The sequence below is a fragment of the Passer montanus genome, unplaced genomic scaffold (assembly GCF_014805655.1).
Source record: "Passer montanus isolate IOZ18808 unplaced genomic scaffold, ASM1480565v1 scaffold21, whole genome shotgun sequence".
Lineage (NCBI taxonomy): Eukaryota > Metazoa > Chordata > Aves > Passeriformes > Passeridae > Passer > Passer montanus.
This window is the reverse complement of record NW_024366703.1, coordinates 4,737,510-4,881,688: the sequence shown is the minus strand read 5'-3', so window position 1 is coordinate 4,881,688 and position 144,179 is coordinate 4,737,510. Positions and strand designations below refer to the sequence as shown.

Below are 144,179 nucleotides of genomic sequence, written 5' to 3'. Positions count from 1 at the left end.
GTTTGGGACTCTGTTCTCTAACCATTTTGCTTAATGTAATCCTGTTCCAATATAGACACTAATGTGAAAAACAAAAATATATTCTGTTTTATTGTAAGGCCTGGAAAATTCTACCTGCAAAAGTAGCTGAGATAATGGAGGAGCTCAAGGCTGTTGAGGTATAGTATAAAGTTCTTAATGCAAAATTACATCTTAGGGGTTGGAGAAGGTGCAAGATGTGCTTAAATGGGTGTCTTTGCAGGATGAAAACCATAATTATTACTTTTAATTATGAGTTTAATTTGATTAAAGACTTCTACTCCTAATCCAAGAGTTTAAATAATTTTAGTCTCAGTATTACTTTAACATGTGTCCTGTGTGACAAATCAAAATTTCAAAAGCAAGCTAAAACATTAGATATGCTACATTGTATTAGAAGATTTCTGCAGAAAACTTTGCAGCTGTAAGGTGTTCTGAAAAATCTTAAATGCCTATTTTGTTGTAGACATTCTTTTATTGGTCTGTACAATTTTGAAACATAGTGAGGTTTTAAAATGCAGTTTTGCCTTTCATTTAGAACAATTGAAATTATGTATGAAATATCTTTTGATTAAAGATTAAAAAGTGCACTTTATTTGTATACTTTAAAAAGTTTGTCAGCAGATGAATTCATAGTATTGTCTTCAACTTCTGTGCCAAAAGTTAATATTCATGGCAAATAGATAGTGTTAAGTATATGGAGAACTTGTAAAACCTTCCCCAAGACTTAATGTGAGATTAATCTGGTTTTTAACTAGGTGTTTTTAAAAAGTGACAGCTTATGTCTGATGGAAGGAGACAGATTCAAAACTCTTCCAACAATTCCATCAGCCCATGTTTTGGCTATGCATGTCCAACAACTTGAAACTGGAGGATTCACAATGACAAATGGAGCTCACAAGTGGACTAAACTTAGGTAATTATTTTAATTATGTGCATATATCACCTATGTTTTTTATTATTGTCTAATGAGATAATGAGAGCTAATGCAGCATTTCACAATTAACAGTTCAAATTGTTTCATTTGTTTAGACATGTGACTAGAGGTACATATACAATAGAATAAAATGCTGGATGGCTTTGAATTTCCTTTAAGGTTTGTTTTTTGGTTTATGCTTTTGTTTTTATCATCAGCAAAACAAACTAATCTTTTTTACCATATTCTTTTACAAGAAATATTGCAAAAGTTGTGAGCCAAGTTCATGCCTTTCAAGAGAATCCTTACACATATGCACCAGATTTCAAGCTGCAGTCTTACCTCAGACAAAGAATAACTCGTTTTAAAGATGCAGACATTTCTGCCTTGGCAGCTGACAACTGTGCCAACTTCCATCAGATACCAGCAGAAAAACATTCTCGAAAAATTCAGGACACACTGCGCAGGATGAAAGCAACATTTCAGTAATTATTTATGTTTCATCTGTTCTGTTCTGGGTCTAGACTGTAAAACTGGATTAAGTTGACTTCACCTACTGGACCTACTTCCAAGAAAATACTTAAGTGAAGCAACATAAGATACTTTCTCAAGTTGAAATTATTATATTTCATAACATGGAATTATAAAATGCTGACTAATGAAATTTGAATCACTGGCAACTGAATGGCAGATTGAAAGAATAAAAAGAGAGATAAAATTAAAGAGAGTATAGATGAAAAGGCTTATTAATTTTGTTACTCTTCTTTAGCATAAATAATTAATTAGCCTGAAAACCAATATCTGAAAAATACTGTGGAAAAACATTACAATTCTACCTTCTGTTGCCAAGTTGGCCTAGGAGAGTTCAAAGCATAATTCATTAAATGTTGAATCTATTTTTATATAAACCCAGTACACTAATATCCTGTCACATTGTGCATATAATTCAGAAACACAGATCCTCTGCTATTCATTAATTGTTGTTGTGTCTTGCTTTTATGTTGTGTATTATGAAAACTGCAACTGACATAAGTAACTGGCTGTCTATTTCTCCTACCAAGGAAGGAGAGAAATGCTATTGTTCAACTTTTTTTTTGTTTGATTTTAAAATCATCAGACTAACCTGTTTCCAAATGAAAGTAAGATCTGAATGTAAGTATTACCAATGTTTTGCTCTGCTTCTGCACTCCTGGCATTGTGAAGACAGTAAATGTGAAATTGCTCTTTTCCATCTGTATTTGGCACAAGAGTCATTTTGCCAGTTTCTGTCTGTCTGCACATTTGAGTATGGCTTTTGCTCCTGAGATTGTTTTTGTAGATCACAGTGCTCCAGTAGCATCCAATAGAAGATAACCATGTGAAATTTGGATCTGCAACTTGTAAAACTGTGGTGCTAACCTATTCATAGAGCTTATGACCTTCTAAATGGCCATGAAATGTGTTGCTATCGCTAGAAAATTTGTTGAGCTACCCAGGTTTATGGAGGGCCAGAATGTTAAGGCTAAAAATTAGTTAAAAATACAAGTATTTCTACCAGAGGGAGCAATGGTAGTGTTGAATGAGAAGTGGGGAAGGGTAAGAAACACTTAAATACTGTTCTGAAACTGATTTGCTTAGAACTGTGTTAAAAAAACTAAAAAGAAAATGTTTTGAGAGACAGGCAGATGTGAAGTATCTCATCGAATGTTAGTGATGGAGAAGGATAATGATGCAAGAAATGGGAGTGGGTACATGTCTGGTATTTTGCAGTTGTACTGTTGTGTTTGACAGAAATGCATGTGCACATGCTAAACTGTAGCTTTCTCAATGTATAAGAGAAGGGCTTCTCCTTTTCTTTGTCAGTAACAGCAATATTACATCTCAACCCTCTCTCATCTTCCTCAGTAAAAACATGGTGTGTCCATACTTTCCTTTAAATACTCAGTTACTTTTTCTTACTAATACAGTACTACTAACTTTTGGCTCTTATTGGTTTAAACATTGAAGAACTCAGTCCTCAACAGGGTTTTCTTGCTTTTGTCCTACTTTTAATATGATTTATTTTATTTACCATATATAGGTTTAACATGTCATTAATTATGTATTCTAACTTACCCTTAGGGAAGTAAATTGTGTTGCTATTTCTCTAAAAATTGTCAAATGTGAAAACATTTCATATTTACCTCCTATCTTTATGATTTAAGAATGTTAATAATAACTTTATCTTCAGACATACATTTCATATATTTTATCTGTATACATTTGTTTTAAATAATTGATTTTGTTAGTAGTTATTTGGGGTTTGTTCAATTAAAAATTATCATTTGCTTAAACCTACACCTTGCCTTTGAACAACAGTAAAATTTTAAGTAGCATAAGTTTTACTAAAATACTCCACAAGACTTGCTAATCACATGACCTTAATAAATTCATTTTATACAGTTACCAGTCAGACTTTTGAAATTGCTTTTGTGAATTTTCTTATAATTTATATTTTGCACTCATGAGAATTAGCTCATGTATTTCTTAGCTTTGTGTTACTACATCTAGAAAATATTGTTTATTCTATGACAATAAGTGGTACTATACAAGATTTTAAAAGTCAGCTCATGTCTTCTGTAAGTGCTTCAGTGTATCAAACTTTAAATTGCTATTAATGCATACATTGAGTTACGGTATTACTTTGAGGTGTTTCTATCAATCAAACATTTCAGATTTTGCATTTAGGCACCACTTCACAACAGCAACAAATAATAGCTAATGAAAAAAAAAACATTCCTTTACAAGGAAACTACTTTGGTTTTGTCCATGAACACTGAGGTATGTGCATCTTATATGACACAGATTTCAGAAGAAAGTTGCATGTAGCATATAATTGTGCTGCTTATTTATGACTAACAAGGAGTAAGGGTTGAGCTAAAGTTTTTTTTTCTTTTTGTAGGGAATGTTCTTTAAGGAAAAAAAACCAGGACAAAATATATCAAAGAAACATGTTCATTTTTATCTGGTTGGCAGAATATTATTGGCATCAGTAATGGAACTGCATGAATGAGGGACATTGCAGTCTGGCCCTGTGCTTCTGTTCCAATACCAAACTAGAATTTTTAGGGAAAAATACTTGAGTTTGTTCTTTAAGCCATAATTGCCACCAGCTATCTTAGCTCTTCCTCATTTTTTCCACGTTCCCCTCATCTTGATTTTATGTTTATTTTTCAAACAGTGACCCATGGAGTTCTGAAATGAAGTCTGCTCCTTGGGAGATATTACAGCTGCTTTGTGTATTGTTGCCCTAGGCAAATGTTTGCCCCCAGGATCCCTGGGGTTTTCACTCCTCTTATGAGAGAGCTGGGACGTGTGTCCTTCTTACACCAGCTCTGTTAGAAATCAGGTTTCCAGCTCCAACTCCTCCAGAAGCCTGGTAGGAAACAGGGATAGAATACAATTGGATCCTATGAACCATTCTGTAGAATCCCAAACCAAGGACCTGGCATATAATTAATGAATCAACACTGATTCATGATTCTGACAAATTCCTTTCCTTAGAAAATTTTCAACCACTTCCAGACTTGGCTTTGTGTATTGGCTTGGTTTCCTAAGCGTTGCTGAGACTCAGTATTTCTGTGAGTACTCAACGTGATTTGCAAAGGATTAAAACTTGAGGAAAGTTTGTAAATAAAAAATAAACTATAGTTAGAAATGGGTGTAAGCCATCAGTTTTTTCAATGTTAAACATACAGTTGATTGTTTCAATCCTTGATATTATGATGGTGGAAAGAGTGCAGATAAATTACTTTTCTTCCTTGTTTAAATTCAATCCAAAGCATAACCTTGTTTAAATTCCAGGTGTTCTGTTTAGAGCTATCTTATCTTTTTTTTTTTCAAAAAGTCTTTTTTTTCTCAAAATATCCTTTATAAATAATTAGTTTTAAATGAATGCTGAGCTTTGACAGACCCTCAAATCATTGGAAATGCAGGTTTGAACAATATTTGAAAACTAAAGTGCTATAAATCAAACTTAGTTGAGAGGTCATCTTTGGGATTTGACTGACTAAGAGATACTCTTCACCTATAAATGTTTTTGCCTTCAATAAGTTATTATAAATGTAAGACACTGCCCTCACTACAGTTTGGACTATAAAGGTGTTTTGGGAGTCTTTTCCCCCCAAGAGATCTTGTAATTATGATGGATGGAATATTCCACTGCAAATTTTTATATGGTTTCATAATCTGATAACCCTCTAAAATACATGTGAGAATGAACAATTTCACATTTTAAATTCTTATTCAAAAATTCCTGCGGCAAGCAAGTTTGAAGAAACTTTTTATGTGGCTGTTTTTAGTCCATCAATGAATGACAACAATTCTGCAAATAGATGCTTATTTGCTGTCATATGTGATAAAATTCATAAACAGTAACAGTAGTCAATTATTCACCTAAGTAGCAAAATTCCAGGATAACCAGCTTCACAGTCATAGACTAAGATTATTGGATTTTCTGGGGAAAAGGGAATAAGTTTCCCCAGGGAAGAAGTTTGGATTTTCTGGGAAAGAAGTGTCTTGATATCCTTTCAAGATATCTTCTAGTTCTCATTTGCTTGATGCAAAGAAGTGAAAGGGCAAAGGACTTGAAAATAAAAGGTGGAAGAGAATAAATGACTTCTGAGATGAGAGTACAGATCCACAGACATGAGCAAAGTAACTTTTCTCCATTAAGATAAACTACAGGTCAAAGGTTGGATAATTCTTTGTTGGGAATAAAAAATCTGCCAAAATTCGTTTATTTAAATAAAAGATAATGGACTGAAACCTAGAGAGAGATGTGGAGAACTCTGTAACAGAGTGCCCAACAACTGTGTTTTGATGTTTAATCAACTAAGCTGATGAAATACTGAATATCCTAGGCTGCATCTGAAAATTGCAAGGATGAAGTCTTTGGAAATATCACAAATAGTCTCTCATTTATTGTTTCTCCAGACCAGGGGATGTGTTGAAGAACACTGTGCTCACATTCCTACCCATACCAGCTTCTTATCCCTCTGATGACATCCAGGCTATGATTTGCTCTGAGCCCAGTGTGAGCACAATTCAGATACAGCTTTGTTTATATAAGCCAGTGCTGGAACCATAGGGAATAATCTTACTGTTTAAGATTTTACAGTGTTTAATAGATAAACTGTTGAAAATCTGCATGTGGAAAACAATCAAGATGAAAGTAACCATGGGACAACAGAGTTCATGATTCAAAGGAAAGAAAGAGATGAAAGAAGCAGAATAATAACACTGGACTTCAAAAAAGCAAACTTCAACAAATTCAAGGAGTTGAATTGACATCCTGGGGAAGGAGTTAAAACACAAAGAAAAGTTCAAGAGAGATGAGAGTTTCTAAGAGTTTCTAAGGCTGTATTTAAGTTTAACAGTCTATCCACATGCAGTGGAAAGAAAACTCAGAGAGCACTGTGGCTGCTGAGGGGCTCATCAATTACCTGAAAAAATCAAAAAAGAATACTGGGGGAAAAAAAGTAGAAACAAGACAGCTACATTATCAAGAACAAATATAAAAGAACAGCACAGCAGGTTAGGAACAAAACTGGACAGACAAAAAAAATTTGGCAGCAAGGGAAAAGCAAAACAATAAAAATTTATTTTTAAATATTTTTCTATTATACAATAAGAGCTCTCTGCTTCCCAGAAGAGGTAAGTATCAGATGGTACAAAAGCCTGGAGTGCTTGCTGTTCTACTGCCTCCCCTCTAAACAATGCCTGTCATAATCAAAGTTAACCAGGAATGCAGGTCAGAGGCTATCAAGCTAATTAGATGTATCATTACATTAAGTTCTGATTAAATCTGGTCTATAATAATAAGGAGGAAAATTGAAATAATCTTAGAATTACTTTATTTTTGATTGAGGAAGAATAAGTGAGTTCCCAGAGAACCAGAAAATAATACTACTTTTTAAAAATGGGCAGACCACAGGAATGAGTGGAAAGGCAAGGTAAAGAGAATGACAGAGAATCAGCCAGGAAAACTTTGACACTAAAAGAGTTACTGGAAAAGCTGTCTGAAATCTGCAAGCATAGAGACTAATTGAAAAGGCTGACATGTTTTTGTCCATGAAGTAATTTTAAATGACATAATGGTCAAGGTAACTGTCCCAAGACATAAAAACAGCATGTTGTACATTGAAGTCAATAAATGCTTTGACAACAGCTCGTCCTGGCCTGATTATATATTTGGTTGCTCAGATTCAGATGATGGGCCTGTAAGGTGAATACACAACTGGTTAATAAATCATTTCAAAGGGTAATTAACTTGCTTGTTGAATTGTGAAAGTGAATTGAGTGGGGTTAGGACTATGCAGATGTTATGAGTGAAAAGCAGGTGCAGAGCCCTCAGGGACAAGACACAAAATAAGTGAGAGCTTTGGCTTTATCAAAAGTGTAGCGTTCCCACAGTGGGAATCCCAGAGCAGCAATGAAATGAGGACCCAAGGCACTGGAGCCCTGCTCAGGAGTGAAGCTCCAGGGAAAGTGCAGTGGGGGTGAGTAAAGAAATCTGTGCTAATTAACATGCCATACATATGCAATGCCCTGTTTTGCTCATTAGCTGCCCCATGTAATGCAGGTGCTGCTGTTTGAATTCCAAGATCTGCTGATGGCCTTCACCTTGGCACCCGTGCAGATGGGGGGAAGCAAACTATTCTGCCTTACAGTAATGAGGTAAAACATGCTCAGTGAGAAGGGAACTATCACAGACACGGTAACAACAAGATAAGACCTGCTTGGGACTGTGCATAGTCAGATGAGGGAAGAAAACTATCCAGGATTACCATAAGGCAGTCTTTTCCCATCCTACACTGTATGGGATGTGTTGGAATGTCTGTGAATTTTACTGCTGAAATATAAGGTGGGATGGAAAGCACACTTATCCAACATACAAGCTTAGAACTCACAAGAACCATGATAACAGTTTAAATTTCAGCTTCAAGTCTTAGGGTTTTGAAGGATAAATATTAAATGAAAAATCACTACTGAGCTTCAGTAAAAATCTCTGGGGACTATAACAGATCACAAGCTGAATATGAATCCATGTGTGCAGTTTGCAAAAAGAAAAGAAGAAGGTGGGGGTAGAAGACCTGAGGTGTACTACACGAGAACTGCACGTGACAGAAGGTGATTATTTTGCTCTGTTTGGCAATAGAGAAGCATCAGCAGGAATTCTTTACCATTTGGGCACTGCAGCTAGGATACATACAGCCAAAATGAGAGAGTGGAGGACAACAATATGTGTTTAGAATCATAGACTGAGAAAGACTGAAAGAATTGGATTTACATAGACATGATTGGATTGAGCAAACCTATGAATGTGAAATGTTGCTGTAAAAAAAATTAGTAGCAGTAGGGGGTTTTGAGGGATTTTTACATAGACATGATTGGATTGAGCAAACCTATGAATGTGAAATGTTGCTGTAATAAAAAAATTAATAGCTGTAGGGGGTTTTGAGGGATGTTTTGTGTTCTGTGAAGCTTAAGCACTTGATTTTGAAACAAGGATGATTTTGTTTCAGTTTTTACATTTGAAGGCTTCCTGTGAAATACTGGAATAGGTTACTTGTCTGTAACACACCTCTGAGGTCTGCTTTCTTGTGAATTTTTAAGAACAAGTGAGATAAAACTCTGTCATAAGTGCATAGGCCTTGTTCCTTGAAGGGAGAGGGACTCAGTAGGGATCTTCAGTAAAGCAAACTGGGAACTAATTCAAATACTTACCTGCAATCAGGGAATTATATTAATTTGATTATTAATTTAATTGTATTCCAGTCAGCTCAATTTTCAGGGTTTTATTTGCATTCTTCCACTGATACATACCAGAAGTAGGTGATGCTGTGGGATGAGTTGCTAGAACTGATGTCAGAGATGTTGTAGAGGGATGCTGAATTTCCTTTCCATACCTATGCTAAAGCAGTGAAAAAGTGATTTGATGCTAAGAGCAGCAGCAGGGGCGGTAGGGGCAGAGCCTGCCATGCTCTATCCAGCACTGTCCGTGTGCTGGGGGAGTCCCCTCAGCTGCCAGGAGCTCAGTGCCCATCCCGGGAGTGTTCCTGTGTACATGGGGCACTCAGGGACATGCTTCAGTGGTGGACTTGGATTAAGGGCTGGACTCGATGGTCTTAGAGGTTTTCTCCAAACTGAAAGATTCCCTGATTCAGCCTCAGCTGACCCTTTACTGCTTCCCTTCCCTTCTGTGGCAGCTTTCTGGCTGTGAAGTCTGGCTGTAACCAGGAGATGGCACACGAGGTCCTCTGCAGCGTTTTGGGTGGTGCTGCTGCGCCGGGAGCAAAGGGAGACTGAAAAACGATCCGCTGTTCAGATGTCTGCCCAAACCTTGCCTATTACAAACATGCAAACACGAAATGGCAGGGTTTTTTAATATGGCATTTGCAAAATGAACATGTATTTATATTCAGCGTTCAGCTCTCCCTTTAATCTTTTAGAGAACATGCATGCACATCGTCATAGTCTTAAATCCTGTTTACCTTCCATCGATGTGTAATACACTCATTTCTGTAAAACCTGGCAAAAGAATTACCCTGCACTGTCTGGAAGAAACATAGACATCGAATTGCAGGTTACAGGGGCAGAGTTAAGCATCTTGACCTAACTACATTCCTGTCCTCACCCACTAAGCCCAGCTTTTCCCTCCTCAGTAAACAAGGGGAATGTCAGGACATGTCTGTGCTCCCTGTTTGGGATAAGTGAAGGCAGATGTACAGTGTCATTTATGCTCTGTTGCTACAGTTACATATCCTGCCAAAATTCTTCTCTTCAGGCAATAGTAACATTTGCAGGATACTTGACGTAAGTGACTGGAATAAGGGAAACAGGAAGAAATGGTGTATAGTGGGGAATACAGATGAAGGGAAGAAATAACTAAAAATGTGAAATGGAGAAGAGCCTTGAAGTCAGTAAAAAAAAATTAAAAAGGAAAGGTTATTTCCATTTAATTTGCACAGATTGGTTTTGGAGCAATACAAGGACTTGATTTATTTTAGGTGTAAGTTAGGGGGGAAGGAAGAGACAGTAAAACATTTACACTGCTGAGACCAATGCATTTCAAAGCAGCATTGTGTGGCATAGAGCAGGATGGGCACAGAGCTGATTGATGTCCCAGGGCTGCCAGCTGTGATAGCTCATTCTCCTGCTGGCTGACTCATCATGCTCAAATGCTAACTCTGGAATCAAGAGGGAAAATTATTCATCCTTTAATAGCCGAAATTGAAAAGTTACTTTCAAGAGTAATAAATGCTTTGGTCAGTATAATTTCTTTCATTTCTTTCTGAATTTCTTTAGATTTGTAGGAAGTATGAATGTAATGGAAAATTTCTGATTTAATGCACTCTTACATGTTGCTAAATGTAACTTTAGAAGTAAACATCATGGAAAAAAGTCTCTCAGCAAAGACTGAAAAAGAAAAAGGCCTTGATGTAAAATGTGAAGTTAGTCTCTCTGTTAGGTTTTGAAAAGATTGCAAAGTGTCTAAGTGTGTCTAATTGTTTTTAAAGTCTAATTTCTAGTCTAAACAGTATTAAACCAACAACAGATTTCTGAGCAGTTTCATTTGAGCAGTGTCCATAGAGATCTCCCTCTGGCAATAAGATAGCAATGAGTGCTGAAGTAGCATTTACATTCCTGAAACTTGGATGGTTTTCCAACTAGAATAGTTTGTTTAATAATAAATAAATAAACAAAAGACTCTGCTTCTGTACCTTGCTTCTGTAACAAGAGCAGTACATGTTCTAAATGTGGTCCTGCTTCATACTGAATTTGACTTGTTTTTAATAAGCTTAAATTTTACTAAGGAGCCATTAAAACAAGTGTTTTCTTTATTAATATTTGCAGCATGTCTCTGCAGAATATATATATTTTTAAAACATTTCACTGGTTCTTTTTTAGCTGCTTGGTGGCAGCCTTGTGTTAAGGAGCCGTGGGAGCTTTTGGCATTTTGAGTGCTATGTTGATTTAGATCAATTCCAAACATGATGAGACGTTAAATTTTCATCTGTGCATTGTCACTCCTTTATACCAGGCCCTCCTGGTATTTATGCACATATGGTCTTTAAATGCCGTGTGGAAAAGTATCTCTTATTTTGTCAAAGAGGAAAGATAATAATTGTTAATTAAGAGATTAGTTGGAGGCCATTTATAATGCTTTTAAGTCCTAAATAGTGATTACTCAGAAGCTGAATGTGTGGATAAGCACACCAGGGCAAAGTCTGTGTAAATTGCATTTCAGATGCTAGCAGCCCTCGTTTTCCTGGGCAGACCTTCACGGGAAATCTGCATGTCCACAGGTGAACACATGAACACATAGCCCCTGTGTGCCATCACTCTTTGGGTTGCATTTCCACCTAGCTACTCCTAAGAACCACAAATTCCCTCTGCTCCAGTCTCACAGGACCCTCCAATGGGACAGGGTCCCCTGCTGGTACAAAATGACAGTCCTTTCCTTTGGTCTCGTGTACCCAGGGCAGCAAGGCCAGGGGTGGCAGTTCTCCCTGTCCCTGGGGGAACCCGAGGTAGTGCCACCCTCAGCTGCTCCTTTCAGTTCCTCTCAGCTCCAATAGTGAGGGGACATCTCAGCGAGGGGACAATCCTGCCCCCCTGCAGGGCTCTGAGCTGGCTTACTGGGGCACAGCTGAGCTTTGGGCTGCAAGATGAGGAGCCACAATTAATTCTCAAAGGCTGAGATGTAATCCCAAAATATTTCTATTTATTATCTATTATCCAATATTTCTAAATATTATCCACTGTCTAGTAGGCAGCCAAGCAGGAAGTTCTGCAGAACCTTCTCAACCTGAGACCAGTGTTGTGCGTGAAGATTTCTGCAAAGCTGAAGGGGAAGGTGCTGCCTCCCCAGAGAAGGCAGCTGTGTATGCTGCAAACATCTGCATAGAGTATTGCCATTATCTATGGTAATGGATCTCCCGACTCCTGCTAGTGGCAATCGTGTTGGTATGTCTGAGCTCTTTGTCTCTGCCCCCCTGTAGCAGCAGAGTAAAAGCTGCTGTCTGTCCCTGCCCTACTCTGACAAATTTCATTAGCATGAGCAGGTTTGCATCTCTTTGGTAATACCACTTGGTTTCAAACATGCTATTTCTGAATCACAGTTTAGCAGGAGATTTTCAAACAAGCATTTAATGAATAATAGATAGAAACAGAAAGAATGCAGCTTAAGAATTTTAGATAAAATTAAACTAGCAGCTGTTAAATATTGTAGCAGTCATTACATTCAGAAGTAATCTGCTACCTGTCCAGGAGACTTACACATTTTATGTGTAATGGAAATGAGATTTGGTTTAATCTTGTCACACCATGATCAATTTGTGTCTCTGGGAGCCCAGCATTTGACACCACCTTTCTGCAGTGCCATTTGCTTCAATACAATGCAATTAATAAACCAGCAGTGTATAAAGATGTAATTTGCAGTTCAGATGGTAAAAAGTCTTCAAATCAGTAAAGGCAGATGTATCAGTGGATGATAAAACTCAATATTTTCTATTTTTAGAGCTCCATCATAAGTCATGTATTCTTCTTGTCCTATACAGACAGCTTGCCAAGTGTCTTTATTTCTTAACATAATTCTGGAAAAAGCAATGGCATAGAAATAGACTCTTTCATATTTTTAAAAACTATTTGTATAGAGATATATATGTTATATAGAAGAACATAAGTAGCATATATTATTTATACTTATACATAATATTCTGTAAGAACTAAGACTGGAAATAATTCTGGGCACATGGGACATATTTATCTCATTGGGATGGGATTGTGCCCCAGCTATGCAGAATGCTGTTACAGTGATCAGAAATATTTAAATTGAGAAGGAAGCTTGCAGAAAAGTTACACTTTCTTTTTCTGATGTTCATGAGAATTAGTCCTTGAGAATGGCGTTTTGCCTGACTGCGGGGGAGGCTTGGTAGGGTTCTGCAAGCAGCCAGTGGCACTGATATTCCCAGTTCTGACTGCAGAGCTTGCTGCCAGGCCACGTGTTAAATGCAGCTGAGTCAAGAGGCTTGTCAGTAATTCAGTGAACAGAGCACATTCCTGTGTCTCCATCTCCTGCCTGCTTGGTCTGCTCTGTGAGATATATTGCCCACAGAACTGTCTAATGCTCAGAAGTTCTGGGATTTTAAAAGTTATCCTCAGGTCTGTGGTGAGGGAAGTCTTCACATTTACCTAAAGAAAAGAATAATTAAGAGCCTGAAATATCCAAGGTGGAGTCGGGGGATTGGTGGGGGTGTGTGTTATTAAACAGGAAATTTAAAAGCAATTTTGTACTGTCTGGTCAAATAAACTTTCTAAACTTTCCATTGTTAATCAGAAAATGCTTGGGAATGATAAATGGATGAGGATTCAAATAATTAGATCTCAAACGATTCCATCTGTTTGGTGAAAAAAAACCCCCACAAATATATATATGTGTGTGTGTCTTTTTGTGAGTGTGTGTCTGACAGGCTTTGTCCATGCTAGAAATGTTTGTGGCCTTCTTCAGGTAGATATATGTGAGGAATTAATGCTTGAATGTTTATTTACATATTTTTACACAATTTTTCCTCCAGGAAGCTTGCTTAGTGGGCTCAGGCTGCAATGTCAGTCCCTACCTACACAGGCCAGAAATGAAGGACTCCAGGAGAGCTCTGGTCATTTATGGTTGTGGTTCCAGATCGGTTATGAGACACCTTTAAATAGAGGTGACAATTTTGTTTCTGGTTTTGTTTGGTTAGAGACAAACTCATGAACAGTGTCATCACTGGTTGAGCAAAGCAGGACTCACACTATGGCATGAAAATGAACAGTCAATGACAGACAGAGCCTAAAAGGGGTTCACAAGTCAAACTTGCATATAGTTCAGTGAAACAATTTTCTGATGAACAAAAAACTGTAGGATTTCTTGATTAATGGATATAGTAAGTGTATTTGGACTGGACAAGAGGTTGAAATGTTTGGTTTAGGAAAAGATTGACAAAGAGGATTTTAATGAAACTTCTACTGGATTAATAGAAAAAAATATAGCTGTGTAATATTAGAACTGAGTACACTGGAAGATTTAGACATAAACTAAGTAGGAGGGGTTTCAGTCTTCAAACCTCTGCCTCACCAACAGTCTAAGAAAGAATTGGAACTGTGGTTACAGTAACAGTTATCACATTGAGAGTGAGAAATGCTGAGAAATGCAGCCAGTGGCAGAATAGCAGGTTGGCCAAGTCACAGGGTAGACAGACAGCAGAGCACTGGATTTGTGTGGTGGGTGAGTGTAAAGCAGCAGGCAAGAACAGGGACAGATGAGTAAGATGTGCAGTCATGATCTCTGGAGGCAGACTGATACCAGGCAGGGCTGTGATGGAATTATCAATGCAGTGGAAGTCCCACTCTGTTCTTGCCCAGGAGAGGAGGGTGAAAAGGGGAGGGAATTCCCTGCTGTGAAGAACTGCCCATAAAGCAGCGAGAGCCTTTTATCAATGTACTACAGAGGCTTTACTGCAGCAGCCAAGTGTTCCTGCTGCACACAAAACCCAAATATGAACGGGAACGTTTCTGAAAGACGTACATAAGGTAGTAAAAAGAAAAAGGTCAGATAGCAGAGAAATCTGGATGACCTGCATAGCTGCAAGAGATCTGGGAGGGAAGATATGACATGAGTTCTGTAATTTCAGCAGAACTCTCAGCAGAATGTGAATTCTAAGGCAATAATTGTCATTTTTCTGATTCCTTAGTCCAGAAACCATACTTTTATATAAACGACCAGAAGCCTGTCGATTCATAGAATCCAATGACCTTGACATTTACCTTTCTCTGTTTCACAACCTTCTCCTCCAAACTCCTCAGCCTGTGCCTGGTGCTTTATAACCTGAGGCTGCAATCCCGGAGAACCCAGTGACTGAGTTTCTCCGCTTGCCTGGCTGAGGCTGTCTCGGGAACGCAGTGCTCAGCCCAGAGAGGAGAAGAACAGGGCCTGATGCTTGAAAAGGAATGGAACAGCAACTCCAGGGGGAGATCGGAAGTAGCAGCGTCCCTTCTCCCTCCAGCGGCCGGGGGTGCTGCGCTCCCCCGGGGGTACATTCCCCAGCGCCGTTTGAGGCTGCTCAGCTCCATAAATGCCATTTGCATGGGGATAGGATGTAACAAGAGCTGTAAATCACTGACAGCGGAGTGAACTCCTCAGGGGCAGACACGGCGGAGCCGAGCCTCCGAGAGCTGGGGCAATGTGTGAACGATATCTTTTGTTGGGGGGAGAGGACTGATGGCAATTAGATGATACTTATCTGGCCCTTTGATGTGTATTTACACAAACAACGTTTTCCTCCGGGAGCTGCTCTATAAAGGAGGCCCGTGCTCCCCGACACGCTCCTTCCCGGCATCTCCGAAGCAAGGCACGATGACTAAGGCCCCTTTCTCCGTGGAATGGTTGTCCCAGAGCAGCCAAGCTCTCAAGAGCCCCACCAAGGGCTCCCCACACCGAGCATCGTCCGCGGGCCACCGGAGCGAGCGGAGCCAGGAGCGGCCGGCAGGCCCGCGGGACGGGACGGGCGGCAGGAGCCGGGAGCGCCCGGCGGCCACTCCCGCCGCAGGTACCGAGGGACACCGGGGGCTCCCGGGCGGGGGCGGCGGCTCTGGGACACCCCGGGCCCGGGACGGCACCACTGCTCGGGGGCGGCGGTTCCCCACGCGGTGCCCGGGCCCGGCTGACCCTTTCCTTCTCCTCATCCCTGTGCTCAGGAGCAGGCGGGAGGCCATCGGGAGCGGAGCAGCCGGTGCCGGAGGAGGGTCCCGAGTGCCCGGGCCCCGAGGAGCCGTGCGGGCGCGGCGGGCGGCGGCTGCGCACGGCGTTCAGCGCGGAGCAGATCAGCACCCTGGAGAGCTCCTTCCAGCGGCAGCAGTACCTGGGCGCCGCCGAGCGCCGGCAGCTGGCGGGCAGGATGCGCCTCTCCGAGGTGCAGGTGAGCGCGGGCGAGGGCTCGGTGAACGGCGGCGGCACGGCTCCAAATAACGAGATAATCAAGCCTGGGTGGCGTTGTAACCTCGTCTTTTCTCCTTCTCCTGTACCCTTCCCCCAGATCAAGACCTGGTTTCAGAACCGGCGGATGAAGCTCAAGCGGCAGCTGCAGGAGTTGAGGACGGAGCCCTTCTGCAGCCCCGCTCTCCCGTACGGACCTCAGGGCGCTGTGGTGCCCCTGCCGCTCACATACGTGACCCGGCCACCCCCTCTGCCCCGGCAAGGAGCTGCCTCTGAGGGCTTCCCTGTGGCGGCCCTGCCGGCACCCGCCCTGGACCTCAGCAGCGCCTGCAGAGCACAGCCAGTTGGCTTTTGGGCAGCACCCTGCTTTGTGGGCTACCGGGACCCCAGGGCTTTCCTGCTGGGTGTCTGACCCTCTGATACCAACTAGGACTAAAGAGGATTTGCACTACTGACAGATATCTGGGCTGCTCTCGTCCGTAACTGCTTGGTGGAGCTATGATGCAGCACCGATCTAAACATTTCCAAAGACATGCTGGACAGTCTGAATCATGGACTTCAGGCCCTTGCATTTATAGGCAACTGTAAAATATAAACGGGGTGGGACAAACAATAATATAAATGGAATCTTTTAATAAACCTATTTTTTTTCCCAGCTTTCATGTGAATTCCTTTCTCAAGGATTGTAGAGGTATTCATCCTGCCCGGAAAGAAAGCTCCTCTTCACTTAAAGAAACATAGACTCCTTCTTACCTAGATTTGTTCTGCCCCACCTGCAATTTACTCTGCCACTGAATGCGAAAAAGCGTGAATTTCTCTGTCTTCTAAAGCACCTTCTGCTGCTTTCTGCCATGGAACTGTGGTTTTAGCAAAACATGTGGATACACCTGCTACTTAATACTGGGCTTGGTATAGTTGCAGAACAGATGCTTTTAAGATTTAAAAAATTACTTTCTAAATAAGTATGATATTATATCTTCACGTTTCAATGAGCTGCCTCATTAGTAAGATTAGTAAGAACCTCTTACCTAAACAGATCATAGAAAGGATCTTGAAATTTCTTATCTAGAAAACAGTATCTAGTCATCTCACATGCAGTTATCTGGGTACAAAGGTGATGATCAAAAGAATTTTAACATTCCAAAGCTGGTTTTCCATAAGTGGCAGTAAAATTCCTTACCACTGTGCTATGCACTTTTAAAGTTTGGATAATGAGCTAGTAAACTGATTATCAAAATGGCCTGATTTCAGGCCAGAAAAAGGGCTCTGAGAAATGATCTTTGACTGTGAGTTGACATAAATCTTTCAAAGTCAATTATCAACTAACATGAAAAGAGCAATAAAAATTTCCATTACTGTAGAGATGATCTGGGGGGTTACTAGGATATTTCCGGCACACTGGTAATTTTAACTCCTGTAATGAATGGTCTGAGGGTTCTCTATCAGCCTCCTTCAATATCTTTTGTATACAGAGGCAAATCTCTCGCTTGTTCCCTTGCCTGGTGAAAAGCAACATTATGTGCTGCTGTGGGGAGTGGGCTTTGCAGTCACCTCTGCAATCGTCCCCCCTGCAAATTTTTTTTTTTTTTTTTTTTTTTTTTTTTTGTAATCTATGCTGTATTTTTCTAGTCTTTTGAGATAATAGTATTTGTTTGCAATTGCACAAATTGTGTATCTCTAATGCAAGAGTTTCAGCTAAATTAAAAAGGGCTCAGGTGCTATCAGTCTTGCTGAGATCTCAGGAACATTACAGTTATGGATTAAGGAAGTTTGTTGACACATAAGTAAAACTCCCATTCGATGGAGGCTTATTGCTCAAAGTCAGGGATCATTAAACGATAATATTGATTTGAAGAAATCTCTCTGACTCTTTCAAACATCACTGCGGAACTGGGGTGTCTCCAAAAAGAGCTGCAATCGTGAATATTTCCCTCTGCTCTAAAGCAGTCATGTGTAAAATAACAAAACAATCAAGGCCAATAAATGTACAATTTAAAAAAAAATTAAACTCCATGTGGCTATTGTGTTTTCAAGGGAGTAATGCTTGAAGGGTTAGGAGTTCCCTTTATAATCTCGTATGGCCACAGAGGAGAGCCCTGCCACTCCTCCAAATGCTCTGTTCAGCTCGTACGACAGGAATAATGGTAATAACCCTTCCTGCTCTCAGAAGACAGAGCGGCGTCATGGGAAGCTGGGGGTGAAGGGACGGAGCGCTCTCTGAGACCACCGGGACTCCCCGCAGCGTTCCGGGAGCGCCCCAGCCCGGGCCAAACGAGGGAGGGTGAAAGGGAAGTGGGCATGGGCAGCGCCGCAGCTGGGCCCGGGGAAAGTGAGAGACAGATGGAAAGGCTCCGGAGGAGAGAGGGAGAACAAAGTGCTCCCGCCTGCTGAGGGGAGCTGCTTCCTGGGAGGAGAACTGCGGGGATGGCGTTTGTGCAGGGGAGGAGAGTGTCATCGTCCTACCCCAATGCTAAAAAGGGAGAGGCAGGAGCACTCTCTTATGGGTCCCCATGTCCCCGGGGAGAAATGAACTGGGGTGGCTCTGAACGAGCCCTCTTTCCCTGGGTCGGCCCTCTCCTCTCCCGGGCTCGTAACGCGGGGCTGCAGCCGCCGGGCTGGGCTGTCCCGTTCGACGGGCGAGCGGCGCGGAGCCGGCCCCAGCCTGCGCTGCCTTGGCCTCCCCTGCCCTGCCCTGCCCAGCCCAGCCCAGCCCCGCTCTGCCCAGCCTGCCCTGCCCTGCCCGCACCCGAGCTCGGCTCCGCCGCGTCCGGCGGTGCCCGGAGCGGGGCAGCAGCTTCCCCTCCGTGCAGAGGTTTAGAGCCAGGCAGAGACAGCCGGTGCTGCCGGGGACAGCACGCAGTGCTGCCGTCCTTGCCGTGGTTTAATCCCTCGGGGTTTGTGGGGCCAGGCGCGGTGCGAGGCCGAGGGCAGCAGCCCCGGGGCGGTCTCGGGGACGGAGGCTCAGCATCCCGGGTGGGTGTGTGCGGCTCCCCGTGCTCTGGCCGAGGCTGGCAGGTTTGCGCTGGTTAGCGGGACTAACGGGGCGTCCCAGCTCTGGGCGTACGAGCTGCAGAGCGGCTGGCCAGGCAGAAGCCTCTCTCTGTTCGAAAGGGTGCTAATGGTCACTTAACATAATGACTCCTTGGGCGCAGGTATATTCAGCAAGCACATGAAATACTTTGCCAGTGTTTTGGCAGGTCTAGCTTGCAAATAACTCTTCTATTTCCCGGTAATTGCTAAATGAGGGCGACAGGTGATGCTCAGTTGGCTGAGTCCCTAATGGTATCAGGTTCCTCCGAATGTCCACATGATAATTTATCTCCGACCTGCAAAAACCGGCTTTCTCTAGAAGGCAACTACTAGGTTCCCGTTGTCTAGAAGGCTTTATGTGAAGTAATTTCACTTTTGCTGAAGTTGTCCAACTGCGTCATTAAAATGTGAACGCACGTTTTTCCTTTGATCTGAGAGAAAGAAACACGGACTTCATGTTTCATGGCATGACGTGACAGGAATTCAAACATCCTGCTTGTTTGAATTTCTCCTTCACTGTGTTTTAGCCCTGGCAGCAGTACAGGGGCACTAGTGTCAGTGATACCTGCACGGTCGCAGCCCCTCGCAGGAGATGGGAGCGGTCCGGCAGCGCGGCGGGGAGCACCCCGCCTTTGTGCCATCAATCGCACCGCAACCACCCAGCACCGGAACGCTCTCCAGCAGCACAAAGCGGTGTGGGCAAGTGAGATACAAATGGAGAAAAAAAAAAAGCAGCCGGGTCGATTAGCTGGGGAGGAGCAGTTTAATGCTCGTGGGGTGAAATTGTCGGAACCCCCCGGCCCGGCGGCTCTCGAGGAAGAGGCTGTATAATCTGGAAACTGGGCTCCCCGGGGAGGAAGAGGGGATGGGAAGGGAAAATTGCCGCAACGCTAACTTCAAAGACCTTCTCCCCTGCAGTGCGTGCGCGGAGGGGGAGAAACCTGATTGAATTAACACCGCGGGGCGGGGGAGCCGCCAGCAGCCGCGCTCCGAACCGCCCGTCCCAATTTGGCTAAAGCAGCCATCAGGGCACTGGGAATAGCATCGGGGTGTATCACCCCCCCTGCAGCTCCTAGACATGGTGGAGCCACTCCAGGAACCTCTTTACAAACTAGGTGAAGTTATTCGGCGTTGTGTGCTAATCGAGAGAGATCTCGCACTGTTAGGCCATTACATCTAATTGCTGCCCATTATCTCTTTCTTTGATACTCAATTAGATGACCATTAACTTGATAAATCCCACCGAAGTGGAGGGGGGAAGAAAGAGGAGAGACTTCTTGGCCTCGACATGTTCCTTGCGTAGATTTTACTGCTCTTCCTTTATACTTGTGTCTTAAACTCTAGGCTTCAACCTAGTGTTATCCTCTAATAGCACCTAGCAGGGAGCTAATCCCAGTGTCTCTTCGGTATTCAGGTAGGCTAAGTGCTTTAATTTTTATTTCAGCTCCTAGTTACTCTGCCTGGGCCATTCTGAACAACTGTGGAGGTGTCACAAGTCTTCAGGCGCTGGGGCCATGGGGCGCATTGAAATTCAAGTGCTGGTTTGTTTCGAGCTAACTTGTGCTTAACTCATCCAGGTGCTTTGTCCATTAGTTCTGCAAAGCACGCAGAAATATTTCCCCGATAAATCGTTTTTAATGCAAAGCGCGTGTTGGCTCTCACAGTGGCTGAATGGGGATATCTGGGCTTGCAGCCTGAGTCGGCAGGGAAGAGGGTGAAGCGCTGCCGGCTGAGTCAGTAGCATTTGTCATTTATTGCGTGTTAACCCGCATTGTTCCCGTGGGCAAAGGAGCCGCGGCCTGATGGCACTGTTAGTGTTCACGGGTACTTCAAACAGAAAAGCATCTATTCCCAAACAATCGATCTCGTTGATGCCTAATTGACTATCTAATAGCACCTATCAGGACATCAAAGCAGACGCTGAATAACCAAGTTAGCATTTCCAAAGGGGAGCAGTGGAGGGTACAAACAGCCATCAGCTGTCCCACCGGCCAGGAGCGCAGCCCGGGCCCCGTGCGCCTGGGGTTCCTGGGGCCCCTTCTGAAGCAAACTGTCCTGTCTCGCCTGCACTTTTAGCCGTGTTAAAACCCCGTTCCTTAAAAAGCGCTCACTTACCTCTGAAGGGATGCTACACTTCCCCAGGCTCTCTCCTCCTGCCCATTGCGCAGCTAAACAAGTTTTTTCATGGTGTTCCAATGTTGGAGTCTTTTTGGTTTGGATTTGTTGGGTTTTTCGCTTTCTCATAGTGGAGCGGGTGGCATTGCACCCCCTATCATCTCCACTCCTCTGGTTTTGTCAATAATAAATAGGAAAATCTGTGCTTTTCATAAATATAACTAGGATCTGTCTGTGATGGAGTCACTATCCCAGATCAGGTGGCCTAGTACATCGACTCTCAATTTATGATAAATGCTATGATAGTGTCTGTATATTGTTTTGGGGGTTTTGTTTGTGTTTGGTTTTTGGTTTGTTTGTGGGGTTTTTTGTGTTTTTTGTTTTGTTTTTTGGGTTTTTGTTTGTTTTTTTTTTCATGGTTACTTACAGACATGGCTAGCAGGTAGAAAGTTTGCAAAATGAAGATTTGCCCAACTATGCTAGCAATTATCATTCCCCTTGAGAAGGACTATTTTTCTGTTGGCAAAATATGTCCACTTTTTCTTAATGTTTTCATGCAAAATCAATGTGATGGTCTGGTGAAGGTGGCCTTGGCACATCAATAGCATTCCTGGATAACAAAAGTGCTTCAGCATCTGGCAAAGGACGAGTATTTAGTGTCTTGCAGCTTGAACGATGGGCTGGACCTTCCTCAGGCAATACCTTCACGCTGTAGAACTGCTGCATGGTTCCCATGGTTTACATGCCATGTGTGCACAAAGCCTCAGATGAAATATTCCCAGGCATACCAGTGAGAGAAATCTGCCATTTGTCCTTAGAAGTCTTGCAGAGCTCACATGAGAAGAGCACTCTGTCCTGACAGCCGTAGCTGTAATTATCACATCCTGGCACGAATCGCTGCACTGGCGTTCGGGGTATCATACCGAGTCACAAGAGTGCATAAGCTTTCAGGACATTTCTTGAAGCAGCAAGTGTATTTATTAGGGTTGTAAGGCTTACATACAAAGGCAGAACAATATTTTGAAATGTGATTTGGAGAAATGGGTCGTCCACTATGTTCTTAATATAACACATGTAAGAAAAATTACCCATTTTTCAATATTATAAAATATCTGAAATTCTGAGTATACAGAATTCTATAGGACAACACATTTCCCCCGAGAATTTAGATTTCTTTTTCGTCATATTTATATATCAAATCAATTCAATGCTGTAAAAATTTCACATGCTAGGAAAGAATTGAATGGAAGTAAATTTGTGGCTCGTAAGAGCCCCATATTACTGCAAGGTGAGGGGAAGATTTAACTGCAGATGTAGCACCTCTGTCCACCCAGAGTTGTTAAAAGTTTTCAAGTTTCTCAAGCTGCCACCTCTTTCTAATGGGAACCACAATAGCCACATAACACCCTCCACACTTTTCCCATCTGTTCCAGGGTTTTGTGGTCCACAGATGCAGCTACTTTCATCTGGAGTTGGGGGGATTTTAGTGTTGGGTTTAAATACCCCGCTGAAGAGGCAATTCAGATTGGAGTCTAATTAAAAAAAAAAAAATCAGTTTTCATTGACTTTCAGCAAACTGTTCAACAGGTGAACATCTGCTTCCCTGCACTCCCAGCCAAATGAGAGGGAGGAAATGGCAGCAGCTCTTCGGGGTTAATAATACTTGCCTTCTCTAAGACACACGTAATGGATCAGTGCAAATGTTGGTCTCTTTGGGCACAGCACTGCATGGGCCTCTTGTGTCTGGTTCAATTTTGGCAGCTGGGGATGAAGTGTCTCTCCTTGAGGGCAGTCCCTGGCTGTTTCTGCATGCTCGGGTGAGGGGCCTGCAGGGCATGGGGGACCCAAGGCTGCCTGGCTTGGCACAGATTTCTGCTGCTGGAGAAACGGTGGGGGAGGCTGCCCTGCTGGAAGCAGAGTGCATGCTGCCGGCGGGTAGGTGTGTGCTCCGTTTAGGAGCTCCTGAATACCGGCGGTTTTCCTGTGTTTTGTCTAAACTTCTTTCTGGTGAGGTAGTCAGGCTCTGCAGACAGCACTCACTGCTTTACCAAGGACAACTTGCTGTGCATGATTTTTTATGTGGCAGAACATGGTTTTCTGCTTGGATTTGTCCACACATGAGGTTATTCAGAAATTGCTGTTCTGAAATAAGACTGGAAATAAGAAAGTGATGCGTTTCCTTCAGAAAAAGAGGGACCAAACACGAGTGGAATAGTTATTAAATCCTGAAGTTATTAAAATTAATGTGCAGGCTCTTAGGTCATTTGGGGGACAGAACCTATCCCTGCTTGACCAAAATGTGTCTGGGATTTAAATGGTCGTGTTGCAGTGGTTTTGGCTGGGTCAGTGGCACTCACAGGTGTGCACTTCTGATCCAGGGTGGGATCCAGCCGTGTTCACCTGCTTGGACATTTGCACTGGCTTTTGCATATCAACCAAAATGACAGTCTTGTGCCAGCAGTAAGTGAACTCCTTTAGTGGCTGTGCTCAGCACCCCTCAAAGAGCAGGGCGATCTCTCTGTCGGGGCTGTGCCGAGAAAAAAACAGACTTTCCCATCCCTGCCCTGAGGGGATGGTGTTGCAAGCAAAGCTTCAGGAGGCATCCAGCTCTTGGGCTCTGGGGGCTTGGAAAGGTGTTTGCATTGCTCGGGTGCCTGGGCTTTATCCCTCCCCCGGGGCCAGTGTGGGGATAAACCGACTTTGAGGGATCGGGGGGGGTCGATAACCCTCTACACATTCCCGCGGCCACGGAGTTACGGGAACACCTGAGACAATGAAATTTAATAGCACGAATATAAGGGGGTTTTCCAAATTATTTTCGTAATAAACTGGGGAGGTGGTTCCGTTGGGGTTTTGTTGACTTCTTCTGGTTCCTCCTCACATTGCCCATGTATGTGGGAACCTAGATTATTGCTGTGTTTTAGAAAGAAACAAAACTAATTCGCTGTTAGACCCAGGTTTATGTGACCACTTCTTCCGGTGATGCATCCGAGCAGGAGCTCTGAGGATTTTGGAATCGTCATTTAAATGGAGGTCCTGTCAGTGCATCTACCCAGTTGGAGGGATTGGCGCTCGCTTCCATTCTCCTTTAAGCGAGGGTTAGAATGTGACTTATTCAAGTATCGATTCTGCCGGTGTGGTATTTTTTACTGGCGTGACAAAAAGCCCGGTGAAGTTGAACAAAAGAAGAACCTGGAGACAGGTTGAGCTGCCGAGATGCCCCTTTCCCCCAGCCAAGCTGTGCTGGGAGATGTCCTGGTGTCCTCCCTGCATTACAAGGGCACCGTCCTCCTCGGGAAGCGGCATACGGATTGGGGTATGAAGCTGATGAGGTGCGAGCTCCGCTGCTCACTCAGCGCTTTGATCACTAAACGATTGGGGAGATGGGCTGCGTTTTCTGGCTAGACAGACGGCGCCAAGTTCAAGCTGAGAGGGCCCGAGGCTCTGCTCAGCCCCAGCCCGGCTCTGGCCAGGAGAGTGAGGGTTGATCCCCGTGGATAGGGACTTCTTGACACTGGCCCCCCATGGCTTTTCCCAGGGAGGGCAAAGGACGGCGGGACTGGCAGGCTCTACCCGAGGTTCCTTATCCCTCATCCCTGCCCCGGTCCCGTGGGTGGGGTCTCGGGGCTGATTTCGGGCAGGTGTGCGGCGTGGGACCCCGCGACTGAAAAGGCCGCGGTAAAGCCGCGCTGCCCCCGCAGCCGCGCTGTCTTCAGACGCCCGTTCGCGGGCTGGGGCTGCCCGTGCCCTGCCCTCCAGGGGAGAGGGGCAGCTTTGCACTTCAAGGGGGTCTCCCCGGCCCCGCAGACACGCTGGAGCCAAGGGCTGTAGACATTTGCCAGACGTGTGAACTTTCCTCCTCGCTGGTAGCTGTTATCTCTGCTCGATTCCCACTTTGATGTGCGTTCGCACTTACAAACGACCCCTCCCGGCACGGAGAGCCCATATAAGAGCGGGTCGCGGCCGCGGGCCGTCCAGCCCCTCTCCACCATGAATCAGACCCAGATCCCTTCGGCAGAGACCAAGCCCAATGGGGCCAGGCCCCACATCTGCTGTGCGCCCCCTCCCCGCGCCCCCAGCTCCCTGGGCAGCCCCACCGTGCTGGTCAGAGCCAAGCCCCGACGGAGCAGCCCCGAGCCGGGCCAGCCCGCCGACAGCGAGCCCTGCGCGGCGGAACCGAGCCGAGAGGATCCCCGGGATATCAGCGACCGCTGCCCGTCGGAGACAGGTGGGTGAGGGGGGACAGGTGGGTGAGGGGGGCGGACAGAGGAGGGGAGCGGGCCGGGGACACGCCGGTGCAATGGCCGGGCAGGGCTGAGGGGCGGCGGAGGCACTGCCCCAGCCGTGCAGGGGCCTCACCGCCGCTCCTCCTCCTCCGTGCAGCCCCCGACGGCGGCTGGCTCAGCGCCGACGAGTCCTCGGGCTACGAGAGCGAGAGCGCGGAGCGCGCCGGGGCCGCGGCGGCGGGCGGGACCCGCGGGCGGCAGCGGCGGGCGCGCACCGCCTTCACCTCGGAGCAGGTCTGCCGCCTGGAGAAAACCTTCCAGAGACAGAAGTACCTGGGCGCCACGGAGCGCAGGAAGCTGGCGGCTGCCTTGCAGCTCTCGGAGATCCAGGTTAGTCCCGCGGGAAGCGGATCCTTCCCGGCCCCGTTCGGCGGGAGCAGGCAGGGTCGGCGGTTCCACACCTGTCTTTCCTGCGATTAATAGACTCTTCAGTTTAGTAAGGGCTGTGGGATCCCTCGGGGATTAACGAGTTAGCACTCAGGGAAATTCGCGGCACTTTCTATCGGGAAACCATCAAGTTTTTTTTATTTCTTAATGAGATAAACTGTCCTGGATATACAGCGATCTGCGTGTAGACTATGTAGAGCTCAAAACTGGTCTTAAAGACTAATTGATTATTGTAAATTCCCTGAACGCAGCCACTCCTTCCTCTACATCTGCCTTCTGCCAAGCAGGGTAAAAGCATCAGCCCCGCTGTGTCAATTCCATCTGAAGGAAAATGCCAAAGGCAGCCGAGATACAGTTGCTCATAATTTGCTCATTTTCCTTAGGCAAAGTCCCTGATTTTTCTCCTGCACCCCCTCCTTCTTTTTGTTGCTTAGATTAAGACCTGGTTTCAGAACCGGAGGATGAAACTGAAGAGACAGATACAGGACCACCAGCACAGCCTCGTGCCCCCTGTTCCATTCCACAGCTACGCCCCGGGGACCTCGCCAGCTATGTTTCAGGATGGTCTCCACTACCCCTTTGCTGCCCAGCACCAGAGACTCTTGCCTTTTACCCCGATGCCTGCTGTGCAGTTCAGCTTCTCCTTTCCCAGATATGACGCATCGCAAAGCACCTACCACTTTATGGCAAATGAACTGCCCTACTACCACCAACACCTTCTTCCTCATCCTTCTTTCCATCCGGTTATTCAGAACAAGATGGACAGGCAATGCCACCCAGTATATGCGTTATAGTGATAAAGCAGTGGTTTATACTGTAAGGTGTTTCATGCTCAGAAATCTCTTGCCTGATTTGGAAGAGTGTCTTTATTACTTTTAAGTTAAATGTGAACATCAATAATTTTATATTTGATAATTAATATTAGAATATTAATCTAGTTTAAAATGTTATGTTATGTATCATTGCTCCCCCCAGTTTTTCATAAATGTGTGTATATGTAAATAAAAGATGAACAGGGTTATATGTGCCAGCTCTATAAAAGATTGCACTTGTGCAATGCAAACTGCGGTGGTCACTTGTCCTCCTTTGTAAAGGTAATGGTTTCAATGGTTAAATACATTTTGTCTGACTTTCCTACTGTCCACCGAGATTGTCTGTCTATTGAATGTTTGGTAGCCTGGACAGAGGCAACTGCACCCTGTTGCCCTGCACTGTGCTTTGGGCTAAGTACATCCTCCAGAGGAAGGATAAGCTGTCGGTGAGTTTCTCTTCTGGATGTAAATCAAATATTACAAGTCCAGTCCCATCTTCCATGGGAATGCAGCAGAGGTAATAATATTAAGTCAGCATGTCTTAAAACAGGAATTAACAGATCAGGCCTTCATTATGGAATTTTAAAGTTTTACAATTGACAAAGCAAACGCTAGGTAAAAAAATTGTGGGTGTATTTGTGTCTGGTTAAAAGCCATATCATCTGATTGGGATTGTAACCTGAAAATTTGACCTTTTGTCTCGCCACTAGAAAACAATTATAATTGCGTGCTTGGCAATTTGCACTTTTTTAGCAATTTGATCTATTCTCTTTACACATACAAAGTTTTGTTTTAGTAATCCCGAAATGTGTTGGGTTTTTTTTAGTTCATCCTGAGAGTGTTAACTCCTAAAAGCGCTTACTTAACATTTTTTTCTTAGTCTAGATTTTAATGAAGTTTTGTTAAATCACCTGTAATGCTTTTTAAATTCATTAGTTGGTTGTTGCGTTGTAGCCCAAATTTCCACCCTCCTGCCCTCTAATGCAGTGAGTCATCAAGAGTTTCGATGTAATAGCCTAGGGGCTTCTCACTTGTGAAAAAATACTTGGAATAGGTAAAGGGAATTTTCTGTGTTCAAAGTGACCTAGAAATGCACGGGTCGCTCCTTCAGGTGCCTGGCTGTGTCACAGATCGGTGCTGCCCTGTGGGGCACAGAGAAGGGATGTGGTGGGGGAAATTCCTTCGCGTGTCTCCCAGCTTCCCCTCCTCCCTTTTGTCTACCAAACGCGACGGAGGGAGGTGCTGGTGGGGAGGGAGAAGAACGGAGAGGGAATGCATGGCACAAAGCTGTTGCAGCCCCTTTTTTGCCGTGTGAGCAGAGGAAAGGAGGGTTCGGGTTTTTTTCCTTGGTGGTGGTGGGTTTTTATTTTGTTTTAATTTTTTTCTTTCTTTACAGCTGTAGAGTAGTCTAACCATCACCTCGCAAGCAAGTTAGATTGGTCTGGAATGGGGAAGGAGATGTCACATCTGCTGCAGCTGCTTCTTCCTGATGTAAGGTCTCTGGTTTCCCATTTTCTAAAGGCTTGGCTTTGCCACTTTCCATAAAACTTGCTTTGTGACTTTTAGGAACAGCCCAAGTGTTCCTAAGATCAAGCCTAAACTAATTCTGTGGTTTAAAATATAGGGAGGCTATCAAGTTGCAGCAGCAACTTTTGGAAGTAAAAAGTGAAATTTTTTATTTATGAGTGTCCCAAGAGGCCTGAATTGGGGAACAATTCGTTTTCATAAGCGGATTTAAATAGCAAGTATGTTTGACATTGACATCAACATACATGCTTGCCTGTTAATTTCTTACCTTTATCTCTCTTCTAGTGCACAAATGCAACATGTCCATCAAAAAACAGGAGAGGCCACTTGAAGAATGGTGCAGAATTGACACATAAAAGAGAATACTGGGCAACTTGTTCGGTTTTGTTGATAGCGTTTTTACCTTTGGTAACATTTTAATTTAAATGCACTTGGCTGTAGCTCACAAACGTTTCCGTAAAAAACCCCACTCAGGTAGAATGGACAGAGTTTTTAACACCATTGCCTATTAAATGACACAGTTACTACATAAATTTCAGTTATACAGTACCCACTTTTTTAGTGGATATCCCCACATAGGTTATTTTCTGAAAACTTAGGAAAATTTATACAGAAGTTTCTATACAGCATGGTGATAACTGTGGGTATAAAGAGATTTCATGTCCTCCACTTCCACTCTCAGTATAACTTCTCTAATATGGGCAAATTATTTTCTCCTCTAATCAAACTTTTTATGTAAAGAAAATAATTCAAAGAATCTTTATTTAATATAACAAAATAAATAATTACTCTTAGAGATATTTGGCACTTTTTTGAGTTTACATATAATCTTTTACATTTTTAACAGGAAGGAAGATCTCGTTGGAACATCAGTCTTATGTTCTGTGGTTAGAGTCACTGCTGGAAGCACAGAAGAGTAACAAGATAATCCTGGTCCGGGAGGCAATAGTAAAGCTGGACTTGGCAAAACTGGCTGAAGAGACTGAGCTGGAACAGAAGGTAACAACAAGGCAGGGTTTGGCACAGCTGGGTGAAGAGAAACAGCAGAGGTAGCAGAGACATTGACGTCCATCCCATGAGGATAGCTGGATGTAGCCATGTCTGGGTAACAGTGACAGGGCAAAAGCAAGCCAGAGAAAAGAGCTTCTATCCTGGCATCTTGAGTCTGGCGTTTGAACTTCATACGACGATTCTGAAACCAGGTTTTTATCTGAAAATAGGAAAAAAGAGTCAGGAACCAACCCCCTCATCCCTTTTCCATATAGTAATACACCCTGAAGGCAGACTTATTGCCAAAGTAACAGTATGCATTAACAATAAAGGTGTAGGGCTATATTTAATGCACAGTAATTGTCTTGCCATGATGAGGAATTGAACCGTGAACAGTCCATGTTGCACAGCAAGCCAATACTCAGACATGGGCCAGGGCTGTAACACAAGACTTGTGCAGTGGGGATAAAAGGGCTGGGTTGGGATGGTTCTGTTAAAAAATCCTGCAATGCCCCTGTCAAGTAGATACACAACCATAAGAAAGAATTAGCCTGAAAACTGAGGTTCAGGACATCACAAAAGTACTTTTACCCCCAGCGAAGTTTCAACTTTAGAATTTGCATTGACCATTTTCCATTTGCCCCTTGTCCCTGGAGCGCTCGGAGCTGAGCCGGGCAAGGCCGGGCTCTCGGTTTGCTCACGCCCCGTTTGCTGCCAGCGGGGCCAGGCTGAGGGCGGCCCGGGCCGCCGCCCCTGCAGGAGCTGTCACTGTGGCTGTCACTGCCCCGTGCCCCGGTGACCGTGAGGTGCCTCCCACCCCCGGGCCGTGTCCCGCTGGGGCGGAGGGCGAGGCGGCGCTCACCTGGCTCTGGGAGAGGTTCAGCACGGCGGCCAAGCGCCGCTTCTCGCCGGCGCCGATGTAGCGCTGCTCGCGGAAGCTGCGCTCCAGCTCCTGCAGCTGCGCGGCCGAGAACTTAGTGCGGGGCCGCCCGGGCGCCGCGCCCGCCGGCACCGCTCCGTGCCCGGGGCGCTCCGCGGCCTCCCGCTCCCGGGGCGAGTCTGCGGGGACAGATGGGGGCGAATGAACGGGGGACCCTTCCCTCGGCGGGCCCCGGGCCCCGCGGGCGGCGGTGACACCGTGGCGGCCGCGCCCCGCCCGCCTCTGCTCGGGGGGACCCGGGGGGCACGGCCGGGACTCACCGGGCAGCTCCCGAGCTCCGCCGCGGCTGCTCTGAGCCAGCCACTCCACCGAGAAGGGCCCCTTCTCCATGTCCCCAGCCCCGCCGGCCCTCACTGGAGCCGCCCCGGACGCCGGGGCAAACATTTAAAGCGCCGTCCCCGGCGGGGTTTGAAAAGGCCCAAAGCATCAAATGAGGCCGGGGACAAAGGACCTCATTGAGAGGCGCTTTAATCTCCCCTTTCAGGTGATTGTTACATCCGCCTAATCTCCGAGCGCAGTAGTTTGCAGAACTCAAGGCTGCCGGACCTGGCGCCAAGTTCAGCGCGGAGCCGTCTCACCACGTAGGTGCTGGGAATTGGCCTGGGCTTCTTCACGCTGCCCGAGCTGCCCTCGGCCTCCGTGATTGCCAATCTTTATCTTCTGCTATGAAGGACGAGGACTCAGAAGGGACTGATAAGGAAGAAGGACAGGGAGAAGCCTCTTTTATGGGTCTTATAGCCAAGTTTTGCCACCCTCTTGCCTGTTTGATGCAAGGCTTGAAAGAATCCTCTTGCCTATCATCAGCAAAGGAAGTAGGGACGTGAGGTAGGGACAAGTAAGTAGTCCTCGTCAGATAGCAAACTTGAAGAAATCTTGAAGAAACTCTGATACAGTATCTTATCGATATGCCTGTGAGCAACTCAGTGCTCTGTACTAAGTCTGGGTGGGTAGAGGTTGTTTCAGCTTGGAGTTACTTGGAAAGTGCAGGGTTAACCATTTTTTGGTGCTGTCCATGAGGCAGAGTGCTGCAGTCAGGATTCTCATCTTCCTCTGAAATCTTAGGTACACTTGTTGACTTCGGTTTATGTAGTATCAGAGATTTTAAGAATTCTTCAGGGAGAGAATGGTTGGAACGAGAGGACAGCGGCATTTGCGTAGCAATTTGTTAGGTCATTTTCAGAAAACAGGGTGGGAAGTTTGGAATAATTTGAGTTCATGCTTATGAGTTTATTTAAGAATAAAATTAAGCAACGAGCAGTTATGTGTCAGGACATTGGACAGGAAACACTGAGAAAATTACTGGTTCGCTTGAATTTATCTGTTCATGTCTTAAAACGCCATCTCCTTTCCCTGCATCCCAAGAAAGAAATGTGTGCATTTCAAAGTAAACAGTTCTGATGTTCTTATGAAGTAGATCAAAGAAGAGGAGTGTAAACTCTGTTCAGAGGCAGTCTGTTCAAGGATGATTCAGATAAGGGTGAGAAAAGAACCACTTTTACGGTCTGAAGTGGGCCTGGGATGGCACAGTCCTTATCCTCTGCAAACACGGGCTAACACATTTACAGGTTGTTTCAGTAAACAGTCACCGCTGCTTGAGTTTATACAGTCAGAGATAATGAAGCAGCTTCCACGCGGAGCGGAACATGTTTGATACAACGTGCTAATTCTTAAACTTCAAAGAAATTCATGTCACATTTTACGAAGGGTGATGTATTTATAGTGAGATGGCATAAGTAAGATAAAGCCACACTCGCAGCTCTCTCTCTTCTTAGGTTTTCTATGTTTCTTAGGCAGGATTATTATTTCCTCACATAAAATGCAGTGTTAATTTTGTTAACTATGCTGAAGCATGAAACGTAAGCAATTTTTACACTCTGATTTGAATATTCTTCATATATACATTCATTTGCTTTTATAAAGTATTTTATTCTTCTTGTAGTAAAAAGGGAAAAAAAAAAAACACCACCTCTTGAATATCTACCTGAGCAGTCTTGTTTGGTTTGGTTTGGGTTTTTGGGTTATTTTTTTGTTTTTTAAATAAACATGACACTTTCAGTAGGTGACTACCTACGCTTACAGGTAAAGCAATGACTTGGCTGACCTGACACTTATGTTTTAAAGAGAAGCTCTTCTGGCTAAGCTAACAGAGACGATGGTTGCATTGTCTTCATGCGTTTCTGATTATGCCCACAGCAATTTGCAGCTCTTAAAAGCAATTAAGATGCAAGTTGAAAGTTACAGCTTTTCTTTTTAGTAAAAACCAATCCAAATTCACCAGCACCACCGTCCCACCCCCCTCTTAGTTTCCATAAGGTTACAGTAAAAATTACTGGGAAATTATTCAGTGTTCAGGATTATTTGTCTGAAAAGGACCATTCCAATTAATGGACCATTATTTTTTAGTTAGCCTGTTTCCTAGTCCTATAACCCTGCAAATTAATCCTGGAGAAAGTAAAGCTTGGTCTGGAAAAATGAGTAAGTACTAGGCAGTTTCTGAAGTGAATAATTGTAATTTTAGTGTAACAGGTAACATCTAACCAGAAGAATTAGCAAGATACAGTTCCTTTGTTATATTAATGTTTCTAGTTGTTGGTTATTGTTGTGCTTATTTTAATAGATGAGCAAATGTCTTGAAACAATGAAGTTTTTGCCATTATGATGGCAGTTTTTAAATTTGTATTTTAGTGTTAATGAAACCTGTCGATTTGTAGGTATTTTGGTTTGTTATCCTGCAATCATCGATCATGTTATTATCTGCCTGTATTGTAATAATCGATTGCACAATTTCAGGAGAAAAGCCCGAATTTCAAAAGACGCAGGAAGCTAATACAATGTTTTATTTACCTCTAAGGAGAGCAGTCCTTCAGACTATGGTTTAGATTGTGAGGCTTCCTTCCTACTTTTTTCATGCAGAAAACCATGTACAGGCATACAATGAAAGTGACTCTGGTGGCTATTTTAGACACTGTCTCTTTTATTGTAAACAGAAGTAGATGATATAATGACTAAACTGTCCTGTGCTGGCATGTGACTACGCTAAGAAGATGTATAGTGTTCTATTATGTTAGAAAATCAATATGCATTTTATTTTGTTTTTAATGGGTTTTGATCTTCTTAGTGTGATTATTTTCCCCTCTGAGATATTTCAATTATGTTTCCTTTGGTCGATATTTAAAATTTAGAGACTTGGGGTGTTGTGTTGTGTGATTGATTGATTTTGGAGAGGCAGTATCCTAATTAACAAGAAATTTTTGCCAATTGTCATTGACCTGCAATGTTAGAACTAAACAGGAAGCTCAACAAAACTAGAAGTATCGGTGGCTGTGAAGGTGATAAACACCAGCAAAAATATGCTTGAAATACATTATTTTTAAAGTATGCTAATGTTCATGCCGTGGAGTATTATTGTGATGATGTACATAAGATACAGATCATGGCTTGAGGCAAAGCTCCATTAAAAGGACTTTGATGGAGTGATTGGATGTCATAAGCGACCATCACCTGAGAGCAATTACCAGTCAAAAGGTAATTGTCCGTGTGTTTCTGGTTAGCAATTAACATTCGTCAGAACCTGTGTTGAAACATTTATCCCATTTTCCATTGATTATCAGTACTTTTTATGAACATGTGAGCTACAAAATCCATGATGACTCAAACTTTGACTAGGAATAGTAAGCTGTAAGTAAGAGTAGTGGAGTGCCACTGATCCACATTTTACTGCTGTGATTTAATGACTTTTTTTTTTTTTTTGACAGAGCCCTCAGTGAGGGCGTCTGGTGACACCTACAGCTGTGCTTTCTGTTGTCTATTTAATGCCTTCTTGAAATAACTTTATGATGTGTCTCATAGTTGTTAATGGTTTTAATCATTGCATCAATTGTCAAGATAATTTCCTGCAAAGCAACAATTAATCTTCTGTTGTTGGTTTGAGCACAGAAAATATTACTGCATAGAAGATGTAGTAGGATTTGTCAGTATGCTAGCAATGAAAAACCTCTGGAAACAGGATATTCAGTTATTTTAATAAATATTAAGGACATTCATCAGAATTACAGACTACATTAATTTCTATCTCATACAAGGACATGCCGATCTAAATGAGACATGTTTAAGTAGAACTACCAGCTCTGCTGTTGGGAGGAATTGAGTCACTCCTCCTTCTGTCTTTCTGGCCATGCTTTTCCCCATATGCTCTGAGTTTAGGTGGCCCTCTGATCTATCAGGGAGTCCATTTGGGTTTCTAAGCCAGCAGAAAATGAGGAGGAAGAAAAAAAGAAAAGAAAATGTTGGGGATTTTTTACAATTTGGAGGTATACCCGCTCACTGAAAAGCTGGATGAGCTCTTTAACTTGCACAAAGCAATGCTTGAAACAGGAGGAAGAAGAGGAAGAAGCAGGATGATTCATTCAGTAGTGAGTAGATTGTTGCTTTGTATAAGTAAATCCAGGTGTCTCTACCGTCAGCGGGTCAGTATAATTCCTCTTTCTCCGGATGGAGAGACTAAGGTAGAACAAGGTCAGAACTGGATTGATGTGCAGATGCAGATGTAACTCACTAGTAAATAAACACTGGTTTTTGAATACAACTTCTACTTTCAGGGCCTCCTTTTTGCCACCTTTTCTAGCAGTTTGCCCAGTGCTCCAGCGTGGCTCCGGTGCTGCCCCGGCCGGGTGTCCCTCTCTGGCCGCCCGGAGGCGCCGGGCCGGGCTCGGTCACCGCTCGGGCAGTGCCGCCTGCCGGGAAGCTCCCTTTAATGTAAAACAATACTTATTTTTTAGAATTAACATTCAAATACTGCTTAATCTTAATTTAGCCCCCTCGACATATTATACAGCATAAAAAAAAAAAGGCAGGGAAATTTTGTTAAAAACCTTGACCCATCTCATGGAAAATCTGCCTCTGTTTGCTGTGTCATTAGGCTTTCTTAATTGTATTTTTTTTCCCCTTTTCTCCTTTCTTCACTTGCTTCTCTTACCTATAGCTGTGAGGCTTTGGTCCTGCAGAATAGAGAAGGAGTATGGGGAAAAAAAAGTAATCATTTATTGGACTGAAAATTAAGTCCACATTGTAAGGCATGTTTTACAAACTGGATTTAAATTTTAATAATCACAGTATGTTTTTACTTTTAAGACCACGGTAGTTTGCATAATAGTTACAAAGATTACTTTAAAAAAGAAATAAATCCACAGTGTGGATGCATATCAAAGCTGACTATCAATAATGGTAAAAGCTACATTTTGCTGACAGGAACAAGCATTGTAAGCCCAGGTTCTGAAGGGGATTGTACTATTAAAACAAATAGCTTGCAGAAAGGGAAGGGTTTGGGAAAAAAAAAAACCCTAAAGCCCCCAAATTCTTGCATCCTAGCGAAAAATCGTGTCTTCCAATACACTCCATAAACAGCCAGTCCTTCTGTTCCTACATCTCTGCTTGTGCAGTGGCCGTGTCCCGGGTTCTCGCTCCGTGCCCGCTGCCCGGGCGGAGGCAGCAGGGGGAGCGCCGGGGGAAGGGATCGGGCGATGCCGAACCGCAGCGGCCTCTCGGGGCTGGGCGAAATCTGTCTGGTGCAAGTACGGGGAGATGGAAGAATTAGAGCTCTTTAATTAAACTGATGGAGCATTTTTTTACTAGAGCAAGGAACCCCTGGGTTAGCCCCAAATGGAGGTATTTGAAGCCAGATGTTGAGTCAGGCTCTTTATGTTTTCCTTTCGCTCTCTATGCTCACGTGTGTAAATTATCATTAAATTGCGGTTCTTTAGTGAAAAAAAAAAAAAAAACATGAAGTTAGCAAAGACTAATATACAAAGTTGTTTTGGTGGATTTTTTTTCCTGTTCATTGGTTCTGGTTTGCTTTTTGTTTAGCCCCAAAGCCAAGAATTTTTCTTTTTCCTCTTTCTGTCTTTGGTAAGAATTAATTTAGGCTCAGAAAATTAGCCTAAATTGGTCCAAGGTGATCAGGAGGAGGAGAAAGGTATGGCAGACTGCTCCTTTTCAGCATCAGTGAGCTGTTTAATCTGCTCAGTTTTTCTTATAGAACTGCACCTCTCTTGTTCGCATGGAGTAATGAAGCTGACCTATTGGTATCTTTAAAAAAAAATAAAATTCACATGTATGCTGCTGTGTATCTTTATTCACCACTTGTGCAGTAATTCTGATGGTTCCTTTTGACTTTAATGACTATTAATAGATTTAATTTTTTTAATATTCAAAAACCCCTTACAAGCTCTCTTTACCACAAGCTTTGATATGAAACCGGTGAATAAAGATGTAGTTGTGGATGTAAGTTTATAATTGCTTTTTAATTTAATAAAACAGTGATATATAAGTAGGATAGTCCTTTGACACTATTATATTAGAGATAAATGAAAAGCAGCTTCTAAAATACTCATTCAATATTAAATAGTGTAGCATAACAATAACCACCAGCTAAAACGACTTGTAATGTTTTTTGCTCTTTCTGGACTCACAGTGATGCAGAGTAACAAAAACTTTTGATCTGTGACAGAAACATTAGATATTTATTTGACATGCATTATGTACATTTACATTGTTTCATAACAGCAGAATTTTCCCCCCAGAATTGCTGTGACACATTGCTATTTAGAGTAAATGAAAGTAATTGGACAGAAACATAAAAATTTTATTTTTCTACTAAATGAAATGAGCAAAGAGAGCTTCTACTTCCACCTCCAAGACACCTGTGGGCGAAAGAAAAAAAATTATTATGTTTTTAATTTTTATTTACTATTAACTGAGTTTTACAATAGAAGACTTCACAATTCCACACATGCATGCATCATGTAAAAGGTACTTAGAACCTTAAAGGATAAAATCCCAAGAATAATTGGTATATTACTGACAACCCACTTAGGCAGCATTTGCATGACTGGGCTTTACACATGTGAGTCAGCATTACCTGGATTTAGTGATGGCTGCTCCTGGCACCTGTGAGACAGGGACAAAGAGTGGCATTTTTGGCAGTTTGTGTGACTATATTTTCATTATTTTCTGTTGGAATTATGGGAATAAGGACTGCAGGGGTAGCTTCTTAGCAAGGCATGTGCTTTACATTAGACCTAGTGACATATTAAATAATGTAGTTGGAGAAATGCTTAAAATATTACTCTTGTAATAAATCAGGTTTTAAGAGGAAACCAAGATTTAGATGTTAGATCAGAATAAATAGTGGCAGTATATTTTTACACAAGTTTTGATGATTAATTGGGGGTTTCATAAATTTACCTTTCATTTCCTGGCCCATCTATTTTCTCTGAACATTTCTGCTGCTGCCTTCCCGAAGCTGCCCAGGATGAGTGGTGAAGTACCTCAGCTGCCCCATTTTCCCATGCCCTACACCTCTTTAGAAGAAATTCTCAAAGAAGTATATGCATAGGAAAAAGGAACAACGAGCCAGATCATAAGCCACTCCATTTGCGGCAAGGATAAATCTGGAACACAAAAGTGTATGTTAGGGAGAATAAAAATAGTTTCTATTCTTTACACAGTAACCATTTCTTCCGAACCATAAGGCTAAAAGAGAGGTTGAAATATGAGATAACCAACATTAATGCATAGGATTCAACAGTATTTAGTATGTTAAAAATTCATCAGTGCATATTTTTGAAATACGTACAAGAAAGTGCAGAGTTCTCAGAAATAATGAAGTGCAGCTCTGCAGACTTGGCCTGAAAATTAATTACAAGTTAATAACAATATCCTCTTTTCAGTATATTGCACTATGGTACAAAATTTGATGCTTTTATATTTAAGACCTGAGAAAATACTTATTTGAATTACTGAACAAATGCAGAAAAGAAAGAAAGAAAAGTCTATAAATTACAAAATGTGGTAAGATCAGCACTACGAGCAGCAATGGGACTTACCTGGTTTGCTGTCTGGTGCCTGAAGTGCAACGACTTCGCTTTCATGAGAATTTATGCTTTGCTCAAGACCTTGAAGAAGAATGAACTATACAGTGTTACTGTTTTCTTAAGTGATAATCGCTTTGCCCCTTGCCAAGGTATTTGCTGCACCTGCACATTGGGTACACAAAAAGTGCTGCTGAAAACATGGGAAGTGTTCCTCATAAGTTGGGGGAGTCCAACAGACAGCAGAAGTGATAGCAATAATTAAAATGATGTCTTGAATTGTGTGCTGAGAATGAGAATTTATCGTCTGTGTTTTCTTTCACATACATCAATGGTGTTTGGAAAGTGTAAATCTGTGAGAGGACCTTTTGTTCTCAAAGCTTGTGCTGTGTTTTCAGTCTAACTCACCCCCCTTTTCCCCAGCACACTATTTTGAGAATCTCTATCAATGTCCTTCAGCTGCAAATGCGACTTTACTGGGGAGATAGCAAGGTCTGTGTACAAGGCTTTCCTCTGCTTATCCACGCACCAGTGAGGCTCCGTGCTGGATGCCAAGGCTGGGAAACATCTTTCATCATATTTAGTCCTATTTGCTAACAAATTAATTAACCATTTGCTTTCAAGTTTCTGTCTTTCTTTTAGGTCATTTATTATACTATAAAACTGCATTTTATCTCCTATGTAATCTGGTTTATATATTAGAAGTCTGAAGTGATCAGCTAAAATTGTTTGAAGAGGTTCAAATTAATTCAGAGAACAGCAGTGTCACAAGCAGTCACAATACTAATTGTTACATGCTGTTGTTTGTTCATAAGTTTGGACACTCCTGAAATGCACTGTGTGTTCTTTTTTGTGTGAAAGAAAGTTTCAAAGTTTCTTTAATTTCCTAATTTTCCTTTTCTAATCTCAGGTTCAGTTTGTTCCATTCTGTCATAAGCAACAGCTATTGCATTCTGATTTGTATAGAGTACCTTCAACTAAAAAAAAAAAAAACAAACCCTGTTTTTCAGTTTAGGATAACTGTTTCCTTACCTTGATTCTTTAAGCTTTTCTTCAGGTTTTGTGCTTGTGAAACCATCCCAGATGGGATCTGAAGCAAGTACTTAGTTCTGTGATTTTCAATTCTGCTGGGCTTTCTGCCTTCAGTCAGACAGCCACATCACCTGGAAAGAGAAAAATCATATTGCACAAAACCAGAAAATGTTCAGAGCTGTGAACACTTTCTGTGAACACATTTCAACAGCTTTTCACATAACAGCTGTGCCAGGGGAATTATTGGTTTTGGTTTTGCTGTGTGGTGTTCTGAGGGAGACAGAAAAGGTTGTTTGGTTTTGTTTGTTTTCCAGAGGGATTGAACGCTAAATTGCTGGATTGGCAGCTGGAACACAGATGCTCTTTAAGCTCTGGTCCTGGGTTCTAAGTAGGCCATCTAATGCCATTAGATGGTGGGTGGAGCTCAGGTTAGGGGCTCTAGCCACAGAAACCATGATGAAATCTGGTGTGGGGTCTGAGGGCTCTGATAGGGATCCTCACTGAGAGTAATAAGATTGTTCACTTGTGTGTGAAGGAGCAGTCTCTTGATTTTTGTGCTTTATATTTGCTATTATTTATTTGTGGATTTGGAAAGTACCTGCTACAGCTGATTTTTGATGTATCAATCTTTCTTTAGAACACAGTTAAAGCTGGTTTTGATTTGGATTGCAGAATTAAACCTTTATTAAACTTGTTATATTCAGAAGTAAAAATAGAGCACGGAACTTCAAAACTTTAGAAAAAATTTTAAAAGAACACTCCAGTCAATCTTTTGCCTTTGCTGTTGAATACAAAGTAGTTCACTAATCCTTTCTAACCTCAAGGCATGTTTTCTGAAATTTATCCATTCAGGCACTCCTCTGAAAGCCACATTAAGTTGGTAGCTAGTGTAAAATAAATAGCCTGAAGCATTCAAGAATGGATGTTTCCAATATTTTATGTGTTGTATGTGTAATTTGATATCATAAATATTTAACAACCACTTCCTCTAAAAAGATTCATACAAGCTTCAGGAAACTGATTTTGAACCATGACCAGAGAGGATAAAATAAAGTTTCTTAAAAAGAAAAACAAAACCAACAACTCAGGCCACCCCCCCAGCACTCACCATCCCAGTGCACTTATTATTAATTTACTGATTCCTGTCTTGGGGGAGAGAGATTTTGGCATTTTTAAACATATATTTAAAATCTTGTGGTCTAAGTAAAGAACAGTCTTAATTGTATGTAGCTGCCAGCTTTTGACCACTCTGTTTGAACAGCCCCTTTTGCATGTTAAAAGCTTTTCTACACTGCTCCTCTAAAATATTTGTAACCTGTCCTTTCAGGAAGGATTTCTGCAGAGCAGATGTAGCCAGATGGGAAAATTACACAGAGATGTGAGTAAAACCTCTAGATTTATATTCCATCAACTGCATGATTTATAATATTTGAATTGTAGTTTTGAAAGAGAATAGGTTGGAATGCATTCATGTGAACTGTGTGGCAGCTTGGAAAAGTATGATTAGGCTGGAGGCATAGTTTTCAGGAAGATGTAGTAGCAGTTTGAGTATCAATCAATCTATCTGATTGTAAATAGTGTATTGTTATTATTAGAAGATACTGCTTCCAATCAAATTGAGCTCAAATTTTTAGAATAATATTTCTTAAAAAAACTTTGGATATGACAAAGGCCTTTTCTATTTCTAAATTTCCATTGACTTTCTCACACATTTTAAGTGTAGCAATTATGTTTGTTAGACCTTTTACCACAGCATCTGAACTAAAACTGGAAGACTCATTCATAATTGCACATTCTGTGTAGTGACCAAAAGGAGGAAGATCAGAAAAGGAGTCAGTGTTTGTGTATTTTGAATACAGACTGAAGAGAGCTGTTAACTGGAATGGGATCTACCAGCCCACAGTGCTGGCTTTCAAAATGGAACATACATGTGCACATTCTTGTATAAATTATTTCTTCTTACCTTTAAGTTTATTTTGTGGCTATAAAGTACTTCACTGTTTGGTGCATAAAGTCTTTGATGTTAGTTTAAAAGTAAATGAATTTCAGGAAAATGTAGTGAATGCATAAAACCATCCGTGAACATTTCTTGCAAAAAATGCCCATTTGCACAAAATTCATTTATAGAACATTATGTAAGTAGAAGAGAATGAGCATTCCTGTTTGCAAATGCCAAAATATGATTTTGTAACAAGATGCATTATTATATTTTCTTTTCTTTTTTGTTTTTTTTAATTAAATTGCTTTAAAGTGAAGATGCATGAAATGTGAGCAGATAGTTGAGGCATAAATTACAAAAACTGTGCAACTGTCAGGAATGGTAATGTTCAAAGCAGCTGGAAAGAAAGTTTGCATATTTTGTCTGAAAGAATGAAGCTGGCAAATATCTTAACTGCTAAAGGAACACAAGATACAGAAGTTGGCCTTCAAAAGTGTTTTTTCTAGGCTAAGTCATGTGAATAAAGTTGTTTTTTGCAAACTGCAGGAAGCAGCTTATGAAAATCAACTGGAAAAAAACTCATATTCAGAGACCTGATTTGGTGTCTACTGAAGTCAGCAAAAGATTCCCAGCAAAAACACTGGAACCTCAAAATCTTTGGGGTGTTTTTTCTACTTTTGTTCTGAGGAATATATGAAGTGCCACTATTTTACACATCAAAGCTGAAACCCTGCTTAACTGTACAGGTGCACCAGAATTCCAACAGAACAGAATAGTAGAATTATTTGTTTTTTAAATGAAGATATTTGATTGATAATATTTAAGTTCCATTTGATATATGTTAACCAACACAAACAGGTCTTGAAATCACCCTAAAAAGATTTTCATATCCTTCAATTGCCTCTTCCTTCTTTTAAAGGAGGAAAACCTCCTATTTCCAATATTTGTTTTGGGATCAATTTTTTTTCTTTCCTGTAAGTGTGCCTTTTACTCTTTTTTCTTCCTTCAAAGTACTGTTTAGCTATGTGCTTGTAGGGTGATCTACTGGTAGAACTCAAACACTCAGAGTTACACTTTTCACTGATGTGGTACCGAGTTGTCTTAAACTGCAGATCACTCTGGGCTACCAAAGATAATTAGTTTCAGTTTTGCACACTAGGGCAGGCTAAATTTGAATAATTTCTGGTGTGCACATGCTGTCCACTCTCTCCCTCCCAAGCCGTGTTTCTGAACTGCAGTGTGATGCTCCATTGTGCATCTATTGGGTGATCCATCCCTGGTGTGGGATAAAGGCTGCCAGATGCTTTGGCACAGAGGTCTTCCCCAGGGTACCAGTGAGGAAACAAGCTGAACATCTGAGTAGCTGGCAACTCCCTCCTGTCCTCAGCAGGACAAACAACTTGTTTCACAGCTCCCTGGAAAGGATTCTTAAACTTCTACTAATGTTATGACTGGAGGGGATAAGCTGCCCCAAGCCTTTTAATCTCTCCCAGATATGTAGAGTATAATGAATGATCCACAAAATGGCTTTGCATTTCTGGCTTCTGATATCCAAACTGTACATTCCTGTATGACCTGAATGGATCACTCTAATTTACTCAGCAGTGTCGTATACTCTAAAATAATTTGTATTTTAAGTCCCTGCAGACAGAGTGACTTTAAAGAAAAAAAGTTGTGTTTAAAGTTGAGCATTGATGTATTTGAACCACTGTCACCTTGTTTTTCACTAGAAAGGAGCGTGTAGAGAGCAGCTTTTAAAATTTTTCTCAGTTTGTCAGTGCTTGCAGGTGACTGCTGTCTTCATTCATTGTGCTTCATTAGTATATAATTGCATTCAGTATAATACTGGGAATCCAGCATGTTCAAAGATAAACCCCTTGCTCATCTTCGTGGAAATATAGAGGAAGATATAGACAGAAGGTAGGGTAATGAAAGTAAATTCTTAATTGAGTTTTGAATCTTTCTAAAGGTTCTGTTTCTTGACATAAGCAGAGAAAATGTTAATAGAGCACTGCTCCCTCTTTGCTTTTCCACTGAGTCCCAGCCACGTGCCCCTGTTGCTTATTCTGTGCTGATTCTGGTGTTCCTCTTCATAAGCCAGGTCAAGTCACTAGTTGGTTTTCAGTAGGGGATTAAGTAAAAAAAATAAAAAAGTGGAAATAGAGTTTTCATAAAAGCAAGAAAGCAAGATTTGCTGGCCTGACTGCAGCACCACACTTGCAAAGTATAAAAAGCCAGAATTGCAGGAATTTTTCTGTGCCTTGTCTCAGAATGGTGTTACTGCTGTGTGCCATTTCCACATATCAGCTTTTGTCTCTAATTTAAAATTGATAGGATTTGGTAAAAGGATGCATTTCAGACGTGGAAAAATACCTACATGTTAATAAAATGTGAGGATTTTTTTCACCTGTAAATACATGTATTGGCTCATAACACAAGTACTTCAAGTATTTTCCTGGCTGATTAGTAAATGGCAGTAGCACTTCTGAACAATCTGTTAGCCTCAAGTGCCAAGTATCTCCTGCCTCTCCTGTAGACAGATCCCCAGCTGATGTGAATGACTATAGATTCTTGGGGTGAAATTGTCTTGATTCACAGCAGCAGGCCTTAAAGTTTTTGTACTGTTCATTGAACAAAAGTTCATATTTTAGTATCTAGGAACTTGTCCTTTAATTTAAATCTGAATCTATTGGTTTTGTAAACAACTAAACTGATTGTAGCCAGAAGCTCCACAGGCCCTAAATTAAACAATTTTACATGTTTACACTAAGAATAGTCTTACTTCAGTAGAATTACTAATGTGAGCAATACGAGGAATGGAACACTTTTTGAAGTATATGATCTGAAAAGTAAAACATTAATATTTCTACAGTTAATTTATATCTTAATCCTTGACATTGTGACCAAGAGATTTATAGTTTTCCCCCAATCTGTTATACAGCCGTAGGAAGAAATACTTTTCATCAGGTTCGTGCAAATTCTCTTCAATTTTAATTACTCTGAAATAGAAATGGAGACAATAGAGCAGCTTGCCCTATAATGCTGTTGCTGAAGGTGTACAACATTCTCAGCAATCTCACTAACAAGCAACAGACAATGCTTTTTCTACATCCTTTGAAGTATCACTATTACTGTTAGAAATATAACAGATTAATTCAAACAGTGGCCTTGGCAAAATATGAAAACTTCATTTAGCATGGGTAAAAGTTACTGATATCAAAGAAGCTGGGAAAGAAATGAGTGAGGAGACAGAATTATCTGCTTACCCTGCCAGAGGGAGTAACAGCAAAATTAACCTTGAAAACTGTTTGGAGAGCATTCTTGTGAAAACAGTATGACACAATGTTGGATTTATGGATATGAAGAGGTCAACAATTCTTAACTGACTGTGGGCAGTTACATTTTATTTACTGTGGTTTTGAAGTAATGTTACAGCAGACCTGCTTGTTCTAAAATTTCTGAGTACAAACACAGTTCACTCATATTTTCTGCAGTCTAATAGATTTGTTCAATTATTATATTGTTCACCTCTGATCTAAAAGCAAAGTTCCATTCAGGTATTTAATTTGAACATGACAAAAATACAGTATCCCAATTTTAGGCAAATCTTGCTTCAGGCTCAGTTTTGGATAATCAGCAAAATAAAATAATTAAGTGGAGTAAGAATAAAATTCATACCTGTTCCATATATTTGAAAACCCTTTTTTCTATGTGTAGCTGAAACCTGCTGCAAACCTATCAAACACATTCTGTTTATGGTGATTAGAATTTCTATTTCAGGACATGAATTTTGTTAATATTATGTTTAGGTCATTAGGGAATACTAACTTGGACGTATTTGCTGTAGATTCCTTGGTGGTTATGATAAACAGTCCTCTAGCCTGTTTTTTAAGAACGTTATTTTTTTAAAATGTCTGTTCTTTCAGAAAGAGTGTGCTTTAGGGCATAAATTTGGTGCCATAATGATATGTTTTCAGATCTTAGTTTAAATATGGTTATGCAGTAATTTATATATGCAGTATCAGTATCATGGAATAATGGTTATACTAAAACTAATATTAAAACTAAAACAAGCCAGGAAGCATTGCTTTTTTTTGCTTTCAAAATATAGAATTTTAACAAGTGCTAGCTAAATTGCATCCCAGAATTTCCTCAGTCATCAGTGACAACCTCTTTTCCTACACCTGCAGAGTGGATGGGCAGCAGGATGGGGTCTGTGGCAGGAAAGTGTTCCCTGCTGCAAGTAGAGATCAAGTTCTTGCCCACCTGAGGAATGAGATGCATCCTGAAGTCCTAAGGGAATTGGTTGGTGTAGTTGCCAATCCCCTCTCCATGATATTTGAAAGGTCATGGCAGCCAAGTGAAGTCCCAGGTGACTGAAAAGGGGAAACAGGGATCTTCCTTCTGTGCCTGGGAAGATCGTGGAACAGATCCTCTCAGAAGTTCTGCTAAGGCACGTGGAGGACAGGGAGGAGATTTGGGACAGCCAGCATGGCTTCACCAGGGGCAAATCCTGCTGCCCAACCCAGGGACCTTCCATGATGGAGAGATACATCCGTGGGCAAGGAAAGGGCTTTGTCTGGACTTCTGTAAGGCCTTTGACAGAGGCCCCCACAGCACCCTTCTCTCTTAATCGGAGACAGATGGGTTTAATAGTTGGTCTGTTTGGTGGAGGAGGAATTGGCTGGACAGTTGCACCCAGAGGGTAGTGGTTAATGTTTTGGCCTCCCAGTGGACATCAGTGACGGGTGGTGTTCCTGCTCTGAGATCTGTCCTGGGACCAGTGCTATTTAATAGCTTCATTAATGATATAGATGAAGGGATTGAGTGCACCCTCAGCAAATTTGCAGGTGACACCAAGCTGAGTGTGTGGCTGACACTCCTGAAGGATGGGATGACATCCAGAGGGACTTGGACAAGCTTGAGATCTGGGCCATGGGAATCTCATAGGGTTTAATAAGACCAGCTGCAAGGTGCTGCACCTGTGTTGGAACAACTCCCTGTATCTGTGCAGGCTGGGGATGAGCAGAATGAGAGCAGCCCTGCCCAGAAGGGCTTGAGGGTGCTGCTGGGTGGGAGGATGGACATGACCCAGTAGTGAGCACTGGCAGCACAGAAATCCAGTTTTGTCCTGGGCTGCATCCAAAGCAGTGTGGCAGCAGGGTGAGGGAGGGGATTCTGCTCCTCTGCTCTGCCCTGGTGAAACCTCACCTGCACGGCTGCATCAGCTCTGGGGTCCCAGCACAGGAAGGACAGGGACCTGCTGGATGGAGCCCACAAAGATGATGAGAGGAACACCTCTCTGGAACATCTCTTCTAAGAGGAAAGACTGAGAAAGTTGGAATTTTTCAGTCTGGAGAAAAGAATGTTCCAGGGAAATCTTGCAGTCTTTCAGTACTTGAAGTGGCACCCACAAGAAAGATAAGGACAAACTTCTTAGCAGGACCTGTTGTGATAGGACAAGAAGTGATGGTTTTAAACTGAAGGGGTTTCATTTTAGACCAGACACAATAAATAAGCATTTAACAATGAAGGTGTTGAAACGCTGGCCCAGGTTGCTCAGGGAGGCGGCAGATGGTCCATCCCTGGTGACATTCAAAGTCAGGTTGGATGGGGCTCCGAGCAACCTGTCCTGGTTGAAGATGTCACTGCTCATGGCAGGGGATGTGGACAAGGTGGCCTTTACAAGGTCCCTTCCAGCTCAAACTGTTCTGTGATTCTGTGACTTAAACAGCCTTTACTAGGAAAGAACCATAGTAAAGAGTGTGCAAGTATAAAGAGAAGAAAAGAAAACCTAAAGCAAAGTGAAAATATCTGGATTTTATATTTAACCAGGGGAGTATTAGATAAACTAAAAGGTTCTTTATATAGTCATGAAGGGGACTGAAGATATGAAGTTAAAGAAAGGAAATTGTTAAAAATTTACTTTATTTCGGCTTTCAAGATTTGGTCTTGGTTTAAATTTAAAGATTTTCCTCATTTAATGAGAGAGTAATATGACAACTTTCCCTTTTGACAAGACAGGAAACTGGCTTTGTACATGCATAAATTTGATCACTTTATACCAGTAATTGAACGAAAGTTATGTACTAAGGGCAGATGGAAATGGATGGACATCAAAAGTAAGACAGAGTAACTATTAAAAAAAACCCTATTAGAATGGTTTCCTGAATAAAGGATTTTTTTTTTGTCTGTGCAGGGTTTAAAGGCCTTCCAATATTTTATATCTTGTTTTTTTTTTTTTTAATTTTTGAGTATATTTTCACCAAATTTACTTTGAAAATGGTTTATTCATAGAAAATTACATTCATTTTTTAGTATGTGTGTGTGTCTCAAAAAATACACTAATAAAAAGAAGAATTTGAAGCTTGTATATAAACCAGAACTTTGATAACTCATTTTGTGGTGAAAAGTTTTCATTTTTTTCAGGAAGGACTTTTTATGTGGAAAGTATTCACATAAAGAATATCAAAAGCTATTTGTTTTGTGCCATTCCTTCCTGGCAATTGTAAAACACTTATCAAATCAGGCTCCGAAATCAGGTGAAATCTAGGACCACACAAAAATTACCAGAATTACTGTCTAAAAAATTTCTCATTTAAATTGGACTATTAACATTTTAATTTGCAAATCTATACCTGAAAATTCATCTTGCCAGAAAATTCATCTAACCAGAAAATGTAGGGAATAGATTTCTATCTTCTTGTTAGAATGAATTTCCTGTGCAGATGTGAAGCCTTAGAGAAAAACCCTCTTGGGATTAATTTGTTTTTTTCCTCAGTTAAGATCTAGCTTAACACAGTTTCCTCTCGCCTGTTACGACTACATTAAAAGGTGTTCTGAAACTTGGAAAGTATGATTTTTGTTTTGAAACAAAACATTGTAAATGAGAAGGAATTCATGGAACTGGAGGCAACAAGCAGTTTTAGAAGGTTTAATAGGATGTGAGCACTTAACAAGCTCTTACATTTTACCTCATTACCTCTGTTGTTGATCCTACTAATTTTGTTTCACTGTAGTCTGTCTTTCAAAAGATTACCTCATTTTGACTGAAATGTCAAAAGATGGGACCCTTATTCTTCTTGGTAATCCCTTGTCCCTCTCCCCCAGCATGATTAATCACCTTGAATTTCTTTTCCCACTTCTCACTGTTGGTTCTTGTTAGGCTATTCCTTAGGAATGAGATCATTCTCTATTATCTAGTATTTTCTCCCCAGAAAGATACTTTGTATTGCTCTGTGAGACCGAAGCCCAAACAGCTCCTCTGCAGCTGAGTTACAGCAAAAACAGGAGAAGCTGAAATGCAAACCACTATCAATATTTACTTTCAAACTTTTCAGTATAAAACTTGTTTTTTGCTTTTCACAGTAGATTGCTTTTCGTTGAAAACATGAAGATTTCAGTATTTTATCCTACTTCAGTAGTCAGAAGTTCAAATGTCTCTTTCTGACATTGGCTTATGTAACATATTTTTCAAATAGAAATGAAATTATGAATTTAGAAATTATTAAGGTATTAATTCTGAATATTCATTTCTTTCAGCTACTGGCAAGGAGGGGAAAATGGGCACTTAAGGAAGATGATAACATATAGCTCTATTTAAACAATTATTTAAGTTGGAACTTGTTTAAACACAGATTGAATATTCTCTGAGTGCTTTGGTCTTGATTTTAATTTGGGCCTTAACCTGGTTTTCAGTGTTGAGAAGGAGAGTTTGTGTGTGGTTAATTACAAAGGTAGTGATTTCATCATTCAGGTGAGCAGCCTTCTGAGATTTTGATCCAGCTAACTAATTTTCTAATTTTTTCAGATGCAGTTTGCCAGGTGACCTTGCTCAGTGAAATAATTATTACCTGCTGTTTTCAGCCTTGTTTCATTTTGATGTACAGCCACCTGAATTTTAAGAGGTAATTTATGGATGCTAGCTGAATTAGTAGCTGTCCAGAATTTCTAAATATCTTCGTTCACCTCTCACAAAGAAATAGTAGATCAGAGCGGGGAAAAATAAACAAGAAAAAACTCCTGCTTTTTGGTTGATTTTGCTCTTAGGAATATAGGCAGAGAAATGTTTCAATACTTCAAGAAGTATTTCAAGGAGTATTTATAGGGGAGTGCTTCTCTTTTTGTATCCCTCATGGCCACTGTAAGAGATGAAGAGGCTGCTCTGCTGAACATACATTAACTGTTTAATTTATTTCACTTTTGCTGGCAATCAGACTTTAAAATCTTCTTTACAGCAAAATTCCTCATTAACTTTTGCTGGCAATCAGACTTTAAAATCTTTACAGCAAAATTCCTCATAGTCCTTTAGTGGTTTTTGCTGCCCAGCAGTGTCTGACTGTACAAAGGAAATAGTTTAGCCATCCTGTTCCAGGACAGGTTTGTATTAACACTGGATCAGGCTGCACAGAGAACTCGGCCAGGCTCTGTCCTTGGATATTTTTAATAACTAAAGGGATAAAACTCCAGGTAATTTCATCTGACCTCAAAGCTGACCTTGCTTTGGGCAGAAAGACGTGGCTACATCAGTTCCACCTGGAAGCTGATCTTTGCTGGAGTGGGTTTGATGCATTTAATGGGTGTGGCTGTAGCACTGGAGTGCATCTGGAGGAATAAAAGGGCCCATCTCGAGATTGTTCCACCACAATGATCCCAGCTGAGTTTGCCAAATCATTCTCAACTGCACAGTGAGAACTGGTAAAGGTTTGGAGGAGAGGGAGTAATTGAGCCAGAGATGGTCACTGCAGAGTTGATGTGTTTGGCCTAGTGCACAGTGAGAACTGGTAAAGGTTTGGAGAAGAGGGAGTAATGAATTGAGCCAGAGATGGTCACTGCAGAGCTGATGTGTTTGGCCTAGTTCAATATCTGATTGTTGCTTGTCCTCAGCCTTGCAGCTGAACAGTCAAACTGCAGCTTTAATCCCTTTATCCTAGTTCAATATCTGATTGTTGCTTGTCCTCAGCCTTGCAGCTGAACAATCAAACTGCAGCTCTGCTGTTGCAAGCTCAAAACATTTAACCCTTTTTCCTTCTGCAATTGCTATGCAGATATTTGCTTTAAAAAAATCATATTTATAACAACAAAAAATTTTCCATATACCTTGTGTGACTTCTTTTTCAATATATGAAGATACAGAGCCAACTGTCATAAGGCAAAATATTTGTGTTTAATTCCTTTATATGAGATGTTATAAAAAAGATATTTGCTTTAAAAAAAATCATATTTATAACAACAAAAAATTTTCCATATACTTTGTGTGACTTCTTTTTCACTATATGAAGATACATAGCCAACTGTCATAAGGCAAAATATTTATTGTGTTTAATTCCTTTTTATGAGATGTTATAAAACCTGTGATTATAGTGGGTATGTTATTGCTAGTTTTATAATTTCATATGATGTTCTTTTATAATTTCTGGCCTATTGTCTTTATAGGGACATAGTTATAATAGATTTGCCTTTATTACAGCAAATAATGAATCAGTTTGATGAGATTATACTATTTTTAAACTTGACATTTAACTCAGCCTTGGTTTTTCAATTAATGACAATATGGTAATCTTTTCCAGCTAGGTTTCTTCAATTACCATTAGAATGAAATAGTTTTACATGCTGCTGACGTCTACTATTGAAAAATTCAAGCTGTGAGCCTCAGATAATTTCCCAGTTGCAGGAAAGGTTAGAAGGAGGGTGGACTAATATTCCCCACTTACCTTCTAGTTGTCCTTCTACCAAATGATGGCCCAGTTCTATCTTCCAGCTGCCCTATTCTGTTATTCTGCCCATAAATGAAGAAAGACGTGGAATGAAAAGTGAGAATAATGAGAGGAAAACAGGGTTTTCTAAGTCTCAGGGAGACTGCAGTTTAGTGGCCAGCTAAATCAGAAGGATTGACTAGCCTGGCTTCTTGAAGTGCCTTATCTATCATCTCTTCCACTTTCCTAGGTCAGGTTCAGCATGGATTGTTTGACTTTTTGTTTTCTTTTTTAAGCAATGTAACCCAGTAAAGTATGTCGGTGACAATGGGAAAATTAATGTCTTTTATTCATGACAGCATTCTGGTTGGACAAGCCCCAGAACTGAGACATAGCAGGGTGCAACACTGCATAGGTGACACGGAGATGGAGGATTTGGAAGCACAGTTTGAGGAAAAAGCTGAGCTGAGGACTGATGAAATTCTCCTGAGAATGGGTAAATTACTCCTCAGCTGCACGATCCCACCTTCCCCCTCACACCAGCTTTAGCATTTGACTGGATAAATTGTTTCAAGTATTTAAATCCCAGATAAACTTTCTTTCTTTGTTAGGCTCGTTTTCTTTTCTTTCAACGACTTGAATTGACTCAATTCAGGGCACGATGTGTGGGAGAGTCAGAGTGGGAATGGAGAAAAAGCAGTTTATAGTCCGAAGGAGGAGGAAGGAGGAAGATCCCCCCCTTTTGGTCACAATGAATTCACAGATTCAATTCAAGACCTAAAGTCAAACCATTCAGTGCTGTTATTTTGTGCAACAGCCCAACAGTTGTTTTTAGAAAAAAAGAATTGTTATTTATTATCTTTATTTAGTTTTGAAGTTAAATGCTGAGTGTCCATATTCCCTGGACTTGTTCTGGGTAACACACCGATTTAAGGGCACTGATCTGATCCATTTCACTGACTCTGGCAAGATTTTTATCACTTGGCAAGTGATAAAACTTGGCTTTTATTACTTGGTTTTTATCACTTTTTATCACAGATGGTTTCTGCTTTCTATCCCAACTTGCATTTCTGACACTGGCAGATTTCTTCTTTAAAAGAATTTGCAATGCACGCTTTTGCATAATTTGAAGTCGTGTCTTGCACTAGACATGTTGTGACTCATAAAATAGTGTAAATTAGAGCTGTTAGTAGTCCATCAGTTTAGCCAATTTAACAATGACCCATGAATGCAAGGAATCATGAATTTTCCAAAGAGTATAATTTGTGTATTTAATTAACAATGCTAGGACACCTCTGACTTCAGAAGAAGCATTTTCTTTCAGTTTACTCAAGTGGTTAGAAATATGTATTTTGAATATCTCACTGTAATATGGTAGAGTGTATATTTATTAATAGTATTGAAATCTGAAGAGATTCCAGGAAGAATGAAAATCCACTGCACAAACACTACTGTGTTCCATTTTCTTCTTTCCACTTTGTGCAGTTAATTAGCAGAGGCGCATTTGCTTGTTTGTATTGTTACAATGAGATTTATCCAGGTATCAAAAAGCTGAAAATCTAAGAATTAAGCTTTCTGGGATTTTGGAGATTTTCTGCTAGAATAAAGGACTCAAGGATTACTGAATTCAAAGAATGTCAACTTTCTTTAGAATATAAAAACTAGGGGAGATACCAAGGAAAGACATCTAAATGAGTATAAAAACATTCCCTAGAGGCCTGTGCAAGTACTTGGAGAAACATGTGAAGAAAAAGCAAATAGAGCTCACTGTGCCTCAACCCCCAGTGCTTGGTCTGGGGTCCAGACACCTCCAATGAGCTCGGAGAAAGTCCCAGGGTAGAACTGTGTGGGACAGCTTTTCACCTGCAGTTCAATTAACAACCAAAACCAAATTTGAACATGATTGATGTGATAGTGCCAAGTGTCAGGTTTTGTTGTATCTTTTTGTTCTGTGTGCAATTTGATTTGAGCTCAGCAGCACTATGAATTGCCTGACCACTCAGGTGAGATAATCTGACTAAAAAAAAATAAAATTGAATGCACATGGCTATAGAAAATCACTAGGTAACTTGCTACTTAGGAAGTAAAACCAGATGCTCATAAACCCCATCTGCCAATTTGAGCTCCAGTGAATTCTTTAGAAAGATCAACCTTGATTTAAAGACCTCAAATCACAGAAAAATAATAAGCATTTAAAATAGGCAATTTACCTTTATGATTAAGACTGTGTGCCCTATTTGCATTTGATCTTCAGCCTCTGGTAACATCTGAAGAGTCAAGTTAGGTAGGTAGGAGATTTGGGAAGTGATTACTTTTCAAACAAGATGGGACACTTTCTGGTGTTTGAAAAGGGGAAGAGGTTAGCTCTCTTTACTTGACCCAAATTATTTTCATAAATTATGTTCTTATAAATAATTATGAATAATTTATTAACAACCAATGCATTAATAAATATTATGGCCATTTCAAGGGAAACTTGCTCAAAGAGAAGTTGAATACATTATAAACTCCCATGGTTCTGAAAAGTCTTCTTGGGAAAGTCTTCAAGTGCATTCTTATAGGGAAGACAAGAAAAACATCAACCTTCAAAACGGAATATGTATAAAATTGCATGCCAGCCTGGGGCATTACATTAACAAATAAATGACGCACAGATTTTTAGAATATACCCTGCACATTTCCAAATACTTTTGATGAAATATAATTTCTAAATGGGAAGTTTTGACTATTGTAAATTGTATCACTAGATGGCAGTAATAGCCAAGTGAAATGGAACAATCATGTAAAGAACCTCAGGGTTTTATTTTTAATTCAATTTCTTAATATCAGCTCTAAATATAAGTCCTTGGTACAGTTCTGTGTCCAAACCCAGGCCAGACATAAATTATGATAATTTGTCATCATCTGTTAACAGGATATAAGATACTACAAAAGGCCATTCTCAATGCTTTCCAGAATTTTGGGGGTCCTAATAGAGTCTTCAAACTGTTCTGTTTTGTTGGTGTTTAAAAAAACACAGCCAAAAAAATACCCATGACCCAATGCCCAAAGTGGCTGCTTCTGAGGTACTAACACTGGGAGCCTAAAAGGCAGGAAATGAACAAGTGAGTATAAATTGTAAACAGGAGGCAGATGGAGTTCCAGAATCTTACTGTGAGACATACAAATCAAAATATCTATAATTGTGTCCTTTTGTAGGATTTTGAAATTATTTTAGCTGTTCTCAGGCAGCCAAGAAGACACTGAATCTAAACCACAACTCGATTTTTAAGGAATTTTTAATTGTGTAGCCTACAGTCTGGAGAAATGATAAAACAAATTCATTTCTAGTCTCCCACAGAGCAGATCCTCTATGTGCTCAGTCACACATAGCACCTCAATTTTTGTATTATTCACAAAGATTCAACACTGACACAGCACCCTTTTTTTCCAGGCTCTATGCACAATAGAGGACCTGGTGCTCTATACAGTGTGAGAGAGATGAAATAATATTGCCACTGTCCTTTCCATGTGTACTTTAATAGCAGTGAAGATAAGACTTTTAGCTTTGGCCTTTCTTTCTTGCATCTGAACAGTGCATTCCTCCACAAGCAGCAGCTGGAGAGGAACCAGCCAGCACAGGGAGCAAGATCAGCCCTGGAATGTCAGAGAACAGCAGCCCTGCTGCCTCTGGTGACTGCACCACGAGCAGGTAAGGGAGAGCTGTCAGAGGAGCCAAGCAGCTCAGGGCTGCGATTCAGTAAAACTGGAGTCAGCAAAAATTCTGGGCTTTCCTCTGGGTTTTCTATTAACAACATACAGATATTTTTTTTCCTTCTCCCCCACACCCCTGTAAAAGAAGTCAGTTATATATACACTAGCTAGTTCTGCAGGAAGGTGTCATGCTGGCATCAAACTAAATTTCAGATTGTTTTACTGTTTCTCTCCTTTTCAATAAATTTAGTGGGAGGATACAATTACTGTTTCTAATTATATTCATCTGTTTAGTTGTTTTCATTCTGAGAATTATGTAATCAAACCAGATAGGTCTTTTGTCTTTAGTGTCCATATTTAAAATTCATTATGGACATTAAAGTCAAAGAACATATGCTTCCTGACACATAGAAAAATCAGTGGATTTGGTTCATCTGAGTAGCTCTCCTAGCCAAATATTGTAATGTTTATTACTCAGAAAAGAGTTCAATTGGATTTTGCTCCAAAATATGTCTTACATTAATGTTATAGTGTGCAAAGTTTTGCTGCATATTGTAGGATCTTTGGAACATTAGTCTAATCTTTAAAAAATCCTTATGTTGTTAGATCTCCGTTTTATGTACATCCACAGATCTTGAGAAGAGCTGAACTCAGCCAAGGAGCTGCTCTCATAAAAGTTAACAAAACTGAAAATGCAGCACAATAAGCTATTGTTGAGTGGACTTTTTAAAAGCAGGAAGGCATTCTGCCAAGTTCAGGTAAGGAGGATCTACACAGATATTTCTCCCCTTCCCCTACAAAACCCAGTGTGTAATTACCAGCTCATTCTGCCAAGTTCAGGTAAGGAGGATCTACACAGATATTTCTCCCACCCCCTGCAAAACCCAGTGTGTAATTACCAGCACTGAATCTAGCAGCAGAAAGTAACATTTCAGTTTCAAACTGCAGACTTTGTGTTAAAATTCTTTACAGTGTTAAAGCTGTGAGGGCCCAGGAAGATCTGCCAGCTCAGCTAACTCCTGGCTTGTTTGCTTGAAATAGAGATTTTGCTACTCCTTTTGCCATTATTATGCTGAACTTAATTAAAACAATGAAAAAACCGAACAGATTTCTGTTATCTTGAGATCCCTATAGATTAAAACAGCAAGAGATAAGTGAGAATAAAAAACAGACAAGCAAGAGAGGATCATTTGCTTTTGAGATTTAAAATGTGTAATTAAAACTCTTTTTACACAAGAAGCTGGATGTCTGAGCCCCAGAACCTGAACTGCAATTATGATTTGTTTTGACATTGCAGTTTACTTAGAGGAAAGGACAATTTTGTTCACATTTAAATATTACAAACTTAAAATAATGTAAACTTGCCATGCATCTGTCACCATGGGGTCTTAAATTATTTTGCTTGTCACTATGACCTTTGTTATAAATTTTGAGAGTTTTACTTAAGGACGAATGGCCTGTTTCATGTCTGCTCTAATTTGAGTTACGCGTTGCTTTCCTTAACAAAGATGTGAAGAGTTTAGTATAAGTTATTCAATTGTTGAATTCTCCACTGGCATAGAACTCATACTGCAAACAATAATTAGTAAGATGAAGCCAGCTTGCATTGCCTCTTATGTGGAAATTATTAGTGTATTATTTCCAAAGAAGCTGTTGAAGAGATTATGTAATGGCGTATTTCCCTGAATATTTTCGCCATCATCTCTGCATGAGTGGCTCAGATCTCAGAAGCAGGAAAGCTTTAGAAGATGAGTGTTCTTAGTTTGGTTGTTTTGCTGACAAAGCAAGGTAAATTGCTCGAGGCAGAACAATGCAGTAATTAATCACTATTGCATTTGGCACCTGATTTAGCATGGATATATCAGGATAATCTTGCATTCTTCCATGTAAGACGACTCTCCTGATGTGTAAACAACTGGCATTTTGCAGGTTATTGTGCCATGAATGAGTGAAATCCTGGCAACAAAGAAATCAACACCAAAAATCTTGGAGGTCCTTTCTGTCAAGGTGTTGCCACGAGGTGTCAGTTTCATTTTGTTAGTGAGAAAGAACAAATTGATGTTCAGTGGATGCCTTTTGAACTAGAGATAGGGTCAAAGGTGGGGGAGCACAAAGGAAATTAATGCTTGGGTGTTACAGTCCTGGAAACTTCTCTGTTTCTGCATTGAAACTTCTGAGTTTAGGCACCCAAATTAGGTGTTAGCGTGGACACTGAAAATTAATTTTGCATCTATTTGCTTTTTCCTGGCCTGACACCAGCAATTTTTTATCTATTCTGTTTCTTTACAGGAGAAACAGAAACAGCTGCCTTCTCGACTATGTAAAATGTTCTTTCCCTTTACGGAAAGACCTTCACTTTTTTCTGAGGCTGAAATGCCTTTAATCTATCTAGCTGAAGGTCAGCCTCTTAGCTCTGGTTCTGCATGCTACGGGCTCTTCCTTCCAGCTTTAAAGTTTGCTGTCAAGTCCTTTATCACCCTGTTACCTTGGAATCTGCCTGCATACAATTACTGTTTCTAATTATATTCATCCGTTTAGTTGTTTTCATTCTGAGAATTATGTAATCAAACCAGATAGGTCTTTTGTCTTTAGTGTCCATATTTAAAATTCATTATGGACATTAAAGTCAAAGAACATATGCTTCCTGACACATAGAAAAATCAGTGGATTTGGTTCATCTGAGTAGCTCTCCTAGCCAAATATTGTAATGTTTATTACTCAGAAAAGAGTTCAATTGGATTTTGCTCCAAAATATGTCTTACATTAATGTTATAGTGTGCAAAGTTTTGCTGCATATTGTAGGATCTTTGGAACATTAGTCTAATCTTTAAAAAATCCTTATGTTGTTAGATCTCCGTTTTATGTACATCCACAGATCTTCTTGAGAAGAGCTGAACTCAGCCAAGGAGCTGCTCTCATAAAAGTTAACAAAACTGAAAATGCAGCACAATAAGCTATTGTTGAGTGGACTTTTTAAAAGCAGGAAGGCATTCTGCCAAGTTCAGGTAAGGAGGATCTACACAGATATTTCTCCCACCCCCTGCAAAACCCAGTGTGTAATTACCAGCACTGAATCTAGCAGCAGAAAGTAACATTTCAGTTTCAAACTGCAGACTTTGTGTTAAAATTCTTTACAGTGTTAAAGCTGTGAGGGCCCAGGAAGATCTGCCAGCTCAGCTAACTCCTGGCTTGTTTGCTTGAAATAGAGATTTTGCTACTCCTTTTGCCATTATTATGCTGAACTTAATTAAAACAATGAAAAAACCGAACAGATTTCTGTTATCTTGAGATCCCTATAGATTAAAACAGCAAGAGATAAGTGAGAATAAAAAACAGACAAGCAAGAGAGGATCATTTGCTTTTGAGATTTAAAATGTGTAATTAAAACTCTTTTTACACAAGAAGCTGGATGTCTGAGCCCCAGAACCTGAACTGCAATTATGATTTGTTTTGACATTGCAGTTTATTTAGAGGAAAGGACAATTTTGTTCACATTTAAATATTACAAACTTAAAATAATGTAAACTTGCCATGCATCTGTCACCATGGAGTCTTAAATTATTTTGCTTTTCACCATGACCTTTGTTATAAATTTTGAGAGTTTTACTTAAGGACGAATGGCCTGTTTCATGTCTGCTCTAATTTGAGTTACGCGTTGCTTTCCTTAACAAAGATGTGAAGAGTTTAGTATAAGTTATTCAATTGTTGAATTCTCCACTGGCATAGAACTCATACTGCAAACAATAATTAGTAAGATGAAGCCAGCTTGCATTGCCTCTTATGTGGAAATTATTAGTGTATTATTTCCAAAGAAGCTGTTGAAGAGATTATGTAATGGCGTATTTCCCTGAATATTTTCGCCATCATCTCTGCATGAGTGGCTCAGATCTCAGAAGCAGAAAAGCTTTAGAAGATGAGTGTTCTTAGTTTGGTTGTTTTGCTGACAAAGCAAGGTAAATTGCTCGAGGCAGAACAATGCAGTAATTAATCACTATTGCATTTGGCACCTGATTTAGCATGGATATATCAGGATAATCTTGCATTCTTCCATGTAAGACGACTCTCCTGATGTGTAAACAATTGGCATTTCGCAGGTTATTGTGCCATGAATGAGTGAAATCCTGGCAACAAAGAAATCAACACCAAAAATCTTGGAGGTCCTTTCTGTCAAGGTGTTGCCACGAGGTGTCAGTTTCATTTTGTTAGTGAGAAAGAACAAATTGATGTTGAGTAGATGCCTTTTGAACTAGAGATAGGGTCAAAGGTGGGGGAGCACAAAGGAAATTAATGCTTGGGTGTTACAGTCCTGGAAACTTCTCTGTTTCTGCATTGAAACTTCTGAGTTTAGGCACCCAAATTAGGTGTTAGCGTGGACACTGAAAATTAATTTTGCATCTGTTTGCTTTTTCCTGGCCTGACACCAGCAATTTGTTATCTATTCTGTTTCTTTACAGGAGAAACAGAAACAGCTGCCTTCTCAACTATGTAAAATGTTGTTTCCCTTCATGGAAAGACCTTCACTTTTTTCTGAGGCTGAAATGCCTTTAATCTATCTAGCTGAAGGTCAGCCTCTTAGCTCTGGTTCTGCATGCTACGGGCTCTTCCTTCCAGCTTTAAAGTTTGCTGTCAAGTCCTTTATCACCCTGTTACCTTGGAATCTGCCTGCTGGGGCTGTACTGTTCTTGCAGCAAATTTGCATGACAACTCTTTTTCCCGGGGACTTCGTAATTTCTTTCGGTACTTTCAGTAAGGCCAAAAATATTGAGAAGCCTTGTGCCAATTTAGTCTTCCCAGGAGAAATCTTCCTTACTCCCTACAAATACTGGTGACTGGTCGTTCCTGCAGCTCAAAACTATTTTTGCTGTTATCTTAATTTGGTTTTGGTGTAGCTCATTTTCCTGGCCAAGATTGCAGAAAGAAACCATTGCACTCTCGATGCCAAACTTTTGCGTTGTCTGAGGAAATTGTATGAGGAAAGTAGGATGAGCAGAACATAAGTCAGGGGGAAAATAAAGGAAGCTGAAAACTTGCAAGTAGGGGAAGGTATGAGTTTGGCCTGAGCTGAGCCTGAGCAAGGGGGAAGAAAGATATTTCCATAAGTGTTTGTTCAATTACTTATATTTCCTTTTCCCCAGCTGTTGGTAAAGATGGAAGCTTAACAAGAAAGTTTCACAAATATGTGTGCTTGGCAGAAAGCTCTCTGAATGTACAACCTGAGAATGGGATAGAGATGGGAGCAAGTTTTGGTATAGAAGAACAGTAGATGTCTAAATTGGCAATTGCTGAGCCAGTCGCCACTGGACAACTAAGAAAGCAAAGGTTAAGTCGAGTTGGAAGGGAGGGGGAAGAAAGATATTTCCATAAGTGTTTGTTCAATTACTTATATTTCCTTTTCCCCAGCTGTTGGTAAAGATGGAAGCTTAACAAGAAAGTTTCACAAATATGTGTGCTTGGCAGAAAGCTCTCTGAATGTACAACCTGAGAATGGGATAGAGATGGGAGCAAGTTTTGGTATAGAAGAACAGTAGATGTCTAAATTGGCAATTGCTGAGCCAGTCGCCACTGGACAACTAAGAAAGCAAAGGTTAAGTCTAGTTGGAAGGGGATTTTATGACTAGAGCAAAGGATATGTTGACCACAAACAAAAAGGATGTTTTTACCAAGCAGAAATAAGACTTAGAGAAAGCAGAAAGATACCATAGGCAAACAAACATGCCAATGTGGCAAGTAGAAAAAAGGTCTAGGAATTTTCCATTGCAAGAAAACTGAAAAACAACTTTAAGCTTAAACTGTAACATACTAACTCATGTGATTGGATAGTAATGACCATAATATGGTAATGATAGTAGTTATCATAGGCCATAGGTAACACTAAAGGTATTTTATGTGATGCTGATTGGTTGTTATGTATTAAGATGCTCAGCAAAGAAAAATATATAATGCATTGTAACCAGAACTAAAGTGGTTTCAGGCTTGCCTATAAGTTGCAGCTGACTGCTGTAGGTGTGGCTCTGTCACCCCCGACTCAAGACTGCTGTAACATCTTCTATACAATAAACTGCATTTTGAAGAGCTGCCTGGATCCCACATCTCTCGTCTCAGGCTTTTGCACCCAATATTTGAACCGGTCTTTGTAAGTTTGTGTTAACGTGTAATGACTTAAGTTAAAATTAATTCCCTGGTTGTTAAGACTGTTTTGCCTGTGACTATTTACTTTCTTTAGATCTTGAGGCAAATTCCACAAGGAAATGTGGGCTCATAAATTCTGCTATACTTTGCTTTTGCTGCCTAGTTTGCCTGGGATACCCCAGCAGTACCGAGCTGGAGACAGCTGGGAGCAGCTATTCCTGGACGCTCATCTGTGAATAATTCCTGTCTGTTTACATCCTTGGGCTAACCCAAACCTCTGTTCTCTTGCCAGCGTACAGAACTGAGAGTTTCAAATAACTTTATGCATGCTTAGTTGTACTCTAGGAATTGTCTCAGATGACCTTCCATTCTGTAAGTGCATTATGAAATTCTAATCACCAGACAAAGTTCTCTACCTTGAATCCTAATTCTCCACTGCTTTGCACCTCGGCTGTTAATTTGCACATATGCAGAGTGAAATCAGGTGTTAAACGAAACCAAACCTGTTCGGTAACAGATTACATACCTTCTGAATAGTTGTAAATTATTGTGATGAAATTTAAAGGAATAGGGAATTGAACCCTTTGTGGCAATTTAAAGTGATTTTGTCTGATTGCTTTCGCATAATGTAGAAATTATGAAACATTTTTTTCACTTGTCTTTTATAAAGCATCTATGTGTATCATCAGATGAGAGCAGCCAATAATTTAAGACCTGAAATTGTTGTCTTTCTTAAAATATGAAGAACCAACACAGTGTTAGTTCTTCAAAGAAAATATTAATATTTAAATAATGTCAGTTCAATATGAGTACCAAAGTTTTTTGTGAAAATAGCTTTTTTCCTGAGATAATGACCATTGATTACTCAATGGGAACAATATTCTATGTCTTCCAAAATTAATATTGACTGTGTTCTGATGAGTAAATCACACTAAATACTAAATTTTATACGTACTGTTATTAATATAACTTTTAATATTGTTTTAGAAATCAACAGCTGTTAAAAAAAAGCATTCACAGAATCATGGAAATATTGGTTGGAAAATATCTTTGAGGATCAGCTAGCCCAGCCTCTGTGATATACGAAGGGATGAGATTCACCAGTAGAGAGTGAACCTGAGATTTATTCAGAAGTGCTCAGTGTGTTAGCTTTACCCCTAAGAGCTTTTTTTTTTGGTTACAGCTTACAGACATAATCACAGTCCCACCATAAATCTGCCCTCTTGACATTTTCCATTGTTCTCTCCAAAGCCATGGCAAAGGAGCGTGCAGAGTGTAACAGTTCTGTGTTGATGTAGGAGTAGAAACTCCAGTTCTGCCTCAAGTACAGCTGTCCTGAGACACACTGGTGCTGGTGTTCTCTGTTTAACTCTTTCCTTACACCAACGCCTGTACCCCAACAAACTTCCTGCTACCAGGCTATTGCCAACTCTAAGTAGCCAGCAATGGCTTCTTAATGCAAAAAGAGGACATATAGGAAGCAAGAATAGGTGCCCAAGATGCTACAAAAACATTGCTTAGGCATCAGATCTCTAAAGCCAGGCTTAGCTGGAGCTAACACCAGTTAAGGACATGAGAAGCCAGAATTGATTCTACCACTACAGCAGGAACAGGAAACTGTAGGTTTGTTGATGAAAGGGTCCAGTTCTGTATTATTTCTCCTGTATTTATTATATGTTATTTCTCTTTTGCCTGCAGTTGTCTAAGCAGCAGCATAAGCATTCTTTATGGCTAGATTCACAATGCAGGATTGCATTAATGAATCATAGAGAACTAAGTTATTTTATCTAATTGTTTTACAATCTGCTTTTAATTTGCAATATCATGTTCTGCCTATGACAGTAGGACCAGAAATAGATTTATAAAGTTTTAATTTTCCTTAGTCTTTTTTTGCAACTAATTATACCTCACGTTATCTGAGGTATACATCAAAGAGAAAAAAAATTGCTGTCAGTTATAAATGATGCTTGGTTTTTGTTGGTTCTAGGCAATCACTCACAAAACTTCATCTGGTTACAGCCAGCTCAGTGGGACTATGTGCATTTTCATCAGGTAAGGGTCTGACCCGCAAGAAAAGTTGCTAAGTAATAATGCATTAACAGGTTTTTATTTTGAGTTTCAGATATTTTATCATTAAAACAATTAAATCAAAACAAAGTAGCTCTACAAAGCACTCAGCATTCAATCTGAATCTCTTATCTACTGTTATAGTCCTTCCTCTTCCTTAAAAAGGAAGCTATGCAAACACCCTCTTTAGTACTCAGACCACTTTCTCAGTGGTTTTTGTCCCAAAAGAAGATGAAGAAGCAAATTGTCTTGGGGTCTGGAAAGAAAGCCTCTCTCTTTGTCTTTATGCAAACTGTATTATCATTCCTTTGTTCCTTTGCTCCTGTACTTGGAAATACTTGATTTTTCCAGTGATGGAAACATATTGGCAAATATGTTGAATTATTGTTAAAACAGAACCCCAGTAGATGTTTTTCAAATAGCTACAGTTTTTTATTGTTTCCATTGTTAGAGCTCAAGCCTGTGGGAAATGACTTTCAGCAGTTTTTATGTGCACATTTTCTCTCTCTCCTTGTCTTTGTGCTTGCTCGTGCTCTCTCTTTCTGATAAACACACTGTTAGCCTTAATTAGAGAGAAAAAACCTGAAAGCTTTGAAAAATAAATTATGGAAACTGAAATGTGCATTGGACAATAATAGCAGGCTTCTTAATTGGTGATCTGGGGGCTGGGGCACCTTTCCTATGATGGCTGAGAGAACTGGGGCTATCCACCCTGGAGAACAGACCCTCCACTGCCTGCAGGCAGTCTACAGGAAAGCTGGAGAGGGACTTTTGGCAAGGGTGTGTAGTGATAAGACAAGGAGGGGTAGCTTCAAAGAGAGCAGGTTTAGATTAGATATTAGGAAGAAATCCTTTACTGTGAGGTTGGTGAGATGCTGTTACAGGTTTCCCAGAGAAGTTGTGGCCGTTCCACCCCTGGGAGTGTTCAGGGTCAGACTGGTTTAGTGGACCCTGGGGGGTTGGAGCTAGACAATCTTTGGGTCACTTCCAACCCAAACCAGTCTGTGATTATATCTGTCCTTTATTAATAGATAAGATGCCTATCTTTTGGGTTTTGTGATGTGACTATTCAATGTTTATGCTATTTATCAAATCCTGTTTGGGATATTGTGTATAAAGTGCTCTAGACGAGTGCCCCATGTTTTTCCCATTCTCTGACACTGTTCTCTACCGACAATGACTGAATGATGTTAGTTGGTTAGTAATTAATTTTGTATTCTTTATTTCAGTTTGTGACTGAAATACGAGCATAATTACTTATCTGTGCATCATGGAAATCATAGTTCACTTCTAATTTGTCCTAAAAATGGAAGGACAAAATTGTTTGGAACAAAGAAAATTGAAGATGTAATAAACAAATGTCCTTTTGATCTTGCAGGGAGGAAAGAAAATTAACTGGTAGAGCTACCAAAGGTGGATATTACAAGGAAATACCACTAGAAAAAGCCATCTGAACATCTAAATGTGTGTTCCAATACCTGTAAGACAGCTGCTAGTAATAGCTTAAAGTCTTCAAATGGATAATGGCCCAAACTTAATAGATGCTTGAGCTTGCAGGGTGCTACTAAAGGAAATACTTTAAAAATTCAAAGCTAAAGTATTAAAAATTTTAGGACCACAGTTGTATTCCTGTTAAAATGAATGCATTTTGCTGTGACTTTCAGTGAAAACAGAATCAAGCATCTTTGTTTCTCCTGGTTAACACTGATTAAATTAATCGTGACAACGCAAGACTCATGCTTATATTATTCTAAAACTAATTTCAGTATGAGCAAATGATTGAAGGAAAAAAATACACAGGTATTTAGAAGGCAAATACTTTTGAAAAAGTGTCTTAGTACAACAAAATCATGGACTCGGTCCAGCAAGTTTTCTGTCTGTCACCTAAAAGAAGTTTGTTAGTTCCATATTCTGCCATGACTAAGAGCTGTCATTCCTCATCAAGTCTGTCTCTGAAACCCCAAAGCTCAGAAAAGACAAGGTGACTGTCTTGTTAGAAAAACCCTTGAGGGCATTTGGGTGCATATCAGACTCTGAAAGGCAACTTGGTTCTTCTGGACAGGCAGTTTCTTTCAGGCCTGTTTTTGTAGGGGTTATCATGGATCTCCTTATTGTGGGCTTCACAGCAGAGAAAAACATACTTCTAAGAGTCAATGAGAAATTTTAAATAAAAATATAACATAACTTAGAGGAACTCTTGGCAGAACTTGGCAGCTTGATATAATTTGAGTATTTGAATGAAGATGTCAGTTGACACGCAAGCAGAGCAGAAACTGCTGCCAAGAAAAGGTTTGGACAAATCTCCTGTAGGTAAATTCTGTAAGACATTTTCAGAGTGGGTAATTGTGATACATGAAGGGACGAAACCCACCAGCAGAGAGTGAACCTGAGATTTATTCAGAAGTGCTCAGTGTGTTAGCTTTACCCCTAAGAGCATTTTTTTGGTTACAGCTTACAGACATAATCACAGTCCCACCATAAATCTGCCCTCTTGACATTTTCCATTGTTCTCTCCAAAGCCATGGCAAAGGAGCGTGCAGAGTGTAACAGTTCTGTGTTGATGTAGGAGTAGAAACTCCAGTTCTGCCTCAGGTACAGCTGTCCTGAGACACACTGGTGCTCTCTGTTTAACCCTTTCCTTACATCAACACCTGTACCCCAACAGGTAATCTTTTCAAGTGCATTTAGACCTGGTGAAAAGGAAAGAAAAAAAGCAATGTGAAAGACTTATAGCCTACAATAAATTCATATAGGACATTGAGAGAGCAAGAGATACAATGGAAACGGACACCTGACTAATTGATATCTGTTCAGGGCAATAGTAGACATCTGTTTTGGTTTGTTTTGTGGTGGCTGTGGTTTTTTTTTTTTTTTTGGTATGTGTTTTGTTTATGCTGCCTTCTTGAGGTTATAGTGTGTATGTGGCAATGCTGTCCCTGCTTCTCTTCATCTGGTTGTTGCACCCATAATAACTTCTGAAATTATAGATGTTTTCAAGAAAATTTGGAATATACTTCAGTTCCTATGAGATCTGTGCCACTCACATGCTGGAGATTTATTCAAAATAATGTCACACTGAATGAAAAGCAGGTAGAATATACCTGGTTCTTTGGAATAAGGGTGAGGTTCTTGAGGTAAGTAAAGCTTTGTAGGGGAGTGAGGGATAAAAATTCTTTGGAAGGTTTCATTACTTCTATTGCTTATAGATCAATTTCTTTTTCTTTGAAGGCTTTCTTACATTCTGTGCAGCATCTAGGAAGGAAACATATAAACTTGTAAGATCACATCCTTTATGTTGCAAAGAGATTGTATTTAAATACTTGGAAATATAATATTCAGATTATAATCCTTACTGCCATGTTTGAAGATTGAAATTTCTTGAAATAAAACTTTGAGAAATACAAACTGTAGTGAACCATATTATTATTAAAGTGTTTGAAATTGTAATCCATTAACTAGTTCTATATTGATTAACATATTTTTATAGCCTTAATACAAGTTCATCAAATCCACAGATGTTTGTTGTCTGAAATACAGCATGACAGAATAGCCTATGCAAGAAATGACATTGAAAGGTCATCTGGTCCAACCTTTCATAGGAAAGGGAGCAGAGATGAGATTATTTCCAACCTGTGCCACAACATCTTGAAAACCTCCCGTGATGGAGGCTCTCCCATGTCTCTGGTGAGGTGGGTTAATGGCTGATTGCTCTCACTGGCTTAAAATGTGAGATTACTTTCAATTATTAATCATGTGTTTTACGTACCAAGAAGATCTTTCAAGGATTAATTTCTTCCCTCTAGTTAAAGAATGATTAGCTACGTCTAATTATTCCAGTTATTATAAAGTATAATAAATCTGTTAAATCCACAGAAGTCTGAATTTATGATTCCCTGAACTCAAAAGTATTATAAGAAAAGGAATTTATTCCATGAGTTGGAAGATTTATTATTTCTTTAGAAAGGCCTGAGGAAAGCAGAGAGGATTTGAAATGAAGACATGCGAAATTTGAATTTAAAATAGAGGCAGTAGTTGGTAATACAATTATGTTTACACAGTAGGAATACCTTATTAAAGAGATGTCATAATGTTAAGATGGCTGTTTCCAGCAAGTGTAGAGTAATTGGCTTGAGTAGCCACTTGATGTCATCCTGGTGCAACAAAATTTGTCTAAAAACCTTTGATTCAAAGAGAATTACTGTTTTGGTGGACAGTTCTCTGCTCTGCTAACCTTAGCTTTTCTTAAGATTTACTGTTATTTTTTTCTGTGGTTGTGCAGAATATTTTAAGGAGCTTTATGACAAAATGCTTAGTATCTTCTTTTTTCTTTGACTTTAAATATCTGTAAATTTTTCAAGAAAATATGACTCACTTGTTCCTCATGAAATTAGGTTGCTATGAACAGTTAGGTTGATTTGGCCCACATATTCTATTGATGTTATATGAAAAATATGCAGAAAATCTTTCACAACTCTGAGTGATGGTTTTGCCTCCAAGATCATTCAGATGTGTTATGCCACTTCTGTCCTTTTTTTAAAAAAAAAATCAATAAACTTTACAAAGGCAGTTATATTTTTGTTTAGGAAAAGTTGTTCTTTAATGCTTTGTTCTTGGCATCCAGCTTGATTTAAAGGAGCAAAAGGACCCATTTGATCATTGTGCATTTTTTTGGTGAGAAGTAGAGAGGGCACAAGAGATAAACTTTAGATAAACTTCACAGGATTCAGAATGAAATTGTTTATGGACTTTGTCAGAATTAATTTGCTTTGATACTTTTACCAGAATAAAATGTCCCTGATCTCTCAGCCTCTTTCTCCTTCCACCCAGGCAGGTACCCTAGATCAGCTAATTTTTTACTATTTTTTAAATTTCCTATGACTTGTTCATTCCTCTTAACTCTTTGTGATCTTTATAGTTTCTCTCAGCTCTGTGACTGCTTGGCCAGCATTTTCTATCATACAATTCACTGCATTTTCCCACACTACTCCCCCAGAGCTGTAAAACACGAGCTTTGACAGACTTCCCCTTTGTTCTTGTGACTGCATTTTATTTACAAGAGTTTACAAGTTTGTGTTGTCATTTGAAACTTCCACACACTCGACAGCCTATTGTGAAATCTAGAAGATTATTTACAGTGCATAGACTGACACAAGAGCAACTTGTATTTCAGGTTGGAGGAATGAACAAGTGCGTGTGCACAAGCTCGCTGGCAACCTGGGAAACCTTGAGTGAGAAACTGTTATCCAAATAACATCTCTGTGCATGGTTGTGGTCCCAGAGCCTGCTCTGGCAACTGCCTCAGGAAGATAAAGCTGAGACTGAAAGCATCCAGGTAGGTGTAAAGTTGATGAAGGGTACGGTAGAACTTCTATAGGAACAAAGAGTCATTGAAAAGAGCAAGGATAATTCAGTCTGAATAAGGTGAATAATAGGGATTTGATTGAAATGAGAAGATTAGTAAGAAGTGACTACTGTCTTCCTTTTAGCTCTATCTCCATGTGTGAAGCAAGGAGATAAAAATTCCTTTGGCCTTTAATTTCACTTTTTTTCCTAGAGTATAATCATTCATTGGCTCTTATTATTTCAGGAGGTCATTGAGGCAAGTCAGGAGCAGATCAGAGCAGCTTTTAAGGGTTCATTAACAGCAATTAGTAATTTTCTTTTTCCTTTGAGTAGTTTTCAGAATGGATAAAACAGATAGAGGTTTAAAAGCAAGCACCCTGAGCGCAATGGTAAATAAAAAATGGGCAGTACTTGAATTAAAGAGAACACATTCTACTTGAACTCCCACAATTATTTATGGCCACAACAATGTTTTTAGTTGCCAGAGTGGACAATATGGTTGTTTTCATCCAAGTTTATATGTAAACACTCTTCTTTTGCTCTTCTCATTGATAATAATGCATAAGGTTCATCTGCTTGAACTTAGACACTTTCACTGCATATATTTACAAATGTCAATTCTTAAGTATATTTCAGTGAATGGCAACAGACAACTTTAGGGCGTAATTTGTTTCCTTTTGCATATATGTCTAAAATAGGTCAGATGAACTATGTTCTATAAGTGATTATTTCTTCCCTTGCTGCATGTTATTTCTAATTGAAAAAAAAAATCGGACAATATTTATATGCAGGTAGCTACAATGTAAGCATGAAAATTTAGGTGGAATGAATGTTACATCAATCATTGCTCACAGTTTCTCACAACTGTATTTCATAGTTGCAGTCTTGTAAAATGTTAAGAGAGATTATCTATAGCCACTTCTGCTTGAAGTCTCCATTCCATAAATTCTTTTACACTCCCTCCTGAGCAGGTGCTATTACAAAACCATATACTTTTTATTATCCTTGCTGATGAGTTTTATTAGATATGTATGGAATAATTCCTCTGTTTATATTACAAAGTTTTAAAATGGGACTATTTTTGGCCTGCTAAGATTGTTATACGCAAGACTTGGCTTTTTTGTGTTTTTCAGAATTAGGCAATAGCGTGTTCAAATGATGTAAATTCTCTGTGACTTTCCAGTTTCTGCTACTCCACATGGAGTTCTTATCTAATGATATTCTGCATACCCTAATGAATTCTGTAATATATACCTCTGCTTCCTCAAACAGTACTTGGTATCTCAAGATGTTCATTTGTCAAGTACAAAAGTTTAAAAAGTTGGCGTGTGTAAACTTAGTTAACTTTAGCATTTAGATGACTTTAAATGGTCAAAATTTATATGTGCTGGATGAATAGAAATTTGAAATTAGATAAGATTTCTTAGTCATAAAAGAGAATGAAAGCAGAGAATGACAAATTGATGCATGAGAAGCAATATATGAGATGTGGTTGATAAATTATCTTCTGATATGTTAATGAATTCCAGATAGAGAAGTTCACAATATGATGACTTCTTCAGATTTTAATAAAGTAAATTAAAAATTGAAAGGTGATCTGAATGAAAGAAGCTCCAGGAATCTTTGAAAAAATAATCAGGAGTTTGAGCTTTTAAAAAGGCTTTTTATAGATACTGACCTTTATACTCACATATACACACATTTGCATTTTAAATAGATATATCTGAAAAATCTACTAATTCTACACTTCTCCTTATACTTACATGGAAATAACAAATTCTGTGATACTTAGAAATATGCTCTGCATAATTGTGTACACTAAAAAAAAAAATCTGTATGTAGTGCCGGATTCTTTTTGACACAAAAAATCCTGCAGATCTGCTTTACAATGATGAGTAAAAATTATACACAGGTGCAAAAAACAAACAAAAACTTAAATATCTATTTATGATTAAGGCTTCATTTTAGTAAAAAGAAAACGTTTAGGTAGGATTTCTCCAAGGAAAACCAATTTTGTAATGCTCTTTTTTCTGTTTTGCTTTCACACAAGAAACACAAGCAACTATGTAGAAAAACAAACTATTGCTGTGGCAAGAAAAAGTGATTGTAGCTGTCAGTTCAGCCTGCTAGTCATTCTAATTAACTGGGTGAAACTTATACAGCCAAGATGTATCTTTAAAATCCAAGAACAGCCACCATGCCTTTATTTTTTTCTGAAAAATGTTCTTAATGTCTCAGCATCTGGTTCAACATGTTTGGTTGCTAATGTTCATATTATCATTTTCTATCATTAAAGCATATTTTAAAAAATAAATTTATTTGAGAGATAATTTCTATAATGCAGAATATTTCCAAAACCATCAGTATTGTAATTACATTAAAGTGAGTGTTTAAACTCTGATTAATCTTGAGAGGTAAAAATCATCTGCTATATCTACAAACAACATTATAATGGATGAGAATGAAAACACTCAAAAATATATTTACATAAAATACATGAGAAACAGTCCTCCACTAAATTTAATCTAGCAAATGTTCTCATTATATGATATGTAATTTTTTCTTTACTGTTTAAGTCATTATTTATTTTCTGTTTTAAAATTAAGATCCATTTAACATTTGTCGATTCCCCCAGTATCAAAGCAAATCTGCATAATTTTAGCCTTTTCTACATGAAATCTAGGCACCATTTTATCTTCACCATGTATGACAGGAATGCTTCAAATGCTGACTTTAACTGTGGGGGTTTGAAATTTCTCTCAGTACAGAAATTTTGTTGAGTCTCTGCTTTTGGAATAAATAAATGCAAGACTTTTTCTCTCTCCTTTCTCAAACATTCCCAGCAGTGTGGTATTCTACCCGCCCCCCCCCCAATATTGAAATGTATGTATCCATTACATTTGAGAAATTTGGAAGAAACTTTATTCTGTGTTCTGCTTTTCTTTGTTGTGTGACAGCAGGAGGTCAGATTGATAAAACACCACTGGTACACCAGTGCCAAGAACAGGTTTCCTGTCCCTGGGGAGGTTCTGCCCACAGCAGAGGTGTTGGCACAGTGTGGCTGTTCTGCCTGCACAGTCCAGAAATCTGCTTGGGGAATAAGAGTCCTGGTGTCTGTAGCAGTGGGTGCAGAATTCCATACATAAAGGATAGTAGTAGTCACAAGTGTGGCTTTTTATTATTTAAAATTCTGTATCATCATGTCAAGAAATTGTTCCAGCAATACTTGGCTTTGCTTTTTGCAATGTTTTTCCCTGTTAAACATGCATCTAAATTAAGTATTATGGAAGGAAGTCACAGTAAATTAGCAGCTGGCTGGTAAGCCTGGAGCTTTAGAGAGAAAACTGCTCTTTCCTCTTTACAAAATGCTTGGGGGAAGAAAAACCCAGTTTCTCTTCAGTTATTTGGTTGCAGTGATTGAGGTCAGGGCAAACTGAAATAGATGAGAATTGGATGGTGGAGAGATTAGGATCTATGAGCAAACACTGCTCACTACCAAAGAATAGAAGGAAATCTCACACTATCGTGTTTTACAAAGTGTCAGAGTACAGGTATTTGGTTGAGGAACAATGGAACAATTATAATGAAATTTTTGCGTCTCAGCTCTTTAAAATAATTGATCTCTCATTTGTTGATGGACTTATAAATGCAAACTCAATGTTATTCCCATCCATAATAGAACTGCTAACTTCTAGATATTATTCATCAAGAAAACACACCATGACAGCTATCAAATGAAATTTTTATTAAGTTATGCAATTTATATTTCATTGCTGTATGCAGAATACCTGAAAGTACTGGAGCATTAATACAGCCCTAATCTGGTTTAACTCCTTTACTGCATATACATATAACAAAGCTTCATGACTGAGTAATAGCAAAATCCACATGAAATGTGCATCATCTAAAGAGCTCTATAGGGCAGAGTTTGAAAATTTGGAGTTTCTGTTGAAGTGTGTTGAACACATCTTTTTAAAGAATAGCATGGTTTATTAGAAAAAAAATGTAAGGAGTATGTATCAGTGATTATTATAAACAAAATAGAATATTTACTAGATAGTAGAAAATTTCTGTTCACAGAACTTGATCTAAATGTTGTAAATTCCTACCTTGACCCAAATTCAGATTAAAGTAGCAGAAGTATTTGGCTTTGAATTATGCATAAAATTATAGCATAAAAAAATAACCAAAAAAGAGGATCTGATGAGCAGATGATGGCCCCTGTGGTTTATAGCTGCTTACCTGACCACCTTTTGCATTATCTCTCTCTGATACTGCACATCCAGAAAATTCTCCAGCTGATAAACGAGAAATAGGAAGTGTGTGATCAATCTCTCTCCCACTTTGCCAGCTCCTATGTTTGAAGTTCAAGTGTCAAGGTAATTGCTCTTTTTTCCAGCTATTGGAAAATTGGGACTATATTAGTGTAAGTATCTTGCCTTATTCTTTTTTAATTAAAACATGTGTTTATGTTTGCTGGTTGTAGAGAGAGAAAAGCATGGAAATATGACACTAGAACATCCTGAAGGCTTAAACAATAGAGGGCTGTATCAAACTGACAAACATAAAGAAACCTGATTTTTCTTTCAGTCTTGCATTTCTTTGCGACTGGTTTATTTTTCTAAGCTACCTGGGATGGCAAGTGGTGCCAGAATACTTCTGAAATGATTTATTTTCTTTCCTGTTTTTGCATTGTGTCTCTCAGGGATCTGGTTTGGTTTCTTTACTTATTTGAAAGCACAATCTGACTTTTTGAGAGTTTAAGAGGAAGATGGCTTGGGTTTTCATTAGCGTGATTTATACCCAGTTGCAACTAAACAAGACTTGCGATTGCTTTCCCTTATATGACTGAAGCATGAGATCAAAAGGCGAGATTAGCTAAGACAAACCCCTGCAGATTTAATTTTTCGTGGTGGGTTTGGGCAGGAGCTGTGAAGAAGGTGCTGTTCCCCTGGGTGCTGGTGAGGTGCTGTCCCTGAGGCCAGCAGGTTGAGTAGGCTCTGAGCAGTTCCTGACCAGAGGCTGCAGCACGAGGACCTGAGGTCAGCTGGTAACTGCAGTGCAATGGAAATGAGACCATGCTGTGTTTGAATTCCCTGGTGAGAATCACCATGCATATCTTTGTGAAATGGCAGACAGATTGGTGAAATACATGTGGCACATTGGGCAACTTGCATAAATGATCCAGCCTGTAGCTGGTTCACTGTGTAATCTTCTGTTATTTTTTGCGAGGAGAGATCAGCAGAAGGGAGTGTGACTCCTCACAATGTCTGGCTGGCTGGTAGCCCAAGATTTAAGATTTTTCATGTTAATATTTAAAATCCCAAGGGGATTGCATCCCAAGTGCATTTTTGAGCTTCTGATGCCTGTATTCCATTTCATTCTTGATGGTTAGGAGGGAGAGATTTGGGGCCTGAGGGCTTTCTGAAATGAGATAGCTGAGAGTATACAGTATCTTTTTCTCTGGAGTACTGGCTGTGTGGAATTTTTCCCTCCAGAGCTCAAATGTGTGATAAATTTAGTGTATTTAAAAATATGTTTTCCACCTAAGCTTTGCATGACAGTACTATCAGTTGTAATTATTTAACTGTTAGTAGTTATGATTTAAAGTAGCAGACTAAGGAAGTAAGACTGTGGGAATATCCAAGTCTTATTAGAGTCATCACTCTTTGCCTTGGACATTGGTTATGAAATATTATTAATTTGACATTTTCAACTTACTTTCCAGTACTTTTAAGAATCTCTGAGAGGATTTTATGATTGCTTATTTTAAATCATAAGACATTAAGTACTTCAGACAAATAAGATTTTTATGCTCTTCATTTGTAAAATGCACAAAGGTCAGCTACTAAGCATGCTGAGACTCTTTTGCTAGAGGTATTTTTATTACTCTGTCTGTATTTCATATGCCTGTCCTAACTACAAGAGGAGTAAATCCAAATTCATCCCCAGATGTGGGGCAAGAAAACAACACTTAGGAATAAGAGAGCAAAGGCAACTCGGCTAAGAACAAGGACTATTCAGCCAAAGCAGGAGAGATGTAACAAAGTTTCTAAAATGTGACAGGTAGAGAACCACAGTAGTTTGCAGAAAAAATTCTTATACAAGCACTTGTTTTAAGGGAAAAAATATGTGAATACTAGGGACATGATCTGTTGGTTAGCAGATGCATGAACGGTTATACTTATGGGCTATCCAGGGGTGTGTTACTCCAATCTGGTAGTGAAAATATTATAAAAGCTATGAACACTTTTAATAAATGTTTTCTAGTTATACCGTGCCTGGGGACCGTGCATCATTCCTACGCCACAAATGGCTCCCTGAGCAGGGACACACAAGCTCCTAGGCCAGCCCGGACTGCGGCGTATCCCGACTGCACCAATGGTGGCCTTCAGGGAATGCCAAGGACGGCTTTTCATCGCTGCCTAAGGAACAGGTTAGCCCTGCCAGCGGTTGGGAAAAGTTCCCCATAAAAATGGGCAATAATATAAGCAAACTGGAAACTCTCCATAAAGACTGTTTATTGCATATTACAAAGGAACAAGGGTATAAAATACAAGAAAGAAACCTTATACAACTCCTTTTATGGGTGAAAACTTATTGTCCTTGGTATCCCCCTGACGGCTCCTATGACCTCGATCACTGGAAGCGAGTGGGGGAGTCTCTAAAGTCTCATCAATTAGACAGTCGTGAGGTTAATCCTGATGAATTCATTACATGGTGGATTGTTTATTCTGCACTACAAGCTTTTCGCAATTCGGAAGAGATATTACAGCCAGCCATAAATTTGTCTGCAGACACTTCCCATGCACTCACAGCACCTCCTTCACGTCCTGATTTGGTTGTTTTGCAAGTGGAGGAGGGAATTAATAGGGAGGAACCGGAGGGCGATCTTGTGAATCTAAGAGCTATTGATCTAAGACAGGAATGTGATTTATATCCTGCTACAAAGCCGCAGCCACTGAAAGCTATGGCTGCATCACCATCTACTGATGCAAAGGTGCTAAAACAGCAGTCATGTCTCCCAGCCTATGACATGTCTCCCTTAAAACACATGACTGATAGTGAGCTTTCACTGTCCCCTGAGCCAAAAAGCTTTTTAGACACTTGCCGAAGACAAGCATTAGATCAAGGGGATGTTGAATTGCTCTGTGCTATGCCCACAGTCTATCAAGGCAATCTGCCCCATCATGAGCAAATTTCTTATGAAATGGTTAAGGAATTAAGAAAATCTGTGAAAGAAAATGGTCTGCAGTCTTCCTATACGATGGGACTTGTAGAAGCTGTAGCAAAAAACTATGTTATGTTACCTGCTGACTGGAAAGCCTTATTGAAATTGATTATGACAACAAGACAATACTCAATATGGTGGGCAGAGTATGAAGAGTTATGTGAAAATCAAGCCCAGGCTAATATGGACACTGGGAAAGATGGAATAACAAAGGATCATTTGGCAGGGACTAGAGATCAGACAACCATAAGAGATCAGTTAAGAATGCCCCTAGAGACGTATAACCAAGTAAGGGGGCTGGCTATAAGAGCTCTGAAAAGAGTGCCAGACATTAACAGAACTGAACCTGGCTTCTCCACCATAAGGCAAGGACCCCAAGAACCCTACATTACTTTTATTGATCGCTTGCAAACAGCTGTGAACAGGCAAATTGATTTACCAGCTGCAGCAGAAGTTTTATTGAAATCCCTAGCCTATGAAAATGCTAATACCGACTGTCGTAAAGCACTTGATCAAATAAAAAACAAACCTGGTACTTCCTTAGCTGATTTTATCAAAATTTGTGCAGATATTGGTACAGAACAATACAAAGCAGATTTACTAGCAACTGCCTTAGCTCAACAGCTACAACTGGCTCCGGCAGCAATTAAATGCTTTGGCTGTGGAGAGGAAGGTCATGTGAAAAAGCAGTGCTCAAAGAATAAGCAAGGGAAGAAAAAACCTAGTAAACTGTGTTTCAGATGTAAGAAAGGTTACCATTGGAGTAATGAATGCCGTTCTAAGTACGACAAAGATGGAAAACCTCTGCCACAACGGCAAAAATTGAAGGGCGGAGTGAAATCCTGTGCCACACAACAAAACAGGATCCAGGCACAGCAAACCCACACAGCTCAAGTTACATCAGGAGAACCCTGGGCAGTGCCAGCTTGGACTTGGCAGTTTCCACTACAACCACAATAAGTGACACATCAGTTCATTCACCTCACACCTACTGGCTTAAACTGACTCCTTCCTTTCAAATGCCATGCATTGCTGCTCTGGAAATCGTCATCATCTAAAAGTCAACTTTTTATTTTAAATGGAATCATCAACTCTGATTCTAGGGGTGAAATAAAAATCATAGCTTGACTCTTAACCCACTTTGTACTATGCCAGCAGTTTCATGCATTGCTCAATTGATACCATTCCCTGTATTTCTGGACATGCGATCAACACCATCTGTCAATGCTGACTGGGGCACTGGAGGTTTTGGGAGTACTGTACTCCTAACATTTGTTGGTCCAAACTCGTTTCATTACAACAGCCTTTTCCAACCTGTGTAAAAGATGGCAAGTTTTTTACAGGGTTAACAGATACTGGAGCAGACATAACCATCATCAACAAATATGAATGGCCACCCACATGGCCCTTAACAACCTCAGCAGCAATCATCGCAGGGGTCTGAGGACAGCACACACCACAACAGTCAGCTAAAGAACTCATGGTACAGGATCAGAAGGGGAGCAAGCACCTCTCAACTGTATGTACTTTCTACTCCATGTAGATTGTGGGGAAGAGATCGGTGATCACAGTGGGAACTGATACTGACAACAAATCTGTGAAAGTGGTCACTGATGTGCCGGCGAGACTTAAACTCCCATGGAAGACATAGTTCTGTGTGGATTGACCAGTGGCCCCCCAGAGGGGAACGGTTGCAACAAGCACAAAAGCTGGTCAAAGAACTATTGGATATGGGAAATATAGTTCCTTTCACTAGCCCATGGAACATCCTAGTATTTGTGACTCCAAAAAAGACTGGCAAATGGAGACTCTAATAAGATCTGAGAGCTATCAAAGCAATAATAGTCCCGATGGATGCACAGCAACCCAGAATACCTAATCCAGCAATGATCGTTGAAACATGGGAATTGTTAATTATTGACTTAGAAGATTGTTTTTTCATAATTGCATTACACCTTGATGATGCTCCTCATTTTGCTTTTTCATTGCCATCCTTGACCAGCAGTGAACCCATGCAAAGGTATCACTGGGCTGTGTTACCAAAAGGGATGAAAAAGTCCTACAGTATGCCAGTTTGTGGCCACAAGTGCTTTACAGCCAGTGCAGCAGCAATTTTCAATTGTTCTATTGTATCATTAGATATTTTAAAATATTTCCAGATTTGATAACAAAACAGCAAGTGAAAGAAGGTTTTCCCATAATACTTTAACAGATTTTCAACCACCTGTCTATTATAAAGATTTGCAGAGTGGACAATGGCTAGACCCTCTGCCTTTGTAACATGAGGGTGTGGATATGGCCACAGGAACTTATTGTTACCTGCAAAGAACATGAAGCCCTCTGCAGAAGAAATGATGGCTTGAAGGCATCACAATTTTAGTTTGGTAGTCAGTTACAATGGGTTTTGGCACAACATATGTAGCCTTTTTGTCATCCTCAGTGGATTCTTGAGGATTGTGAATGAAGCATGGGTCCCACAACCAAAGACCAATGTTTGGCTCACACTAGTCAAAGCAATTAACCAATCTACACTTTGAAATGCATCACTAGGAGTGGTCATGTATATATAAACGTGTCTGGGTGGCATTCCTTTAATGAAGGATGAACGGAACAAGTTATGCAATCAGGGAGTTACCCTGATTGTACAACTCCAGGTACGCATAGGTCATCATGGTGGTGTTTGTGTCTGTAAGAGGATTTTCTCTTGTCAAAGGCACAGAATCAGGCTCCCATTCATTTTGTTTATTTTGATCTATCAAGAGAAAGATCAAAAGGAAAAGCTAAAACAAGTATTGAGACTTTTCTATTGCTCTTACTTTTGGCATTGTATTATGTTATATATAATTGGTTATATATACATAAATTGATTAGCTATAGTCTTATAAAACATTTCAAGCAATACTTCATTTAAGGCAATAATATAAAGTTTGACAGTTGTCCTTGCCCATCCTATTACCACTAAAAGAGCACTGCTGCACTGTATTTCTTGATATTCAAAGATATCTAAATGACCATCAGTGAAGAGCAAAGAAATAGTAACTGAACACAACTTTGAATTAATGGCAATAAAAAAAAAAATCTTTTATTAATTCAGATAAAAGGCTTTCTAAGGTAAAACAAAACTGTTTAAAACAATTTCTTTCTGTTATTATTAGCATGGAAAATACTGTATTTATTTTAAGAACTGGTAGCTTAATCAGTATTGAAGGCATGTTGCTAAGTGTTAGAATATATTCTGTCATTTGGCTCAGCTTTAGGCAATTATACATGTAAATATAATTACCATGGTATTTTTTTTAACATATTAGTCTCAAGTTTGTGATGAATGAATCTGCAATGTGTTTTCTTAACACCTTTTTGAAGTGAATTAATCCAATATTAATTTATTTTAGATGTGCCAGGAGCATCATCCTATTACTAATAAGTCAGAATAGACAGCAGGAAATGCAGGTCCCTTCCTAGCATTGCCAGAATGTATCTCTGTGTGGATCCAGCAATCTGGGTGATATGTTGACAGAATGAGGCCAGCGATGCAAATAAAGGAATTCTCCCCCCTCCTCTCCTTGCAGTTTATTGCTTGTCATTGACTAACTCACTGACTAGAATTTCTACAGAAAAATCAAACTAGTAGAGAATCAGGTTCTATATTAGCATTACTATCAAGTGTTTAATTTGTGTATTAGGCGATAAGAGTATTTATGTTTCCAAAATTACAGCTATTTAATTTGGTTTATCAGCTGCCTAAGACTGAAGTAGGATTCTTTAGGTATATAAATTTCAGGCTGGATTCTTAGCACAAATTAGAGTAGTTTTACTGCAGTTGCTGTAGTGGACTGTCATCAGTGTCACTTTATATTAGTGGAACACATGAATCCAAATGCTTCTGTTAAATACCAAATAAAGGCTTCTTTTTTAAAATGGAAAGTGATTTTTTAAAACTATCCCCCCAAAATATCTTTAATTATGTTTGCTAGATGTGTTAGGATTTGTTGTTTTGTCTTAATCACTTGCAAATTTTTAATCTGATTCCCTGACATACTGACAACAGCAGAGAGACAAAATATATTTATTTTTGCAAACCACAGTTATTACAATTCTCAGATCAGGAAAGCTCAGTTTAGAAGGAAAACTATTTATTCCATAAAAGAAAAAAGCCAGAATTCATTAATAAATGAAAAAAATATCCCAACAAAATCAAAATAGAATTTGTAGATAGAGAAACTCAAAGCTACTGGGTGACTGGAAAGACAGCTCCATTTATGTGAAATAAATATTCTGGGTTTTAATATTAAAGTGAGGTAACATAATCCAGTTCCCTTTGATCATAATACACAGATGATCAGGATAGGGAGTCATACAAGCATATACAAATGTACCCAATTCTTATTTGAGAAAAAGGAGTCAAGGACAAAGGACTCAAAGAAGACAGATAACAAGCTTCTGTATTTTCTGGCTCATTGTATCCAGTAGCTACAGAAAGCCAGATTAGTATATTTTATTCATATTTCCTTAAGTAGCTTTATTTATCTAGCATAGTTACCATCTGTGAAAACCAGTGCTTTGCACAAAAATAATGGAGAATCTAATAAAAAAAAGAAATGTGGCTTCCAAATTTAGTTTGCTGTTACCAATGAAATCCATACTGCAATTTGGCAAAAATCTGTCTTGAGGGTGATGTGGGGGTGGTAAAAAGGCACCCGATCACTCATTTCCACACAGGCACTCTATTAACCAGAAAAAGATTTTCCTCAGATTGAAGCCTAAACCTCTGTTTGATGGAAGGGGGAAACCAATCTTCCCAAGCTCTCAAAAACTGTTGCAAGCAGACATTTGGCTGCTGAAGCAGCCCTGCTTTCTCCAGTCTGGGGCACACAGCTCAGTATGATTCAGCAGGTGTCCATTTTAAGTGACCATAGTTATATTTCATAGGCCATTTTTCTCACTCATCTGGAAGTATAAGACGTGGCTATCCCCACGCCTAATCTTTGTATATTTAATGCAAGCGATGCATATTTTGAACTGTACCCATATCACATTGAAATCACCTGGCAAAAAAAAAAGTTATTTCCTATGAAAACATTTTCAAGGGAGAATTGAGAGGGAGGAGTGCAAGGCATAAAAGAACTGAATGGGAAGTTAATGATGTTGTAATGCTGCTAAAGATGTGGTAACTTTTGAATGGTAATACCTTATCTAGGACACTGAAACCAAAGTGTTTTTGAATTCTTGGATGCATTTGAATTTTAAAATTCCACATTTGTTATTAAAAAGTGTAAAGGATGATTTTTGACTCACACACGCACATACACACACATTTAAAAGAAACTAAAACATAGAGAAAGTTTGTTTTTTAAAAGTATGAAAGGCAGTTTGCTTGCACCATGTTCTGATGTGCTTCCTGTGCATGAGTGGGCCCTACATATATGGTCCACCAGCTGATTTTTCCCCAGCCAATCTGTACATCTATTTTATTCATTTTGCCATATGTACACCTGAAAATGAACTTCAATCACATAAAAACTGGTTGTCTGGCAAACACATAGTCAATGCAACAAATAATAAGTTACAGATAGCTCATATGTAATTGTTACCTCTGGCTTGGTATGCCTTCAACAGCCTCACTTTAGTGCCCAGCTGTAGCTTGTGCCTGTTTTTGTGGTAGACTCAGTGTGTTTTGTAAGCTGTGTATGATGCACAAGTGTAACTACAACATATGCTGTTTATGAGCCCTTAATCTTTCTTCACTTGAGGCAGCACTGCCCCCCACAGTCTGCAGAGTCCCATCTGCATCACTTGTCTTGAATTGCAGATTTGTATCATGGCAGAGTATAGAAAAGGTATCTTCAATCTTCTTATGACAGCTGCACAGGATTTTTCTAGGCTGGCAGTTGTCAAATCAACAACAAACCTGCTGCATCTAGTGCTGCTGATTTTCCATAAGGCATTTTAAAATGCCCTATATTTAGTGAGGACAGTTATTACTTCCCATCCAATTTACCAGGGTATCACTGCAGAATTTCACCCAAGGATAGGCATAATATACTCAACCTGTCCTACGGCACTGTAGGACTGTCTGATAAGCTGAAATACAATGTTTTGAAAATGTATATTCATGTACTCCTAATAGCCTAATGATCACAAAACTCATTCAGACGTGTAGAAGACCTAGCTATATCCCTGAAACAACATCTTAGCCCTGTGCATTGCCTTACCAGGCCAATCATAATTTTCATTTGTAACTGTGCCATATTGGGTTAACAAATATTTCACAGAAGAAGGCCTTAAGCTCTGGTTTTATCCTGTTGTATCCTTGTCTTATTTTTTCCTTTTGCAAGTTTGGTTGGTACATCCCTAACAAAGTTTATGATGGATCAAAAATAAAACCTTATCCAGTCTGAGTATCAAAGGGAATGGCCCCTTAATTACCTGTACTTCCCTTTAATTACTGCCACTTGATTTAAATCTGAAAGGCAGTGCTTTAGAGTGACAACATGTTTAGTCTAACATTTGTCAGAATAAGAAAAATTGGAATATAGTTGTATTATGTAATGAAGAGAGAGAAAATACTAAGACTGTTAAGCTATTATCTGTCCCTACATAGAAGTGGTTTTTACTGAGAACTGTAGCAAATTGAAGTAATATTAATTCTGGCATGATAACTCTCTACTTTTATTGCAGGGTGACTCAAACCATCTTTTTATCTCAGAGGAAACAGTATAACACTAGAGAAATGGGTTTTGAGAGGAAAAACTGTATCCCTGGTTGAGAGTTTACATGAAGGTATTTTTTTAAACACTTACTGAAAGGTTTTTGTAATGGCACTGAAAAAATACACAATGTGAAAGTGTAAAACTATATTGAATCAGAAAATAGACCTCACAGTACTTGTTACATGGGCTAATACAGGAGAGTCTGTATTTTTCATCACATCTATTTTCACAGAAAATGATTCTTTTTATCAGTCTGTTTTAATCTGTTGTATTTCCCCTAAGTAGCAGATTCACATTCAAGGACTAATTTATACATTGCAGTTCTGTTAGTGTCTTGGTTTCCAAAATGTTTTCAGGAATTGTGGTAAGCTCATGTCACTGTTAATTAACCTTAAAGGCAAGACAATACAATTCCTCTGTAATCACAGAATGATACTACAGGGTCTTTTTAGCCACCATTGGTTTTAACTATTAAATTAGTTTTAGAAAATAGCAAAACAATTTATAAAGTCACATTGAAACTTGAAATAATCAAAGTGTAAACTATTTGGCCAGTAACTAAATATTGTTTATTAACTGCTGGCAATGATTAATGTTCTAGGCAAATTATTACTGATTTTATTTTCAATGTGTCTACATAGTTATGACAAAATTCAAGCTTTTGAAAGAAATTAAGACCAAATCCACAAGTGCAGAAAATAATAATCTACAATAATATAATACTTTAATAATTTAAATATTCCTTTCTCACGAGGGAAAAGCTATTGTGCAAATCTTACTATGAATCAAAGTTTGGGGGGAGGGGGATCCTTTCTTTTTCTTTTAAATTTTTTTCAGTTAAACTGTGTAAATAAACTGATGAATCATATTTTTGGTTTTGACCACATAGTTTAAATAAGAAATTATAGGGATTCTATATATATTAGTTTTTTTTATCCAACTCATGAAAATATCTGAATTGACAAAAGCAATAAGAAGTCAAATTTGATACGAACAATTTATTTTTAAAATTTCTTTTTGATATGCGTGAAGACAGAAAACTCCTTATGTGAATAAGCTTCCCTACAGTAGTCAATCTGATTGGCCTTCAATAGATAATCTTTACAGGAGTATCTGTTCTGTATCAAGAGGATAGGAAAGGAGCTGATGTGGAGCAGAATGCAATGATGTGTCTGCCCTCTGTAAAGTTCTCTACCAAAAAAAAAAAAAGTCTCTGCTTTAACAGGGATTCTTTAAGAAGGACTCTAAATACTGAGTTTTCAAGGCTAAGTTGTAAAAGACCAGAAGCCAGAGTCCAAGGCTTTTGAGCACCTGGATACAGGGGATACAATGGAAAAATCCACCCCTTTTCCTGGTAAAAGAATGTGTTAGAGTGCAACGGAGGAACTTCCTAATTTCTTTCTCATTGGTTAAGTACTAGGAGTTTTGGGGGCAAACCCCTAGCTTTTAAGTTTTCCAGTAATTTCCTTTATGTACTATAGATAATATACATAGTAAAAAAAAAAAAAAAGTGATGTTAGACTCATCTAGACATTAGGTGTGGGCTGCTTATTGTGGCTAAACTGATCCAGTTACAGCTGCCTGATATGGTTAATTCTCTGTAATATTAGATCAATGTAATGGTAACTATGGCATTTTTACTAAAAAAGGAAGGAAACAGTATTTAAAGTGAAAGCTTAGTATTTCTGGAATGTAAAACAACATGAAAAGCTGGTCAAACCATCATAAATTCTGCAGTAGTCTTGCACATGTAATTATATCATCTCAGATTCTCCCAAAAACCTTTGAAACAACTGCATGACTTCTTCAAGTGACCTTCCCACATGAAATTTACTTTTGCAAACAACCCTTGAGTATTAGATAATGAGATGACAATTTCTTTTACAGAAAAGTACTTCTGGTTTACTATCAATTGTTTAAATTCGTGAGATATATGTAATTTCTTAAATTGTGAACTGTCTCATTAATAACATCTGCATACTGATTGTAAGCCTTCAGGTCTTCCCAAAAAACTGACCACTTTTGAATTCCAATTGTCAAAAACTGAATACTTTTTATTTTACTACTACTCAAGTATGGCTCAGTGAATTGTATATTAAATTGATCTGATTCCCTTCCTGAGCATGAGGGAAAGAGGGTTTTCTTAAATACTGTAAGAATGGAAAAGGTCAGGAAAACATGAAAGGGTATTTTTCAGACCACAAATGAGAAACTTATTGAAAGTTTGCAATGTAAAAATACAGTCTAACCTCTGTTTTGCAGAGGTTAAGGTGCATGGTTTTTGACCATTTACCAAAACAAAATTTCTGGTGAGAATCTTGGTTTACATAAAACCACACCAAGCCAAAGCAACCCCTCACCCAGATTATATTAATATATTTATTAATGCTTAATAGTTGTCTCATGATATTAGTAAAATCTAAAATAATATTACATTTATTCCATCCACTCTGTTCTTCCCCAAAATGCTGAACAGGAATGAGGAGTGATAACAAATCAAATAGATATATGCATCACTAATCCATACAGCTCAGTTCTCCTTGAAATGTAAATTCCAGAAAGGGACTTGCATTTTCAAAGATGCATACAGCTTCTGCTAACTGGTGCTCCTGCATTCAGCTCATTTAAAGATTAGCTGTAAACTTCAGAGAAGAAAGAGAAAGACTTGATGCCTGCAAGCATAAATATAGAAAGACATTAGAATTTTCTCCCTTCCTTTTTCTTGGAAGACTATGAAATTTAATGTGGCACATAGATGTAGGAGTTTTTCAATTACTATCATCTACCTGAAACTTTTATTAAAATATACATTGTTTTCAAATTTGCTTCTTGTAAGAAAAAAAATAAAAAAGGAAAAATAGATTTTCAGAATACATAAGAAACAGAAAGTAATATATTTTTTGTCCAATGTAAGCTGCATTTATGTTGCTCCCTTTGATAATGTATTTCTGAAATTGGAAGGAGTTTTGTTTATCACTGAGACTGCATTGGTCAGAAAGAACCCGCCATGCTAGACAATATTGGGAATCTCAATTTGGGTGTTCTGTTATCAGACTAAAGTGCTGTGCCCACAAAATAGTAACAGCCATTCTGATACATAATCACACTGTAAATTCAGAGTTCAGACTTTTTCTGGTCTAGCTTTTTACTTGACAAAAGACACAGAGGATTTTGTTAGACTGCACAACTGTAATTATTACAGTTTTCCTATCCAATGTCCTTGTAAAGCTGGTAGAAGACCAGCATAAACATTCTGTTCTTTGACTAATTTGTGACAAAGATTTTTCTGTTTCCAGATTCTTATTTGACATTTTATTTCTTAGAGCCTACATCTGATCAATACTAATGATTAAGAAGCCACAATCTCAGAAAAGTGGAAGAATAAAAGACAATTTGCACCATCTGTAAAAATCAGAGATGTAGTAAATATACTTCAGAAAGGTAATTTCAGAGATTAATTATATGCAAATGAGAATAATTTGCTCTCATTCATACAGCATATTTTCTCTCATACATACATATACAAGTAGTAGAACAGCTGAAGAATAAGATTCATATTATTTTTAACATTTTAGATTTTTTGAGAGAATATTTGATGAAAGCTATTTCTACATAATCTGAGTCTGATTCTATCCAGCTTCAGAAGAATACTGCTCCTTGCCTAAGTAGCCCACTCATAAAGTATTAAAAGCCTAAAAATCAGCCCTGCAATACATACCTCTTAGCCTGGAAAGTGGAAGAATCCCATGGTAGGAACATACACTCCCTTATGCTGAGCAGTGACTTAGGTAGAAGGACAGAGATGCAGGATCTTCATTGGGTTTGATGCTCAGAGTTGATTTTCTTCTTTGGTATTGATATGTAATAAAATGTTTACATGAAAAAGCAGAAAAATCAGCACAACACTGTAAAAAATATTGAAAATAAAATCCTGATGTGGGGCTAGAAATGGTTGTGGTTCTTAAGTATAACCTCAGTATGTCATACTGAACACTGTGTCTAAGATATGTAACACAACGAGAGGTTTTTTTAATGTTGAGACTATCCCATGGTCTGCATCAGAAATGGCAAAATAAAATAAAACTACACCATGCTTCAGGGGGCAAGCAATTTTTTTTTTTTTGTTAACAAGAACCATTGTGCCAATAGAGGTATATAAACCAAAGTCAGGAGAGCAATAGAATAACTAGTCACAGAGTACAAACATAATTCATATGGTAGTACTAAGAGCTTTTTCATTCAAGAGCTAAGTGACATATTTTATGCACTCAAATATTTTTTCAGTTGCTCATTAATAGTTAATATTTTTGGCATTGATTTTTATTTTAGTATATATTGTTCCTGGGATATTTTATTTTTTTTACATTCAGAACCCTCACTTTTACCTTCTTCAAACAGTTTATGTTTTTAATTTGCAGATTTTTTGAAAACACAAGATAGTAAGAGTGTGTTTTAATATTCATGTTATACAGACAGGTAGCTTCTAGTTCACCTATTCAAAATTACAGGTGAAATAGATTCCTTCTATTATTAATTAAGTACTTCAGCATATTAAAGATGATGATTTATTTGAGTTAGTATGTATACCCCTATTTTAACATACAATTTAGACTTATTTTATGAAAAATTCTATAAATCAACACCACTATTGTGTGGGATATAAAAAATACTAACAACAAAAAATACAGAACAGTTAGAATAATACTATTTCCAATATTTACATTTTTTACAGTTAGATGCATTTTTCCAAAACAGCAGAAATCTTGTAGAGATACACCTTTGCTAAGTTTGCTGAAGTTATTGTATTTGCATGTGAGAAAAAGATCAGAATATGACTCCCAGTAATCATACAAATACATAAAACTTATTTTTCCCAACAGAAGGAGTACCCTTTCAATGAGTCAAGAGAAGCGTTGTCCCAATGAAACATATAACCAGTGTGTTAATTCTCATAACACAAGTCTTTACAGTTTAGAAAGGCATGTCTGAAAGTTTGTCTCAGGCCCTTTTTAAGAAATATTGACCCCCAAATGTGTTAATGCCAGTCAAAGGAATGATTAACCATCCTGTAAAATTTTGCATTGTGCTCTCTGAAGTAAGAATACAGTTGTTCTAAAACAGTGCTGTTAACAAGAGGATGGGGACGCCCTTTGGATTCATGTAAACATCTCTCCCTCCCATCACTTCTGATGCAGTAGAATCCCTTGGTTTGGTTAAAATAAAAATTAGAAGACATAATTCGGGATGGAAGATTTAGAAATCTTTCAACTTTTTGTAACTCAGGAAGAGGGTCCTTGATCAAAGTATTGCCATCCACTATGTGAATCTGATCCAAACTGAAATGCTTAAGCCACTTTTCCATATGGACATCGTATAGACTTCTCTGAATAGCTTTGTATTTGGTATTAAGCACTCCATTCTTAATAACAATATCTTCAAAGAGCTGAACAGGCTTGTGGCTTTCTACTCTGTTGTAATACACTTGGGTATAGTCAGATATAACTCTCTCAGTGGGATCTCTTAGAATGAGCAACAGTTTAATGGAGCTATTCATGTCATGAATTCTTCCTGGAGCCTGTGGTGATGTAAAATAGCCTGGTGTTTTCTCAATTGTAATTTGGTTTCCATAAGAAAATGGCATCAGATTTCTATACCAGTCTATTCCTTTCACATAATTTTCATCCCAGTCAAAGAAGTGGACTTCTGTAGCTGCCACCACAATGTTAGGATGAATATCCAACATTTCCAGCAAAGCTCTGGTCCCTCCTTTACGAACTCCTATGATGATTGTCTGAGGTATTTGTCGGCTGGTGCCAGGAGGTCTCACCTGTGCTGAATAGTGTTCACTTTTATTGCTGAACAATCCCACTTGTGACTTCAGTGTTTCCAAGAGTGCCCCATTCTCAACAGGAGCACCCCGAGCATGAGTCAGCAGAAGATAAGCTGACACGAGTAGGAAGGCCATGTGGAGAGGAATAATTATTTCAAGATAATGTTTTGCTCAATTAATGAAAGAATAGGTGAGTCCCCTCTTGAGATGGTTGGCAGAACCTGTGGTAAGCACACAGCAAGCTTCTGAAGCATCTGCAAAATAAAATTAGACAAATCAGTGATGCTAAACTCATCATCAGTTAAAAAATTCAACTCCCAATTCAATTCACAAAGCTAATCTGTGATCCCAATAGGAAATTAATAGGGAAATTTTTTGTTTCCCCTGAGTTTATATCAGGACAGAAAAGTCCCATGCGCTGGGGTTTTTTCTCCTCATAATGAGTGACAAATGATGGATACTAACATTTCAGCAACTTTTATTTCCTCTAAGCAGATTAGAATTGTTTACCTGATTTTAAATCCTGACCATTTATTGCTTGCTTTGACTTTCCTAATTATCTTCCATATACAGCACCTACTTCTCTTGTTATAAATACCATACCCCATATGATAACAATAATTCCAAAGCACCTTCCCTCAAATTCCCTGCTAGAATAGTCAAATATATAAATAACAGACCTGGATGATGGTGCCATCATCTGTGTTTACTTAGACACAAAAAGACCAAAACATAGACAGTGGCAAAGTTTTGAAATCTGAGCCCATTAGAGCAGAAAACTGTGTCAAACAAAAGTAAAGTGGCTAAGTAGGATCAGTGTGGGAAAAAGAAGTGATGCAGGGTGGATGGATTCTCTGTAACTATCCAAGTGTTGTGCTGCACAGTCATATGGGTGTTGGAAAAGTCTTGGCAAAATCAGATCTTCAGACAATATTCTGCAGTTCCTCCAATGCTCTGTATAAGACACATCCAGATGCTTTCTGGTCACTGAGAGATTTCTGCAGGGAAGAAAGTCTCCTTGAGGATGAAAAGCTTCTTGTACTTAATCCACGTTGCATATGGTCATTTTAAGAAGTGGAGAATGTTAAATATCTTCAAAATTTGAAAAAACTTCAGGCTTGCAGGTATGTGCATGTGCAGATGTAAGTGAAAGAAAACATCTCTGCAACTGTGTTACTAACATTTGAAATCTCCTGGGTAACTTTTGTACATAATATTTGAAACAGATTTCTTATGGATGTCCCATCACAACCACAGTCATAAAAATTCAGATCAATGCAACACCTGCACTTGAACCACTGTGCTTAAATTGCCTGTTTTTAACTCTGAAAATCCTACAGGACAAATTCCCATTGAGAGGACTCTTGAGTTTGACTCCATTTTTGAGCAATTACATGATTTAAAGATTTGTGGGATATATATATATCTACATTCTTGTTTTGTTTAAAATGCAGCATGCAGAAAGGGGTTTTTTTTGTACAGTGAAGCAGCAGTCATTTAATAACAATAATAATTTTTTGGAATAATTTTGAATTATGGCTCATATTTTAAAGTAGTCTCAGAAATGCTACCACCTTAGCTCCTTCTCCAGTGTTCACTGTCTCCTTCTTTTCCTGAACATATTGGTCATGTGTCATCTGTTAGAACAGCCTTAGAAAACACAGCCAATTCCCATTTGTCATGGCACTGAGGAGCATTCAGTATTTCTATTTAAAAATTGTTTACTTTGAGTCTTATTTACAGGCTTAAAGATTATAAATTTTTTATAATAACAGTCTAGGCAATGCAGCAGAGTCATTAAGTCTATTTTCTAAATTTTGTTGAAACCTTCTCCAGCTTCTTGGATATCTAGGGAATGATTGCAGTCAGTCCCAATGAGCACTAAACTCACAGTTATATAGCAAATATTAACCCTAAAATTGTCATTTAAAAAATAAACTATGACCTTTAGTGAAGAAATCTGCAGAGAACATTCCCTGTTATGTCCGAGCAAGACTTAAAGGGCAACTGCTTCTTCAAAAAGAGCATAGTTTCAACGAGGAAGGGTGAGTATACAATTACTAAATATTGGAAAAGTCTAAGTACAAATTTGCTTTGTAAGGACAGAGTGGAATGCTGATCTTCAGGAACTTGAAAGGAGGTTTCATTTTAAAGATAACAATTTTTTCCACTAGGAACTTCACTCAGAAGTTCTGTTTGAAGTTCCCAAGAGCAAAGAATGCGAGAATTTCTATGGCAGTCACAGGAGGGAAGAACAGGTATGTTTATACCAAAATAATTTATAGCTACTATTCCTTTGGATGGCAAGCTTGGGAAGTGGTAACCATGCTGTTCAGGGCTGCTGAGAGACTAAAATGCATTTTACAATAATGGCAGCTAACACTGGTTTTGGAAAGATCCTTAGGATGCACAGCACGAAATGTGAAGCATCGCATCCCAGATGATTCCTGGAATGCCAGCTTTCAAAGAAGGGACTCTGCTTTAAAAATTTAAAGCCGAATTTTTCCCATTTCATAAGGTTCCTTAATAGTTTAATCTGAGGAAAGGCACAGCAATGCATAAGATGGTTTCAGAAGTAGCAACATATGACAGTGTGGTATCTTTCCAGACCTGTGATGCCAGCAGGCTGGGATTTGGGAGCAGGGGCCAAGGGAGCAATTGAGCATTCTTTTTACCTGTTCTGAAATCCCAGTGTTAGTTTGCATTCAATTAATCTTCATTGTTAAATTAAAATTCTTCCAGGAAGACTGAGGACTGTTTTTATAAAAATCTTACAGGTTTTCTCAATTTACCTCTTTCATAATTATACAGCATGTTATACATTATAAATGCACTTACACATCTATATATTAGATTACAAGTACTTTGAACTAAGAGAAGACCTGTCTGAATGTCTGCCAAGCAAAGGATTACTTATAAATATCAAGGTGGAGGCATAAAATTCATTATCTGATTTAAATTCTGAAACTATCTCATTTTGAAACAGCTTTATGAACTGATTCTAGACAGGTATTTTAGGCAATTTCACTTAACTTGAAAGAAAACTATTTTTAGATTTCTTGATAATTAGTATTTCTGAAACTAACTAGGTTAATAGCTTAAATTGAAAAAAACAGAAAGGAAGAGGGAAAAAGCAGGAATTTCTCTGAAGTAAACTAAAACCAGAGTAAAAAAGAAACAAGTATTTCATACTGGAACTCTGCACTAGTAGAGATAGAGATGTGCTCTTCCTAGATCTGGTGACAGGTGAAAAAATTCTCACATTGACTTTTTGATTTTCTTTAGAAAATTCAAACACACTAACATTATTTCATCCCTAACTGAGTTTTCTAGTTTCATGCACCTAAGAATCAGGTGCAAATACTGAAACCTGAAGAAAACTGTAAGCTGAATGAAAAAATCATATTGTCACTGAGGAAAGATTGGTCTTCCAAAATATTCTCAGCTTCACTTCGGATGTGAGTGAGCGTTTGCTTAATTTACGATCTGAAATCAGCAGTTCTCTGTAAGACACATTCAGGCAGCAAGTAGCAGAAGGGATTCTGCATATTCTGTGGACTGAAGTATTGTTTGAAAAAAAAATTAAACATATTTATCAACCATTTTAACCAGTTTTCAAATTAATTAGTTGTTTTAAAAATTTCTTAAAATCATTGTTAGGAAAAAACATCACCCAGGGAATACTACAGAAAAAAATCAAATTCAAAATGTGCTGTAAAATTGGTTCCTAAATAGATCAAAATTGCCTTTGGGAGCAATTCTATCAGAGCAACATTTCAACCTTGGCCTAAGATATTTGATTGATTTCAATGAAGCTCTAAGATGTTAGATCCTGTGGTTAGGTTATAATTGCTACATAAATGTAAAGGTTTTAAAGATTTATCATATATAATTGGAAAGTTATTAGAATAATTTTTGTATTGCTTTTATGCCTTTATGCAATTACATTTTTAGAAGATATTAACTGCTTTTTATAATGAAAACAATATATTTTACATTGGTGCACTGCACCAATGAAGAATCTGAAAGTATTCTTATAAAACTAACCCCATGACACATTACCAGAATTATAGTGTCCTATTGGCATTTTTCCCTATTATTTGGTAGTGTTGGTGCTGTTTAGTAACATAAGGAACATCAACACATATGATACTTATTAAGCAGAAATGTAGTTCAGAAGCAAATTTGTGCTGCAGAAAGGACTAATTAAGTAAATAGTACCTTGGGCTGCTGTTTCTTCTATTTTTTCAAAAAGTAGACAAGACTTGAGGAGCTGCTATGCTGGCTGAAAAATCATTTTAATATTACAGAAATGTACTAAACACCCTTAATTGCTGCACTGTATTCTGAAAAAACTTCCAAGATTCTTAGGATTTATCATGCTTTGGGATAAAGTACAAAATTGTAGGGTAAACCTAAATATATTATTATTAATTTATAACATTATTACTTCCTAATAATAGTTCCTGTATTACACTGCCTGTAAAGCTTTTCACTGGATAATTCTGCAGCATTCTGTGTTAATGAACTGCCTGCACCTTATTAAGGCACCGTTCACACCTTACAGGAATTTGCAACTGACCAATGGATAGATGCAGTTCAGGACTGCAAATGCCTTGGAAAGTCAGGCTAATCTGATCTGCTCAAGGTCACATAGCAGGTTTATAGTCCAACCAAGAATAAAAACCCCAGGCTTCTAATTCTCCATCCAATTCCTTTTCCATTTCCAACTTTGTGCCATTCCATAGCAGCCTCTCACAACCCTTATGATAACTTATAGCTGGATTACATGCTGAACTGAAAAGCAAAGAGGTTCCTCAATGTTTCAGCATAAAACTCAATTTTTTTTTAATAATGCTTGCTCCTCACAAAACAAAAAAAAAAAAAAGGAATCAAGTACTAACTGCAAACAGGTTTTTGTTGTTTCAAAGCATTTGTGCAGAAATACTTCTGTTGGTGACTGAAAACTGCAGCAAGGGGAGGTGGTCAGAGCAAATATAACAAAACACCAATTTTTGTCTTGATACTGTTTTTCCTGTTAATTCCTATGACATACAAACTTATTGCAACACAAAGATCAATCACTGAGAACAGTACAATGCAAACATGTTAAGGCTTACTGGCACACAAACTTGTAACAGCTCAGTTGTATGTCTATTATTAAGAACATCTCTAATGTTGACAATAGAAAAAAACAATTCCAGCCTAACTGTATTCACAACCAAAAGTCAGATAAGGTGAACAGTTTCAGAAATTTTTGGAAGGACAATCATACTGTGATGTCAGTTAGACCCATGTAAAGTGTTCCTATACAGACTGGGTTATATAATAAATAATTCTAAAAGTTTTGGAATATCTGAAATTAGGCTGGAGATTTTTCTTCAGTAAAACTAGAATTAGTTACATAGCATAATAAATGCACTCAGTATGGCTTATATATTTTTTAAAAACAGGCAAATGAATTATCCAGTGCATATAGGACACACTCCTTAACAGAATCCGGTATCAATGTATTCAAATCCAATAATGTAATTACTAAGTCAATTAATTCTAAGCATTAAATATCAGAAGTAATACTATCATCAAAAGTCCTCTTCATAATACCTTAATTCTGATTATAATGTAATTTGTGAAATAATGGACATTTGAAAATACTGGCACATGTCCAATAGTTGAACAGAAAAGTATCCTCTTTAACATTAATTGGAAAGAAACAGAGTTTAGCTACTTCTATCCACATATGTGAGATATAGCCTAGGCAGAGTTCAGGAGACAATGAGGGCACATTTCTGTGTGAAAAAATATTTAAAATTTTGGAAATTTTCCTGTGTAAAATCAACTGTGAGTCTTAATTTTATTACAAACAGAGCAATTACTTTAGGTCCATGTTAGAATTGGACCAGTCAGGTGCAATTGAATAACTTTAGAGCTGTGCCCTTGAAGTGAGATTTGATTCAGAAGAATCCAAAATTAACTATTCCATGAGACTAAAGACTATGTGGGAAGGGACAGTTATCCCAGAGAGATAACCTTTTATATGGCATGAATCTTCTCTGCTACACTTTTATGCTCTGCTCCATTCCCAGACCAGCTGTAGTAACTAAATAATATTTGCATTGTCGTTAGTGGCCTTTATCAGAATCAGGTAGGAGAGGTCAGTCAGTTCCCAGGAGTATACCTCCCACCTGTAACCATGGAAAATCTCTGCTGCCAGCTGGAGAAAGCAAGAAAGGGTAAGAGAGAGTAAAACACAGCACTGGAGTCTTGTAACAGAGCTGCAAGTTGAGCTCAATGATCTCTTTTCATACAAGGAGCAGGGGACCAAGTATGAAAAGGTCCACAGACCCAAAGCCAAATAAACATTGCAGCAGTTCATATTGCTGATTAAGAGTCTTGTAGGCTCCTAAGAATTTTGTTCACTTTCATTTTACTCAAACTATGGGCATGTTTTTGTTAGGGAGATGCACTAAGATTTCCCAAATGAGGTAGTACCTAAAAACCCATGAACCCACAGACTGTCTAGAAATGCTGCTTTGCTGCCATAACACCTCTTTGGGTAATGAAAAAGTTTAAAGGTTTCTCTTTAAGCATCAACACAAAATATATGTTAGCACAAAGAAAGACAAAGACATTAACATTTTAAAGTCCTCATCTCAGCAGTGAATTTATTTGTGTGAGCCTTTCCAATGAGATTGCAGTTTTATAACAGCCAACAGTTACTACCTTACAAGAATAAAAAAAAGGAATAAAAAAGGAAGTAGCTATTTGGTGAGAAAACGTAGGAGCTATAAAGTAACAGCAATTGGCTGCAGGCTTCTACCAGGTGCACAGAGTATAATGGATAAAAAGTAAAGCTGAGAAATGTTAGCATGAACTATAAACACCATTAAATCATTGGCAGGTGATATTAGCAGATAGGAGTTTTGAAGGAAGTTTGATTCCCTAAGGATAGCATTACATTTCCTAATTCCTTTTCTGACTGCAAATATCTAGCAGTACAGTAATATATACAGTATAAACACACTAATAAATTTCTGAGCTAAATAAACCTTCTACAGCTGTAGTTTACACGCTTATATTTTATGGTATCTTTGAAAAATATCATACTCAAACCACCCACATAAAACTCACTGAATTACAATTTCATAATGATCTTTAATATGTTTAGCACATAAAGCCAGGAACATTCTAAGGATACTTGTAAATAGACATAAATAAAAATTCAGTCCTTATTAAGATGCAAAGAGTGGATAGCGGTCAGATTAGCACAGATGAGAAGGCCAATTTTACTTATCACATTGGCATACTTGAAATGGAATTACATTAGCATTTTGTTGAATTAAACTTACACCTCTAATTGTTAATTAAGCATCTGAATTAATATAAATTGAAGTAACAAAGATGCCATGCCAGTTCTTCAGCCAAACAAGCAGTAGTCATGCAATTATAAAGCTGCAAGATGTAATGATGTGTGGCTGATAAGCAACTTTTGTGTATATTTCTACAGTACAACAAAAAGGTCAAACTCAAGCCTCACTATGTCTGGTATAATTAATTGAATATTATTACTTTTCCCCTACTTATTGTCACAAAGAATACCTTAATACTCAGATGTTTAGAAAATAAAATGAGAACTTGATGCAGAGGATTTACAAGAGACCTGTCTTTTAAAGGAAAAAAAAAAAACCTTAGAGGGTCAGGGATGGCAAGAGAAGCCATCAAGAGGGATGAAGACAATTTAACTCTGTGGTACAAACCAGCAAATTCATACAGGACATCCAGGTCAAATAACTGACCCTAAAATTTTTTGTGCTCCTGTAAAGAGCACAGATTCCTGGTACTAAAAACAAAAATAACCACAAAAAATCATGCACACAAAACCCTTCCACCAAATCCTACCCCCACAAAAAACCCCAACCAAAAGCCAAAGAAAAACCACAAACCCACACTGGTTTTAAGACAGTACAACTTCAAGGGCTCCGAAAAGGGATAATTCTTCTCAGAGCTTTTCTGGGCAGCACTTGTCAATATTCCACCTTCTGTTTTCAGCACTGCCCCGTGCAGGGGAGGAGCAGTGCAGGCAAAGCTCATCAGACCGTGGCAGCTGCTCAGGGATCACCCTTAGCCAGCCAGGAGGGACACGTGGGGAGCTGGCCAGGGGGAACAGCCAGGCCACAAGGAGCCTTCTTTATCCCCAAACCTGTCCAACAGAGAGACATCTCAGATGAGTCTGATGAGCCAAGTTCAGTGTCTCAACCTTTGTTTACATCTTTTTGAATAACTTCTCCAAGGCTCTGGGAAGCAGTTCTCTGGTGCTGTCTGATAAGATTGCTCTCTTGGGTCCCATAGAGCTGCTGCACACCCCATCATACAGGGCATGAAACAAACTGATCCTTCCCTTGGTGATGTGTCCTGCTATCCAACAATCACCAGGCTGGAAACCTTCTAATATCAAATGCAAACAGTGAGAGAAGGATCCAGCTTCTTGGCTCAGGGTTGCACTGTAAAGCACAGATGTAAACTGAGCAGGGAATTCACACAGAATTTTAAAAAAGCAGCTGAAAAACCCATCAGAGTTGAAATCCTTTAGCCTTGTAAAGGATGACTGAACAAAATTTAAGAAAAAATAACAGCTCAGGAGCAATTTTTTAAAAGAGTAACTACAGAACAGAAGATGTGAGAGGATATAAAGAAGCTGAAATAATAAATCAATGATGGACTTAAAATTGAAAATTCAATTTTGAAATCTTGGGTACTGTCACAGGCCCTGATAAGTGACAAGATCAATATAAAGGTCAAAGAGAAACAGCATGAGTCAGTATGAATGTTTGATAAAATAACAGAATTTACAAAACCAAGAAACATACTAAATCCACACTGAGTTCAGGTATGCTGAGAGACTTTGGGCATCAAAGAATCAGAAATTCTACAGAAAGGACCTCATAGTCCATCTTTTCTCAAAGTAAACAAACAAGTACAACTTGAAAAGACTATAGAAGGTAACTGCTTAGCAATTCTTAACACTGATTAATAAATATATTAGTAAAATATATAAAATATATCAGTAAAATAAATATATTAGTCAAAACTCTGTCTTCCACTGGTAAACAAATTCTTGCTATTAAAGAAAGCAAGTACACTGCAATACAGAACAGGCAAACATATTAGAAAAGAAACAAATAGATAAAATGTTTTTTTGAATAGAAGCTCAATGCCTTCAACACATATCCATCATCAAGCTATGTGCACATTCAGCCCAGCAGATAGCTGTAGAGATACAGGAGTGAAAGCAATTTAGGGAACATTTGGAAATGCCTGACAACTGGAATAAAACATAAAACAGCCTTGAGTGCAACACTTGTGTCTCTCACACTGCTCCTCAGGCTGGTACTGGGAGACAAAGATGACAGGCTGAACACATGGAGTAAGTAAAAGACAGATTATTTTCTGGCTATTATGGAAAATCAGAAATCAGATCCTTGCTCCTTACCAAACCTTTTTGCAGTGCCAAAGTAGCACATTAAAGTACAGTAAAAGAATATTCACCACTCTTAAGAGTCTGAGAGCAGACAACTAATACCACAAAATTCTAATGATTTTCTCCAGGATTTCTGAGATTTAGTGGGGTCTTATCTGACTGTCTTTTCCACTTTTTAGTTAGGAAAGACAGAACTTAGTAAAGCTTCTGTGCAGTCCAAATGTTTCAAACTTTGATGTACAGCCCAAACCTATAGGCATGTCAGTAGTACAACCAAAGATGTAGGCAAGTGTCAAAAACTCCTACACTTCAGTGGAAAACAAAGCAATTCCCTTTCTTATTTCTGATCAGTCCAGACTGTTATGATGACTTCCCTGTGCAAAAACATTCTCTGCATCTACAAGTTTCAGGTGTCCTCACAAAACACTTTCTGCTGTTACACCCCTGAATTCTACAGCGCTGTTAATTCCAGCAGAACTCGCTCCTCAGCACACAGCTTCACTTCTGCCCCATAGCTCAGTGCCATGGTGCACACAAACAACTCTTCCACACTTTTCCTTTAATGCTGCTTTGCTTCAAATCAGTTACAGCTTCTCAGAAAGGCTCTTTGATGGCTGAGAGTGCCTACAGCAATTTTTTGGCACCCTTAAGCTCTGTCAATTTTCACCTAAGTCTTTAAGGTAAAATCATATTTCAGAGCCATCACATACATTCAGGATGTGGACATTAGGACTTCAGATTTGTGAGACTTGTGACAAATGGTGAGGGTTTGTCACGTTACAAACTCTAACTAGAAAGAGCTACACTAATTGTGGTTGGAGACGAAATAAAATCATGGTGAAATTAGTTCTCAGATTCAAATACTGTATTTGCTGTTTATGATAACAAAATTTATTAGTAGCAATTTGGAATTTGAATGTGTAGTATCAATTTGGAAAACATCTTTTGCACCGAGGTATCTTATAATGACCTTTTCATATTTTTCTCCTTTAATCTGAATGGTTTTATCAGCATTCAGAGAGTTGATAAGGTGCTAGGAACACCTATAGCAGGGAAAGAGGCAGAGCTAGGGAAGGGCTCTGATACATTCTCATAATTAACTGCATATTAATTAGAGCAACAAAGAGTTAGATCGTTCAAAGCCATTCTCTTAAGACTAGGTAGACTTTAATTGATTCTAATCCCCAGATTTCAGCTCCTCAAGCAGACATTGTATGACAGCAGACTGGTCTCACAGTGCCACAACTGGACATTTCCCCAAGGAGCAATACTTCAACATAGCATAGAGGAGACAGGTACCTCCATTATCTTACATTTTCTCTCTCAGTCTCCTTCCTTCCCAAATAAAAGAGGAAAACCCTCAAAACACAAAATTTTGTTATTTTAATTCCAAACTGGCAAAAAACCTTTACTTTTTCTGTAGTAGGAGGGATCAATTTTGTGACCCTAGATCCATGTTCTAGCTGCAATTAATTTTTTTCTACTTATTATATAGCTTATGATCCACATGCTGTTCTAGTCCACTTATTTTTTTTCCTCAGGAGATTAAAAAAGAAAAGTTGATGATCAGTACTCATTTCTCTTTTTGCTGTTCTCTATTATCAGTACAACACTGCTATATAAAGCAAAGATGTAGGTGTCAGTATGTGGTGGTTTTAAACACAAAATACACATCTTGTGCATCCTGATCATTGTTTCTTTGCCCCAGGAATACCATTAGCAGTCCCTACGGATGGTGCAACTTTAAAGAAAATCATTATCTCACTGTACCTTTTACTTTTGACTACATTTTTTCTCCTTGTGAATGCATTTGGAGTTTTTGCAGAGTTAACAGGATATTATTACCAGCAGTTTTTCTGCAGCATCCTTCATCGGAGTCTCAGCAGTTACTTTCAACATTTTGAAGAACAAATGTCAACATGTAAATACCAGTTAATTTACAAGTCCAGTGGGATTCATAGATAAAAAACAGAAAGTAAACCACCAAACCAACACTTTCAAATCAGATTGCCAAAAACCACGTAAAATCAGACTGATGTTCTGCTGCTGTTTACCACAGAGAATGGAAGTTTAGTCCTTTAATAAAATAGAGATTTAGTTGTGTAGTGCTGAAGCTGAGACTAGAGAATCTTAATTCACTACATAAATTGTTGTGCACTTTTTAAAGATTTTGAGCACCTGAGGCTATTTTTGCATTTTAGGATGGCTGAGAACTCCACTGAAGGGTGCCTGTTTTCAGGCATTGACACAACAATTTTCCAACTCAGCAACAGGGAAGAAACATATGCCAGTATGTGTAAAGATTCCCTAGCAGACATTTGCAGCCTCCCTCTTTGCAGCTGATGATATATCCAAACCTTTTACCATTTCATAAGAACTTTAATATTTTGAAAAACCCTTACATCTACACAGTACAGAAAGATTAATATGAAATTTAGTTAGGGAAAGAGGATCTCTGGTGCAATTTACTTACACAACCTATCCATCCTTCTGCTCTCAGGATTTAGTATCTCAGTGTTTGGCCACTGCCACATATAGTGTTTCAAAAATATACTCATAATACTATTTCCTCTGAGCCCAGTTTGTGAGAAATGTGTACTTCTGCTTACGGCAACATAACATTTAATTTTGTGACAATAAAGGATTTCTTTTCTGCATTCTGATTATGAATGTTCATTCCTCTTACCTTAAAATATGTGATCACAAGGAAAAATAAATTTAGATTTGAAATTTAATTTGTAGCTATAAAATATGGAGTAGTTATTTCTGTTTATAGCATACTAAAAAAAGGTAGTGCAAGTATACAGTGTAAGCTGCTGTTTATTGATGCCAGTTCTGTTTTAAAGCACTGATAATAGCTTTTCCTCTCAAGGGAGGAGGTATTTCTTCTACAAACTGTAAATTGTATTTATTATTTCACTTTTTTTATACTGAATTTTCATCATAGATTTTTGGTTTGATATTTCTTAGCTAAAATATTTTCATATTCATGTCCCACTTATTCTTAATGGCATCTATCAGTTTCAAGCAGAAAGAACATTAATATTAAGAAAATGTTAAATTTCTCCTGGAAGGTTTTTTGTCCAGGGAGATTATAGGAATGCACTTGGAAAATTATTACAACTACTGATACCTTAAGAGGAATTATAGTCAACAGAAAAAGTGACTTTGAGTTTATAGATAATAAACAGTTCAGAGCAAATTTTTGAGATCAGAATCAAGATGCTGGGATCAAACAATATCTGTCAGTGTGTGAGAAATAAGGCATTCAATTACTGAATGTGAAAGAATCATGATTCCTTTACTATGGAATTTACCAAAATTATGTAAGAAATTAGGGCATAGCATGTCAAAAAAAGTAATAAAATAAAGCTATTTCCTCTGACATTTAAAAAATGTAGCTGATATAACTGTCATTCAGGGTCTGCAAATATTTCAGTCAAATATAAAAGTACCAGGAGAAATAATCATGAAGTCCAACCTATTTCATAAAACATCATGATCTGCTGTGTATATATGAGTATGTAAGAGAAATTGAATGTGAAGTACTTTAAACTGTAACACATACCCATCTTCTAGTAAATGCACCACAAAATGAGTAGTGAAAGAGTAAAGGATTGGAGAAAGCAAGAGAAGGGATGAAAAGCAAAAAATTGAGCATTTGTAGGAAAAAAACCAGATTGTTAATAATTTTAGTGAGCACAGTTATGTTCTATACTTGTGCAAATACACACAAAACCACACATATATATAGCACACAGAGAAATATAGAACAGAGTGTAATAGAAAATGATATAGGTATATTAAACAATTCAAATTATGTGGGTTTATGAGCAATGCAGCAGATACTGATGAATGTAGATTATAAAAGTGAATTGCAAATAGATAAATATGTGTACACTGGAAACAAGTTCAGGATCAAATGTTCAAGTGCAGAAGAACTTAAGATTTGTTACAACATATCAGCCCTGAAGAAAATTTAGATTCTACTATAGCGTAGGTACAAAAGGAGGCAAAAGTGGTTAAGGACAGTATTGTGGTAGATTCAAGTGGAAATTGAATTAATTGGAGTTCAGATTTCACATTTTCTTGTGGGGACTGGATCAAACATACCTTGTGCAGTTATGCCATAACAAAGTGAGATGGAGTTTGAATTTACAGTTGATTACATTCTTTCCAAATAAAGCAACTTACTCAAACTCTGTTTATTCACATGGGGAGTCAATGTTCAGCAGCTAATGTGTTTTATAATTTACACCTCAGATTGCTCACAGTAATTTCCCCTTGAAGACAAGCCTTGAGAGTGAAATTTTTCAGGATCATTTATGCAGGTCTCATTCTAGTCCCACAGAAGTCAGTCATAGTATTTTTTACTTAATACCAAAGTTATGAAAATTTTGAAAGATTCCTCTCTCTTCCTCATTTTGTGCTTTTCAGAATTGTATTTCTCACCTTGTAGTGATATTACAAAGAATGGAGGAAACCATAAAATTAATTCCTTAAGATTGAAATGCTGAGTTGCATTGCTGCAGCTGAACAATAAAGGAAACATCTAATCACTATGCATGTTTAGAAATACATCCAGGTGCTCTGGAGAGATTTTAAATTACAGAGCTGAAAAACTACCAAGTAATATCAGCCCACATGTTAAAAGATATTTTAAACCTATGAACAATAGCAAAAATATCATGGTCATTGATGTAAATTGAGAGGAATTACACTGAAATTAGTGAGAAAATGGAAAGGAGTGATGATATGCTAAAATTAAATCAATTTGTTTAGATTATGCCTCCCTCACATATGAACAAACACATATCCTACTTTGCTGAGCAAAATTTTTGCACTGCTTTTGATTCCCTCAGTCATGCAAGCAAAATACCATGGGGTGAAAAAAACAGGTTGACAAAGTTTATTTGGCCTTCTGAAAAAGTAATTCACTATTAGTTTCAGGGTAATAAAGCAAATATTCAATGTGGATTAATAAAATAGCTCAGAAAGCAAAGTGTGGGAATGTACAGGAAATCCTCAACATCCAGTTAATTCACAAGCTTGCACCAGACATCTCTTTAGGAAAAGATACCGACTGAGAGATTCAGAGTCCAGGAGTTTCAGTTACTGATGCTTTTGAAATGTAAATTTCAAATTAGAGATGGACCTATTGGACCTAGATCCCTTAGACTTCCTGGAAAGCCCTACCCTTAGGATTCTTTATGAAGCACTCAAAAATTTCAGTGAAAATTTCTGTTGGATGCACAGCAGTGGGCAGAGCCCAGCACATTATTAGTATGCAAAGCAGTAAGAGAAAATGACAGTACAGTTTGAATGCATTTTGGTAAACTAATGGTTCAGAGTGACTAGAACAGCATGTTTCATTCTGGTCAATCGCTCTCAAGAGGAAGAGGGAGTTCAGAGGTGGCTGCCAACAAAAGATTGCAAGCATAAATAATTTGTCAATATAAGGAGAGAGTAAAAAAATGCAGAGTCTGTACTTTGCTGCATTAGATAAATGAACTAAGATAACCCTTGCTCATTCCCTCACAAGTTCACAAAACACATTTCAGAGAAACAAAAAGGCAACGAAATTAAAACTGACAAAGTTATATGCTCTGAACAATGCACAATTAATCTAGGAGTGTCATTGCCACTAAATGTTACTGCAGATCTATAACACAAACAAAAAGAAAGCCACCGCCATCAAAAAAGGGACATTTTAAATTGCATTTCAAAATACAGTATTAAATTTGTTAATAAATAAAAAATCTACTATAAAAGTGGATTTTACAAGAGCTTCAGGTGAAACAGAGATCAATTTGAGAAAACTGCATTTCTATCATCATAATAGCTCAGAAGTATGGCATACAGAAATATGTAGCAACTTACTAAAGATACTTTTCAAAGAAATTTGATATAAATAAAGTCTAAATAATTTTAAATGCATTTGGATGTGTTTGTTTATTGAGTTCTGTGAAAAGAGGGAGAGAAAAAAATCTTCATTTCTCACTAAATGACCATAGTTTCCATTATTATCTCTCAAAACCCAACTTTTGCCTTTCACTAATTTAGTACAGACTAGGAAATATACAATCAGAGCACACAGTCTGACATTGACATTGAAAGTACAAGCAAATTTGAATCTACAGAGGACAAGGAAAACCAGAGCAGCATGCCAGCTTGGAGTCTCATTCCAGAAGGGAAAAGGCTGCAGATATAAAAAATGGAGCAAACTAACAGAGAATGTTAGGAACTCACATGATTCTGGTTTCATAGACACCAGGGCACAAAGTAACATGATTAAATGATTAAACTTAAGGGGACGTGTGATAACAATCCCATTAAATTTAATTTCAGATTGTGAGTCATGTTCTAGACTCGGGCCATTCTCATGGATCGCTAAATTTTTTGTTGCTTCATATTCAATAAAGACACCAAATTCTAGGCCTCTTTGCTCAGATCCCACCCCACTAACACAGAATAACAAGATCATGGTCCATGTAAATACTCCTTCCATATTTCCTGCTTTTTTTCTTGGAGATGGCATATATTCATGAACAGTTTCTAATCCATCAAATCACATTAAATTCTTCAGGGCAGAACTCTTATATAGCTAAAAACTCCATACCTGGGATTTGTACAGTTAAACATTTCTCTTATTTTCTACTTATACTTGTTTCTATTAAACTGCAGCCTATTTTATGCAACTCTTTTCTTAGAAATAGCAACAGCATTTTGATGCAGTCTTGTTCTCCAGTGTGCTTGAACCCTTCCTGTCTTGAAGTCATCCTTGTCTCTCCCATAACCCAAGTAATTAATAAAAGAAACCACCTACTGGTTTTTTTATGCTTTAAAATTGTACAGTCTGATGTAGCTTTTTGCAAATAAACACTAAACTCCTCAGCACAACTTTCATGCAAAATGTATTAAAAAGAAAGTACAGGAGTTAAATACAAGGCAAGAGTTTATATGTGATTAAATGAAGAAAAAGAGATATGAATATATGCAGCGAGAAAATTAAAATATAATTAGCCATGAAAGGAACATAATTTCATGTGACAAACAACAAACATCTAGAAATCCATCCCATTCATCTCAATGGAGACGCTAATTCCAGATTAAGTAAAAGTAAAACAAACAGAGAAGAGATAAAGCCATCTCTCCGTCTCTGAAGCTACAAGAAAATTGAAGCATGCTTGCATCTCAGCAGTGTTTCTAACTGAAACCTTTGTTAAGCTCCATCTCAGACAGCCTATACTTGGTTGAACCAAGCACTTACTTGTCTTGTATCCCCTTGCCAGCAGTGGCCCCTCAGGGATACTTGAGGGACTGTACAAACCCAAGGCAAACATGCAGTGATTTTTCCAAGCACACTTTCCTGAGCTCCAGCAAGTCTGAGCTTCAGTGGCTCTCTGGAACAGAATTATGAGCTTTACAGTCCTTAATGGACAATATCAGTAATTCTGTAAATCTTACTATGTTTTGAATGACTGTTAACACAGTTTGTGTTGAGGAGTTCCATGGTGTAACTATGTGAAACTGAAGAAATACTTCCTTTGGTTCAACTCAAACACACCACCTGCTAGTCTCACCCAAAGCCCAATGTCCTTGCAGTAAAGAGCCAGTACACAATCACTCATTATCTATTTACTCACTACTCATGAGTTAATCAACTTGCCATAGCCTCCTTCAATTTTCTTCTTCCCAGACTGAAAGCTTATAGTTCTACCTGTTCCTTGTTTAAAATACTTATTTAATCATCCTTTACTCATCCAACCCATTCTCTCTTTACCTACTCAAGATGCAGGTGCAGTGATGTGACACAGATTGTAACAATGATGTTTTCTAATTTATTCAATTTCTTTCTAAAAATGTGTAATATTTAATTTTCTTTCTTTTGCTGCTACTATTTTCATAGCTCACAGTAAATACACTGTGAATAGATAATCTCACAGTGAAGTTCTTAAAAAATAATTGTCAGTTTGAAGTCCATTCTTGTGCACAAATTTATAATTTTTTTACCCTTTGAGAACCACTTTAAATTTATTTACAGTGAAGTTCACTTGTCACTTTATCACTCGGTATCACTGAGGTACTTCTTTGCAGTTTGTTTAAATTTCTCCTATTCTAAATAATTTACTATCAGCTGAAAATTTTCCTGTATAAATTTTCCTGTTCTAATGCATTTGAAATAATGCTGGTCTCATGACTTTAACAAGTTGCTTTGTAAGCTCTTTTGTAATCTACACTATTGAGGTTTAATGTTGTATTTTGGGACTTTATGTTCCTGTTATTCTTGGATAATGGAGTAACATGCTTGCCTTAATTTCTCACATACTGATTTTTTTGGTGCCTCCTTGTAAGAAGACTTAGCCAAAATCCAATTTTTAGAACACACTAAACAAATGCCTAAAAGATACAGCAAAAGTAGTTGAAGAGAGCTATTTAATATAGAATCAAAGGAACTAGAACAAGTCAATTGAAATTTTTGCATTCTAGAGGATCTTAATTTGTTACAGAAGTCCAAGACTAAAACCAACCACACAGTTCAATATGCCAATACACTGCTTTGGAAGTGGCCTAGATGAAAGCATCAGTTCATTTGCTGAGATCTGCTGATGTTTTTGCAATAAACCTCCTCTACAATAAGCATACAATACAAACCCCACCTGCCACTGGGAATTATTTGTACTCAGTTTAAAAGCTTTGGAACAGTTCATAAGAATGGGTCAAATGTTAATAAACCAATAATGTTTTTACACCTGACATTTTATTATTTGGTTAAGGCTATGCAACCTCTCTGACACTGAGCAGTTATTTCTGGAAGATAGTTGTCAGTACCTCAGCTAAATTTAAGAACTATATTTTCATTTTTCTCTCTATTTGAGACAGGACTGAACAGAGATATCAAATAAAGCTCCTAATCATGTTCTTGAATTTAGGGTCACATTAGAATTCCTTGGGGCAGAAAGCACCATATTTCAGTCTAAAAGTGTTTGCTTACAGTATTTTGTAATCAAAGAAAACCAGGCTATATATACATATATATATTTTTCCCAATATCATGTTGCAATTTATGCAACATGTCCTTCAGTTGGCAGATCTCCCACATCAAGTCCTGGGATATTTTAACCAGGTTGTTGTATCTGGTACTTGAACTTCACTTCAGCAAGGTAAATCTTAAGGTTCATGCAAATATCTCCCTTTTCACATTCGTTGCAGTTGCTCACACATTTTTGAATACTTCATTAACTGTGACAAATGAGCAAGGAGAACAAAACCAAACTAGAATAAAAGGCCAAACTAGTAATTTTCTGTAAAAATTAGATTCTGACACACAACATTTCAATACTCCATAGGCATGGACACATAGGGCAAGCTTTCTTAGAAGTTTCCAGTAAATTTGAATGCATCCCTTCTAAATTAATATTAAAATGCATCCCTACTAAATAAACAAGCTTTAATAGACAAGATTTCCTAATACAAGTCTTCCACAAATACAGCCCATATTAACAAGGACAGTCAGGCACACATCACCTGATAATAACTACACCAAACTGCTAAGAATAGAAGCATATATAATTAATAAGTACTTTAAAATATGTGTGCTAAATATTTTTCAAGGCAAGAGAAAATATTTTATTCCACCGTTTTCTTTGAAAGTGGATATTTGAACATGTCCTTACATTATCAGCCCTTATTATTTTAATATGTCTACTCAGAATAAGAAAATTAACTGTGCATGTCCATCTGAGGTAAATAACAGCTTCTGTTACCTTCATGTTACCAGATTTTAATCTTACTGATGAAAAATTGTAAGTACTATGGCAAATAAAGGAAATGTTTTAGTCCCAGGCTGCAGGGACTTTCACTGACCTCTTAATTATTTCTGTACTAAATTGCTACTTCATTTTTAATGAGTGTTCTAAAAATGGTGTAGCTGTTTGTATTCTGAATCTGCAAATGTTGCAAAAATTTCTAAAAATGGGTCAGTTTCAAAGCCCTAAAACTTTTAGTCTATTATTATATAGTAGTATTTAAAGAACATTCTCAAGAGCTGATGTTCAATAGTAGACTCTAATGTAGATTTTGACAGAAATATTAAATAATAATATCAAATAATGTTGACTTTAAAAAATAAGTCAGCAATATTAAACACAAAATAAAACAAATTAAATAAATTAAAACAAATTACTTCAACTGAACAACAAAAAGCAAACACTGACATGCATATGCACAGATACTAATTGTTATTAAGCTTGAAAGACGACTTAACCATTAGTCACTGTTCAAGACTCAAGAAACCTCAATTCTGTTCTACCAGTGAAACTACTGCTTCACTTCCATAAGAGATTTAATTTCAGTTAATTCTATCAAGCTTAGCTTTGCTTGTAATAAAAAGCCATGTTGTGTTTCTCAAACATCTAAACTGCATAAACTGTACCTACAACATGGACTGAAGATCACTACTGCAAAGCCATTTACATTCTGAAGTTTCCTAATTGATGCTCCTTCTGCAGAACACAAAAACTGAAACACTTATATATTTAACAAAAGTGCCATGTGATTAAGCTGTGTTTGAAGGGCTGCTGTTAGGACACTAGCCTGGCCTCTGGGAGAACAGTCAAGTACTTGATTAGTCTGACTCAGATCTAATTTGCCATTAGACCAGACCACTTCGAGAGTAACACTTGTGTCCTCTCCTCCTTACCCAGCTTTTCAATCCAGTATACTTCTTCAACTCCAGTTTAATTAACATCACCCTTGGGATTTCAGTTTTTGACATTGGGAAGTTGATAACAAATTGCAGGTGTAGCTGCAGAGGTCATGAGCATTGCTGTGGTCATCCACTGGCATTTATAGTTTTGAAGAGTCCTGAAGGTAAATCTGTCCTCACTGCATCACCAGGACAATTTCAGTCCTGTTGACGACAGTGAGAGGCTACAAACGCACACATTGAACTGCACAGAACAGTCTGAATTTTAGCATGTGATTTGTATCATCTGTTAGTAAAGGCTAAAAACACTGCTAAACATACCATCATTTAAATAAGGAAGGTTGCTTTAGCAAATTCCAACTCTTCATCTGTGCTGCTTTGCTTTTGTTTTCCTTCCATTCAGTCTCAAGATAGATCTCAAAATAAATAATCTCATTAAATTGCAAAAATTTCCATAATTAATTAGGAACCATTCTCCTTTCTTTTCTACTTGGGGGCGGGTTGAAATAGTATAACTAAACTTTTCTAAGTGGGTAACTTCTATATACATACCTACAATTGGTGGCATCACAGTGCCAGAGAGTCAAAGAGAACTGAGGTGGAAGGGACTCAAGAGGTCATTTAGTTTGCCACTCAGCCCCAAGGCTCGATCAGTATACTGAAACCATTCTTGACAGATGTTTGCATAACCTGATCTTGTAAAATATCCAGTGATGGAAAACACATCACTTCCTTAGGCAATCTACAAAAATATTGTTAAAAATTGCAGCTACTATTCCAGATAGCAAAAGTCCTTACTGATACTGGTCTGCAAGATTAATTCTTTCTGGTTTTAATCCACAATATGGCACTCCTGAATTCATGCAGATAATGACTATGCACATACATCTCCATGACAAGGCATACAAAATGTACATCGGATTCCAATTATACAAAAAGAGAAATTCTGTGGGACTGATCACAAGTTCTCTTAAATTGGTAAATTACAGAGAATTTCACAACTAATCAAACTACAATTACATTGAATTCTCCAATTCTCCAATAGTATATTTAAAATAAATTTATCTTACTTTCATATTGTTTTGAAAGAGAAGGACACACATTTTCATGTATATATATAAATATACACACACATCACCTGTGGGTAGACTGTGTATTAATACAAATTTCTAATGCAAAATATTCCCAGGTGTCTAGGACTGTTGAAGCCAAAGGTTCTAATGATAAAGAAATTAGCACCTGCACAAATTAGGACTCTATGGTCAGGCCAAGCCAGATGGCTCTTGACACCTGTCTGCATCCTGACTTGCACTGGAGGGTCAATATCACAGTTTATTCACAAGCAGTAGCTGGGAATCCCTGTTGGTCACAAAAATAAGGATGAAGAATTCTCTCCTAACAACATAAAACCCAGCAGGATTTTTCTTGCAAAGGTAGTAACTCTTTCCAGAATTTAATACAAATTAACTAAGGCTTCTTACTTTTTTCCTGCAAGGGTGTATTTTTTTCTCCTTTAGGAGAATAATTTTACTAGGTAAATTAAAATTTTCATGGTGGAGAGCAAAAGATCTTGCAGTTAAGGGAAAAGTACAGCTTTAAGGCTTTAGTCCCAATATCTGGAAGAAAAAGAGTAACAAAAATAGATCAAAAACTATTTTGAAAAGTGGAAAAATGGACAATCTCTTTTTTGATTTTATATCCCCTAGAAGAAAAGTTTTTAACTTACTGAGTTAAATATTGACAACATTGTACCAATAAGTGTGTGGGGACCTTTTCAAACAGCTGGAACATTATAGATTTTTGCAAGTTCACAAGTCCTGTGCTCACATTTCCAGGAAAAGCTGCTGTCTAATACAAAGCTAAATGCCCCAGGGACATTGAAGTGAACATATTTTTCTGCTGGTTTAAGCACACCAGCAGTCATTTGTAGAGTTTACATGTCTTTCTTGTCAATACCTGCTGGTCACAGTTGGTGAAGAAGCAGTTTCGCTTACAATCTGCTTGCTAATTAAGCATGGCAGCAGCCATTCAGAGTGAAATTTTCAATAACTTGACACACAAAAGGAAAGAATCAGATGTATTCTCACAAGACTTCAATCTTTAAATCATTTGGATTCTGTAGTTACTGGAACTGAAAGATAACAGAAATTACTGTGTCAGATTAACATGTGACTCTTCTGATAAACTATAATATACTGTATGTAGGATGAATGTTTTAACCCTGATGTTCTACAACAACATTATTTAAGAGAAGGAAAGTTAAAAGGATTTGAAATAATCCCAACATAGGCCAAAAATCTATATAGCCTTCTGCTCCTCCTCATTTTCTTCAGCAGTTTATAATCTATCCTTTTCTGTTGACATCTTTCATCACCTAGCTGTGCTTCATGACTGCTGCCCATTGCTGTACTTGCAGGAGGATTGCACAGTTGGTGCTCTTCTGCACACAAAACATCCTAGAAAGCATCAGCAAAGCCTCTGTTTCAAATTCTTTGTTTCCTTGACCTTCAAAAGCCAGGTGTTTCTTTACTGAATGATTATAATCTCACATCTTACTGCTGCCTTTTATTATATCCTCCTCCTCGGTTTGTATCCATGTGCTGTCTGATAGCTCATGCTTGTATTACACTCTTAGGCAGAAGTCTTTGACATTTGTACAGCCCCACCCAGTGGTCCCAGGCTTGAATTCCAGGACACATCGCAATACAGTAAATAAAATAACCCCTAAAATATTTGTTTCCTTGAGATCTCACTCTTATGTTATGCCCCTTGTGTGCAGGGAGGACAAATCTGGAGGGGCTGGTAACCAAATCTTGTAATGAAATAGAACACACCAGTAAAAATGAACCTTTTCTGACAGAAACCTCAGGATGGCAAAAGCATTAGTGCAACTACCAGAGGTGACTGAAAGGACTCTTCCCACAGAGCAAAAACCCACTCCACAAGGAACACGATCACATCCAAGCATATTTTTAAACATTTACAAGCCATGCTCAAATTCTTCAAATAAAATACAATAAATGTTTATTTATATCTAGTTTGCAATTGCAACTTTTCAGTTCTTGTCCACGTATCTTTTATATTTATGTCCTCTAAAAACAGACATTCTACATAACTGAAAAAAAGTGCCTTTTTGCAATTTTGTTGTGTTCCAAAGGAGTGTTCCTGGTGAGGAACCAGTGCAGGCAGAGAAGCCCCCAGCCTGGAGCAGGCAGATTTTGGGCAGTGACTGCGATGCCCCTCACTGTGAGCGGGGGGTATAATATATATATTTTATAGATATGTCCCTGTGGGTATTGCAGGGGAGCAGCAGCTCTCCTGCCTGGACACTCTGCAGTGCTCTTCATATCTACTGTGCTCAGCATAACTTCAGTAATAAACTTCTGCAAGGAAAAACATCTGATAGTGTTACTGAAAACCTGCTTTTGAATAAAAGACTTTGAAAACTAGACAGATTTTATTTTTAAGCCCTTTTTATTTTATTAGAGACAAACTAAAGATCCTCTGGAGAGACAGTAGGGGGAAAATAAGGCTTCAGAATATATATATAAGATTTAATTTTAAAGACTGATATTCTTTCCTTGACCTTTGACCATTTTTCTTTTAGTTTCTTAATAACCAGTGAGGTTGAGCTATTAATCTCTCTAGAGATAATTCACAAAAGAGCTAAACAAAGAATCAAAATTGAGCCACAGTAAAAAATACATTGGAAAAATAAACTACCAACATTTTAAAGTAAAGTAGTCCAAATAGTTAGAAAGCCTTTAAATTTCAATTTCATTATTGTACTGAAAAGTCATCCCCAGATCCTGATAATTTTCATGTTTTTCTTGTTTTGGTTTTTTTGTGTTGTGGTTTGTTTTCTATCACTTCATTGGTATCTATTCTTTGAAATGCAGTTCTTGACTGAGATTTTGGCTGCACCTATAATGAAATATTTTCTGCTGTGGCATACTTGCAAAGTGCTGCCAATAATCACTAATAATCAGAAAATGTCACAGCAGGCAGTGCTGTCAGTGCATGAGTAGCCTCACACATGAAATTCTGCATTGGAGAACAAAGAATAAAAAGTCTTTGAGCTTTTTTCAATATGAACTACTACTTATTAAATATCAGGATTTTACTAAGCATGCTTTTAAGAAACACTTCAATGGAAAAAAGGTCACAAGAAAGCCACCAGTACCATTTTTTTTTCAGCTGGGGACTTTTGCGCAAATGCTACTCCTGTGCAAAAATCCAATTCTCTCTATGATGATGCAAGGATGACACAGGATTGTCTGTGAAGCTAGTTCTGCCCTGAGTAAGAACCTTCTGGCATCAACTAGATTAAAAAGAACAGATGGTTGCAGAAACATAATTAAGAAAAAGAAAAGGAAGAAGAAACAGATATCAAAGCATCACCATCTCTTCCCCTGAATTTTCCCTGAAAGAAGTAGAAAGGAAGTTTTAAAAAGTTGGATCATCTAATGCATGTAAGTTTCTATTCAAAAATTAATATATCAAACACTTGAATCATAAAGAAGAGCCAGATGCTCAATATGAACTTGGACACTGCTAAATGGTCACTATAGGCATTCTCAAGAAATGAATATAGTTAAACAGAAAAAGTCTTTGCAGGTAAATTACCATATTCTTATTCATTAGCATAGAATTAATCAAACACAGGGTGTCTTTAGGTCTCGCCTTGTTGTGTATCTGCCCTGAAGACATGGCATTCCTTGTATTTGATTAAATATGGATCTTTTTTGGAGCATTAAGAAAAGCCAAACCAATCCCCCAAAAAAACTCCAATCAAAACAAAATCCAAAAACAACTGTTAGGTAAAAGACAAAAAGTATTAATAATGAGCATAAAAACAAATGTATTTTTTAAAAATACAAAATACCTCCATTTTAGTTATTGAAGAGATGGTTTTGTATAGCAGTCAGACAGCAGGGCCTTTGGGGACAGCTTGGGATTACATTTCCCTTCTACATCTTGGCTTGCTGAAAGCTGACATCTTCTGCTAGTGTAAGATACAGTTTACAAACAAAACAGCCCAAAAAGAGTTAGAGCTGCAATCACAGCAGCATAGGCAGATACACATGAAGTTGCCACATCTTCTCACATCACCTTCAATGCATCCTACACATGAATCTCTGTGTGTGCAGGTTCTTTCCTGCGGTTCAGTAATGAGTTATGCTTAGTATTCTGTGGTAAAACAACATTTTAATTAAATAAAAAGAATATAAATTTCATTCTAGTCTTTGATGCTCTTAGAAACAATTATAAAGCAGCAAGAATTTCAGGAAACAACTATTAGTATTATTTAAATTTAATCAGAGATCAAAGTTATGAAAGTAGGTAAAAGCATCAGAAGTTTCTGGGAACAGCTGAAAAACTTCTACATCTGGCTCATTAAAAGTACAATACCCTACAACTCTAACCATGTGCAATGTGGATAACTCCAGTAAAAATAGCCTTACTTTATAATCTATTCTGTGGTATGTATTCAGGAGTTCAAAACAACAAACAAGAGATACAAGTGTGAGTGAAGATGTTAATAATTAAAAATATTGATTCTTGTTGCTTTATAATAACAAGTCAATATTTTTAATTATTGTTGCTTTATAAATTGATTATCATCTACAATAACTACCTTTAAAGTCCACTTGTGCTGCAGTAGTATCTATACAGTCACCATAGATGGGAGGAAACTAAGAAAAAGGAAACTTGTAGATTGGGACTGAAAAATGTACAGTTAAAGCACATGTAGCCTTTTTGCTAGGCCTGCTCTGAGCCATTGCAAAATACTTCAGTCTGTAGTGAAACCAAGGCATTCATCAAGTTCTATCAACTAGATTTTAATTTGAAAGTTGGTGTATATAGAAATACAAATGAAAGATTACTATGTAGTGTCTAAAGGGTAGCCTTGTGTATAGAAACAATAAGTACTGCTCTTTAACACCGCTGATATTAAATCTTTTTAGCAGCAATGTTTTTATTCAAAATTGGCTATGTGCCTGAGGTTATAAATTGCCTTGCTCTGAGTACAATGTTATAAAACAGATTACTTAGTGAAACAGCTCAGAAAATGGATGTGCTTGTGACACCTTTAATGCAGGTCCTTTTTCTGAAGAATAAAGAATAAACCCCAAAAATTCAGAATATTTAAAAATTTCTATATATCTGACAAGGGAAAAGAGCCTAAGTATATCAAATTTAGGCTGTTAACAAGGTTCATTATAGGAAGCTTATATATTTATTTACTTGTAGAACTGGTAGGGATCACTGTCTGTCACAATTACAGCCATGACACTTCACTCCTGACAAGACTTTACCCTGTCTCTGTTAGCCCACAGCATGTCTGTGGAACTCATGGTTATCAAGCTGATAAATCTCAATGTGCTGTGTCAGTTTTAAGCACCCTCAACTGCTCAAGCACATAAACATCAGCAGCTACCAGGTGCTCTGTCGCAGTTTATATCCATGCCCTACACTGTCCTTCCTGATTTTCAGTTTTAGAAATCCATTTTCAGTTTCATTGCTCTGGTACCAATAATCAAATGGCAAGAGGTGTTGCCTGAAGCTGTATCCAATGTCCCAAAAAGATAATCTGAGGAACAGAGGGCTGAACTAAAACCAGTTTAAGATATTTTAAAACAATCTTTATTACCTATTTGAAACAGAAAGGAACATAACAAAATTTAACACAGTGTTAATAAGAAGGAAGATATATCTGTAATATGAGCATATATGTGTCTATTTCTTCAGTTTACTTGAAAAGAAATCCTAAAATATAAAAAAACCCAATTATGACTCCAGGAGAGACATTAAATTTGATGTTTTTAAAGTGACAGATGAGATAGAATTAAAGCATTCTTTAGACCTAGTTGCTGGTATAATAATAATTAAGCCAGATGATAAGATACAGGGAAAACTGAACTAATGATTTTTTTCTACTCACGGATTTTTTTTGTCCTGTTGTTGTTTCTAAAAATATGTTTACAAAACAAAATTGAAAGAAAGATGTAAGCAGTGTTTCCACAGCAGTGACTTTAAGGTGGAGACAGTATCTTTTTCTTCTCTCTTTGAAAAAACTATCACAAAAATCACATATCAACAAAAGCATTTTAGAAATGCAGCAATTCAAATTTGGGTTAAAGACATTTCCTCTAGAAATGTACTTCTATGTATATCTAGCTCTAAAATCTCATTTGCATTTGCAGTTAAGTTTTTGGTAAATGCATCAAAAAGCCTCAACAAAACTTCATTTCAATTTACATTTAATTCCCCAAACAGCAAATCTTTAAAACTTAGTAAGTGAAATGATCAGCAAGGAATTTCTCAGCAAAATTTATCAATACAGGAAAAACCTTACCTAACACAGTCACCAGAGATTGATAGTAAGAGAACAGAAATGAAAGTTCGCTTTCAAGTTAAAGAATGCTTTTAAAATCTGAAGGCAATCTTCTATTTGAGACAATGATTATCACTTTCATGGTTGAAAGAGAAAACTTGGTAGTGCCAGAAATGCTTCTGAGCATGACTTATTCAAAGATTGTTTATATTTTAAAAACAAAACCAAACAAAACAACTTTGTCAGATCACTCCAGATACAGATTCTGATGTCTTTTTAAGTGTCTAAATCCCCAAGGGTAGACCCTTCTAACCATGAGTTTCATAGCTAAAATATGATGTAGGCTACTGAAACATTTTCAGAATTTTCAGTAAAGCTGAAGATTATTGTTCTATAGAAAATTTATATAAGCAATTCCCTGAGTGCTAGACATACACACACAGGCTGAGAAAACAGGCTGAGATTTGGGGCTCTTCAGTTGGAGAAGACTTTGGGGTGACATTATGCACCTTCCTGTACCTAAAGGGGCCTGCAAGAGAGAGGCTTTTTACAAGGGCTTGCAGTGATAGGACAAGGGGGAATGGCTTTAAACTTACAGAGGGTGGGTTTCTATTCACATTTGGAAAAAATGCCTCCCTTTGACAAGAGTGAGGCACTGGAACAGGTTGCCCAAAGAAGCTGTGGATGCTCTATCCCAGTGCTCAAGGCTGGATGGTGCTTTGAGCAGCCTGGTCCAGTGGAATGTCCCTGCCCATGGCAGGGAGCAAAGCCCCTTTCAACCCAACCCATTCTGTAATTACTGCTCTGGAAGGGGAAACATATAGGATAAGCACACTGAATTCTCAGGGTTTTATTAGCCAAGGAGAAAACCAGAACAGAGATATGATTCTTAATGGTACTAGTGAATTAACTGCCACTTCAGAAGGATTACAGGTTTAGCTTTTTGAAAATTTGTTTCTAGGTTTCAGTATTCTCAAAATGAAGTCCTCATGAAACCCTGCCATCCAATCTACTGGAGACATATTTTCTAATGTAAAAATATAACCTGACAGTCTTTGCTTGAAAACTTCCATGACAGACATGAAATGATAGGAAAAGCTCCGTGTGTGGTTTTCTCTCTGTTGCTGATGCATTTATACTGAATTACTGAGTTTCCCTAGGACTACTTCACAGGTGGGGAAGTGATCTCCAAGCAGAGGAAAGCTGGTCTCAAGGAGTATTTTATAAACAGAGCTTTGCCTCAGGACAAAATTGCTATTGACATACAACATATTTTCTATATATTTTAACTAGAAAATAATATGGAACATGGGCAGAAAAAAATTATAATTTCACATAGACTATCTTTTTAGGCTTCTTAGATGACAGTAGCTAAGAACACCACTTTGGGTGGCACAGGGATCAATTTTCAATGAAACAATTTTCAGTCTTATACTCAGATATTCTACTAGTACAAGAGACAGGAACAGCTCATCTGCAAGATAAAGAAGAGATCATATTTTAAAAACCTCAACCAAAACAAGGAGCACAGTCTACTGAAAACTATTTTCCTTCCCAAGTTATGTGAGGGAGGAGTCAGATAAACATGAAGATAGAATGAACTTTCCCTTGTCCCTAAAGATGTAGTTTAATTGAATAGTTCTTTACGTTTGCATGAAATGAGGATCCTTTGTGCAATCAATGCAGACTGTGCTCCTAACTTAGACAGTTGAATTAGTCTCTGAATCCACCACTGACTTTGGAGAGTCTAGAATCCTAATTTTAGCTTTGTTGGGTGCCAAAATTATAGGGCATGAAGAGGGATGCCTGCATGATCACATGATGCAAACAGCTTTGTCTGACATGCTGAATTATGGAGCAGCATTACCTAAATATGGCCCTTGGCACCATCAGCTCCAAATGATTCTGGAGAGATACAAGAGATCATTGCATGAGATACAGCTCCCCAAGTTTACTTGCTCTAATAAGCAAAGAATGTTGATATTTCAGAACGCATACTTATCTCCAAATAAAGGCCTTAAATACCATCTCAGAAATGTTTGGCAATTCCTCTATATAGACTATTTTTCAACTTAGCTAATAGTCTGTAATTCTGAATATATCCACTTACAAGCCATAAATCTTAAAATGCCTCTACATATTTTCAAGTTTGTACTCTGGAAAATTTAATTTAGACTTATATTAAACAGTCATCTCAAACAACAAGTTTGTTCTGGTTTGTGCACCTAGAAGAATAAATTTCTATTAATGTTACTTGCTTTATAAAATGTGAGATAATGAAAAAAAAACCAAAACCTTTTTTTATTATACAGTGACTCAAAATACTTTGCCTTTTTTTTTCCTGTTGGAATAATAGGAATTGATTGGAGACATAATCCACAACTTTTACTAAATTCTTAACATTACAGAAGCAAATAGATCCAGTGACTCCACAGATAGAAAAAAAAAAATCAAGATATTTTATTCTCATTTCAGCAGATATATGCCTCTGAATAAAAGGCAACTAAGAACATAACATTAAAAACAATTCTTTCTTACAAAAATATTTCAGCTGTTGTTCAGTTGGCTCCCTTTAACTTATGACCTTTTCTTATGTTCATATGGAATTCAGGTGCTTCAGTTTATGTCCATTACCTCTTGTTCTGCCACTGGGCACCACTGAGAAGGGTGGGAGTTCATCTTTCACTCGCCAATTAGATATTTATAAACACTGATAAGGTCTTTCTGAACCTTCTCTTTAAGCACCCATATCTTTGACAGAGGAGATATAAACACAGGACAAATTTCCTCAAACAGCTTTTTTATCTCAAAAAAAGGAAAGCTAATCTTCTAAGTGAGGCAGAGTACTTTAATATCTATAAAACTACTATTAATAACAAAATAACTTGTCTGTGAGGAGGTCACCATAGGAGCAGAGTCAGGCTCTTCAGGGTGTTGCTTGGTGGGAGAGCACAAAACAACAGATGCGAGCCGGGACACAAGATTCCAAATGCCCATAAAGAAAAGTGTTTTTTTTGTCGAAGGGCAGTCAGGCATGGAAAGTTAAGTTGTCCCAAGAGTTGGTACTGTCTCTGTCCTTAGATGCTTTCCAGACCAAACTGGGAAAACCTTGAGTAACTTGGCCTGACTTCAACACTTCTTGAGCAGAAGGCTGGACCAAGATACCTCCTGAGGTATCTTCCAACCTGAATTTATTGTATGGGCCTATAGTCCATGAAGTATTCACAGAAGTATTCATAATTCATTTTAAAGGAACAGAATAAGGTCAGAGCTAGCTCTACCACTGTTAAACCAAAAAAAAACCCAAAAAAACCAAAAGAAAAAAAACCCACCACCAACCAAACAACAACCAAACAAAAAAACCCCAAAAAAACAAAAAAAAATCCAATTAGAGCACCATCTATCTTCTAAAAATATACACAGTGTGACCACAAATAACACACTGTATGTGAATAAGAAAAAAAGGTCTTAAATTAGACGTAGATAAGAGAAAGAAGTGCTAATTCTGTAACAAGTTTTACACATGCAGCAAGAGACAAAAGAGTGCAGGAAATAACACTTTTTGGTAGACGCTATCATCTTGCACGCTGCACATGCTGCAAATTACAGGTTCTCATACTTTTAACACATGCAGCAAGAGACAAAAGAGTGCAGGAAATAACACTTTTTGGTAGACACTATCATCTTGCAGATTACAGGTTCTCATACTTTTGAGCAAGCATGGATAAAAATACCTGTATTACCCACAACATAAAAAAAAAATCAACATTCCACTTTAGAAGAATTAATCTCTTCCCAGTTCCAACATGACCAGGTTTGGTTTCAACAAATATAGCTCTTGTTGCTCAAAAGTTGTTTAACAAGTCAGGGGCAAGAAGTGTGCTCAGACCTCTCCTCATCCAATACCCTGTCTGGCTTCTCAGACATCTCAGGAGAAGCAGGTGCAAGTCTTTCAGAAGTGAGTTAGAGTGCACTGTGCAGATTTAATAACTGCTTCTCCAGCTGGAAAACTAAAGTGCTGTAAAAAAATAAATGAGAAAACTGAAGTTCTCTAGCAATCCCTTGGGCCAATTACACAGATCAGATATGGAATGATTCAATGCATGATGGATCTGTCTTTTCCATTCTTATCTTGATTATTTTAGCATGAAAAGAGTTGGTTCTTGCTAAAGGTAGAATCAGCTCAACTACAACTGACCTAGACAGCTACATAAAATTATATAGTTCTCCAATTTTTTTTCTGATTAAGAAAAGAAACAGATGATGGAACTTGGTGTCTGGTGCAATCTTGCTTATTTACAGAGGTAAATTTCTGCTTTCTTAGCACAACAAATCACAAGCAAGCAAGTGTTCTGTTCCATATTTTCCTTCATCTACCATTCCATTTAAAAGCTTTCACAAAGCAGTGTCTGAATTCACACTTCAAGCAGTCATTTACAGAAGGTCATGAGCATTTGCTTCATTTTCCACTTTTGTGCCATTTTCTTGCTTCTTCTAAGGTTAATTTCAATGAAACCCCTCAGCTCCATGTATTGCTATTTTACTGAGTGACATACCTTTGCTCTGGTGCTTCTTAAATGAAAGACAGTGGCTAATTCCTCTGGCATCCTTGGTTTTCTCCAAGAATTGGCTATCACTGCTAGAGATGGTTAATTTCTAACCTGAGTGATCTGTTAACACTTGGCTGCAGATGGATTTCAGGCACCAATTATATGGATGATAAAACACTGGCTTTTCTCAACAAGGCTCTACAGTTGAGCCCTTTCCACATACAGCTGCTGGCCAACTGTTGGTTATTCACAGCAAAAAGCTCAGCTTTTCCACTGACAGCCAATCTGAGCCTCATCTATAAAGTCAAGCCCAGTAGATCAAAACAGACTGAGTTCTTGAGTTTTCTGTGCCAAAGGAAGAATCAAAGAATACCAAATGAAGGGCAAAGAAGGCTGTACTTAGAAATGCAGTGCAATGTACAATCACTTTCTGGTCTGTGAAAGAGATGAGCAGGAAAATAGATGGCACTGGTCTCTGCAGGCAAAGACAGTTCTCTTTTACACTGGTGTCATATGGAGAAATTGGATTACCACACAATAACAAGTCCAATAAGCACAGATTATGGGTGTAGGATAGAAAGTAATTTACCACTAGATTAATCCCAGGCATTCCTCTTACCTAGACTGCATTAAAACAGGAGCATTTATCTTTCCACTCTATTGTTCAATGTGTTTCATATCCTTTGCTTCCCCCCAGAAAGAACAGTACCTGATTTTTTTTATTATGTTCTATTTACTTTCTAGTATCCTCTCCAAAATAACAGTTTCACATGCAGCAGATGAAATATATTTGGCAAGAAAGTACAACAGTATTTTTAAGTTGTCTGCATTTTCACTGGGAGAAAACATGGACCTATGACTTCAGCACATGAAGTAGCTACTCTCAGACAATCACACAGTGTACCAGGTAGGATCTGAGGTCACATAAATATAAGAAAACTCTGGAATATTAGGCCAATTTAAATCTGAAATATTGATTTATGTGTACAGATATTTCTTAAGAAATATAATGGTCATTCAGTAAAATAAACTGAATGGAGAGAAGAGAGAAGTGTTATATACTTGTTAAATTAATAAGATTTAGAAATTATTAAAATTTAAAAATTATTACTTCAGTTTAACTTTGAAAAGATTGTCTAGCTACCTTGGAGTAGCTAGACAATCCCATTTTACTCAGCCTTCCTAAACTTGTGCTCTTGACATTAAACAGGAAGAAACTAATGTATAAAACTTCAAATAGGGAAAATGTTTTCCTTATTCCTTTAACAATTTGATGGAAATCACTTTTCAGAGCCATTCACATTAAACAGGAATGTATTAAAGCTAAGTAGGTATTTACTCAGAGGCAAAATTCAAATAAGTTAGATATTAAAAGGTCAAGATGAAATTATTTCATACTTGGATACTTATCTAACTACCTGGAAGGTAGAATTTGTGTTCTGAGGAATCCTGAAGCTCAAGCAGTACAATAAATTAGTTCACATAGGAAGTAAAATTCCTCTCATGATTTGTAGAAGGGGAAAGAAGTTTTGCCCTAGATCTTTATTAAAAAAAAAAATCTATTAAATTAGGTGAACCAAACTCCACTACTTATACAAATTTCCTGCTGCCAGCATGGTAAGCTCTGTCCTACAACGCAGCTTCCTGAAACCTGCAATTCTCTTAAAGTTAGTTAAGAGCAGGAAAAGAGTAATTCTACTAAACATAATCAACATTTTCCCAGGTAATAGTATGCTGAAATAGTGTGTGGACAGGTACATTCCCTCCAAAGGTTTCTCACCAACCCTATGCTGATACCTAAAATTACTACATGCCTGACATAAGTACATTTTAAAGTGCTAAGAACAAATTCACCTCAATTACACAATACATTTAAACCACTGGACATGGGGTACATTCTCGCACTGAAAATGTCTCATTCAGTAGCTACAAACCCAAAACTTAATTCTGAATCTTACCCAACGTTTCCTATGTAACAGCTCACAGTATATGCTTGGTTGCTCCATCTGTTTAAGAAAATAAGATTATAACAAGATTGAAAAAGGAAATTTAATCTTACTATCCACAACAAAAAAAATCGGCAAAAGAAAAATTTTAAAGTAATTATTGCTATTAATAGCTATGCAAAAATAACATATTTCAGAGGACCAGGATCAACAGCACATGGCTGAACAGACAGAGAATGTGTCAAAATACTAATGCATATATAATAATCCATATGCAGAGACAACTGATATTTTTGACTCATCATTTTAAAAAATTACTCTGTAATTTTAAAATTCTTCTTTTTCTTAACCTTTTTAGCAAGGAATCATTCATAGGTAAATAGAAAATCATCTCAATGTAAACAATACTTGCAATTTAAGACCTATATAATTATTTCCTTCCATATATATACACACACACATATATATATGATTATTTCCATTTAATAAATGAGAATACCCCAGGATCACAAAAAGTAAAGTAGAAACAATAGAGTAGCCCATATATTTTATTTATAGTATAAAGTATTATGATCAGCTTGTACAGGAATAAACATGTTAAAACATTTATGGTATTATTCCACAATTGGCTGAACAGTTAATTGCCTTAATCAGTATACACGATATTATTAGATTTTTTTTTTTAATGGCAATTTTACACACTGAATATTAGAGTTTTTACAGAAACAAAACAAAATGCTTTAACAGCATTTCCTTCTAGTGCAAGCTAGCACAAATTTAAGTATCTCCCAGCAGGCAACAGAGAGCCCTGTTCGATGCTCGTGTATTTCTATTGGCTTCTGTTTGATTAAAGGAAACTGCTTCCCTATAGAAGCAAAGTAGAACAATTCCTTGGAGTATTACAGCACCACGTTCTGTGCCTGTGACCACACAAGGATTCAAAAGAAGAATGATACAGTGTTCTTTTCAGAGTAGCAGATTATCTAACTTTCAGTAATGACTATTTAGTGAGGATTTATATTATTTCCATTTTCTAAAGCTCTATGCATAATTATCATAACAGTTGTCTTTTCAAGATAAATTTAGTTTTGAAACTGGTTTTCTATCACTGACACTATTTATACTCTTGGGTTAAAGGAGATAAAATTGAAAGTATAAAAAGCCAGCCATTAACCATTTAAATAACCGTCTTAAACTTCCATAATTTTGCAGAGGGGGGATTTAAAAGAGTGAAAACACCACAAGTGTTCAGCTCTCTAACATGCTAAAAAGGCCTAAACTCTCAGGAGTGTTTGCAGTGTACAGGCATGAAACTTACTTTAGCATCCAGAAACTTAGAGCTAAGATAAGAATGCAGCAGAATATGAAAATAATGAGCCTATTGTTTTTCTTCATTCTCCAGTGCACATATCAGATTTTGAATTTAGAAAACCCTAAAAGCACACCAAAGTCTACACATAGTAAGGATGTTTCATTACTCTACTATAGGACAGGAGGGAAAATGCCATAGCCAGGAAATCAGTGATATAAAGGTTGCCAAAATTACTGGAAGACTTCACATTGTATAGTACAGAACAAAATCAAACTAATTGAATGACATTCTGTAAAGTAGATTTAAAAAGCCCAAAACCCCACCATCTAAGTAAACAGAACTATTTATTTACAGAATAAACTAAAGGTAGCATGTGGTGCCAAGGAAACAGAGTCATAATTTGTGAGACTGAAATAGCCTAATGCCTGGGGATTAGGTCTAAGAAATTTCTGACTGTGGCAATCTAGAAAAAGAAACCTGTTACATGTTTATTTTCATATTGCATCTCAAGAATCTAGCATTAGAGAGTGTCAAAACTGACAAATGCAAATTATTTTCCATCTTAAACTTGACAGTATTTACCTTTATAAATGGTGCAATGGAAAACACAGTGTTGTGAGGATTAATGTGAGCCAAGTCTGGAAGACGCTCAAGAATCTGGCTGTCATAAGACACAAACTTCTTTCATCCTAAAAATTACCTACATGCCCTTCATATGTGACAAGGTCACCAAATATTTCATTATAATATCTGTGTAAGGCTTATTTTAAAGACTTAGTGTATGTAGAAATGATAAATAAATAGTAAACTTCCAGTAAAAATGTAATTTTTAAAAATTTTGTGTTACAAACTATTGTTTGCAAGGCTTGACTGCCTTTATTTAATAAGGTCTGCTTACTGTATAAAATGCAGTGAACAGCTTAGCTGAGTAATATGGCATTTTTGTGGCTATGATTTTAACTAGTTAAGCCATGGAAATAGATGACAGCTACTTTATTTTTAATCTTTCTGTTCGAGAAAAGCTGTAAACTTTTTCCTTCCAGAAATAATCCACAAACTGATTGCTGTCAACTGCTTGCTGGAGGGAAAGTCTGTCAACCAAGGAGGGTGGAGACAGGAGAGACAAGCTCCCTTTTTCCATGTGTAAATACCTTTCCACAAAAAATGGAAGCAGAATCTTATAGAACCTTTGTAAATTAAGGATCTATTCTGTATGAACCTTTAAAAATGTTCTTTATAATATCCAACACTTTTTTTTCAGGAAAAACTATGTCTGACTAGACTTTGTTATCAAAGAGACATAGTGTTATTCAAGTGTTCTGAATGAAACCCTGTATCTTTGTTCCTTAAAAATGAAAGCATATCTTGTAAGAGCTGATTTTGGATTCTGAGGGATATAGTCTGCCCTTTATAAACTTCAAACACATTTATACCAAAATTCAAACTCTTCACAGATTTCTAGGTCTAAAATATATTTGTCCTATACCATTAATTTGCAGAACACTTACCTGCCTTCAGAGAGTGTAATGAAGATCATTGGTATCTACAAGGAGTTTTTTAGCTTGCAAACACTATATAAATGCTAAATTATGACAAGGACAGAAGTAGCTCAGTTTGTCTCCATCCAGAAGCTAAAATGTTTTGCTTGTATTTGAATTACCTTATTAATTCATGTCTAAAACCCAGTATCTCTACTAATTGATACTTTGCCATTTATTGAAATAATCTATATACCTTATTTCTCACCTCAATTTTTTTTTCCAGCTATGCACTGTAAGATCCCATCGTAAATAAACACAACATCAGAACATATTTTTCTAGTGCCGATTTCTGGGAAAAAAGTCTACTATTTGCAGTTTACTAAAAGTAGAAATATGTTTTTTACCTCTCTGAATAGTTTTCTTTACTTGCAGAAACATACATGACACAAAATAGTTGGTTAGCAATCTGGAGATTTGCAGTAGGAAAAATATTAAATAATTTTCTCCATTGTTCTGCAAGTAATGCGTAACATTTTACTTAATAACTATATCTACACCTTTTATAACCTCATTTGAAAAGGATTTGCTCTGCCTCTCCAAGTTAAACAGATGTACAGTGTTAACAGGAAATTATAGACAACAACAAAGAGAAAAAAAACCTAAAGCAATTATTTTCCTGAAATTCACATGATAAGCATTTATGCATTTATATTGATTTTGGAAATAAAAGGAAAGGCTAGAGCTGCATTCTTGCACAGGTGCCCATTCACAACTTTTCAATTCCCACCTGTTTACTGCAGCTTAGATGCCAAGAGTCATTTCTCTCCAGATTCTGAAGGCCTTAGCACCACACAGAGAAGCAAAATTCTCCCATTTTTCTGATGGAGTTATTACAGAATGTGAATTCAGAATCAAACTGCAAAGATTAGATTGCTTTTCAAAATCAGTGTCAAGGTACTAAGTTGTAAGTACAATTAGCTCATCACTATCCCTCGAACCCTGTATCCTCATTTCAAGGTGGAGAAAAAAGTGTATCATTATTTTCAGAATTTTAAGTGCCATCCTTGCAGTATTCTGTAAATAGAAAGCTGTTTGCTTAAAAAGTTCCTTTTCATCACTCTTCTATATGCACACACACAAACAAAATACATCTTTTTTAGCTAAAAGCAAAAGTATCAGTCACTTGCTAAAGAAACAGAAAATTCCTTCTCTTCAAGCAATATTGAATAAAATTTCCTGCAGCAAAACAGCTTGATCCAAGATCAAATTCAAATAATTTGACCCTAAACACAGAGCCCTGAGTCTCACCCTAGAAATCTTAAGCATCGCTTGCAATGAGGGTAGTTCAGTGTCTTTTCTCACTGCTGCTGGCAAAGCAGGTGAGCGTGAATAGTAAGAGAAAATATGGAATATCGAAGCAATTTTTCTCGAAACATTTTTTTGCTATTTGAAGAAAACATAAAAAAAGCCGTTGCATTTTTTAACATAAGGTACACAATTTCTTCACCTGAATGAAAGGCCATTTGGCTTCAAAAACATCAGCTATAGAGCAATTAATTCACCTGTATTTTGCAATCAATTTCAAGATTACATATTTCAAATTGCCCATAACTATAACAAGCCCAGAGGTTCATTTGACCTATAAAAAATGAGGTGGGGAAAAAAATCTAATGCAAAAAAAATGCAGTGCCTGTATGACATGTAAAATAGTATCTTCCCTGTGTCAAACATATGGTATGAGTAATTCACAGTCATACACTCAAACACAGACAAACAGGCAACTGTCACTTGGTGCACGTGTGTACACACACGTGCCAGTGCTATTAATCCAGAGCAAGGAAAGATGGTGAAGAGATATTTTTATCTGTTAATTTTCCTGGTCACACAGCAATAGTAAAATTATTACTGATATTACTAACTATTATTACCAACAATTACATTATTATTAATGAAGCATGAAAGTGAGGTGAAATGGAAAGTAGTGGAATTGCTGGGCTCAAAGGATTGTGATCAGTGCCACAAAATTCAGCAGAGAACATTACTAATTGTTGATATTGGGGCCATTTCCCTTGAAGACCAGAATAATGGGACAGAGGGCACCCTCAGCAAGTTGAAGAGTGTGTGAAATAAGGAGCAGCTGTGCTGCTGTTAAGCGGGACCTCCGCAGGCTGGAGAAATGAAGTTCAGCAAAAGGAAATACATGTTCTTCACCCAGAGAGAAATAACTTTGTGGACTGGTAAAAGTCTTAGGACCAGCCATAGGGAAAGAACTGGGCACTAAAGGATGGGGAATGTCCTGGTGGGCAAGTTAAACTTGAGTCAGCAAAGTGCCCAGGTAGCAATGAAAGTCAACACCTTCTGTGATAGGAAAAACAGAGCCATCAGGCTGAGAGAGATGATCCTTCCCCTCCGCACCAGTGAGGTCACATCTGGAATATTGCCTCCTGTTCTGGGCTCCCCAGTACAGAACAGACATGGACATACTGGTGTACATCTAGTATGCACACCAAAGACACAGAGAAGATGTGGGTCTTGGAGCATCTGTCATTTGAAGAAAGGCAGGGAGAGCTGAGTTACTTTATCGTGGAGAAGGCTCAGAAGGGATCTTAATCAGTATTTATAAATGCTTGGTGGGAGGGAGAAGCCAATCCTTTTAAAAGCAAATATTATGAGAAAGTACATTCAAAATACACTCTCTCCAGATTTCATTAAGGAATTTGATTGGTATCACCCAGCAATTAATTACTGAGTTGGAAATACAAGCATAACACAAAAATAAAGTTGATATAAATGGTAACTATTGAATGATAACTAATGATAACTATTGATGACTAATGGTAACATTGAATGGACTTCTTTAAAATCGTTCTTCACATTCATCTTACTATATGTCTGTAAACATGGTGAAAAGCAGAGGTGTTTTGATAAAAACTGGTTACAGGAAGCTACTTGATACAGGGGAGGTTCTTGCTAACTTACAGAAGAAATTGGAGGAAAATTTGCACAGGATTAGAAATGGGAAAACCTTTAGCTACTCTTCAAAGCAACATCATTATGAATAGCAAAATTTCTTTCTGTGATTATTTCTGTGATGGTTTCTTATCATTTGAGAGCAACACAAAGAGATAAATCACACACCCATGTTTCCTCTTAACAAATGAAACCAACCTGGCCTATCTGTAAAACAAACTTGATATTCACCAGTGTCTGACAAAGCATCCTCAAAAGACTGAGTGGAGCATTAGCAGTCCTATTGAAGACTTTGAGCAAACACTTCAGGTACAAGGTTCAGAATTCAGGAGAATAAAGTTACTAGCCTCTGTATTTTCCTATTTATTCTATTTTGCCACACAGACTAAAAGGTGCTTGCTCTGCTTGTTTGATCCTAGCACATAAAAGCTGAGGAAGACACATGATCGATGTTTATAATTTATTGAGGGCTACACACCGAGGAAGGAGATGGTTTAAAATAACAATATAGAGAGATTAAAAATTAGGAATCTAAGAATATATTTAGGTTGAAAGTTCAAATAAAGCTCTAAGCATTAGGAGAGAGGTTTTGAAATATCCAGAAAGAGCAACAGGGCAATATACTTAAAGGTAGACTGTGATGACTTTGTAACTGAAGTTAGATAAGATTGTTATTTAACTCAGAAAGGTCTTTTCTTCAGACTGAATTACTACTGTGATAACTACTCCTGGTTCTGCTCCTGTGCTTCGCAGACTTCTTGCTCACACTATTCCCACTAAAGTTCAACTAGGGCTGTGAGAGGACCTCATGCAATTCTTGTCCTTAAGAGAAAACAATCTTAAGTCTTAAACTCCTACCCCTCTACCTTTAAAATGGTTTTGTGGAATATTGCATCAAAGCAGATGACTAGAAGACCTCCTTGAGATCAGAAGATTTAATCAGAACCTGAACAGACCAGTGCACTGCAAACATACAGAAATTATATTGCCTCTTTGAGTCTTCATTAAATATTTGTCCTCCTGGCCAGTTTAATGGATTCCTGCTTACTATCTAAACAGTCAAAGAGGGAATTTGATTGTACTCCAAGCAAATACACCTCAAATGTTGCCACTATTCAGAATCATGTAACTTAACCTGTCTGTTAAGACATACAATTATCCCATCGTTTATAACATTTTAACATGTTAATCATTGAACAACCCTTTCAGAAGTTTTCCATGGCAGTGCATAAAGCAAAAACAGCTACAGAAAATAGAGAGGGCATATTCACATGTCTACAGCTACTGGCCAGTTGTCACATAATCATTTGTACAGCAGCAAGTGAACATTGAGCAATGTTGCAGATAACCAACTCCTCTCCATTCAGCTCCTTTCAAGGATGTGTCCATCAATAAACAAGCAGCACTGTGCTTTCCTGACCCAAAAAGCATGCTCAACCTGTTGCAAATGTTGAAAATGTAGGCGGCTCTGTCATTCACCAACCCCACAATCCCTTGTACCAAACACAAGTCATTACTGTAAGGCAAATAAAATCTGGTGACTATGAACACACTTCCCCACCTCCCTCTGGCTGACAAATGATAATTTTACATTTTGTTTTAGAAATGAAGCAAATGTTTTTCCAATATAAGTGAATCCAATGCTTGACAGCCAAATAAAATATACACTGGACTGAAATCTACACAGTGACATACATTGTTCAAACCCCAAATCAGAACTCCCATATTTTATTTATGACTAGCAAAGTCCAAGCACTGGCCAGAAGAATGCCAGTTACTCAGAAAAAAAGTATTTCTATTAAATGGTATCTCAGAACAATGAATGTTCACTATTAATAAATTTTGACCACTTTGTGGACTGGTGTCCATGACAGCATTTCCAGTTAGAGACAAGATTTGGAAAACAAATTATTCGCCTATTCAAAGATTAACTCCACTTTTATTGACTGTCATTTGACCTCTACCATCTCTTATTTGGTGACAAACCAAATTCTCAACAACTGAATCTCTTTTAATTGGTTGGTTATAGTCTAGACCAAGGCTTCCACCTTAAATGTCATAAAAATGCTGTGTATGTATGATTTCATTTACCAATGACCTGCAGTCTTGGATCTGACAGAAAGTGTTGATTTCCAAATGTTTTTCCCCACCTGACTAGTCTCCTTTTAGATTTTTGTATTTCTATTTCTGGCTTCTGCTTATTTTTGTCTCCCTTATTTTGTTGCTGTAGAACAGTGATATGAAAACTACTGCATCCAGGCTTGCTTTCAAAGTAAGCATATTGAGTGGTTAGCCTGGCTCATATGTTCTTGCTTACCTCACAGATTTCTGTGTTATTATTAGTTTCTTCTACTAGCATAGCAGTCTTTTGCCACACACATACACACACTTTTACAATAAACTCACAACTTATGAAACTTGCAAATCACACGTTCTGTCAAAGCACACAAATTCCTTAATTTCTTCAGTCTGAAGCAATGTACAGGATCCATCACATAACATCTTTTTAATCAAAAAGCAGTATTTTTACATAAGTGGAACAAAAAATAATTTAGTAATATTTGCCTTTTCAGTTTTGTCAAAAATACATTAGGCTACTAAAGCAATTAACCCCAATCTAAATCAGTTCCATTTGAAATGACAAAACCTCAGTCTAGTTTTGTCAGCAACAAACCTAGAGAAACATATGAAAAGCCACAAAATTAAGTATGAATAATTTCTACAATATGAAACCATTACCACATCAGAATAAAGCTGTCATTTTGTATTTTATGATGAAATACCTGGCGTATGAATAACACAAACATCTTACTGAACACTAGGTCTCCCCAGTTCATCTCACTTAGCAGGCAAGCATCAAAAACAATTACTGTATTGCCTTAGAGGCAGTAAGTGAAATTCTTGGAAGTAGCATATGACATTTTTAAAGTTTTTCAAAAGGTGGAAATAATCAAAGAAGACATCACACAGATTTTAGTTACTGTAGTTGAGAAAGTCAACATTTTCAAAGGAACATGTGCTATCCCTTGTCCAAGTTTTGCCCATCCTATATCTCAGAAAATATGGGTTTGTACACACTAAAAACAAGGTAAACCAGCCTGGTTATTCTCAGTCTTTTCACGTGTGGCAAAAATAAGAGGACATATGTAGTTCTAAAGCACCGTTCTTACACTCCACCACTTCCAAATCTGCAAGAGATTTCAGGCTGTAATGTGTAAATCATTACTACATGCTCTAACAGGACTTCCTATTTAATCAGGAGAGAAGAAAAATCCCCTCTAGAATTACAATAAATAACTACAGTTTTGTTTTAAATGAAACGATGTAGTTTATATCTGACCTGAGTTTCAGTCTTTTCCTAGTGGGAAATATAAATTCAGCATTTGGATACATAATCCTACAGCTCTCAGAAGCAGCCGACTCCACCGCGAACACTTTACATGATTTATAGCTCTCCTCCAGATTCAGATGACAAGTCTCTGCGGAGCAGGTGCAACGGGGTATTTTTTCCTTCCTTCAGACATCATTCCCTCGTATGTAAATTAATTAGCAAGTCTTCCTCACTTTGGCGTCAGCCGAGAAGATGAAGCTAATGGAACAGCAGCGTTTGGTTTCTCACGAGGAGCGGGTGACCCGGCGGAGGGAGGGAAGGAGGGAGGGATGCGGGGAGGGGGCTCGCTGCTGTTACTGCTGGAGCCACAGCGATTTCGACAGCGTCAGCGGCGATAAAGTGAGCCTGGCTCCCGCGCGCTTATGCCAAGAGAGCGATTTTTAAACCGCGGGCAGGATTTGGAGGAACCTCGGGGACGCGAAGCGAACACACCCCGCACACCTCCCGCGGCAACCCCAGCCTTGCTGTCCCCCTGCCGGCAAGTTGGAGCTGCCCTGCCCTCTCCGCCTGCCCTGCCCTTCCCTTCCCTGGCTGCCGGGGGACGGGCAGCGCGTCCCGATGCCGTTACCTCCTCCGGAGCCATGGAGAGCGCCGCGGCCGCGGCTCGCCCTGCGCGGAGCGGAGGGGCCGGCGCTGCCCGCGCTCCTCACCCGCCGCGCCGCCAGCCACTGGCACGGCCCGCTCCACATAAATGCATTAACAGCCGCCACATCATGATTAATTCATCAGTGCCGGTGACCAGGGGAGGAGGCAGGCGCGGGGGCTGGCGAGAGGCAGGGCACACGGGACGGTCCCTTCTCGGGAGTTCGCCCCCGGCTCAGGGCTCCGCCGGCGCGGAGGGAGGGATGGGCGCCGCGCCCGGCTTTCCGCGGGTGCCCGTGCCCTGAGGAAGGGCGGGGACCCCCGGACAGGTCACCGGGGGGCAGCCCCGCTCCCGGCCGGGCGGGCATGAGCGAGATAACCCTGGGAAGTTGGGAAGGCTCCGCGCCACGGAGCGCGCTGCAGTCGCCGCTCAGCTGGACGAGGGAGCATCTGGACGAGGGAGCATCCTCAGCTCCACGGGAGCTCAGCCCCTCCTTGTCTCCTGGCTGCCAGCCGCCCGCCGGGTGCCTTGGCGGGGGTGCAGCGCCCCGGAGCCCCGAGCTGCCGGCGCGGAGGGGCCAGCCGGGCAGTACGAGCACCCCGGGCATCCCGATCACGGTAGCAGGACTCAGCTCATTTGCACAAATGTGTCCAAAAACCCCTCCTCAGCCTCGGTGAAAACAACTGCTCGGCCACGCGCCAGTTGCTGGAGCCAGGTTTTTCCGTGCAACACATCACTGGCGTCCATGTGAGATTGCCTTGGTCTGCTGAGGCAGCGAGCCCGGCTCCTTCCTCGGTCCTCCGGCACAGAGCTTCGCTGCCCTGTCTTCTGAGGGCAGCGTCGATTCCTTCAAACACTGTTTGGTAAACTAGCGGTGCGCTGGACTTGGAGTTTCTTCACAGAAGGAGCACAAGACCACTGTGATTTTAAGTGTTTCATGACAGCTGTTAAATGCAGGGAACCCTTTGCATTTCTCTGCCTTCATTTTCCACTCCAAACACAGGTAGAAGTCATCTAGGTCCACTGGCCCCCTCCAACATTTAATACAAGATGTACTTTACAACACCAAGCAAGATGTCACCTTACCTTCTCAGTCAGGTAGATCCCTAGTCAGGTGATGAAATTTGCATAGAACAGATGATTTATCACTTACTTATCACTGCCTCACTTCATCTATAAAACCAGGTTTGCCTACCTATTGTCATACTCCAAGGGAATGTATTTGAATAGGATATTATCATGGTTTAACAATTCCTTATCGATCATGTGCCAGGAGCAAAAATCGCCTCTGGTGGATTTTAGATTAGCAAAGGATCTTCAAGCTGATACAGTTATATATAGAGATTTCCAAGTACCAGACAGAGTTCATAAGCTTTACATAGAGAGATCCCCAAATTGTCACAAGCCCTGAAACAGGTAATCATAGGCAAAGAGGTTTAAAGCTGTCTAAGGAGGAAGAAGAAAATAAATGAAAAAGTAGAGCAGTTTTGGGGGAAAAATTCAATTACATGACACGTTAATTTTCCTTTTGTGTTATGCTGTAGATTTCTGTTGCTCATACACAAAAGAGTAATTAATTCCACAGTTAAGGCTGTGTTGTGGTTTGCACTTATAGCAGGAGTAAAAATCTCTAGGTTCAATACTTGAGTGGCGCATTTAGACTACACAGCACAATAACACATAAGAATTGCAGTTGAATTGTCTTCTAAAAATAATACTTGCCTTCTACAGAGAAAAATCTTAATTGTCCTCTTTCTCCAGATTTTCCTATTTTCATCTGTGAATTCTGAAGATTCCTGTATATATTGGAAGCCATCCATCCTGTGGGAAAAGAATATAAATAAAGCTGATTTTGAACTTTTAAAAATAAGAAGAAATAGGGCAACACAGACTATATCCACCATATTATTTCATTGCACTTGGTACTGGTATTCCAAGATAAGTACAGAATAGCAGATTGAATTTTCTACCTACTTTATTTTTTTTTTTAAAGGATTTTATCGGAATCAAATGTTTCCTGCAAAAACTGATGTACTCATCTGAAAACATTAAATATGGAACTTGATCAAAACTTCTGAATCACCAATCTAAAACTGCTTTTTAGCAGACATTACCTAACATCTTCTGTAATCCAGTGTTTCATCTTAAAATCAGTTCATTTCACTATTCCTAGTGAAGGCAGTGCCTGAACAGGCACTGGCTCCCCTGATTAGAAATTGTCCCATTTGTTTCTCTCCCCAGAACATTCTAAGTATTATTCTTTCCCGTTCACCTATTGCTATATTTATATACTACACTCACGTTGTTCTTCAGTTGAAACAGATTCTCTTTCAATCTCTTTCCATAAATCAGGTTTTGGATTTCCCTGATGATGTCTATGACCTATTACAATTTGAATTAGTAATTTTTAAACTCTGACAGATGGAGAGATCTTTATACATGACTTTCCAGTAAACTCTTATTGGCAATGCCCACAAGGATCTCTTCACCCCCATTTAAGCCCTGATAAAGGTGGGCTTTGCCTCACTTTCTTTCTTGACCTTCTTATGTAGATAGCTTTTGGTTTTTCCTGTGCTCAACACCAACAAGTCTTTCTCATGCTGTACAACTTTTGACTCTCAAATTACCAGATTATACCAAAAGTTTTTATCTGGCTCTGGTGCATAATTTTGTATAATACAGTGCTATTTCTTGGCTCCAGTATTTTATATGTGCTATTGACAAGCTACAAGTCAACAGCAAATTATAAATTTTCTTATTTTCTAAGATTATTAATTACTTTATTAAGGAATACAGAGATAATAAGAACTGAGTCTTAACAAATCTTGCAAATTCCATTTATGCCTTGATCAGTTTTCAGCATAAACTCTCTTCCTTTGCAGGTCCTTACCCACTTCACAATTTTTATACAGGTTTTCTTGTCTTCCATTTCAATAGCAGCCCACACACAGGTGACTGCTTCCAGGTTAAACTCTGGAGAAAGCAAGGGTGTTAAATGAGATGGTGTATGAAGTGTCACCTGTTATAGTTTGGGATAAAGATGTAGTATAATTAAAAACAAAGGAGAAAACCACTCATGAGTAGCCTGTTAAAAGTGATCTCTCTGCTGAGCTACGTTTCCCACTTAAAAATGGCCTGGTACTACAATTCAAAGAAAAATCACCATGGCTGGAGAGGGGGGAGGGTGGACCTATTCTCTATGCTTTTCACTAGTTTCTTCTATTTTTGGAAATTCTCCAGGTTCTTTATTACAGAATTCACTTGCCTGGGCAATTTTATTCACGTGTCATCTCAGTGAGAGGGGTAGAATTATGTACCTATCAAAGTATGCAAAACTTCAAAGCCTGCATTTATTTTATTATTGTTATTTACTGAAGTGCAAATTTATGTTTCTTAATTTATGAAATTATTAATATCCTTGCTAATACCTTATTGTTATGAAAAGATGGATGTATAGTTTCACTACCACAACATCTGAAGTTATATGGACACAGATTCATTAAAAATATTTCAAGTAATATTTATTTTTATATTGTGGATCAAGTTTCAGTGCTGCCACATCTAGACATTTGGTCTTGGTCTATCTCTGCCTAAAACTTAGGATGAAATCTCAATCACACAAAAATCACAGAAATTCTTCTAGTTAATTCATCAGAGCTAGGATTGCATTCACTGAATTTTCTCCAAGGGTTCACTACATTTGACATGAAATCCCTAATTACAGCAGCTTATATTAAATAGGTTTATTAAATAAGTCTAGGTTTATTTCTAGAAAATAAATTATATTGAAGGAAGAATATTGCATGATAGAATCAATCCTGATATAGTAAAACTAAAAGCAAATTATAATAGTACATCTATATGAAATATCCCTGGCCTGAAGGCCATATGACATTTTCTTGATTCAAGGCTTAATATTCAAAGCTTAGTCACAGTTATTCATCTGTTAAGGTTCATGAAGTTGGTCTGATTTATTACTAATTCTGGCTACTACATGGAAACTGTGGTTTCAGATGAATTATGATTATTTTTTTTCAGTCTGAGGCACAGACTAAAACTCAAGGCATAAAGAGTGTCTTTTGCCTTGATTTTAAACTAATTTTCAGTGAATTAAATATCTGACAAATAAGGGGGCAGGTCTACCTTTTGGAATTCAAAGCATTAGTGTTAATTAGGAGTGAGTTTGACTTGACTTTCCTCATTCTCCAAAGAACTTCTCAGCTTTATAAAAGTCAGATTATGTAGCCAAATGTGGATTTCAATCTTTATAAAACTTATAGGAACTATATAATATAAAAACTCAAGGCTTGACATAGGCAACCTCTGTTATTCAATAAAGTAAAAACTCTGAAATATTCCAGAGAAGTGTACCTTCTCTGATGTTTATCTGGTCACTGAGGATTGTAATTTCTGACATCTTAATTTTCATGCAATTACTTTTTCTTACTGAACTCAGAAAAACTGTTAGAAATCCTTATTAGCACTAAAGCAATAGACACAAAAAAGGACACCATTACTGTTAAAGATGACAGACTTATTTTCTGAAAGAGGGGCAATTCTGTCATTCCTGAAGGGTTACTGAGGCATTCCAAACAAGTGTAGATAATTTTTGAAACTGAAACACTTCACTATATACATTATTTCTGATTTTTAAAATTGCCCTCAGTTTTAAATACCCTCACTCATATGTCAATTGTGTTACCTTAAATTGTGTCACCAGAGGCAGTGAACTGAAGAAAGAGAGAAAATGGGAAGGGTGACTGAAAAATCACAGCAAGAAATAAGATGATCCAAAAAACCACATTACTCCAAATTGCTTGTCCAGCTGAGCTGTATCTTTTGCAGACTCAGAGCAGACTGTAACTAAGGTGCAATTTCTATTGTAGTTCTCTCACCCTGAAAACAGCCCAAAACGATCTACACAAAGCTAGGGCAAGTTGCAGACAAGGCTGGTGTCTACAGTATACAACCTCTGAGCATCCTCCTGAAGCTGTGCCATTTGCTAAAGAGTAAAGCATGTTGCAGGCTTGCCCTTCAGAACCTCAATGCATTTCCTGCTGCTGAAGGAACAGACATGAAATCAGTGGAAGGAAAACTCACTACACCACAATACTGAACCAATACTATTATTGTTTTGCTAGCCCTGATGTTTCAGCTGAAATGTGGTTTATAATGCTGTAAAATTATGGGTCAGGTAAACCTCATTGCAGCTCTTGGGTATAGCTGTCCCTCTTCATTTAAGATAGATGTAAGAACTCATTATGCTCCTCTGCTGAAACAGGTAACTGAAATGACTTGAGTCTCTAAGCCCCAAACACAATTACACATCTCTGTACAAAACAAAAGCTTGGAAAAGCCAAGTCAGAATGAGAATTAGGTAAGTGGAGTGGTATTTCTGTTTTTTAAGAAGGATACAAATGAAAGTGACACAATGTATGTAGGCTATGCATGTAGGACATGTATAGATATGGAGGAAGAGGAAATATGTAGAAGCTCCTGTCAAATTAATGCCAAAGAACAGGTACTGAGGAGTAAACCTAGACAGATTTTGGGCTGCTGGCACAAATTGCCATGGGTTGAATCTCTGAAAAATAAAAAGCTTTTTCAATATGTACAATTTCTGCTGTTCTCAAAGAAAGATTTTTTTAGGTTGCTTCTTAGAAATAGAACTGCACTGATAAAAGACCAATCTCTATTAACAGCTGTCCTATCTAATGGAAATAATCAACAAATCTCCAAATTTTGACCAGCTGTTGGGCATGATAACAAAGCTGTGTGACAGAGTGATAGATCTCAGATGTAAATATACATGCTGTTATTAAAGATATAGATCTCAGCTAGAAATATACATATCATGATTAATTGATTTACAGAATTCCCACCCCGTATTTTCAGAGGTGTGCCTTCCCTTAAGTTCCCTAAGTATCATTTATGTTTTGGGAGCTGTGACTGCTATATCTGGCTTTCAAATACCCCAAGGACCTGCTAAATCAAAAAGACATTCCTATACAGGAGAAAAATATTTTAATTCTCAACTTCTATATGAAGAATTGGTGTCTGTAACCTCCCCAACACACCTACATCTCTTCTCCCACATGTCCAGGAGAAAATTTAAGAGAATGTAGGCAGGTATCTTTTGACTTTGCCCCCAGGTACCTTGAAAGAAGCTTAGAAAAGGAGAGTCTTTTGGGGTAGTGGGCTGAGAGTGGCTTGGAGCAAGAAGTGAAGAAATACTCCAGTGCCTTGTTCAAGTAAATAGGATTTTGTATTTTTTTTTGTAAACAAACAGAAGCATCTCAAAGAAACAGCCATACAAGAGGACCTAGCTTTACAAAAGCCATCAAGTTTTGACCCACTGTTAAACTCATCAAAGTACAAGTACATTCCTGATTTATACAGTCCAGGAAACAGTTATCTCAAATTATCTTTCCCAAAGGAAACTCTGACAGCAATCCACATAGTGCAAGTGATTAATTTTTTCAGTGCACATGTCACTTCTGACTTCATTATTAATCAGTGGCGTTTTTCTATACCTGTAAATCAATGAAAAAAACTTGAAGATAAAACACACTTATGAATGAAGCAAAAATATTTAAAATGTCCATCTCTGAGTTTTCTAAATCTCACAGTATCAGTCAAGACTCACAAAATCCTTAAGGTTAACACCCAAGAATGGAATGCAATTTTTTTTCACTTTGCTAAATAAATGCACAGCACAGTGTAAAACGGTCACATAAGGACAGTTTAAAATAAACACACATATGTATCATATGTAACAGCAAAAAGAGACATCTTGCAGAAGACAACAGTGATTGCTCAAGTGCTCAGTACACAAAAATTGAATACTTCACATGCTGGAACTGATCAAAGGTCCAGTACTCTGTCTCTGGTGTGCAGTTCATCTACATTCCTATCCTTGGCCAGATGGTTAAAGGCTGTAAGTGAGTGTGTGTACAAAGTGGTCCTTTCAGAATATCCTCCTACCTTCTGGCAGCATTAAAGTATTAAAAGTATTATTTTCTGAAACAGATTTTCTGCACAGACCTGTCATGTTTCATAGCCATGCATGGATTCAATGAAGGAAGAACAACACAAGAAATTATTTACCCTTTCTGAAGTGGAACTGTCACAGCTCCTGAATCTTCTGTGCACCACATACAGCACCCTGGGCTTTCCTGAGAGGTCTCCTATCTAATTACTCACCAAGTTCAACCTGCTTAGCTCATGAGACCTGACAAAATCACAGCCTGATGTGGAGCAGCTGGGATTTAACTCTCATTTATAAAACTTAATTGGGAGATCTTTTTCTTTCTTTCAATTTTTTCCACTTCTTCACTCTTAAAATCACATAACATCCACATATGCACGTACAAACACACAAAACAAAGAGTAGAAGCAAACCACAACAGCCAGTGAAGTTACTTGCTATAGAAATAGCAGTGCTGGTATTAGCACTTCAAAGGGAAAAGCTATTTTAAAATTTAACTGCCTGGCAGATGCAGCAGATATAGGACAGGGACCAAAGAGAGGTAAGGAGAGAGGGAGAGTAGGAAGAGGAGAAAATAAGTGAGGAAGGGTAGGAAAACAGATGAATGGTGCATTAATTAAAGGTAAAAATAGCCAAACTCTATACTGGCAGTAACATTTTGACAATGTAGAATCCAATAGCAAAATTCCAATTGACTTCAGGGAAATCTGTTTTTCGCTCTGTATCAATAGTTTTACTCTCATGTACTGCAATGTGTCAACACAGTTCCTCAATGTATTTAGCTCCTTTTAGTTCATTCTTGCCAATAATTTATTCTACAGTATTCTACAAATGTTGTAAAGGCAAGAAGGAAACTAACCTTGAGTACTGAGTTTTCAGTATTACATTGGAAAATGAGGATAGTTAGAATCCTGTTAGTTTTTACAGCACAAATTGCTATTCACACAGATTATATTATACAAACCATAAATAGTCATTCATCATATATTAAACTCCTGTATTTTGAAGCAACAGCTACAAAGTTTCATCCCCCTCATTCCTGGGATTTGTTATCATCTTCTACACTGCTGAACTCCAGAGGCCATAATGATTTCAAAGGGAGGGATTTAAAACCATCTGTTTAGTCTGTAATGCAAGATATATGGGATGGTTAGTCAGTCTACACTGATGCATAACTGATTATTACTGAGGCTCAAAAAATATTCATGGAAAAGTGTTTTACATACAGTCAGTCTGATTGCTGTGGTAACACTGAATAACCTGAGCTGGCTCATTAAATCCATCCATGATAGAACTTTTTCTGTTTCAGTTCTTTGACAATAGTGGTAATAATCACATGGATAAATCATTAGTCTATTACAACTCTTTAATTTGCTCTTGGATCCATTCTGAGCAGTTTAGGCAGCATGGTTTAAAAGTTACTATCCCTGCCACTGTCATTCCAGGAGATTTTTCTGATAAAGGGCATTACAGTAAATATGAAGAAATATACCCACATCAAAATAATTTACAGGACCACCTTTGCCTTGGTATCAGCATCCCGTTGTGTAAGCACTGTGTGACACCACTCCACAGGAAGCTTTGAAGGAAAGGAGATGGATTCTTTCTCAGGGCTCCTAAAACAACTGAGGTAGTTGCAAACATTTTTAATGGGGAATCAGACTCCATGAATCAATGCAAAATTTTCTTGGCATATGGGCCTATAGGATCAGAAACAAATTCATTACTCCAAATGTATGTCCTTGTGGAGAAGCTTTGGATACAGGCAATGGCAAAGGTTAACCCATAAACTTATGGGATCATAGTTGAAGGACTGAACTTTGCACTTTATAAGGACTGCAAAAAGATGATAGGCACAGTTCCAGGTTAGGTTTTTTGCAGATGATTTTGTGTCTTTTTGATAGACAGAAAAAATGAGAACATAGTAGTCTATAAGAAATAAGATGTTCCTTATTCAATTTAGTGTGTTTGTTTTTCTGAAAGTTGCTTTAAACTCAGCGTTCTTCCTGTAAGTGCACAAGAAATGTTGCATGGGAATTTGATTTATCCAAACATTATGGAATGGTTAGCATGTCCTTATCAGGATAAACTGACTATGGCTTTAGACAGTAAAAGATACAGAAGAGACTAACACAAAGAACTGAGTAAATCTACAGTTTTCAAGAGTGTAGTCTTACCAATGAGCCATATGAAACAGAGACTGAGAGATGATTACATTAAGAATAATCATAGAATCATACCTTTATGTTACTCATTCAATCTTTTATGTGTTTTTTCTTACTTACTTATCTATGTTTGTAAAGTTCAGACCATTTAAAGTTCCTCTATCCATATGGCTGGGTTAAAAGTTCTTTAATTAGATTTCTAAAAAGTCAGTGGTTTTGCTTCATGGCCTCAAATGTTGAATTCCTTGGCTGAAAAAAAGGCTTTGTAGCAGATAAGTTTCAGGGAAAAAACCACTTAAAATTAAATGCCCATGTTTAAAATAAAGAAATTTATCTAAACAGCCAATTATTTAATGTATAAAACCATGTGACCTTCATTTTCACACATGTAGCTGTAATCATTCTGGATTAAATAAATCTGAGTAAATGTAGAAGGTTCTAAACATAAATTATGAAAAAATAATATTTGCAATACTTCTATGTAAGGTACTTACACTTTGTTCAGCCCTCAAACTTCTTTATAGGCTTAGTCCATGTTATGGTAGCATAGAGACTGATTCTGCCACATCTCCTTAAATACACTACAGGTTTCAAAGTTAAGAGTTCTCAACTCTGGAAGTCCTGCTTTCGCGTTGAACACATTTTCATTTGTTTACAGGTATATCACATCTCTGTCTGCACTTGTAGAAATCAGCTGAGATTTTATCATCGAAACCGTTGGACACTGGAGGTGAATGAGGAAATACACACATTTTATACTGAGGAAATAACAGTAATTTTTAAAAAGGTGTGGCCCTTGACTTCATTCAGGTTTTGATATTTGGTCTCTTTGCAATAGTTTTTATGTAGTCTTTGATGTTTCAGTTAGATTTTTTTTCTTGGTAAGTATATACAGTAATTGGGTCATTTTAACACTTCAGAGCACTGTGGAATATTTTAACTAAATAGAATCCACCCCTCTTGACCTCTAAACCACCAAAGACATTTACTCAGTGATGATTTTAGTCTTTAAAAGAGCAGGTTAACCTTAAAAGAACAACTTACCATACTTCTCAAAGAAAAAGAAATCACTTGAAACAAGAAAATAATGGTATCTGTATTCTTCTGATGTTAATTATATGCTTTGTTGTTGATTCTACTGTCAAATGATAAACATAATCCTCTGCAGACCAACCTGGCTTTCAGTTTGGGATACATAACTCATGTTACAGTCAATTCTTTCATATCTGTGCCTGAAACAGTGGAGACCTGCTTAATTAGACTCCACTCCAAAAACCACAAAGAATAATTGCATTCCCAGGTTGTTAGGTACCACATAGTGTTCTGCACACAAAACTAAAGTCATAGGAGCAAATAAACCCTCCACTACTAATATTTCATAGGCAAAGGCTACCATGGAGGTTAACACAGAAAATAATGGATCTCTTTGTCTCAGATTTTTTTGTAGACAGACTTAATTGCTTATTAACTCTACAGGTAGAGATAATTACAAGGGATTAAACATATGCCTTCAATTTTGACATGGCCAACCTATGCAAAACTGAGGCCTGGTTTTTCAGAGTGGTTGTCCTTCAAAACCCAGCTGATGTTGAAGTGGTAACTGTAGGTACTCATCCCCTAAAAAAATACTGTTATACTAAATATAACTATATAATAAATACTTTAAATAATTATAAGAATAATATTCTTATACTAAGGTAGTTTAACCGTATTAAGCACACTTAAAAACCATAAACATAAGTAGTAAAATTGTAATTTTATTTTAATTTTTTGTTGGTTTGTGTTTCTTTTTTTCTCTGGGAGAATTTTGAGAATTTTGGACATGCAAGGTTGTTGTCCTTTATCGAGACAATCATATATGAAAAATCTCTAACAAAAGAAAGAGAAATCTGGTTTGAACTAAAAGACTGAGTCCAGGCCAAATGAATGACTAAATCAGATGATATTGACAGAGGATATATTGGCACTGTGTTTTAGCAACAGACACAGTGTCAGTCTCGTATGTTTTGAACTGAATCGAGGAAAGCATCTTCTCAACAGGAGCCATGGACTGCTGTGATGCAGAGTGTTGGAGCTACTGAAGCTCTGTAGCTGCCTGAGGGCTCATGTTTGGCTCATGTTGCTTCAGAGAAAGGGCAGACAAAAATCATGTTTGCCTTTAAAGGCTCACGTTAATTTATCTAACAGTGGAAGAACTAGCCTCAGAATTTTTGCTGGATATGAACGACCAAAGCTTATTTTTATAATTATGTTTTTTTAAAAAAAATATTATATACCTTATTTTTCTGTCTGCTGAGGAAGCTGATGTTTTGTTCAAGCTGTAATGTGGGTAATATACCTTAAGTTATTCACAGAAGTTTATTTCATGACGTATGCAAAATCATGATCTAAAGCAATACTGAGATACTTAAAGTTGAAAATTTTCCTCCTCTACCCCCAAATTAGCCAAGTTACCAAGGATAAACTGATTATTTCTCTTTGAGATGATATATAATTTATGATGCCAAGCACATATGCCCTGGGGTTGACAATGACTAGTAATATGACATTTTCAAGAATATAACAGCAGTTAGACTATTACCAAGATGCATTGAATACAATAGGCAATTATGGTAATTATGCAGCTAATCACAGAAAACAAGGTGTACTGAAGATGCATTGGTTATTTCATTTATGTATGTAGAATCTGAACAATTTAGAAGAACTCTTGTCTATTCAGAAAATGGGAAAACATTCTATCACTCTGATTCTCAATGCATATTTTAGAACAGTGTCTAAAATGTGTTTGAATATGAAGGAAAAAGGGAAGTACTTCCAAATATTTGCATGCCACATTCTATAAACAAGTGTCTCTAAATTTGCATCGTTTCCTCCTAAGTGCAATGTTTTTCAGTAGGACAGAATGTGATGTACGGGCCTGCAATTCACATAAGACAAAAGGAACCAAGGCAGAGGATGCTGGCATAAAACATCTAAGCTAAATACACAAGGCCACTGAAGTCATCACAAAAATTACTTCTTGTACATGGAAGCACCAAGGCTGCTTCTGGACCAAGGGACCTATCAATAACAAATTAAAGCTCTTGAGTTTCCACACACATATGTACTCTATATATTTTTCAGAGCAGTTTTGCTTTTTAAATTTTTCATAACTTGAAATAACTCCTCCTTACTCATATTTGATGTGAAAGAAAATCTCTGATAGAAGAGTTGACATAAATTAGTATGTTTCTTTTAGGCATTTTTTGATTTTGCAGTGTCTAGAAGTTAGAAAGTACAAATTAAGTGCATTTAGAAAGAAGGGTGTACATCTTAAAGCAATAGTAAATATTCCTAAAGTTTAGGGGAAAGAAGGAGAGGTTGTTTACTTATTTGTTTATATTTCTGTGGTTCAGCTAACTAAAGAATTCAAGTTCCATAGCTGAAGTCTTTTTCCATTGTTTGGGTTTAATTGTTGTTTTAAGACTGCTGGAATCTCTGGGAAGGGTCTGCACAAAGAAATCTTGCTCACCTCTCAAGGACAGCTTTAAGAAGTGAAAGTTCTCAAATACTGGCAACACTATTCCATGTTCCAGAAACACAGGAAAAAGCCTGTTTGGGAGACAAGTTTCTCTGTTTGATGGAGGAACAAGACCTCATTGTCAGCTGCCTTCTCTGTGGCAGGTGGTGTCGACATGCACATTCTCTGCCTTCCCTTTCACCTGGCTTGAGTATC

At 38.2% G+C, this 144,179-nt stretch overlaps 5 protein-coding genes and 1 long non-coding RNA gene across 11 annotated transcripts in view; 3 read left to right on the top strand and 3 right to left on the bottom strand.

Annotated features, from left to right (window-relative positions):
• KNDC1 (kinase non-catalytic C-lobe domain containing 1) overlaps nucleotides 1–3,663 on the top strand; it is a 58,167-nt gene extending 54,504 nt beyond the window's left edge. For all 3 annotated transcript variants that reach the window (XM_039709270.1, XM_039709269.1, XM_039709271.1), the window contains 3 exons: nucleotides 99–158; nucleotides 777–934; nucleotides 1,192–3,663. In XM_039709270.1, the coding sequence (XP_039565204.1) occupies nucleotides 99–158; nucleotides 777–934; nucleotides 1,192–1,423 (450 nt within the window). In that variant the 3' untranslated portion in view covers nucleotides 1,424–3,663. The remainder of the gene's footprint in view (nucleotides 1–98; nucleotides 159–776; nucleotides 935–1,191) is intronic.
• An 11,259-nt stretch (nucleotides 3,664–14,922) lies between these two features.
• On the top strand, nucleotides 14,923–16,584 carry LOC120502104 (homeobox protein vent1B-like). The gene is given in 3 exon segments (XM_039709194.1): nucleotides 14,923–15,574; nucleotides 15,577–15,912; nucleotides 16,030–16,584. Coding segments are annotated over 3 exon segments (846 nt in total). The 5' UTR covers nucleotides 14,923–15,376; the 3' UTR covers nucleotides 16,342–16,584.
• A 7,413-nt stretch (nucleotides 16,585–23,997) lies between these two features.
• LOC120502085 (homeobox protein vent1-like) lies at nucleotides 23,998–27,001 on the top strand. The gene is made up of 3 exons (XM_039709147.1): nucleotides 23,998–25,302; nucleotides 25,458–25,690; nucleotides 26,182–27,001. The coding sequence occupies exons 1-3, from the start codon at nucleotides 25,065–25,067 to the stop codon at nucleotides 26,539–26,541; spliced, it is 831 nt and encodes a 276-aa protein (XP_039565081.1). The 5' UTR covers nucleotides 23,998–25,064; the 3' UTR covers nucleotides 26,542–27,001.
• A 1,638-nt stretch (nucleotides 27,002–28,639) lies between these two features.
• Nucleotides 28,640–30,346, bottom strand: LOC120502036 (homeobox protein vex1-like). Its single transcript, XM_039709051.1, has 2 exons — nucleotides 29,939–30,346; nucleotides 28,640–29,296 (listed from the first exon to the last, which is right to left on the bottom strand). Exons 1-2 carry the CDS (start codon nucleotides 30,344–30,346, stop codon nucleotides 28,919–28,921), a joined length of 786 nt encoding a protein of 261 aa, XP_039564985.1. The 3' UTR covers nucleotides 28,640–28,918.
• A 6,162-nt stretch (nucleotides 30,347–36,508) lies between these two features.
• LOC120502084 lies at nucleotides 36,509–37,914 on the bottom strand. Its single transcript, XR_005627444.1, has 3 exons — nucleotides 37,900–37,914; nucleotides 37,650–37,701; nucleotides 36,509–37,464 (listed from the first exon to the last, which is right to left on the bottom strand). It is a non-coding gene; the product is annotated as an uncharacterized LOC120502084 (long non-coding RNA).
• Nucleotides 37,915–83,775: 45,861 nt separating this feature from the next.
• Nucleotides 83,776–138,466, bottom strand: LOC120502224 (heparan sulfate glucosamine 3-O-sulfotransferase 1-like). 4 transcript variants are annotated; one of them, XR_005627484.1, is made up of 4 exons: nucleotides 138,419–138,466; nucleotides 133,030–133,132; nucleotides 85,442–87,807; nucleotides 83,776–84,395 (listed from the first exon to the last, which is right to left on the bottom strand). XR_005627484.1 is itself a non-coding variant. In XM_039709443.1 (2 exons), exon 2 carries the CDS (start codon nucleotides 87,686–87,688, stop codon nucleotides 86,759–86,761), a length of 930 nt encoding a protein of 309 aa, XP_039565377.1. In that variant the 5' UTR covers nucleotides 87,689–87,807; nucleotides 130,678–130,808; the 3' UTR covers nucleotides 85,007–86,758. The 4 variants fall into 4 exon arrangements, 1 of the variants encoding a protein (XP_039565377.1); XR_005627483.1 differs by lacking the exons at nucleotides 133,030–133,132; nucleotides 138,419–138,466 and adding an exon at nucleotides 131,297–131,409; XR_005627482.1 differs by lacking the exons at nucleotides 133,030–133,132; nucleotides 138,419–138,466 and adding an exon at nucleotides 130,678–130,808.
• Nucleotides 138,467–144,179: the final 5,713 nt, after the last annotated feature.

Coding starts and splice junctions, on each gene's coding strand:
- LOC120502085 (XM_039709147.1), top strand. CDS start 25,065: ATGAATCAGACCCAGATCCCTTCGGCAGAGACCAAGCCCAATGGGGCC. Junction 25,303..25,457: donor CCGCTGCCCGTCGGAGACAG/GTGGGTGAGGGG, acceptor TCCTCCGTGCAG/CCCCCGACGGCGGCTGGCTC. Junction 25,691..26,181: donor TGCAGCTCTCGGAGATCCAG/GTTAGTCCCGCG, acceptor TTTGTTGCTTAG/ATTAAGACCTGGTTTCAGAA.
- LOC120502036 (XM_039709051.1), bottom strand. CDS start 30,346: ATGGAGAAGGGGCCCTTCTCGGTGGAGTGGCTGGCTCAGAGCAGCCGC. Junction 29,297..29,938: donor TGAACCTCTCCCAGAGCCAG/GTGAGCGCCGCC, acceptor TCCTATTTTCAG/ATAAAAACCTGGTTTCAGAA.
- LOC120502224 (XM_039709443.1), bottom strand. CDS start 87,688: ATGGCCTTCCTACTCGTGTCAGCTTATCTTCTGCTGACTCATGCTCGG.